Raw genomic sequence first — 144,179 nt, forward strand, 5'->3', positions numbered from 1 at the left:
AGAGTGTAGTGTTCAAATAAAATGATTCAGAGGTAGTATTATATTATATTATGTTGGTTGTATTTAATTTTGGAAAAATATTATTATTATTATTGATTATTATTGTTGCCTATTAATTATTCTTGTATACCTATCCACTAATCCTTATCTGCTAATTGTTTCCGAGAATCGCTGTCACGTCGAGTCGGGCAACCGCGCCGGAAACTACTCTCACACGCGCACGCGCATGTCAATACATCGCGAAAAATGAAATATATTCTTGTTTGCATGACTATAAAAACTACTAAAAGCGGTAGTAAATTAATCATACTTCCCGTAGTCCGATTGTAATTTCGAAAAAATGGTTGAATTTATAAACTTCTAGACTATGTTTCTTAGGAATCACTTTTTTTATTTAAAATCAGATGTGCCCAAAATAAATACAAATGTAATGCAATTATTTCATGGGATTTCTATAAAAAAAATGGTTATTTTAAGGTCATTTTAAATTGAAAATTGAAAATCGACTTCCTAAGAAACCTAGATATTTTATCAATGAATTCAAACATGTATAAAACATTTAAATCGGACATTCCGAAGTATGTGTAATTTACCACCGCTCATTGGTCTAAAACGTATGAAAAATACGTGAGCTGCAGCCCCCTTAAGAGGTTCCGACCGAGTGATAGACATCACGCAAACAGTGCCGGATCTTGAACTCTGAGGGCCCCAGTGCAAAAAAAATATATAGCGTGGTGCTTTGAAAATAAAATGTACTTAATAATCCAGTTTTATGTAGTAGATATCGGTCAATTAATATTGATGTTTTACCCGGTATTACGTGCCACGTGTACGGTGTACCTATAACATACTAACTTCTATATTTACAATAGTGGTATATAAGTTTTAAATTTTAAATTTTGATGTAAATGTAAAACGAATTGATATTCATAAAATATATTATGTTATCTTTACTTTAATTTCAATGTATTCTGTATACCTATACATATGATATGGTATGAATATGCAATGATTGCGCGGTAGGGTATTTCATGAGACTATTGGCTGATTGCCAATCACTTAACTGGTATACCTATAATAGTACCTACTATTCGACTATAAAATATGACATATTCTCACATACAACATACGGTTTTGCATTATAAATGTAAAATATGGGTGGTGGTGGCATAGATATATTATGGATGAGGCCATTTGTCTTTAATATAATATATTAATATCTATGGGTCAATGGGTGGTGGTCGACCTCTAGGCTCTAGCAGTCATAGATCTAGAATATTGGCCTCATGAAATAAAAAAAAACGCCCGAAAAACCCCCTGGCTATACCATTGCCGTTCACCAGTCACCACAACTTATAAAAAATATAATATTGTTCACTTGGATCATCCAATCACAAATTATATAGAAGTTAGTATAGATTAAACCTACTTAAAGCAAAAGAAATTAATCCTGAGATAATAACACTAACAGATATTCTATCTAAACTCTCATATTCTTTTGTAGAAACAATACAAATACTAACATTAAATTTAACATTGCCTGTTAATACAGCTTTCAATTAACGCTTTTTTTTTGGGGACTTTTTAACTATGCGGGAGATAACCAGTGTTGTAAAGAAAACTTATAAAGAATACTTTTATTCAAATACTTATATTTTTATTTTATACACCATAGAAAAGATTATATTCGTTTTAAGTTGGTTATGGACAATTTAAAATTTCAATTTTAGATTCTAAGTGGAACGATGAATGTATTGATTTTACAATGATCCATTTTTTAAATTTTTTTTTCTGTCTGTCATCACGGTTTGGGAAGGCAGTAAAACTGCTTCTATTTTCTTCAACAGTATCTTATTCGATGGGAAAGTGAATCTAGTTGGTGCATTCGGGAGGTCAAATTTTAAAATTCCCAATAGTTTTCAAAAACGACGGGAAAAACAACATAAATTTAAGGAAAAACAGGAATTTTTACGGAAAATCTGTTTTCCACAAAATCGATTTTGGTTTTTGGTGTAACTCTAAAACAAATGACCGTAGGTACATGAAATTTTGACTGAATGTTTATATTAGCATTTTCTATACACCATAACATTTTCCAAATATTTTGAGCTGTTTATGGACATTGTCAGTTTTCAGTTTTTTTAGTTTTTTTTCTATGAATATCAATAAAATTTTATTTGTTGGGTAAAAAATCGTAAAAATGTAATGCAAGGCTCCTGATATATTGTTACAATACTACAATAGCACTTGAAAAATATTATAAATACATAGGCACACTTTTTTTTATATAAGCATTTAAAGTTCGAATTTTGACTAAGTTTATTGATTTTAAAACTTAATAATTATTTTGTAGTTAAACATGTATAAAATGTTCAACTTTAATAGCTAAGGATTGGAAATTTAAAACAAGCTTCCACGGAAATAGATTATAGGTATATAAATTACTTTATTCACAATAATATTGTCAAATATATTTGGTAATATCATAGGCTGACTGACTGTTTTCGCTCAGAATCGTTTTTCTTATACAATGATATTACACCGTTGAATTCAAATTGAACACCGTCCGTTACAGTGACCCACTATTGTAACCTACTGTACAGCAGAGCGACATCCACTTGCCCACTTTTGTGCAGCCGATTTTAAAGCCGAATTATCGCACGAGCACGCCACGCTTGCGTCTTATCTTTTACCACGCCCGAGGTGTGAATATTGACGTCGGCGGTCGGCGTGATGGCCTTGCCGCACGCCCTGTCAATATGGACACGTGTTGCCGTATCTTGGTCGTAGCGATACGCGTCACACAACCCCGCTGGGATCGCCTTGCCCTCTTTCCACGACACGCGTGACACGATTGCGAGTAGCGTGACAAAATATACTGACCCACTGTTTTGTCATGGCGAGTAGTATGTTTTAGTTAGTGTTTGAAAATTTCATGAAATTTAAAAAAATAAAATATTTCAAATGTGTGAAATATTTCAGTGTCTTAATCAATTTTGTTTTAATAAGTTTTGTAATTACATAATATAATTGTCATTAACTACCTTCAGGGGCGTATACAAGGGGGGGGGGGGATGTGGGGGTCAGATCCCCCCCCCCCAATAGGCCTTTTTTTAAATTTTATAAAATAGTGTTCTTGATGACTTAATGTAAGGAAATTACAAGGGAAAAAAATGGCAAGGATTTTTTGTAAATTTTTATTTTAACACATTCAACAATTAATTAAAAATAATTTACTTTATATTAATCAGTAATCATATATTCATTTCATATTCATATAATCGTATTATGTGATATTTGATGATATGTATATTATATATACAAGTATAATAAATTATTATAAGATAATAATATGTGGCAGACCAGCCACGGGCCGTCGCCAGTCGCCACCGTCACCGATATCAACGCGGCATGTCCGTGCGTATAAATAATACATTTTCCTATACATTAGAAAAAGAAATATAGAAATAGCTAAAAATAGCTTAAATAATAAATATTATTATCTAAAAACAAAAATCAACCACAAATATTATGTCAGTTGTATGAACAAGTCATAACTACATATAACTACTTGTAGGATTTAAAATAAAATGTATTGAATATATTATATATGTTTTATCATTTATTAGGTATTTAAATGTGCACATACCTAGGTTTAGGTATTTTTGTTCCGTAATAATTTGTTTGCAACTGATCCCCCCCCCCCCCCCCATACAAAAGTTATGTATACGCCACTGACTACCTTCATAATTGTATGGTACCTATATGTATACCTAACCTTTGGTATTATACATTTAAAATGGTATACAACATTATTAAATATTTTTATGTTTATACGATACAAGTAGGTATATAATCTTATACATGTATATTGTATACCTACTGAATTCTTACATTAGAATTTAGAACACTGAACATTAGTACAGCGTTATATACTTATCAATATTTATCATATTATATAGGTAGGTATTCTACTAATTACTATACATGCTCATTGACGACTTATGTCGATACCGACTTATCGAGTTACAGAATACCGCTGCTGGGGGGGGGGGGGGGGGGGCTTGGCTAAATGATAAAATACTAAAACAGTAAAATCCATTCATTATGTAGATTGTAGGTACAATATTTTGGTTGCAAGAGTCACTAAATCCAGTAAATCCTTCAAAATCTAATAGTCACTAAATAAAATGTTATACGTATATTAGCCGCCGTCCGTGCAGGCGCAATCGGTTGCTCTGTGACGCGTATACCTAACACGAGTCGTCGCTCAAGTTGATAATTCCTATAGATTTTTTTAACGTTATACGTGCCGTAGATGTTTTGACCCTTTTTCGATAATTTTTTTTCAGCCTTTTAAAAATGAACGTTTCAACCGTAAATATATAACAATATATTTTATAATAATTCACGTTAAGAGGATAAATCGGGCTATCTATCGATATCCGATACCATACATGTTGTATAATGCTGCGTTTGTCTTGTTGCGTACACCCCCGCTTACAGGAGATTGTGGCAGGAATGGATGATAGTATGGCGTAGCACTAATGATCAACAATTTGTAGTTATAACTCGGAATTATTTGACCCTCCCCAGAAAAAAATTGAAAATACACCACTGCAGACAGATCACATGACATCGAAAATGCATTCGTTGAAGGATGCTTATATTCTTATTACCTATATATAATATATTGCATACTTACGTAGATGATTGTTTATTTTCACCAACAATTTGGATTTTGGGCTCAAAAGCCGTCAGAAATATCCTCGGTAATACTATAATAACTATATACAGGGTGTAATAGAATAGATATTTTAAAACTATTAATATAATAGCTATAGCCTTTTATTTTCATATATTTTAGATTCTGAGTGGAACGATGAATGTATTGATTTTACAATGATGTGTGTTTTTTTTTTGTGACTATCATCACCTTTTGGGACAGTAAAAGTGCTCGGATTTTATTCAACAGTAACTTTTCTGATAGGAAAGTGAATCTAGTTGGTACTTTGGGAGTCAAAAGTAAAAATTTCCCAGTAGTTTTCAAAAGCGACGTGAAAAACAAAAGAAAAATTAAGGAAAAACGGGAATTTTTACGCAAAATTTGTTTTCGAGAAAATCGATTTTGGTTTTTGGTGTAACTCTAAAACAAATGACCGTAGGGACATGCAATTTTGACTGAATTTTTATAATTGCATTTCCTATACACCATAATATTTTCCAAATATTTTGATTTATTTTGAGCTGTTTACGGACATTGTCAATTTCCATTTTTTTTAGTTTTTTTTCTATAAGTATCAATAAAATTTTATCTGTTGAGTAAAAAAGCTTGAACATTTAATCGAAGGCTTCTTCTATATTGTGACAATCACATTTGAAAAAAATTAAAAATCCTTAGTCACAGTTTTTAATGTTTTTATTTATAAGCATTTAAAGTTCAAATTTTGACAAAATACGGAAAAATCACGAAAATTATTTTGAGTTTAGAATTCATTAAAATTTTTCTTTTTAAATCTAAGATTTGAAAATATAATACAAGATTATCCATAAGTTAGTCCACCTTTATCAAAAAAAAAATGTCTACAAGAAAGTCAAATTAAATTTTTATAAGCGTTTGAAATTCATATTTTTACATTATTTGATATTCACTCGATTTCTCATGTATCAATTTTCTTATTTTGTTGTAATTAAAAAACGAATGACTGTAAATACTTGAAAATTTCACTGAATGTTTATATTAGCATTTTCTATACACCATAAAATTTTGAAAATAATTTGACTCTTTTTGAACTGTTTACGGACATAGTCACATTTCAATTTTTTTAGTTTTTTTTTCTATAAATATCAATAAAATTGTATTTGTTGTGTAAAAAAGCGTGAAAATTTAATACAAGGCTCCTGATATAATGTTACAATTGCAGTTGAAAAATAATAAAAATACATAGGCACAATTTTTTTTTATAAGCATTTAAAGTTCAAATTTTGACAAAGTGTATCAAATTCAAAGTTTAATATCTTTTTTGTAGTTAAAAATTTTATAAAATGTTCGAATTTTATAACTAAGGATCGAAAATTGAAAATAAGGCTCCACGTAAATAGGTTATATATAAATTACTTTTTTCACAGTAATATCATCAAATATACTTGGTAATATCATAGGCTGACTGACCGTTTTCGCTCAGAATAGTTTTTCTTATACAATGATATTATATCATTGAATTCAAATTTAACACCATCCATTACAGTGACCCACTATTGTAACCTACTGTACAGCAGAGCGACATCCACTTATCCACCTTTTTTTTATTGGTGTTAGTACAAGTGTTAGTGTACAACAAATGGATTGGAAAGTTTCCATAGAATATATAATTATAATTATTTTTATACAATTTACAATTTACAAATACAATTTAAATAAAATAAATCAGCATTGCATGACCGGATTTGAAATTACAATGGTTTGTTGCGGTTCGGTGGGTGCCCGGTGAACTTCCTATGTTCTGCATCGACCCGTTTTGTGGCGCAGCACTGCAGCAGAAACGTTATACAGCTGACCGTTCGACAAAGGCACTGCAATATTATTTGAAAATATTATTTCTACTTAATTGTAATAACCGAAACGTAATAATTGTGTATAATGTAATATATATTAAGCACCTATTAATGGAATTGTCATTAATGTAGATATAGATCTGGCAAGATGATGCTGGCCTAGCGCAATGCCAAGATCCATTGCGTATCTGATGAAATTATTGGCAACTTTTTCACAATGCGTAAGTAATCTGATGAATGGTGACGTGATCGCTGCCATCATGGGGTGGACCAGTATATACAAAAATATCGGACATCAGGTTGTCAGCTGTATTTATAAATAAAGTCCTGGAAGTGGGAAGGACAATAGCCCTTAAAATGCTATTGCATCTCAACATTGATAAAAACAAGGAATAATTAAAAAAATGGCAACGGAATTGGCCTACAAATCTGAATATGTGTTCATGAACAAAAAATTTTTCAATATAATATGACCGGTCCAATAATAACTTTCCGTAAGTCCATCAGCATGATGTGCCACGGCTACTCAAAACCGTATCGACATCCATCAGATAACTTTGGTAAGGTAAGTTTGTAAACTGTTCCGTTCATTCTTGCGGAATGCTAAAGAAAATTAATTTATTAGATAAATATTGCCATTGAATATAAATACTATTTATAATCAATGATATTACTTTACTACTATAACAATTTTTAAATATAGACGCTTTCAATTTACAGTTATGCAGATGGATGTCGATCGGTTTGGGAGCGACGTCTTTTACGGCATTGTTCTAACGAGTTCAAATATAAATAATAAATTATTATAATATTGTTATGTTATAGGTACGGTTAGGTATATTAAATTAATTTTAAGTAGGTATGTACTATATTAATATTATAGTCTATTAATTATTTTTTAACTATGCTTTTACTGTATTAAATACATAATGACTTATAACTTACATTATTGGATCGGACATATTATAGCAACATCGAGTTGATATATCTGTCCATAAACACATTTTCGATTTTTTCGAAACCCCGCACCAAGTCCTTTACACATTTTCAAACACTACATAGACATTTAAAATATAAATTGTTGATCCACATAAATAATAACAATTTATATTTAAGCTGAATGATGTACAAACCATTTTATTTTTCTATTCATTTTCATTTTTATCTATGTTTTTCAGTAGATGTAACATAATTTTCCCTCCATTATCTTATCCATACACAAATCCAACAGCCCGATTACATCCATTTTATTGTATTCTGGACTGCCCCATGGTGGCGATGTGACTATAACGTCACCCTTTATTTGATTTGCCAGTTTGAAAAAGTCTCCTACAACAAACTCAATTTTATCACGTACGCCAAAAATCATGGCATTTTGCTTGGCCATCATTATTTTATCGGCATCAATATCTACAGACAGAAAATATTACAATTATTAGAAGCTGCAAATAATAGGTACTTAATATATTGTGATTTGTGATAATATAATATAATATATTGTAGACAATTATTACATTTCGGTAATTAAAATTAAGTAGAAATAATATTTTCACATTTAATTTCCACGAAAACGGTTTTATTTATTTTGAGTGCAAAAAATATTACAATACCTTTGTGAAACCATCTCGCCAGATGAATTACGTTGCTGCCTGCGCCACAAAAAGGGGTCCACAACCACTTTTACGTTGCCACATTTCTCTGCTATATACTTAATAAGCAGCTCCGGTTAGGCCGAGTAAAAGCTCTCTATAAAACAAAACCAAACATACGATTATAATATATATCATTTTTATTTTTAACATGATATGATACACATACGTATAAATGTTTTTTTTACATAGGTACCTTCGTCCATCAGAACGCCTTCGTCGAATTTTGAAAATAAGGCATATTTCTACTTCTAATATTGGAACGTGTTTTGACTGTAGTTCGGCAATATAAAAAGAACATTATTTAATTTCTGATTTTTAATTATTATACCTATAGGTAAAAACGTATTTGGTTTCGGCCCTCGCGGGGGACGGCTTCTCCACACTGACAGGGAGCGGAGCGACGTCTGCAGCTGTGGTGTCTACAACGTGGACAATCGGACTTTCGGCGGAGTCTGGTTTTCCGGTCGGCTGGAGAACCGAGCAACTCCGCCGCGGAAAACATGCCGGTGCCAACTGACTGGGCGGCGAACCAAATCACAAAGGCTACAGTGTCGCGGTCGCTCGTCTCACGCAATCCGATAAAACAGACGAGGAAAGCGACACCATATCACCGTCGACTCCCGTAAAACAGTTAACCAATGCACGTTGCACCGCAGGACTCTTCACCACGTTGGCGATGAACGCGGTCATCGCGAGTCCTGTGCACAACATACAGAGTAGCAGTCCTATCACGGACACGGCCGAAGTACCGACGACCAGCATCAAAGTGGCGCTGACAAATGCGGTGAGATTGTCGTCCTGCGATAAAATAGGAAAATATTAAAGTTAATAATGATTAAATGATTTATAGTTAATTCGTCGATGAACGCGTAACGCACAAACCGCTTGTAACAGCGTTTTTCTATATAATATCAAATAAAACTTATGTACGACTGTACAAAGAAAAATATGCGAGTAAAATAATATATGAAACCTACCCTATATTATTGTGTCACTGTGCAGGTCATGGCCGTATTTACAATATTTCCACTCGTGGGCAACAGCATTTTGGCGCCCATGTTTTTGCTAATGATTAATTTGTCCCATCCCAATATTTACTGTCTACGAAAAATCAGAAACAACATTTAAGTTACATAATAAAATCATAAAATATTATATAATTGTTAATTACTTAGGTACTTATAAATAATATGATAGACATTAACAAATTACAGAATTATAAAATAGTATAAACAAAAAATATTAGGTAGGTACCCACAAAAAAGTATTTAAAAATTTAAATTTATAACTATATACATTTCTAAATTGTGTTCTGGAAAACTGTATAATCTGTTACTTAAAATATGTTTATGTTATAATAAAAAAGTATACATTATTAAAAGTAATAGTTTGACTCTTTCGTCCCTGAATACCGAACCCTAAGGCTATACTCGTTCACCCCTTTCAGTGTCCCTCAAGTGTATTATAATATACATAATATCTAATATCTATACGTATTAAGACATTCTTTTCTTTATATATAATATAATATAATAATAATTCAATATAATACATATAATTACAAAAGATATATTATCTAACATATAGTCAGCAATTAAAATTTATTTTTTTGTTTTAAATATAAACACATATATTAAGTAATTATACCTGTACAGGGATGAACATGTTGTAAACATGCTTTAGTAAGATCTTTAAAAAGATAAAATTAACTTTCCTTAACTTCATATAATGGATCTTGCATAATATATTCTTTAATCAATTATAATGTATGTGAATCATTTATTAAACTTCCAATAAATGTTGTCTATCCATTTGCTAAATAGTAGGTTTAGAGCAACAATCATGAAGTTCTTATCAGGTGCATCAAACTGGTTTGGCCTTAGAGAGAGAGTAACCTATAAAATATAAATTACAGTATTCATAAAATAAATAATTAATTAAAAAAATTATGTTCAATTTTATACTTACTATATTTTGGTTCAATGTTTATTAAACAAGTGAAATGCATTTTTGAATAATGGCCTCAGTATATGCCATGAATACAGATTTCAAAGCAGAGCCAACAGAACATAAAGACTAACATCAAAAATAAAATATGTCTATTATTTTATTAAAAATAGTTAGGGTATACATATTTATAACAATGAAAGCAGATATTTATCTTCATCCATTAATAGTTTTAATTTTATAACTAATGGAGGCAGCAATAAATTGATACATTGACACTTATTTAAATACTGGTGAGCCTAATGTCCCAACTACCTAATATAAATTAATACCTCTTTATTCTAAAATATAAATTTTAGATGTACATACTTACATTATTTATATTAGCATTAGATTAAAATTTCTTTGTACTTTTAATTACTTTATATTTATTAAAAGCAAACTTTAATGTTTATAATATCAATCCTTATATATGGTACTAATCATTCAGTTACTGTTTTTTTGGGTAGTATTAAAAGCAGAATATGCTTCTACTTGAACTCTTGTTAAAATCCAATATCCGTACAAGTAACTAAAAAAGTTATATAAAATATTAAGTAGCAACATTATTTATGTTTCATAATATACATTCTATTTTATTTTATTTCTTTATTTTTGCCGGTTTTTTGATTACAAATTATGAATACTTTTAGTATTCAACAATAAAAACTTTAAGTTTAGATTGCAATGAAGCTTATATATTTAAAGATGATTTAATAATTATTAGTAATAATAATAATGAATATTGAATATCATCAAATAATAATATATCAAAATAAAATTATATACAAATATTATTGTTTTAGATTTTTAGTTATCAAGCCTTTAAAATATTAAATCTTATTATTTTTATTCTAACAACTATTAAAACAATTAAACATATTATATTAATTAAAATGTATTTATATATATTTTAAATTTGAATAAAGATATAAATATTATATTATATAAATTAACTTTGTTAAAAATTGCCTTTTAAGTTTAAAATTGTATAATATTTATTTATTATAATAAATTCAGATTACTTTTCAATACATTTTATAACATTTCTATAAATCCTTTTGGAAAAATCAATATTTAAGTACCTACTCACCAACCTAATAACTGTGTAATTAATATTTAATTATTTTTCAGTAATATAAATATTAAATAGAAATACATTTATAAACTAATAATTATGTCATCATAGTCTTGATTTAATAGTTCCAAATATTTTCATTAGTGGTAAACTTCTCATAATATTAATGAATTATAATAAAATAAATAAATTACACCTACCTATTAGCTAGACTTTACTATTTATTGAACAATCTGTTATCTATTAATTGGGGACCATAGAAAAATATTATTTAATAGTTGTAAATAAGTTTTAAAATATATTTTAAATATATTAAAGTTAAGAAAAAAAAGTTAACTGCAAAGTTGCCATTATTTTTTGATGGACGATTGAAGTTCAAATTTTGAAGCCAATGAATATTCAAAGTTCAAACGTATAATAATAACTTCTTTATTTAAACTAAACTAATTAAACAACCCAATTACATAAAGTACAAAAAAGAGTTTACAACAATTAGGTTATTTTTTCCAAATTCTAAAATTTGAATCTAATATAACATTCCTTTTCAATGTCTCCTTTTAATAGCCGTAGTCTTGTATAACAGGAAAGTATAAATTTGGTAGTCTTAGATAACAGGATTGTAATGTTGTCAAAAAACAGGGTAGTCACGTATAACAGGAAAGTACCGATAAATTTTATTAGTTCCACTTTTGTGTAAATATACTTTTTATTCATGATTAGTGCATTCAATATTTTGATCGACATATTTTACAACAACAGTGGCAAAATCATTATCTTTATTCTTTATACTGTATATTGTCTACTTTCTAGGGTCGTGTAGTAATTATACTAATAACTAATAACTACCTAAAAACTAATAGGTACTGAATTATAAACTATTATAGATATGATTATAATGGACAACTTAGTTGGTGATCACGCTTCAACCCCCTTCAAAATTTCAGGATAACTTAAAATTGATTTCATTCTTTTGTCAACACATCATATATTTATGTAACACGTAAACAATTATCATGGATTTAACTATAGTTAATGTAATTTTTTTGAAGGTTGTAGCAAGCAAGTCTAAAATGATATACCCATGAGTAATGGGCCCGACAACTATCACATAAGCATGAAGGTCAAGACAGAAATGTACACAACTGATGACAAAGTATAAATGTATAATAGCTATGGCAAGTATACCTGAAGACCGGAGTAACAACCCGGGCTGAGCAGGCTCTCGGTTAATGTGATGTTGGGAAAACCGACGGTTCAGGCCACGAGCAGTCGGTAATCGACATCATCCTTTAATCTGTAAAATAAAATGTAGGTACTTAGTAATAATTATTGTGCGATCGTAAACTGATCAATTAGATTGAAATACCTATGTACTGTAAATATATTTTGTCATATACGTACTGTATTCTTCAAATACCAGAATGACGACGAATGACAACATCACTGGTACCTACCACAGAATAAGACAATACTACGGTCATGACAAAATAAATTAATTTATTTATGTCATGACAACGGTACAAAGTCTTACTCACAGTATAAATCAGTGTTGTTTCAGGGAGTATTCGGGGCCACGGATATCCATTTTCTATTTAATGAATGAGCGTTTGCCTGCAAAAATAGTACAAATAAACACATGGCCCGTGTTTTTCAAATACGTAATTATGATGATTTGTGATAAACTGATAATTAGTGATTGAATCAAAAGTGCGTTGTTTGTGTGAAAATACTGAAAATGTAACTGAGTGGGCGGGAGTGTATCGTGTCTGCGTGTGTGCCGTATGAAACGAAATTAGTAATTACAATTAATGTTATATAAACAATAATAACAACAACTCACAATTTTGTGGAGCTCGGTCAGGACAACGACCGTTGTTCGATGGTGACGATGTTACGACGTCCGTTACTGCCCGTGTACCGTGTGCACGATTTAAGATACCTTAAACCGTGACCGTGTGTCAAAAACACGATTTAAGAACCATCTTAAGAGGACGCCGCACGGATATATTCTGTTGTCTGCGTCTTTACAAGACAAGTACGTATAACAGAATTGTTCTATAATGGTACTGCGTAGTGCGTAACATACCAAATTTACGGTCAGCAGATCGCGTTTAACCATAGAACAACTATAAAAAAGGTTAGGTTAAGGTTATATATAGGTTAGTTTAAAATTAGTTATTTTATAAATCGACCTATTATGAAACTTGATAGTAAGACTTAAGAACATTATCTCATGACATTGTCTGTTTCGTATGTTGGTTTTTTACGATAGTTAAATTTTTTAGCAAGTTATGCGTATATAATAATTATAGCGAAGCTTAAAAGCGTTCATAACTCACTTAAAAACGGAATTATCGTAAAAACCAACACAGATAATGGGCATAATTCTCGTTTAGCTCCCAAGCGATATTTTTTTGTGAAATGTGTGTTTTAGTAAAAAAAAATTTCAAAAAATCGCTTGGGAGCTAAAACTAGAATTATGCCAATATTTATACTAAGGATAATAGGTAATCCTTAAAAATGGTTTTATAAAAATAAAAACTTTATATAATATTAGATTAAGCCCATCTGCTTTACCCATAACCATAGACATATTTTTCTTAGTACACAGTTATATAACTAAAAAACTACTTACATACATACAAATTCTCAAAACATATATCTGATTAATAGTTTAAGATAAAAACGGGGGTTCCTATTTAAAAAACAGAAGTTTGTATTGTCACAGGACCTGACAGACCCACACAGGATTGTGAAAGCAATATGGTTTTCAAGTGTATTTAAAAAATCAAAAAATCAAAATTTGAATATATGCATAATTTAAGCATAACAAATATTGTTAGCATGCTTAATAAATCACCCTTTATTTATTGGATATATTTTTTTATCATTCAACTGTAAATAATTTGTGTTACAGTTAGTGATAATTTAAATCAAGGTGATTTCAGAGCCATTTAAAATTACTGCGGTGATGATGATGACCATTTAAAAAGTATTTTGCAAAAAGAAGAAAGAAATATATTTACTTGTCCGTCATTTATTAATGTATTTCAGAATGAAATTCTTTCCTTGTGTTGTGAAGTAATTTTGGGAAAAATTGTGATTCAAGTTAATGACTCAAAATGTTTTACTTTTTTGGCTGATAAACCATAGAAATATCCAGTGGTTGAACAGTTAGCCTTATGTGATCAATATGTTTACAAAAATAAGAATGAGAAAACAATTTTCTAAAATGTATTCCTGTTCAAAGTTTGATGTTGAAAAATTTAGCAGATTCTATTTTAAATGGTAATTAAAAATAATATGGCTTACATGTTTTTAAAACAATTTGTTTTGATTTTAATTTTAATTTTATAAAATGTTAATAAATAATAATAATTTTCAATACATTTTTGAGTTATGGGGTTCACTGCGACTATTTATATGGACAACTGACAAGGTTACAATGGTGCAAGTAATATAGCAGACCACATACATGCATTCAAGCCCACTTTAGAGCAAATCATCCTAAAGTGTTACACATACATTGACATTCACTAAACTGGGCAGTCTCAACTGCTAGTAACATAAAACCTATAAATTGAGAATTATCTAAAAGTAGTATGTTTTATTCAATACATCTTTAAAAGTATAAACGTAATAATGTTCTGAATGTATTGAAAATAGTGGGACTAATGTAAAAATTAAAACGCTTAAACGTCATTCTGCCACAAGATAGGTACAAAGATCTGATGCTATTCATGATTTTATTGAACACTGAGTTTGTCTTGGGAGCATTAGAGATTATTTCAGATTGGAATGATTCATAAGTCTCCACTATATGCAAATTTACTATTATTCTGAGTTCATAGTATCAGTTTATGATTTTAATGTATTTTTTTTATTTTAAATATTGAAACTAAAACATTATTTATAGGTAATAATTATGTTATTTTTATGTATTTAGATGTTGTTCTCATTTGGTCTTCCTTTATGCATACAGCTCCAAAAATAAAGGATCGATTTAAGGGAAACAGTTGACATAACAAAAGACATTGTTTCACCTCTAAATCTATGGGAAGCGTAAGTGATAACGAGTTCAAAAAAGTATTCCTTCCAGCAAAGGTTAAAAAATTTACACAAATTTATGTTTAATACTAATTATTTTATTTTTATTTTTAAAATTTTTAGAACTGTTAAAATTGATATTGAGTTGAAAGTTAAACGGTTGAATTAAAGGCAAAAAATTAGAGCAAATCCATTGTCTGATCAAAAACTAGATGAAGAAACCTAATATAAAATAACTGTTTTTATACCATACATTGACTATTTCATAATTGAACTGGAAGATAGATTTTTGTCACACTCAGACATTTTTAAAAGTAGAATAATAGTACAATGTTATGTATAATATATTATATTATAGTCTAATATTTACTTATGTGTAAATAATAGTTTATTATATGGTTTGAAAAATATGTTGAATTGCTCACCAGATGTAGAAAACTCTGATATTGGTTGACCTAAAGTTGAAGAGGTGCAAACTAAGCAAAACTAATAAACTTCCGAAATCAGCTGTTCAAGATCTTACTGAGTGTGATGATAATACATTTTCCAATATATTAAAAATGATAAAAGTACATTGCCTGTATCTATCAACACCTGAGTAAATATTTTCTTCTCTAAAAAGAGTAAAGACAGATTTAAGAAATACCATGTCTGAAATAAGAATAAAAAAAATGCTAACATTTTATGCATTGTGTTGATTGTCATTACATTTTAATGATAATTAATTAATTAATTACCATATTTTGTCATAAAACAGGATCAATTGAACAGATTAACTATTTTAGCTGTCCATTAACATGTACATTGTATACTGACACTGAGAAAATAACTAATGACCTACCAGGTAGCAAAATAACCTCGTAAATTGGATCTTATTTTATAAACTAAACAATTTATGTTAGTTAAATGTTTGTTGAAAATGTAACTATATACAGTAAGTATATTTAAAATAATAAATTTCTCTAAATGTCCCCACTTTATTTTTATCCAAAATATTATATATCCTCCTAAAAATCATAGCTGCGCCACTGAATGGGTGCCATTGGTTACATATTACCTATTACTATTATAACTAGTAGAAATAAGGCTTATACATTTTTTTTCAAATATATTTATAAAAAAAACAAGTCTTTTGCACGGGCGACTCCAGGTGGGACAACTGGTTAATATATTATAACAAATTGTTAATTATTTAAATAACAAGATATACCAACAAAATATCATTAAAATTCAATAATAAATGGATAAGATTATATTGAATATAAAATATAGACATAATATTAAAGTGTATCATGAATTTATTTAAATTCTGATTTTTGGAATTTTTAAATAATATTCTTAAAAACCATTTTTTTTAAATTGTTGAGATTTAATCTTACCTACATGGCTACATCGTTATATTAATACAAACATGCACATTATATAATATTATATATTTATATTATTAATAGTTTATATAGATTAGGTACAGTAGTTAACAAATTAATAATTATTATACTGCAGTACCTATACCTAGTATATATGGCATTAGATATGTAAGTACTGCGATAACAAATTACACACATTAAAAATGTAAGTCACATAAATTGCTTATATATTACTCCTTGAAACATGAAATTCTCCAGCCCTCTTAATGAGTTACCTTGTACGAGGTACGAAATAAAATGTTAACTTTGAAAATAACATTTTTAAATTAAGTGTTCAGAGTTCTGAGTTTCTGACGTGACATGTATTATTAGCGCAAAAATATTATTTATTAGTTTCTGTATTAAATTATATGACGCGATTTTCAGTATCGTTTGTACAACCAAATTCCGACTCAGGTGCTGCATAGTAAGTAGTAAATAGTAGGCACTATAATAATAAATTATCTATAATTTGTATTGAATTCTAGTCCTATCCCTCACCAACAAATATATGCTCGGTGATTAATTAATTTGATTTTGAAATTAACCATAAAATATAATTAAAATCATTATTGTACAGTTATGGTGACATATATTGTAGACAAAAAACATAATAATATTATACTGACGAATTGAATGTTACGGATGCAATATACTAAAGATAAAATATAATCATATTATGCATAAACATTAATCATGGAGTTATTTTGCGCCATATGGTTTATGTATAATTTATACACTATTCAATTTCAGTAAATTCATGTTATTCGTTGCTCACACCACACTTATACAGTTATACTGCAAGATACACGATCGGAACATCATTTTTACACATTTGAAACGTTCGGCAAACTATCAATGTAAGTGTCATACCTATATTATTATATAAGTAGTTATAATATTATTAGAAGATTAAATACGATATACAATAGGTAGGTCGTAGGGACATACTGCATAGTGCATACTGCATATTATATGATTTATGATGTTGTATAAACTATTAACTATTTAACTAATAAGTAATAAGTAATAACTACCTATATAATAGAGAACGGAATCGTTACGCGTAAATATACATATTTTATTAAAATATGTTAATTTGACAATTTGCATTATTACACGTCAGTAAGTCTACAACATTTAACTGCAAAAATTTAGAATTAATAGTGCAACTATAATATTTATTAAACATTATGTTTTCAACGACACTTTTATATTATATAATCTATACACATAAAACAAATGATTAATTGTTTAAAAAATAAAAATATAAGTAAATAATAACTTATCTAAAATAATGATTTTAAAGGAATATATTTATATTTTTGGTTCTCAAAAATAAAAATAAGTTCTCTATAGACTATAGTATGCCTAACTATTTTTAATTTTGACTGTCAAAAAATGTACAGCCGAACCCGTCCGCTGATTCATTGTAACACGTGAAAGATGAGTCTTGAGGAAAACGCGACCAATAGTTGTGATTCTCCGACTCACATCCAATTGCCAGAACAACAGTCGTCCAAATTCATCGGCAGGTTTATCCGTTTGAAAACTACATATTGGAACAGAGAATACGCAATAGTTTTGCTTGGAATCATAGGTAAATCGTAGTACCGATATGTATTCGATAAGAATTTATTTATCCTACTGACGATTTGCATGTAAAATGTAATACGTCGTAAAATATAACTTTGTGTTACCTGACGACAGTGGCGTACCCGAGGGCGGTTCCATTTTTCTCGAAAAACGAGATATCGTTTTCCTCCACTGTCCATTTTCCTCCAAAAAAAAAAGGTTGGTTTTCATTTTCCTTATCAGCTATCGATTAAGCATAATAAAGATACGTATAACATACATTTCTTTAAACAGGTTTCACTTATTGCTGAAATGTCCATCAATTATAAAAAAATATAATATTATAATCAATTTAATTTTCTTTTGCTTTGTATAAATTATTTATAGGTATTAACTATTTTATTATTTTATTTGTATTAAATATAATAACCTGACAAAAAATTTTTTTTTGCTATGCATAAATTATTTGTATTAACTATTTTATTATTTTATTTATTATTTATTGGAAAAAAATGGTCAAGAATTATTTTTTATTTTTTTGGAGGAAAATGGCTACGGCCGTCCTCTCGAGGGGGAGTCTCCCCATCATTGATTGATAGAATTTAAAATTCTTACTCTGAAAACCACTGAATGACATTGTATACTCTTTGCATGATAAAAAAATGAATTCCTGGTACGCCCCTGCCTGTCGATATTCCGGTAACTCTCAGTTGATTGCAGTTGTCTTCTGCAGCGGTCCATACAAGCATTAAAACATAATAATATTTCAATTTAGCTGAAAAGGTGGTGGACATTTTTCGTAAATAAAAAGTAAATTCCTACACTTATTAACTCTACGTTTTACTCTGGTTCTCTATTTTGAATTAAACCTGTCGGCATAGTCGGAGACAAAAACATAATATAAAGTGCAAAAAATTTATATATTACAGTAAAAGTACAAATACTTATAAATGTAAAACTTAAGATTTATCGGCGTATCCTATAGGTTTCATGACTGATGTCGGCAATTTAACGGTATACCTACCTATCTGTATATTTAACATAAAATACTTAAACATTTTAGTTTGTACCTATATTATATTCTGTTTTAATTTTTATCAATACACTAATATATAATAAACTTCGATAGAGAAAACAGATGAGTATTTTCAAGTCCCATCGAATGATAATGTGTAAAACACTAATAAAATTAACTTAAAACATAAAAATCGGTTTAGTTGATTTATAAGAGAAAAAAAATGGTTTATAAACAATTTGAAAGTATAATACTTTTCAAAATAAGTATCTGATACCTACATATGAAGAACATATCTACTTTGAAAATGTCCCTCTTATTTTTGCTTTAACGTAAGTAATATATCATATATCGTTGGTTATGAAAAATAGTAATATATAGAAATAGTATTCATAATCAATGGCCATATAATATAATATGACGTGTATATTTATGTCTATTATGTGTATTAAACTAATTGTTTTTATAGGTGTAATTATTACGTCACTTCAGTTCAGTACATCTATCAAATATTTTGATTTTATGAATCAACCAAATAAAGTGAGTGTGTCTATAGTGTCTATATTAGGTTAGGTATACCAATTAAATGATTTCGATAATAATTAATAACCAACTAATAGGTACCTACATTAATTATCTATTTAAATAATATTATAATATAATTACAGACTGACAATTTCCATCGTGGTGGTTGCATATCTTACAATTCGTATGGATATATGATCGGTTTGATACCTGGTGGTGTTTTAGCCACTTTTTATCCGGCTCACAAGTAATCGAGCGATACTCAAATATAAAATAGGGCTAAGGTTTATATGTAATATAAAATATAGATATTATAATATTATATACTATACCTATATGTGCTTATATATTGGGCCCAATATGTCAATATACAGATTACAGGATGATTCACCAAGCAGGCTCACCCCGTTTTTTCATTTAATAATGTATTCATTCGAATTCTCATTTGTTTACACCGTATTTTTCAATTTTGAGATTTGTGATATTAACTTTTGTTTTTCAAATAAATACCATTCTTTTTTACTGTATATTATTTAGTAAGTATTTTGTTTGAAAATATTCGTATACAATAGGTATAAACTGTCTACTTTGAATTTAATGATTTTAAATTAAAATTATATAAATTCACTGTTTCTTCTAAGTTCTGACAAAAAATATACCACAAGACACTGTACAAAAATATGCAAAACAAATAATATTTCTACTAATGTTTCTGCTGTAACTGTGCTACTTTTTTTTTTTTTGTTGTTTCGTACAACTAAATTCGAACAACGGTGCTGCATAGCACTATTATAACAAATTCTTATGTATTAACCCTAGCCCTATATATACCGTAACCTAGTCTAAAATTGATTATAATGCATTTAAGTGTTATAATGATGTTTTCAGTATTTTAGGGATTTGCGTCGCCATATCGTCGATTGGTCATGTAATTGTTGTCATGAGTATAAGTTACTTAAACGGTCTCACGCTTTGTATCTTACAATTGTGTATTGGAACGACAATGGTAAAAATAAGATTCTATTATTGGCAAAGTTTGATTCCATATAGCACACAGTAATAAATAATAATAGTTTTTATGCATTATTGTCCTATAGGCAGTGGTGGATGCCTCAATTGACAGGGTTTGGACGTATTGGGTCCCACTGAATAAACAGTCAATACGCCACGTTCCAATGGTATTTTATTTGGTGATATTTGAAGAAGGATATCTCTATGATACTATGGATAAGTTCCACAATGAACATTCTTCTTATAATTTAACTCTATTTATTGGTATGCTTACAATGAAATCGTAAGACTGAGCACTTGAATATCAGTATAATATAATGATTTCATATACGGACATATTGCGTGTATAATGTATATATTATGTACCTACTTAATTTTAGGTGTGATCGGATTGGCCTGGTACGTTTTATGGTTGTACGTGATCAATGGAAATTTTTTATTTCGGAGCCTGAACCGCGATCTTATATTGTTTGGAGGTTTAAACAACTCGCGATATTCTTTTGGGACATATAGCGAATCATTAACCCGATCAATCGTATCGGACATTCCGTGGAAATCGATTTGGACTTCTAAGCCTTTCCTTGTAATAGTCTTATTACATTTGTGTGAACCATATTATAGTAATAATTTTTACAGCGAGGTATGTATCTTTTTTAATACATTAACAAGTTCTATTGTATTACTATTTTAACGAGATATCTGTTTTATAATATATTGCTGCCTTTAAACAAATTGTTGACAACACAGGACATTTTCGAATGGAATATGAGAGATAACACTGTCGTCTTATTGTTACTCTTCGTCGTCCTGGTCGAATTAGTTCCAGAAATTGCCTTACCCATTTCCACCACCAACGTCAGAAAGATTTGGAGTTGCTCATATTTCGGTTCATTGGGCATTATTTTTTTTCTGGAGGCCATTTTTGGGAATACTATAAAAAACAATAAAATAACCCAATATTTGTTTAAAGAAATGCGTCATCTTTATAGTTTCGGTGAGCACCTACCTACCTTTAAAGGCATATGTCAAACATATAGGTATACAGTATTTAAGACTCTTACTACTTAATTAAAAAATTACTTTGGTTTTGTATAGGATTCTACGTAAATACTTTAGACATCGCACCAAAATATGCTAGTTTATTGGGAAGTTTCCTGATATGCGTACATTATTATATTTACGACTTTTTTTCGGCAAGTGTCATATATCCAATATTGAGTTATGCGGTAATTATATAAATACATTTTAAATGTTCTTAATTTCTTATTTGTGTTAAATGAAGTTAACTGTCGTAATTATATTTGAACATAGAAACTTAACGAAGTCGAAACTGCTATCATGATGATGATAATATATTTTGCCGCGGCTGTGTTGTATGCCATTTTCGCTTCTGCGGAACTACAACCATGGGCAGATGAACCTGTTGAAGAAATTCAACAAAATATTGTTGAAAATGACAATAAATAATAATAATTTACCATGTACAATGTAATAATTATGCGTTATATTAATTAATAAAATGAATACTACATTTTAAATTAAAATATAATCGGGCAATGACGCGAATTGTGATTAATATTTTTGAAATATACTAGCTATATGTTTAACTTACCCTGAATAGTCTAACATTTATTATAGCTTATTACCTGCAAAATATAAAGTGAGTCAATCTAAATATGTAGAGCTTTATATTATAATACTACGATGAATTCATAACCCAGAAAGGCAATTAAATAATTTTAGTCGTGCGAGCAAATATGATTGATAATTTAACTAACTCTCGAAACTTTAAATTTATAATTTATAAATACCTACCTAAATAATTAGGTATAGCAGTTAATATAGAATCTATTTGATGGATTATAGTATCATATATGTTAAGGTTTATGTTGATATTTAGATGGTTAATTGTTGACATTACTGCTATTTTTGGAGTATGTCAACATTTTGAATGAATATTAAAAATATAACAACAATCACCGGCAAATGTTAAAAATTTGTAGGTAACCAAAATTCAGGCTCGGCATCAAGAGGGGGTATGGTGGGGCTCTAGCCCCTCCAGAGAACAGTTCAGCCCCCTCGCCAGCCCCCCCACTGACAAATAATATTTGTGTACGATGTAATAAAGTCTTAAAACATAAGTCTTAAAAGCAGGGCTTAAAACCGAAAATATATTTCCCGATTTCGATTTCGGTTTTGAATACCGGTTTTGAATTTTGCGATTTCGTTTTTTAACGGTTTTTAACTGGTATTTAAAATCGGTATCAAATATCAGTTTCAAGCCCTGCTTGAAAGAACTACATCAAAGAATATATGAAATATACTTTTTAAACATTTTTAATTTTTGGAAATACTTTTGTATACTTTCATTATTAAACACAATTACTTTAGTTTACCTATATTAATGAAATGTAGGTAAATAAAAGAAATATAATTATTCATTCACAAAGGTATGTAATATTAAAGTCATAAAGAAATTATCATTTGTGTACATCATTATTCATTATAAATATAGTTGTCGAAAGTCTGTGGACTGTGATTAAAAATTTTCTTACATAAAAAAATATTTGACATTATTCTTAAAACATTTTTAAAAAGTTTGTACGTATTATCTATTTATCTGTTTAGACTTTTAGAGCATACAATAGCTATAACTTGTGTACTATTTATAGCTAATAGCTATTATATTATGTTATATGATACGAAAATATGTATATTTTATTTTTGACCTCAGTGTTTGTTTAAAAAACCTTAGCCCATGTAAAATAAATATTTGGCCCACTCTGCCCCCCCCCCCCTGGAAAAAATCCCAGCGCCGTGCCTGCCAAAATTGGAATTACATTTATATTTAGTCAAATTAACTTTTGTTTGAGATTGCATAGACGCAATTGGTAGTGATGTCGCCAGTGGTGACACAAAATATAACCTCCTTGCATGACGAGCAAACAATTTTCTTTCATGAAATCGTTTTCGTAGAATAGTCTGGTTGTTTCATAGAACACTGCATAGTGCATTACCGATGAACGCAGAGGCGTGGCAAAAAATAGTATGTGTATGTGTGGCTAGTGCGGGAAGGCAATTTAAGTCTTTTGTGAAATGCGGCTCTAGACTGCGGCTCGCTACACACGTCGCCCGCGACTGAAATTGTTTACTTCTATTCCTTGCTACACAATATACTATTGTATAATATACCTACTTCAATTACGTTATATTATGTATATATTATTATTAATTTTTATTATTATTATGACGTAAAAACTCTATGTCATATATAAAATTGATATTATACTGTGTTGGCTAGTATTATTTATTGTTGACGACGATTGTGCCTAGTATACACTGTTTAATCGAATAGAATTAGTTTATTTATATTGTGATATTTCGACAGGAAATTGTTTTTGATTGTATCCAATAAATTTTTAACTTTGTTTACGTTATGTATTTATATATGTATAGTGTATAGAGTAAAGTAAAGCAAAGTAATGTTCTCAATTATTTTTCCACGACAAAAAAGCTGCCAATACAATACTTAGAGTGCTACGTTAGATAAAGATAAAAATACACATACACTTATCTAGATGAAAAAATAGATAATTTTTTTTAAATTATATTATAAATAATGTAATTTATTAGTAATTACTAATTAGATAATATTTATTAATTAATAAATCCTTAATGTCATTTCTCAACTAAAATAATATACAATTTACATTTTTAATACAACTTGAATAAATATATCAAAATAAAACTGACAATATTTCAGTAAACATTTATTTTCTTAACTATAATAATATTGGAATTTGAAATCACTACTCGGTTCCCGTAAATTATTGGCTATTTCAGTATTTAAAAATATTCTTATTATTATATTATTCATCTAGATAAACTACCACAGACAACCATTACATTTATCTAGATGAGATAATTAGACGATTTAATTATTTTTTATCTAGATAAGATAATTGAAGAAATAATTTTATCTAGATGATTCCCAACACTGTTTACAGGGCGGTAACCGATCGAACAGAATGTAAACACGCAATCGCGCTCGCACTGCCGGTTAGGGTGGCTGCCACGTTAAGATATAACTTATAAGATACAAGTATATCTTAATTCGTGGTTGCTGCTCACACTGCTCAATTTACCGCTCTTGGCGGGAGCGACGGACAGCTACAATGTGAGGATCGTGATCAGCGCGAGAGACGTGTTCAGGTACCTACATGCTCTCGTCATGCTGCCCACTTTATGCTCACTTCCCCGGTCAGTGCTCACTGCCACGGAAATGGGCTGAATGTAAACGAAAAATGTATAACAACTATAACACTCATTACTTGACTTTTACTTTATATCTGAATACTAGCTGCAGTGTTCGGATTAGATAAGTAGTTTTTTATCTAGATAAAGATAAAGATAATGCAACTCTAATGTATCTAGATAGAGATAAAAGATAACTTAACTCATATTTATCTAGATAAAGATAAAGATAAATACTTTTTTATCTAGATAAAAAAAAGATACAATTTTTTTTTGAATGGGTTTTAAATTTAGGTATATTTTAGTTGGGCACTAGGAACATAATAATAATAATAATAATGATATAAATAATAATTACATTATTTATAAACCATAAACTTGATGTGGGAATCTGTATAAATATTTAAATGCGTTTGTACAATTTCACGATTTTTATCAAGAAAAATGTATCTAGATGAATTCATTTAGATGAGTAAACAAATTATCTAAGATGAATGTTTAGATACCTTGTAACTATTTATCTAGATAAGATAAAAGATGAACAAATAATTATCTAGATAAGTCCGAACACTGCACTGAACAAAAAATACCTGTAATTTCAATGAAAATATAGGTTGATCCAATAAAATCATTGTTAATATACGTTCCATAAAACGATTATTGATATGAAAATGAGAATTTTGTTAAATGCACACTTTGATAAGTAACGTTGTTGATTTAACAAAATATATTATCGATATACTGTATAAAATCATAAACCGATTAAAATAAAACTTTGTTAGTATAACTAAGATCTTTATTAATTCTAATATACATTTCATATATTTAATACACTTTTATTATTGAATTAACAAAATACTATTTATTTTAACAAACCCTAGTTATTAGACCAAAACTTTTACTAATAAATTTAACAAAAATATATTTATTTCAGTAAAACCAAATTGTTGAATTAATTAAATATTTATGGTTTTGAAAATATTATTTGTTTAATTTAAATATTATATTATAATGAATATTGCATTGAATTGAATAATACAAATTATAATATATATGATTTGCATAATTTAACTACAGTTCAAATATATATTATAATCTATTTATATTGTATATAATATATTATTAAATTTAACACAATATGAACGATATACTTACCAAATATTTTACTTTGAGTTAAATAATAAATTAAACAAATGGTAATAAATAATATTATTACAAACTTTTTATTTGAAAACATTGCATACATTATAATATTATAGTATACAGTTTACAAGTTCTATTTATAACTTATTATTAAATAATATGTTAACAAGTAAAATAGGCTTTAACTTTTAAAAAATGTAATGTATCATAACTTATAAGACATATTTCAAATAAAAAATCAATATAAATTGCTTAAAAATAAGTTAAAACTTTTAAAAAATGTTATGTATTATAACTTATAAGACTTATTTTAAATAAAAAAAGTAAAAACAATATAAATATAAGAATAGTACACTCTAGTACTTACATAAGAATATAAATATTAATAAAAAAATTGATGAGTAGGAAAAAAATACCATTTCAATAAAAAAAATAATACAAAAAAGATATTGCTGATAAAATACTAATGTTTTAATTCTGCAGTTACTTGTTTTAGTAAACTAGAAGTCTTATCATATTTAGTATGTATATTATAAAAGAATGTTTGGATGAATTGCCATACATCAATGGATTCCATAGGATATTCAATATTAAAAACGTGGTATATTTTAAAGCAGATATCAATCGCTTTTGATGAAGAAAATACAACATATTTAATGTTATCAAAATAAACCAATATTGCCTGTTAAAAATAAAGAAACACGTCTTTTTTGTTTTAATGAAATTCCATATCATCGATCCATGATTGTTAAAAAAACACCCTCGTACAGTGACATAAGATACACCCTGTATATTTTTTATATAGTAAGAAATTATACAATAATATAAAGTCGTTAATATGTAATGATACAATTATTTTCAAGTTAAAGTTGAAAGGGGGCCCACTAGGGGCTCGTTTTACAATCATAGTTTAAACCTCGGTTACCGCGCCTAACCCACTGATTTTACCAGCCGAATTCGGTGGTTTAACCTTAGTTTAACGATTGTAAAACGGGCCCTAAGTGTATGGTGTCCCGGGGCCCAATCGATTCTTAATCTGGGCTTGTGATGACGCGTCGTTTGATATCAATTTTCGATTATTATAATATTTTTGAAGCTACTCCGTGAGCCACAACTGCGTTGCGGCGGCGGACCACATCACGCGCAAATCGATATAATATTGGTAGAGGTAACTAACTATAACTTTTTTTATAGGCAAGTAGTAAGTTAGTAAGTATACTAAGTAGTAAGTAAGTCCCTGCTGCATTACGCGTGATCGAATCAAATTGTTTTTTTTCATTTTGTTGTGTTGACCGTCTCGTTTGTTAGAATTCGTATAAAAATATATTGTTATCGCCTTTCGAACTACATAATAAGCACTTAATTTTATACTATTATACTCGTAGCTAGGATACAATGTATTATTATAATGTAACAAAAGAAAAATGATGATTCAAATATGTAATTAAAAATTAATATAATACACGTGCGCTATTATATATAGGACTGTCTTATCTCGTTATTTTACTTATTAGTTGGTTTACAATACTAATTAATTTTTATTAAAAATTTTTATTACTTTAGGGGCTAACGATTTTCTTAGCGTACCACCTACGAGCTTTCAGCGTACCACAGATTGAGAAACGCTAAAGTTTAGCCAGAAAAATATTTGTTTAATTTCTTCCGAATTCCGATTCTGCAAACGGATTTGCTATCACATTATTATTGGTTTTGAAATCAATAAAAATCGCGATCTCGACACAGAAAGATATAAATAACTCACCATCATCCATGACCTGTGCCCCGCATCATCATTGCCTAATAGGTAATTAATATCTAATTGAATGTGTTCGAAACACCAAAACACTAAAATAATCTTTTTAGATTATATTCGTGGTACTTGGACCTCTATCATAAAATAATAGCCACTGCATCGAAATTAATTAGTTGATACTTATATTATTATCTAGTACATTATCATAATATAAACAATTTTTACCACCTCTTAAAATTTAAATCACCCCGAGCAGTATAATATTGTTTTGGATTTCAGTATAGGTATAGTTACTCAAATACAACATTCCAAGACATTCGTACAAATATTTAAATCTACTTAACACAAGGCATCTATATCTATACTATATCTATATGTCGGAGCTTTAATAACGGTGGTAGGTATACCTACACATTTTTACCAGGTATACGTTTTATAAATTTGTCGAGTTCATATTTTAAAATACAATTTATAATTATTAATCAATTATACCTACTGTGTTATTCTATGAGAGTAATATTTAATAATTATCATCGTTGTATATAATAACTAATAGGTAGGTACTTAAACAACATGCACGATTTCTCAAGGCCATCAGGATTATTACGATATTAACTACGAGAAAAATTATTGCACTGAACATCCTTTTAGACTTAGCAGTGTACCAGAATACTTTCAGCGTTAACCGAGTGAACATAGTCTATAATTTATTACTGTTGATTTTATTTATCACGACCGTTGCATTTCAAATTCATAATTAAATTTAAAGTAAAACAATATAAATCTACATTTTTTATATTTTCTTAAACATTTTATTTTTTTGTACCTTAAATAAATAAAATCAAGAACATGTTTCGAATAAAAGTGAATACACAGTTGCTACCGATGAAAATGTGCTTCTTCCTCCTGTTTGCAAGTTAGTGTCATATTAATATAATAATACGTATTGAATAAATTATAATCGTGATTTTTATGGTACCTAAACACTGAAATAGTAATGAACTAAATTCGCGTCAGGAAGGCGTAGGTATAGTGAACTATTAGAGAAACAATTTGTGTTTAAGATTTTGCTTCAATGGTATTCGGGTTAATGTTTGATTTATGACATGTTTAATGCTCTAATTATAAATATTGAAAAAAAATTACATAACAAATTAAATCGTTAATTATAGGCTCGTTAAATTATGTTACAACGACAATTATTTATTATGTTCTTATTATGACGTTCAAAAAAACAATATAATATTTGAAATTTGTACGAACTATTAATTTCATGGATACGGCGGATTACAGCTAGGTGGGCTTCGGTGGGATAAATGTTCTAATATAGCTTTATATAGCTCACAATGCGCTCACATGTTGCAATATAAATTGGATAGGCGTGGTGTCGTTTTATCAGTCCATATCATGTTATATTTTATAACGGATTTCATGTAAACGTTTTCTCGTTTCCTATAGCTTTCGGACCTACGATCGGATTTTTGCCTACAATAGCGAGACAATTGGGATACTCGATAACGACTTACGGCGTTACCATGATGTTCATGTCGGTGGTATCGACGATACTTGTACCTCTGTCCGGTGTGATTGTCGACAAATTCCGGATAAAAAAAACGTTGTTTTTAGTGGTCATATTCGGCACAGGAGTGGTTTCGATATGTTTCTTGTTCGTGCCGAAAGCACCCGTGGACGCGGCCATGACAGAATTAAAATGCGACGCAGAAACGACGACAATGACCGTTTTCAATGAGAATAATAATAATAATAATAATTTTCAAACGACGAGTAACGTCACTTATTATACCGTTGCGAATCACACCAGCGGCGACGAGTTGATAACGTGCAAGGTGAGATAAAATCATAATACCTAATATGTAACTAATAACCATTAAAACTTTCAATACAATAGGTACCTCTATATATTATGGAAGTTGGATTTCGTACAGACTTGTGTAGGTAGGTAGGTAGGTACAGAGTAAAATTATCTACGAGTGTTGCGTTTTGATCTGTGTATATGCTTTCGTTTTGAAAACATTAAGAGGAAGCCACACAGATATTTGTTGTCTCCGTCTTACAAGTGCTGATGTGCGTAACATAGTAAATTTTAGCAGATAGGTACCTATACTTCAATTTTTTAGCAAGTTATGCGTGTATATTAAAGCGTAAATTAAAAATGCTAATAACCCACTTAAAAACTGAATAATCGTAAAAACCAACATACGAACACGGATAATGTTCTTACCATCAAGTTTCGTAATTATTGGTCAATTCACTCTAATTTTTAAACTAACGGAGCTAAACGTGATCTGCTGAGCGTAAATTTGCTGTCCTCTTAAGAGAGCTCTCTTAGGTCACTATATCACATATTTATCAGTAAATTAATACATTTTACAATAACCGGATTTATTATTTTCTTATAGCCACTCAGCAAAATTAAGTTCACTAGGTTAGCTAAATATATATTTATATTTGATACAACAATATATTATTATTCAGCCCTGAAACAGTGAAACCACTATGTTTAAACTGTGAGAGCTAGAAAGTTGTTGAGCAGCTCATTACTTGTCAAGTAGATAAATAAATTAAAATTAAAAAAAAAATTAACTAACTTTTTAACCATTAAAAAATAGTCAGTTTTTATTACACAATTTTTCTTGAGCAACGCAAATTTACGAAACATGATATATATTTTGTGGCTTACGGTCTTTTTGGAATCACTTTGGAGGCTAAGGGCAGTGACGAGTTTCAGACCTTTTAAGTTGTACATTATAAAAACACACACACACTTATATAGATAAGAACTAAATACCAAAGAAGAAAATTTGTTTAAAATTTTAAGGCTGTTACAAAGTATGAAGTGAGTTTCATAAGAATGGTAAATACAATTTGAGTGTAAAAAAAGAGTTGACATTTTAGAAGCTGATCACTAACATGTTGTGTACTTGAAAAGAATTGCGTTCCGGTTCTGAAAATTTTCTATTTCGAGTATACTTGCTAAAATAGGAAATATTTGGTTTAATCATAATATATACTTTAAGGTTGGCAATTATTAAGTTAAATGGTGGTCGGGATAACTAAAAAAAAAATTTCTATAGGGCCATAAAAAATTTAAATATTAGTTAATAATATTATAATGTACCTATTAATTATTGTTGTGTTAAAAATACGGTTTAAGCTATTTAAAGCCAATTATTTAATCTAAATATATATTATTTGCCAGTTATTTTTTTCAAAGTGGAGACTGGAGATCATTTAATTTTGAACGATACATTTATACTTTAAAAACATAATTTTGAAGAACGAATTTTCGCATATTATGTACTTATGTGTGGAGCCAAAATACGTCTAAATAGGGGAGACTGGCTTAATATGACATATATTAGGGTAATACGACACATTGATGTTTTGATTAATGATTAGTATAATTGATATTTACGAACCAAATATACGTACATCATAAAAATAAATCAAACATTTGTCATGCCACGGCATTGAAAATAATATTTTTGGCGGTCCAGTTATTTCCCCTCCGCGGGCCGCTTATTCCTGAACACTGCTAACCATAATATATATATAGATTATAGAGCTAAATCGATATACTCGATATTAATATCGGTATTTGGGTTATGGGTTTTTTTTTTTATGAACCGATATAATGCAGTCGCATATCAATTTGTATTTAATGGTGATGGTTATACCGATAATGATGTTTTTAGGCATAATAATATGTTATGGTATTATTATACCCATAAACAATAAATAATTTGGTAAACATAGTAAACACGAGATGCTGCGATCACAATTTAAATTCAATTTCGTTTATTTAATTATTTTTACTGCTTACCGCGTGGTTATCATTTTATTGATAAATTATATAATTGAATAATTGATAAACATAATATCCCAACAACTATTATAATTATTATATGATATTAAATTTAACTTTTAAATATATAAATATTTTATTTTTTATTAATAATTATTTAATATTTATTATTTAACATAGTGATTTCAAGTTTAATAATTTTAATATTTTATTATTCTGTATAACTAATAGGTATATATTGTTTTATTTTTTTGTCAACTTACTCAACTAAAAGAATAATATTTAAAATTATTAATTATTATTTATTAATTTATTATTAATTGTCCTTGTGGAAGTCTAATATGTTTTGATATGTCACATGGTTTATAATATGTTACATCATCGGTTTATGTATTGGGTATCGGTTTTTCAAAAATAAACCGGGTTTTCAAGTTTTTATATCGGTTCATGGAAATAAAATATATCGGATCAGTTATCGGTTTTATATCGGCAATATAAATCGGAATATTGGATATCGGAAAAAGTTTTATCGGCCCCCAGCTGACAGCTCTAATAATATAGTTAATAGTTCTCCAAAAATTAAAAGTCAAAAAAGTGTAGTATATGCATGCCGACCCTGACTTGGAAAGCGTACTTTTTAATAAAATAAATTCTGAAATGCAATAATCAAATATTATATAATAGACATTTTCAATTTTATTTAAAATATATTATTATTAATTATATATTATTAAAGTGTATTGTAGCGGTAAACAATAAAATACTTAAATACAAAACATTTTATTGCTTTTTTATTGAAACATTATTATTTTAAATGATTGGTTTTTTTATTCAGTTAAAATGTCAATATACAGAGTTGTGCGGTGCAGGCTATGCAATAATAAATAATCCAAACAACCAATCTGACTTGAGCGATTTGTGGACGAGAACGATTAACGAAAATCAAAATAAATACGACCAAATCGACTTGACATTAAAACCGAAAGACGTAGAACAGACGGAACAGGTAATGACTCACTAATCATATTCGATGTTTTATATTTTATGCTCACATCACAGTATAATTCGAATATTATGCATTTTTCCATACTATAGATTGCAAATTCATACGTCTTTCAAGTGATGTCTGTTCAAATAAATGGCACGCAAATACTTTCACCCACCTGTCGATGCCATTTGAAAACATTTTGTCATATAGCGAACTGTTCGAACGATAAAATAATGGAAGTGGCTACCGTCACGACGTACAGAGGAAACGTTCTCAATTTGTATCAATTTTGGATTTTTTTCGGGCTAGTGGCGACGTATTGGGCGTGCATAACTATTTCGTCTACATTAATAAATCCTATTTGTCTCGACGCTTTGGGTAGGTAAAACGATAATATTTTAGTTAATATCGGCGCAATACGATTTACTTTAATATTGAAAATGAATTATGAATATATTATTACGTTTTCAGGAGACAGATCTGCAGAGGATTTCGGAAAACAAAAATGCTGGGGTTCGATCGGTTGGGGGGGGTTTTCCATATTCATCGGGTGGCTCGTGGATGTATTTAGTTTTAATAAAAAGGATAAAGATTATTCACCCGTTTTTTATTCTAGTATTTTAATCACGGCTTTGAATTTCGCAGTAGTAAATAGAATCAAAGTACGTCGTTGCTCCTATTTTCACTAAATAAAACCCGACAATAATATGCAGTCCGTGTCCCCAAGACCCCAACCTATGTAGCTAAATTCCTGTCGTTCATATAGGTTGTCGAAACGAACAAATCCGAAGGTCGATGGAAAAACATTTGTGGGCTGTTTACTAAACATTACATGATTTCGTTTTGCATATGGTCAATATTCAACACGCTTTTCCACACAATCGTCACCCACTTTCTGTTCTGGTGAGTTGTCAATACGGAAAATTTAATTTTTATTAAATTATTATTATAATCTTGAAACTTAACTCCAGTCTGTAAATAACGTAAATAACCATATTGTTGTGCGTAATTAATTGGAAAGTACCTACTGTATCAGTGCCGTAGATAGAGTTGGGGAGGAGGGCACTGGGGAACCCTATTTTTTTTTTGCTCGTTTTTTATTACAAATTAAAGATAAAAATTAAAAAAAGTGGGTAAGTGAATGTCACTCTGCTGTACAGTAGGTTACAAGTAGGTCACTTTAATGGACTGTGTTAAATTTGAATTCAATGTGATATAATATCATTGTATAAGAAAAACGATTCTGAGCTAAAACGGTCAGTCGCCTATGATGTTATTAAGTATATTTGATGATATTATTGTAAATAAAGTAATTTATATGTTTACCTATTTACGTGGAACCTTGTTTTAAATTTTCAATCCTTGCCTATAAAAGTTGAACATTTTAGAAATTTTTAAACAACATTTTAATTTACTTTCAATCAATACTTTTATCGTCTTAACACATAAAATCACACATTTATACGTAAACTAAATTTCAAAAATAAAATTGTTTGATTGGTAAATCATCGTGTGAAGCGAGGAACTTTTACACGTATAGGATACGCAATTACGATTAGCCGGGCCCAATAACGTCACGCGACTATTCTACATTTATTGATGTTGATACTTAAAGTACCTAATAATTTTTTTACATTGGATTTTCACCAAATCATTTAATATCAACAAGACATTAGTACAATGTGATGACATTCTTTTTTTTTTGTGTTGTGTGCTCCTTCAAAATATTTGTAAAATTATTAATCATATATAATATTTTAATGAAGGTACATGGAAGATTTGGTTTCTGCTAACGACGACCACAGCCAACGAGCGTGGCTGAAAACGCTCCAAGGTCTAGCTCAAGGCATCCAGTGTTTCGGCGGTGAAATACCATTTTTCTTCTGGTCCGGTTGGATAATCAGGAAGATGGGCTATGGCAACTGCATGGCCCTCGTGCTGGCAGCCATGGCCGTCAGGATGTATCTGTACACAGTCATCTGGAATCCAGCCTGGATCATTGCAATTGAATTGCTAAACGGCGTGTCGTACGCATTGGGATACTCGGTGAAAATGTCATACGCAAAAATGTTGTCACCTCCCGACACACTAAACACCGTAATCGGGTTTATAGGATTTTTCGATTGTGTTGGTAAGTGACGTTTTATTAACGTATTATTATCATGAATTTTTCATGATAGTCCATAATGCCGGGTCGCACGAAAAATCGATGAATTTAGTTTAATATTATATTACTAATTAGATTATCAAGTACCCTACTTGCATTAAATTTTCAAGTTTTTTCACCGAGCAAAAAAAAATTATTATTTTGTACTCATGTATATTATTGTAACTCTTATCAAATATAAATAAATAAATATTTTCTGCGTTGCGATAATTCGATAGTATAATAGTTGTCCACAACTCAGGCCAAGCGCTCAATATTATGGTGCAACTGTTTTGGAACCATAGTCCACTTTGAAAGAACCCGCGATAAACGCTGATAATTAATGTATTTTTTTCGTTTTTCGTTGTCCGGCAGTACCTAGAAATCAAAGATTGTTTTTTCATGTCAGCCTATAAATATCATAATACATATATTATTAGGTACGTCTAATGAACTTAAAGATCAATCGTTTCGTTGATTTACCTAATATGTATTTGTAATCAAATGCGATATTTTTTAACCATAATGAATATCATAGTTAAAATCGAAATAGTGAAATAACCTCTAAGTACCGGACACGACAATAGTTGCTGAAATATTGACCGCCATTCCGAGGTGTCCTCTGTATATTCAACTGGTTCAGTTCGAAGAAAGTTTGCATGTAATCGGTTCCTAAGAAAAAATCAGCTATTTGGAAGTGTCCGCTATTTAGAGGCGTCCGTTAGTTAGAACAGGTTTCACTGTATTTTTTAGTTACCATTTTATTAATTGTATTATATATTTTATGCGATATTTTTGTACTGGTGACATGCCACGACATTATATTTTTTTTTTAAATTTTATTTTATTAGTTAACCCGTGGCAACTTAGGCCATTGGATGGTTTTTAAACTACGGGGGAGGGAACAGTAGGTGTAAACACGTATGTGTAGTTTTGGCAGATTTTCAAGTAGGCACCCGTAGGTATCTGCCATGCCCGGGTGGGGGATGGCAGCACTTGTTCTCCGGACACTGTGACTTGCCCGAAGAAAAATGCCGCCCGTGGACCGAGGTTTGAACCAGCGCCGGTGTGCGTCACAACCGACGCCTAAGTCCGCTCGGCCACTTCGTCCCCCGATATTATATTATTATTTATTATAATACGCATTCGTTCTTTATATAGAAATGTAATTAATTATTTTTGTTTTACAGGTGAATCTATAGGTAGTCTACTGGGCGGATATTTATTCGATACATATGGCGGAGTGTGGTCGTTTCGATTTTTCTCCTATATGTCTGTTGCGATGTGCTTTCTAAGCATAGTAACCAATTATTTTGGATTGACAAGGGAATCTATTACCTCAAAAGACATCGCAGAATCGACGAATACGGATCTCAAAATTACCAATAATAATACTGATAAAAAAATGTGATATTTTATTTATAAAAACTGTATAGTGGACATATTTTATAAAAATGTTATATCTAATTGGTTAAATATTAAAACTAAATTTAATGTTTAGACGAGCAGAGTATAGTGTGACATACGAGTACACCGCAGAATGTTGCAGGTAACACTGCTCTCCGCTCATTTAAATTTGAATACTTGTCGAATATAAGTTAAAACTATATTATGTATTTGATTTAATAATTTATATAGCTATATGCGTTGAAAAATTTGATTTTCGAGCTACAAAATATTCGGAAAAATATTTCCACTGCATACGAATATTAATTGAATGTTTTAATTCAAAAGAACTATTTTAAAAGTTACGACTGTAAAATATTGAAAAGCTTAAATGTTAAAGTGTATAACTTATATTTAAGTATAATGTATATAGATAGGTACATTTCGAATTTCTGTATCAACTTATAGCTATATCGATACTCATACATTGTGTAGATTTTAGTGTATGCGACAGTGGCGTACGCAGGTTTTTTCAATGGGGAGGTTTGAAAATTGGTTACAATTTTATTTTTATTTTTTCCAGTCTAATAATTTTAGACATTTATTTTTGAGGTGTTTTAAAATGTTTGTAACTTATCAACTTTTCTGGTAGAAAAAAATGCTGTGATCATAAACTTCGATGCCCGATGTATGGCTTTGGAAGGAATCTAATTGGTACTTTTAGGAAATGGAAATTAGAAAATGTTCAGTGCTTTTTAAAACATTTGGAGAAAAAAAATGAAAATTTATTAAAATTGTTTGGTAACCAGCTTGGTTATACCGTCACTTGGATTGTATTTGAATAAATAAATTTTTTTTCTATAAATGTCAATAAAAAATTATTTATCCGGTCGAAAAGCTTAAAAATGTAATACTTACATACGTTTTTATTATAGCTAAAATATTAACGATACATCATTGTTATTTTTTATAAGCATTTTAAGTTTCGTTGCGATTTTGTCAAAAACAAGTTAATTTGTAGTTCAAAACTTATATAATATTAAATGTGTATATAGCTAAGGCTATACAATTTAATACAAGGCCTTTCATACAAGTAGTTCATATACTTTTACCGAAAAATTACAGATAATTTTAGGAAAATTGGTATGCAAATACAATGTTTTTTTTTCAAAAATGAATTAATTCTGGTAAGACGTATATGAAATGTACGTCTTGCTTACTATAGTTGACAGTTGAAACTTGATAAATATTATTTTTTTTAAGTAATAATAATACGGGCAATGGGTGGGGGGATTCAGCCCGTTAGCCCCCCCCCCCCCTCCACCTGCGGACGCCACTGGTGTATGACACTTTGCATCAATAGTTTTCCGAACTTTTTAAAATATGACGTGTAAGAACTATATGATCCAAGGCATGAGCAATGAATTATAACTTCAATGTACCGAAATTATATAGGTATAGTGTAAATATATGATACGTAAACCATGTATGGTGCAAAATAATTGAATAAATGATTCACACTGACTCGGTGTCCGGCACAGTCGCACGGCCACGTAGGTACCGGACCGATAAATTATGAATTAGTATAAATTTATGTTGTAATTTATATAATTATATCTAACAGACCGTCACCGCGCTGACACTAACCGGCAACCGGACATTCTATCAGTTAATGTTTTGCCGGCGAGAGTCGTGTCTGCAGTTGGTGTCGGTGGGGTATGAAACTATAACGAGCTAACCGTTAATATTTTAAACAATTTAACATAATGTACTATACATTTAATTACAAAAAACAAGTGCGTCACACCAGTGCCGTAACCAGGGTGGTGGGCACTGTGGGCACGTGCCCCCCCCTCGAAATTTGTTTTTGGTTTATATTATATTATATGTTCGATAAAAATTAAAAGTTGAGGCTGTCGAAAGCGAACCATTTTGAAGGTGTCGGATTTAGGAAATATTATACATCCATCGTTAGTGCTGTGTGACTGGTTATTAAAGTGTGTGTGAGTTCCCCGAACGCTTAATGTATACATAGGCGCAATTTGAGTTAAATTTATGGGGTGCTAGATTTATGTCGACTCAAGTGATCAGTGGAGGGCTTTGCCCCCCACACCCCCCCTCTATTGATACACCTTCACATTAATCTTAATATAAACAATTATCTAACACAAATACACAATACATTATGATCTCTGAATATTGTTCTGATATTATTATTATTATAAAAATCATAAGGTCTTAGAAATAATTGTATCCAAATACCTATGGCATAATATTATAGTCAATAAAAATTCGATGATGTTTTCAAAAATTTAGGTAACGTAACACGTTAGATACTCATTATTTCAAAAACCATTAACGTTTTTGATAATATTTGTTTTACATAATTTTAAGTTGTAAAAAAACAAAAATTTTCTAGTAAATTATATCGTTTACTATTTTAAATTTTTTTATGACAACATGCATTTTTAATTCCTTATTCCAAAGCAAAATATTTTATATATTTTTATTTTTAGTTATTTTTAAAATTTTAAACATAAGCAGTTACTCAAATTCTCATAGAAAGTGCAATTTATAATTACCATCTTGGAAAACTTGGTTTAACACATTTTTCAAATAATATATTTTCTTTAAATAATAATAAAAAAAATTTTAATTGTTATACAAATATAAATGAATCACTTATAGTAATGTCAATGACCAGCTATTGACCCATAAATTGTATACCAAATTTGCACATACAAAGCAAATATTGACTTAATATATCTACGGATAAAATAGAATGATTAATATTATTGAGTATTTAAATATAAAAGTAAAAAAAAATGACTCATCAGATGGATGACTGCCAAATTCATGCCTCGAGTTGTGTTGTGATTTCGTCAAGATTCATTCTTATTGTGAACAGCGGTTTTATAAGTTATAAATTATTATCATCGTCAAAATTATTGTTTTGAATATTCAATAGTAATATTTTATTGAACCGATCAAATGTATTTTCAATCATCTTTTTTTCTTCTTCATCCCACTTATTGTTTATTAATTCTTTTACATTTGCAGATAAAACATTCAGAAAATCATTTCGTTTTAAATATCTGCCTACATTTAACAACGATTCAACATACTGAAATCATAAATAATAATTATATATTTATATCAGTCAAGTTTATTTTTACTTATAAGTTAAATAACTAACTAACACCTAATAGCAAATACTATAGATTAGAATACGAGAAGCTCTGTAGAAACCTGCTGGCGTCATAGCGCTCCAAAATGTATGTGATTGCCTATTCAGCCCCTTTCTCCTTACCACTTTTATGTACTCGTTAACTAATACAAATAATTTGGCGCCATATTTTACCTATATTGTATAATATTATACACCTAATTATTAATTTAACATATTATATCATAAATATAAAAATATTGTTCATACATATTTTATAATGTTCTCATACCTAAGTTATAATTCTTTTATTATTTTGTATTTGTACATTGTACATAATATTATGACTTGTAATGATGGTGTACACTGTTGCAAATATTTAGTAGGTACCTACATTTTTTATATTGTTTTAATAATATTTTGTATTAATCTTTATGTCACACATTTCTCACTGTACTTATTTTTTAGTTAGTATAATCAATGTTTTGTGATAATTATATAATTATTTTTTCACAACTATCGATATCATTAAAATGTTCAAAACTTAAGACCCGTATAACCGTGTGGAACTGTATCAAATTATTGTAAAAACAATAAGCTAACCATCAAGTATTACTCTATAAAATAAACATTGTTTTAGTAATCCAGTGTCCATAATCCATACAGCCATACTAAATATTCTAAAGCAACATTTTTCCACTGTGCTTCGCATAGACTCAATCTCGTTGTAAATGATTTGAATGTGCACTTCGAAGTGTACTTCGTCGAAAATTGGTAACAAATATACCACTTTTGTGTGATACTCGTTGGTCTGCGAAATATAAATCTATTCGCATTTTTGCTGAAAACTTTATTAATATTAAATCAGTTTTAGAAAAACTATCTCATAATAATGACTCAGATTTTAAAGTTAACACCACTACTCGCACAAAGACAAAAGCACACCAACTATCATGTGCGACATCAACATCACAATTTATTATATCTTTAAATATTATATCCAAATACTCAGCTCAATTAGAACCAGTTACAAATAAATTGCAGGCAAAATCTATTGATTTATACTCGGTCTAAAATCATATTCAAGATTTATTAACTATATTTAATAATAATAGAGAACAATCAGATATCGTTTTTAATGATATTTTTAATAACTCCGTATTTATGGCAGAAAAAATTGGCGCAGATATTAAAATTCCACGTATTACATCCAAACGAAAAAATAGATCAAATTACGAAACCGATTCTGCTGAACACTATTACAGACTCTCTATTTTTATTCCGTACTTAGATTCACTGATATCATCTCTTTCACGACGATTTTCAAGTACAAATAAAATAGTATTCTCAATAAGTCTACTGCATCCTACATATATTAAAAAGTACACCATTAATAATTTCAAAGAAAAAATTAAGCTGATTAGTGATCATTATGAAATTGAAAATATGATAGAGGAATCTAATATTTGGTATCAGTATTGGATTGATAAAAATTTGACCGAGTCCCAGTGTGATGAAATTTCGTTTGTTGATTTATTGGCTCATTGCGAATATTATCCTGCTATTTTTCAAATACTTAATATTTTTATATCACTGTGTCCGACAACGTGCACAATAGAAAGATCGTTCAGTACATTAAGACGAGTAAAAACGTGGCTTCGCTCGACTACAGGAGAAGATCGTTTAAATGGGTTGTGTATGATGAGCCTTCATCGTGAAAGAGTTAACGCAAACAAGGATAATTTCATTCAGGATGTCATTAATATGTTTGGAATAAAACGAAGAAATTTGCAGTTCTTATTTACTGATACCGAATAATATACTTAATTATATTATTTTATTTATATTTTTTATAATCTAATATAACATGTATACATTTATATGTAAAAAATAACATTAAATCTTTATTATCTTAAATTAAAAAAATGTTTATTTTGACCCCCCCCCCCTAAAATGTTACCTATGGGCGCCCATGGCCATACACTTGATACAGGTAAATGGTAATGATGTATTGCACGTTTTATTATAAACTATGTATATCTTTTTATATTTTAACACTAATAACACTATAATATTAAGTACCTAAAGGCTAATGGACTTTTGGACTTAATTTAAAAATTAGAAAAAAGCTAAGTAGTTGTTCTTTTGTACTAATAACTTATCAGTTAATAGTTCAGTGTCTAAAAAAGAAAAATTAAGGGGCTTATATAGGCAACATACTATAATATGGAGCGCTACAGTGTCCCCTAGCAAATCTAAGAGCTTCCCGTATTCTAATCTATAGTATTTGCTAATAGTTTATAATTTGAAATATTTATACACCAAATAATATATAAACAGAAAATAATATAATAAAAATATAACCATATTTTATAAGAATATCAAAAGTACGGTTTAAGATATTGTGTGAAATTGCGTATCTATAACTACTTACGGACTATGGTAAATGGTAATAACCAAAGATAACCGTGAGCAGACTTTTGTAGTGGCTGACAAAATGTGTTCCCCAAAAATATAAATAACCCTAAGTAAATGCTCATAATAATATGCTTTAAAATATTTATGATAACAATTTTTATTTATCATGCCTATACATTTTGTTAGTTTTTCTTTCTAAATTGTTATTTGGTAACTATTAATTGTATGCCTTCTAAAAAAATTGTTTACCCTAGGCCACCATCAGCGTATACATCGCATATCCCATGGGCACATCTATGTGACCCAATATAATTAAAATTTACATTTTCATAACCTGATTAACGTAATAATTAACTTGAAAATATGGAAGTAAGAAGCTCCTTTATATAATTTGAGCATTTTTTGGAGGTTTGATACGTACAAAGTAATTTATATATGATTTACTTACCATTAATTTACGTATTTTAAAAGTATCTTCGATATCTTGATCAATGTATAATTTTAGGTAGCGCATCATTTCTTTTGGATTATTTTCACAGAAATTGTAATATATCAATATATGAATTAAAATAGTAACCCTTCTTTTGGGGTTTTGAAAATCATTATACATCTCATTTAATGACTGAACATAAGGGAATTCATGGACAGATTGTAACAGGCATTCTACTTTTATTAACTGCAATGAGCTATTGAAATTACCATAAGCCTTTCCACGAGTGAAATACGTTTTAGCTTTTTCATAATCCTGGAACAAAACAAAAATAAATCTTTTTTTTTCCCAACAATCCATTTTTAAATATCATACTTTTTCACGTTTTAGATAATATCTGCCAATAGTTAAATGCACACAGCCATTTTTAATATTATTCAGTTTTGAAATTGTATGGTCTATAAAGTTTTTTGACAATAAATGTTTCGGATAGTGTAGACAATACAGTAATATAGAATTTAGTTTGTTTGGATCGCCCTTTGCCAATGCAATCGATTTTCTATCAAAAATTTATAAAATTATTAAATCAACAAAAAAATTAAAAAGATTATAAAACTTAAAGGGGTGGTCGGCAAACAATAAACATAAAAATCAATTTTATATGATTTTTATAATGGTTAAAAATGTATCAATCCTAAAATAATAAGTTAGTTTCAAAAAATTATAATTTTGTATCTATGGGATAGGTCATAAAAATTGAGTTACTAATTTTCATTTATCAATACCTTTTAGTTGACATAGATCAACTACTTACTTAGCTATTTTAGACGAATAATCAAAAAAATATTTTGACTGTCTACTGTTTTTGTCTATTTTATTGATATAACTGGCTTCCTTAAAAATTTGATAGGCATGAATTAAAAGTTTAGGCTTTGTTTGTGTTTTGAATAAATATAAAGCAGCATCAATTTCTTCATCACCGGGTATTGTGTATGGTGCATTATGATGTCTTACTACCTTTTTGGCTTTTGACCAAATGAGTAGCCATTCAGGTAAATAATGAAGGGCAAGGGCTCGTTCAGCCAATTCTAAAGCAATATCATTTCCTTTTGGAGGATATTCCATAAAAATTCTGGCTTTTACCGCATAAATAGCAGCTTTCTCAGTATCATTAAAATTTTTAACTGGTTTCACATCATTCAGTAACTAAAAAAAAAAAATTTTTTAATTTATATTATCAGGGCCAGCTTAAGGTATAGGCGACACTTAAATAAGGAGGCGGCATTTTCAAAACCGTGATAATAATATAATTATTATTTTAGGAGCGGAAAAATTTAATTTTACCCAGTGCCCTATTTTTGCGTGAGCCGGCCCTGGGTGTGTCATCCTATACTAAGAGGCCATATTGATATAATATGTATAATATATTTTTAACGCATTGGATTATTTAGTTAACCAAAAATGTTTATAATTAATCTATAATCAAAAACCTGAAACATGTTTAACCACTTAAGCACGTGATATACGTCGTTTAATATTAAGGGTTAACCAGTACCATTACAAATAATAGAAAGTGACACTGTTTATAATATGATGGTGGATTTCTTACAATTAATAACTTATAAATCTAATACAATATTACATATTAAAAAATTGATCGTAATTAATGTACTTATTATGTAAGTAAGTATATTTTATACAAAACAAAAAAATATTTTTTGCTTGGTCATAAAAATGTAATACAAAATTCCTAAAAAGTTATAACAATTAACAACCATTTAAAAATCTAATATTTATATTACCATAATCAATGAAATTACATACATTTTTTTTATAGACCTTATAAGTTCAAATTTAGATATTTATATAAATAATAATAATTTCTTTGTTATTAAAAAATATTTTACGGGCATTTGAAACTTTTACATATTACATTACTTTCTAATAGTACTTCATGAAGATATTTTTGTAATTGACAGTTTTTAATGGTTATTATGATCATATTATTAATTATTATATTTTAATAGAATACAAAGCTAAAAAGGTGGATAAGTGGATGTCGCTCTGCTGTACAGTAGGTTACAAGTGGGTCACTGTAATGGATGGTGTTAAATTTGAATTCAATGATATAATATCATTGTATAAGAAAAACGATTCTGAGCGAAAACGGTCAGTCAGCCTATGATATTACCAAGTATATTTGATGATATTATTGTGAATAAAGTAATATTTATATATAACCTATTTACGTGGAGCCTTGTTTTAAATTTTCAATCCTTAGCCATAAAAGTTAAACATTTTATACATTTTTAACTACAAAATAATTAATAAATTATAAATTTGATAAATGTTGTCAAAATTTGAACTTTAAATGCTTATAAAAAAAAATTGTGCCTATGTATTTTTAATATTTTTCAACTGCTATTAGAACGATATATCAGGAGCCTTATATTCAATGTTTTTACCCAACAAAAATTTTTTTATTGATATTTATAGAAAAAAATTGAAAACTGACAATAAATATTCAGTGAAATTTTCAAGTATCTACAGTCATTCGTTTTTTAATTACAATAAAATAAGAAAATTGTTACATGAGAAATCGAGTGAATATCAAATGTTGTAAAAATATAAATTTCAGACGCTCATAAAAATTTAATTTAAGTTTCTTGTAGACATTTTTTTTTTGATAAAGGTAGACAAACTTATGAGTAATTTTATATTACATTTTCAAATCTTAGATTTAAAAAGAAAAATTTTTATGAATTCTCAACTCAAAATAATTTGCTAATTTTCGTGATTTTTCCGTATTTTGTCAAAATTTGAAATTTAAATGCTTATAAATAAAAACTGTGACTAAGGATTTTTAATTTTTTTCATCTGCTTTTGAAACAATAACTTAGGAGCCTTATATTAAATTTTCAAGCTTTTTTACTCAACAGATAAAATTTTATTGATATTTATAGAAAAAAAAACTAAAAAAATTGAAAACTAACAATGTCCGTAAACAGCTCAAAAAGAGTCAAAATATTTTGTAAATTTTATGGTATATAGAAAATGCTAATATAAACATTCAGTCAAAATTTCATGTCCCTACGGTCATTTGTTTTAGAGTTACACCAATAACCAACGTCACTTTTGAAAACTACTGGGAAATTTTAACTTTTGACCCCCCAAAGTACCAACTAGATTCACTTTGCTATCAGAAAAGTTACTGTTGAAGAAAATCCAAGCACTTTTACTGTCCTAAAAGGTGACGACAGACACATAAATAAAAAAATAAAAAAAAAACACACATCATTGTAAAATCAATCGCTTCGCTCAGAATCTAAAATTCAAACTATATTTTAATTTGATTTGTTTGGTTAATTGCACGGTTTAATACAGTTTAATGGATATCAATATAGCATAATTGTCTCTTTCATCAACACTAGATCTGTTCATAAAAAATTAATTAAATTATCATATTTACTAATTAATATTTACATTTTCTGAATCAATCTTCAATGTTAATGCAATATACGCATTGGTGGCTTGAGCAATATGATGGTATACATCAGAGTTCTGTTTGTTCAACTTGTCAAATGTACACGTTTTCATAAATTTAACAACACTTTCAATTCCCGAATATGATTCCTTATATCTTTTGCTCATGTAATCTTCATAAATAACAATTAATTGTAAATAGAATCTAAAAAATACAATAGTATTATGCAGCATATTTTTTTTTACATTTATTATTCAAATATATCTTGTGGGTATCTAAAAAAATATACCCAAGTGCATACAATATTTATTTAACAAAATATGTTAATACCTAAAAAAAATGTATTACAGTACCTATAACCTATATGGATATGGAGAAAATTAGCTTCATATACATAAAAATCATAGTCTACAACTTAAACCGCATTCACAGCTATGTGCCTATAGGTATGTCATAATATGTTGTGTCGTGCAAGAGCGTGGTAACTATAGGTATAATTACAACCGATAACCATTATGGTTTAAAAAGGTTGATCTGTACTCAATTCCCATAATAGATACTCGGTTGTAATTTAGTTATTAATTTATTACATGATACCTAAAAAGTAACGTCCAAACAAAATGCAATTTGATCGGAACGATACATGACATTGCTGTGAATGCTCCTCCTCCTCCTCCTCCTCCTCCTCCTAATACGGCTAAATAGGACCACCCAACGGCTAACTTAACCTTGTTAACAAGTTGTTTAATATATCTGTGGTTACCTATAAAAATTAAACTCATTCTCATCTATTTCGTCTATAATCATAGATAGCTTTTCTTGAACTCTATCATTGATGTTCAAATAAAGATTTGGATTGAATTCTGATGATTTATGTATATCCCAGGAGAAAACGCTTTCAAAATCATTTTTGATTTTTTTTAGCTGTGTCTGAATGTAGTCGTCCAATCCGAGTTCTATCCAGTGGTCGTCGACAGACAAAGCGCCCATCTTGTCAGACAAGTTGTCGTCATATACGGCCATTTTTCAGAGTATAAAACAGGAGTGTACTAAATCGACAACAACATAAATAGGTATTATTAGTAGTACAATAGTGTAAATGACAAATGTACCGTCTACTTAATTCATGATTAGTGCATTCAAATATTCAATTGACATATTTAACAACATTGGTGGCAAAATCATATTCTTAATTAGTATACAATATCATCTAGGATCGTGAAATTAAATAAATGGCTAATGCCTATAATAATTATACTAAAAACTATATTAAGTAATAACCAATAGGTAGCTACCGTACCTATAACTATTACCTAATATTTAGATATGATTATAACGGACAACTTATAGTTATTAGCCTAATTTTTAATTAAAAACCTAAAATTTAAAATTGCAAACAATTCCAGCCAATTTATAAAAGCACGACAAAAATATTAGGACGTATTGCACTACTTAGCTTTTTGGTTAGATCGAGGTCCCCACGGCCACACTGCACTGAAGCGGGAGCGTTGGCGGTATAAATGCGGCCATACACAATACACTTCCACCAGGGGCGTATACAAGGGGGGGATGTGGGGGTCAGATCCCCACCCAATAGGCCTTTTTTAAAATTTTATAAAATAGTGTTCTTAATGACTTAATGTAAGGAAATTACAAGGAAAAAAAATGGCAAGGATTTTTGTAAATTTTTATTTTAACACATTCAACAATTAATTAAAAATAATTTACTTAATATTAATCATAATCATATATTTATTTCATATTCATATAATCGTATTATGTGATATTTGATAATATGTATATTATATATACAAGTATGATAAATTATTATAAGATCATAATATGTGGCAGACCAGCCACGGGCCGTCGCCAGTCGCCACCGTCACCGATATCAACGCAATATATGTTTTATCATTTATTAGGTATTTAAATGTGCACATACCTAGGTTTAGGTATTTTTGTTCCATAATAATTTGTTTGCAACTGATCCCCCCCCCCCCCATACAAAAGTTATGTATACGCCACTGTCTTCCACCGCCAAGACAATAGGACTTAGGTACCTATACATTACATAGACGGCGGCCATAGGGCTATCGCTGCACTCGTTTAAAATTGGATGGCTCCATCGTATCATGTTTTAAGTAGTAATATTTAGGCAATTCACATGACATAAACATTTGGGCTATGTCTATGTGTGAGTAGTACCTAAATGAACATTAGTGTGTTTTCGACGGGTAACCGCCGCCGGATGCAACTATGCTCGTACGCAGTGTTGAGTTCATCTAGACAAATATTCTTTTATCTTTTATCTCATCTAGATAAATAGATATTATTAATTTACCCAGTTATCTAAGATAAAAATCACCGTTATCTAGATGAACTTATCCAGATAATTTAAATTTATTAAACGGCTTTTATTTACTATAATTTATAGGAAGACAATCAAGTAATTTATTAATTAGGTAGTATTTACTAATAACTATTGACATTTTCGATAACATACTATTAAGTTATTCTATATTGCTACGAGCTTACGGAGAGTGCCATAAACCAATATAAAACAAATTATCCAATAATTTATCTAGATAAAAAAAAAAATTGTTTTCATCTTTATATCTATAGATAAATAAATAATTTAGTTATCTTTATCTTTATCTAGATAAAATTATATTTATCTCGGGTCAACACTGCTTGTACGCCACAAAAAAACACAATATTAACTTGGATTTCACACTGTTTTAAACAATGAACAAAACGTTTAAAATACAACAAACCTCCACACATGTCAATAATTCGCAAAAAATGAAATACATTCTTGTTTCCATAACTATAAAAATTAAAAACTACTAAAGGCTGTAGTAAATTAACACGAATTGCTTAGTCCGAATTTGAGAAGTATGTACAAATAATAGTAATGTAATATACGTAATACGTATAGTATAGGTAGGTATACTGTATCATTGATTAAATATACTATTATATTATATTATATTATACAGGGTGATTTACTAAGCGTAAAACACTCATTATCTCAAAAAGTATTAATGCTTTTGAAAATATTTTTTGACATAGTTTCAAGTTGTTAAAAAAACAACATTTTTTATCCTTATAATTTTTTAAGTTTTTTACTTTTTCGAATGACAGCATAGAGTTTTAATTTCATTTTCCAAAGCAGAATATTTTTCTAAGTATTTTAATACATAAATATCGAATTTAGGACGAGTAGTTTATGAGTTATAAGTATTTAAGGTTTAGACAAGCGGAGTAGTGGACACACATTTGCGGGGTAACCCCCTACCACTCCACTCCGCCAATCTAAACTTTAAATGCTTATACCTCAAAGACTACTCGCTCTAAATTAGATTTTTATGAATCAAAATACTTAGAAAAATATTCTGCTTTGGAATATGAATTTAAAACTTTATGCTGTCATTCAAAAAAGTAAAAAACTTAAAAAATTATATAGATAAAAAATATTTAAAAATATATTTTTTTAATAAAAACATAGTTTTTTTAACAACTTGAAACTATGTAAAAAATATTTTCAAAAACATTAATACCTTTTGAGATAATGAGTGTTTTACGCTTTATGAATCACTCTGTATATTACACTATACACAACATTAAAACATGTTTGAATTTTTAAAAATGAAAATCTTTTATGATAGGTAACAAAAATAAATTGTTTTCTGTTACATTTTACCAAATTGATCTTTACTTCTGCACTTTGAATTGTGAATAGTAAACACGCCGGGTAGTCGGTAATCGGTAGATATACTAACAACTATCGTGAATAAGATAACTTTTTTCAAAATTGTATCGATGTATAAATGTATAATATGTACATTACCAAGGTATATAATATGTGTACAAAATAGTATAATGTTATATACTAAGTACAACGATTAAATAAGTAATAACCAAAAATAATAAAATTACTATAACGACCGATTTCAAATTTGTCACACTCACAATGTTAGTTTAAAAAATAGACTGAATTTACCTCTAATTAAATGTAAACATGATTATCTAGGGCATCTCATAGGCTTTTTATTATATATCAATTTTAAAGCGAGTATAGTAAATTATTTATTAAGATATAAAAACAATTTACAATTCTATAAAATACTCAGATTTCGCTTTAAAATTAAAATATAAGAAAAAGCCTATACAATGGATGCCCTAGATAACAATCTTACCTTTAAATTTCATTGCCGAATGCATCAAATAGATTCACTTTCCCATCAAAAAAGATACTGAGGTTGAACATCGAAGTAATATCTCGACTACTTATCGTGTACACAGACACAAAAAATGATTTTAAAAAAAAACACACATCATTGTAAAACAATACATTGATCGCTACGCAATCTAAAATGTTGTGTTAACGTGTAGCTCAAGAATCAATAAATTATAATATATAAAAAACATTTTATGTATTGATTAGAACAAAAGTTATTTAATTTGTCAGGTCTTCCTGTTAACCCTCTGGCCTCTATGATATTATATGATTAATATGAATACTATTATTACTTATTACTAGTCATCGAATTCGACACGTATATTCTGTAATAACGTAGAATAAAGATAAAATAAAATATAAATATAAATACGACTCCTGTCGATAGTTACATTAAAATAGTAAAAGATAGATTAGTAAAATTACGCTATTACCTTCCTCCAGGTGTTCGGAGGGCTCTCGAGATCGTGTATTCGAGAATTATATCAAATACACCGTACAGTATAATTTTATGGAAAAAAAGCACATAGAACGTATTGACTGCAATCCATATAAAATATTATATCATATGCCTTACCTGATTCGCAGTTGTCCGTAGGCAATATTGTAAGAGTTTTAGGTTTTAGATAAAATAAAGTACTACTTCAAATACACAAATTGAATTAACGAACGCACTGATTATTGCTTGCATAAGAAGTCCAGTTGTCGCTCGTTGAAATCGGTTTCTTACTTGAGAGGTTGTTACTTGGTGACTGGTGCTCATGCACTGGTTTAAGGGACGGACGCGAGGATGCTGACCAGAGAGTGGTAGGTGGCTTTGTTACTAAATTATCGTGGGCCTAGGAACTAGATTATTCTTTGGCGTCAGCATAAAATAAAGTCACACACATCCTACGTAATATTGTTATGAGTGCGTGTCAATAATATCTTAGTTGTCGTTATCAACGGTTTTATTTGATGCGACCGATTTCTACAAGCGACAGTCTGGCTGTTGTTTATTAATCTGTCAAATTTTAGTTTATTATAATGGTGTGTGAGCATATCATTACAATTCCAATTAGATTATTAGAAATTGAATGATATATGACATAGGTCAACGAAATACGAATACCAGATACCTACGACCTACCTACCTACCTACAATAGTTTGTCTATAATAAAATTGTAATTTGTAGCTTACCTTCAAACGTCTGCAGTGAGAGCGTCTCACTATTCCCTCCGACACGCCGTTGACTATTGGTAATCACCACCTCGTCGAGAGTATCCAGCACACGACTTATTTTTGCTTCATAAATACATACTAGAAAATCAATTAAGGAAATAAAAATAAAAATTATAAAAAGACTTACTATTATTTATAGTGAGCACACATTAAGAGTCGGAGACGCGTCTACTTCTGACAGAATCGATCACTGTTGCTGGATGATTACTGTAACTAGTGTAACTATAATCAGTGATGTAAAAATACCGTATTTTATTTTTCAATTGTATAATACGTGTATTACAGTGGCGTATACATAACTTTTGTATGGGGGGGGGGGATCAGTTGCAAACAAATTATTATGGAACAAAAATACCTAAACTTAAACCCTAACTCAATTCGGCAATCGGCATTGGTACTATTACATCTGTTATGACTTGTTCGTACAACTGACATAATATTTGTTGTTGATTTTTGTTTTTAGATAATAATATTTATTATTTAAGCTATTTTTATATTTCTTTTTCTAATGTATAGGAAAATGTATTATTTATACGCACGGACATGCCGCGTTGATATCGGTGACGGTGGCGACTGGCGACGGCCCGTGGCTGGTCTGCCACATATTATTATCTTATAATAATTTATTATACTTGTATATATAATATACATATTATCAAATATCACATAATACGATTATATGAATATGAAATAAATATTATATGATTACTGATTAATATTAAGTAAATTATTTTTAATTAATTGTTGAATGTGTTAAAATAAAAATTTACAAAAAATCCTTGCCATTTTTTTTCCTTGTAATTTCCTTACATTAAGTCATCAAGAACACTAATTTATAAAATTTAAAAAAAGGCCTATTGGGGGGGGATCTGACCCCCACATCCCCCCTTGTATACGCCCCTGGTGTATTATACATGAATTATACGTATATAATACGGTATTTTTCAAAAATCGTATGTAGTTTAGATAATTGTTAAATATATAGCTACCAGAGTGTAATAAGAATGTTATATCAATAATATTTCAGTTTATTGATGAATAATAAAGCATTTTGATTATTAAATTATGTAATGGCAGTCTGGTAATAAATTAATAACTACCTAAACCTAATAGAAAATATATGAAAATGTATTGGTTCTAAGTTTTGAGTATTAGTATTTTTAAGTTTAGAGTTTTAATATTTGCAGTTATTTGAATTAGTACCTATGTAATTATTTAATTAGTAAGTGTTTACTTTTTTGAATCAGTTTTTAGACGTATTAATAAATTATTTGCCAAACGAAATGCATTATAGGCATAAGCCTCTTTACAAAATAAGCATTTTCATTTTTCAATATTTCCAACATAATACTTGGTAAAATATTTGTCAACAATAGCTTTTTGCTTTGAAGGTCGACCCATAGTAAAAACAAACAGTTACTAACGTTTAGTAACTTCCATTAATTGTAACTTGTAGCCTGTAGGTAGTTAAATAGAATTATTGGAATTTAGTAGAATATTACACTACGGTCTTAGGTGTAGTGTCCACGATTATGACGTATGACTTATCAGTTATCAGTAAGATATCAGACTACTATTTACGAACGATTTACAAATGTTTACGACTAGAATCATAGAACTTAGGTTAGTTGATCTATGACTAGAATATAGTCCTTTGGTGTTGATCTTTATAATATCTTTCCTATACTATGATCGTGACTACCACCTACTAATAACCATGTTACTTGTGTGGCCGTGCTCCGTCGTTGTATTACTGTTATAAGTTGAAACATTGTGATGCGTATATTAATTTCTCTTTATTATTGATCTACCATTTACCACAATTTTTTTTTATACTATTTGTATTTTATTTTTTTATACATGACGTATAATACGTTTGTATAATACAATATTATACAATTTGTATTATACAATTTACATCACTGACCATAATATAGGCACACTATAATACTTACTGTCGTACTAAAAAGTAATATTTCAGACGTGCCAGCTGATGCGCATTATTGGAAGGCTGAGGCTACGCACCCACCACCCTTCCTTTATTCTTAAAACAATATCGGTGCTTTGTTCTCCTTGTTATGGATATGTGGTATTTGCTATCGTTGGTAATGTCAAATGTGACTGATCGATTGTAGTCTCGTTGCATATTACGATTACGGCTCTGTGATATTTATTTATAATTTCAAGAGAATTGTGTACAATAATAATAATATGTAATTACTAATTACACGATTATATGATTTTATTATTATAATCATTATTATTATTATTATTCCTATTATTCTATATATTAATCGTTTCATCTATTCTCATGTTATATTTTATTATTTTAAATTATATTATATTATTGTTATCTATACATATATATTGTGAATTGGACTTTTGTCCGTATTAATGAATAAATAAATAAATAAATATTATGGTATTACATTATTAATATTATAGATATGTTATAAAATATATTATATCGAACAACAAATAGTAAGAAACATTGAAGCCTGTATTACTTTTTTTTTTTTTTTGTAAACTAATGGTGTGTGGAAACACAATATATTATGTCCATGAATTTGACCCACCCACTTTCTATGATAAGACCCAAACCAATACCAAAAGTTAGCAAATAGTTAGCAAATAATAGCAAATTTACTATAGAAGTTAGCAAATCATTATTGAGGCAGTTATAAGCATTATTTATTTGGGTGGGCCAAGTTCAGGTAACCCACCCACTTTGTCCGATCGTCTCCAAACAAACGCCGGTAGTTAGCAAACAGTTAGAAAATAATAGCAAATCAATTTTTGAAGTTAGCAAATCAAAATTCTATTTTTGGCCGATTTTAGAAAAAAAATTCCAGCCCACCCACTTTGTCCGATCGTCTCCAAACAAACGCCGGTAGTTAGCAAACAGTTAGCAAATAATAGCAAATCAATTTTTGAAGTTAGCAAATCAAAATTCTATTTTTGGCCGATTTTAGAAAAAAAAATTCCAGCCCACCCACTTTGTCCGATCGTCTCCAAACAAACGCCGGTAGTTAGCAAACAGTTAGCAAATAATAGCAAATCAATTTTTGAAGTTAGCAAATCAAAATTCTATTTTTGGCCGATTTTAGAAAAAAAAATTCCAGCCCACCCACTTTGGCCGATTTTAGAAAAAAAAATTCCAGCCCACCCACTTTGTCCGATCGTCTCCAAACAAACGCCGGTAGTTAGCAAACAGTTAGCAAATAATAGCAAATCAATTTTTGAAGTTAGCAAATCAAAATTCTATTTTTGGCAGATTTTAGAAAAAAAAATTCCAGCCCACCCACTTTGTCCGATCGTCTCCAAACAAACGCCGGTAGTTAGCAAACAGTTAGCAAATAATAGCAAATCAATTTTTGAAGTTAGCAAATCAAAATTCTATTTTTGGCCGATTTTAGAAAAAAAAATTCCAGCCCACCCACTTTGTCCGAACGTCTCCAAACAAACGCAGGTAGTTAGCAAATAGTTAGTGAAATAATAGCAAATTATTAATTATTATTTTTGCATTACTCTTTTATATTATTTTTAGATTATGAATTACGATAATATCCATAATAAAACTCATATACTCATATACGATATTAGTTATTACTTATTAGGTGTAATTTTTAGTGTTTTATAAAATAGATACGTGTATGAGTATGATTTTTCGTATCCTTGGTGATATGACAACTTCTAAAATATTCTCAATCTGCTTGAGTAGCGTACATAAGCCTTTTTTATGGGTGGGGGGTTACAAAAATATTTTCATATCTACATTATATGGGATTTGACCATGTTATAAATAGTATAGTTAATACCTACATCACTTTCACGAACTTCATGCCTGTGTATTATTTGGCTGTAATAATATTATATACTAATTAGTGACATAAAGCAAATAAACGTGTTGTGTTATTTTACCACCTCAATCCAAACCAACACTACGACCGGATCATGATCAACCAGTGTTCAATCATCGTGTATGCATCACACTCTGTAGTCTGTGTTTTTTTCACACGATTAATGTCTTCTGGTATCATCACATATCGTGGTTACTGCTAATAAGATGAACACGACAAATGTAAATCTATTAACGGGCTAAGATATTAATATTAAACAGGATTATGGAACACAAATAATATTTGTTGGGGACTTCAGCACTTCACCACTAGTTTGGATTGAGGTGGTAAAATAACACAACACGTTTACTCATACTCATACTCATACACGTATCTATTTTATAAAACACTAACAATTACACCTAATAAGTAATAACTAATATCGTATATGAGTATATGAGTTTTATTATGGATACTATCGTAATTCATAATCTAAAAATAATATAAAAGAGTAATGCAAAAATAATAATTAATAATTTGCTATTATTTCGCTAACTATTATAAAATCGGCCAAAAATAAAATTTTGATTTGCTAACTTCAAAAATTGATTTGCTATTATTTGCTAACTGTTTGCTAACTAACGGCGTTTGTTTGGAGACGATCAGACAAAGTGGGTGGCTGGAATTTTTTTTTTCTAAAATCTGCCAAAAATAGAATTTTGATTTGCTAACTTCAAAAATTGATTTGCTATTATTTGCTAACTGTTTGCTAACTACCAGCGTTTGTTTGGAGACGATCGGACAAAGTGGGTGGGTCACCTGAACTTGGCCCACCCAAATAAATAATGCTTATAACTGCCTCAATAATGATTTGCTAACTTCTATAGTAAATTTGCTATTATTTGCTAACTATTTGCTAACTTTTGGTATTGGTTTGGGTCTTATCATAGAAAGTGGGTGGGTCAAATTCATGGACATCAATATATTGTCATCATTGCAATATCAACAGTCCTTACTAAGTAAGTATACCATATATTTAATGATTTTTATGCGTTTTTCCCTATCATGTAATATTTATTGTTCGAATTCTTGGTGTTATGATTTTAATAAAGCAAACTACGATCTAATGAATTTTAAGATTGCTAAGTTGCGATCAGCAGAACAAGTTTAGCTCCGTTACTTTAAAAGTTAGAGTGAATCCACCTTTTATAAGACTTAATGATAAGAACATGAATCTTAATTTGTGTTTCAATATGTGAGTTTTTCAAGATGGTTAAGTTTACTAGCAACTTTTAGTAGGTATACTTACGCAGTGGCGGCTTGAACTTTTTTTTTCTTGACTCACATTTAATATTTTTACACCAACCACCCTAAAAAAATTTTCACTGCTCTCCAAAAGGTGAATTCATAGTTTTTTAGCGGATAAGTTATGCCAGTTATAGGTATTTCATTAGTATACACCAGTCATTCTCAAAATGGGCGATAGCGCCCCCTAATGGGCGTTGGTGGTCTTCAGGGGGGCGGTAGGATGCCCGAAGGAATTTTGGGGGCGTTGAGTTAGGTTTAGGGGGCGATACAAAAAATTATATATATAAATATTATAATTATATTATATTAAAAAAAGTCTCATTTATATATTTATACATATATTAATACAAAATGTAATATAGTAAATCTATATTTATTAAAACAAAATCCTTTTTCAATTTATAAATTTTATATTTTGAATTCATAACTTTTTTAGCATGATTTTAATAAAAATAATTTTAATGTGAATAATTTTAATTATAAATGTTTCGTTTTAATAAAAATACTTTTAAGTGTGAAAAAGTATGCGTTTTGATTGCTGTCATCCAAAAAGCTAATTTAAAATGTATGTTAGAACTCAGAAATTAGATATAGCATATTTATATATTATAAATTGTAATATCTATTTTTAAAAGACATAACAGATGCTAAGTTAATTTTTTTTTTTGGGGGGGGGGGGGCGCTAGAAAATTTTTGATTCTCAAAGTGGGCGTTGGATGAAATAAGTTTGAGAACCTATGGTATACACAGTAAATATTATATAACCCTGTATCACCCCTGAACCATATAATAATTGTACTTATATTACATATCAATATATTTATATTCCATTCTTTACACATGCGGGTACCGGGATTAACCGGGATTAACCGGGATTAACCTAATGTTGGCTGTTACTGTACGACTTACGCTGATACACATGTAGTCCATATATATAGAGCTGAACATTATATTTCTAATTGAATTACCAACTTTTAAAACTTCTTCAAACTAACTTTCCCAACCACAGGACACCCACCCACCCACCCACCCATTAATATTTCTATGAATCACATGATTCAAATATACCTACTTCGAGCCGCCACTGTACTTACGTAATGTAGCACAAATTAAAAATGCTCATAAATGCTGTAAACGCCGATACCGATCCTACGAATTGTGCGGTTGTCGGCAACGACTTGCGTTAAGAGGGCGCACTATAGTAGACAAAATATGGCATAAAAACATTGTTTCGTAATTCCAGGAATACGGCTTATTGAAGCGTTTCACAGTATAAATACCTATTACAAAAATTGTAGAGGAGAACTTTTTTAACAATCGTATGAAGCCAGAATTTCGATATTTTTGTGTTCATACCACCACCCCCGCGCGCGATAACAGCAGTACCGCACCGTAGGTCAAAACGGGTTTTCTATCGCAGCCGTGCGCCCGTACATAGTTTATAAATAACCCAGATAAGAAAATGATTATTATATTATATTTCATGACAAATATTATTTAATTTTGTTCGGTTTTATATATTTTTGTATTCGTATCCGAATTTCATACCTACTGATAAAAACTATACTTTTGCTCTTCAAGTAATACGGCTTATTGAAGCGGTTTACAACAAAACTACCTATTATAAAAATTGTAGACGACAACTTTTTTAACAATCGTAAGAAATCCGATTTTTGTTATCGTATTCCAATCGTCCAATATCACATGGTAAATTAACACGGTTTTTAACTTTTTATCGATTAATTATTCAACTAATTTATAAAAATATCGAAATTCGGGTTTCTTACGATTGTTAAAAAAGTTCTTCTCTACAATTTTTGTAATACGTAGTTTTGCTGTAAACCGCTTCAATGAGCCGTATTACTTGAATTATCGAACTATTTGGGTATGATAAAAATACTAATTATTACGATATCGGAATAATTAATAATTATATAAAAAAAAAATCAAAATTAAATGTCATATAATAATTATATTATAATCGTTTGAATGAATAAATTATTATTACAATAATTAAAATATAAACTATGGTATTGGAGTATTTTGTAAAAAAAAAAAATAAACAAAATTAATTCAAATGTTATAACATTTATTGAACGTATTGTACACAAATTACAAATATTTAATTATTACTATTTACTAACGAAATGTCATATTATAATCGTTTAAATTACTAAGTAATTACATAATTATTAACTGTACAAATAACTATAAATTATTATATAAATATTAAAATATTAAATAAATTAAATATTAAATACACATAAATCATTTAAATTTCTAAGACTTATATTTAACAAATGCGTGGATACGATAAAATCTGTATTTTTAAAAAATAAAGTATAACTACCTACTATTAGTATGAAAAAATGTATAAGAGATTTAAATTTTACATGTATAAATGTAATTATAAATTATAAAGTAAAGTTTAGTGTTTTGGTGGAGCAATGGACACAGGACAATAGCCTAAATTTATATTTTCTAAAGCTGAAATATTTTTTTTTTTTTTTTATACAGAATTTTAGACTCGAGTATAATATTATAACAGCTATTATAATGATTAAATATTTGTTTGTATATACAAATTCATACGTCTTATTTAATAATATTGAATTTAGTAATTCATCTTGTGTATTTAACTTTGAAATGATTTTTAAAAAAGCTTCTTTGTCGAATTTTAAATTTTTTATTTCATCTAAATGAATTGGTTTTGGATAACGTTGATTAAGTGTAATATTGCAACATGAATCATTTAAAATACTTAACTCTAAAGGTACATACGTAACACTTTTACTATTGCACACTCTTAAATGTACCAATTCTTTATGACTCAAACTCTGTTCAATTCGTTATTTAATATTTGGTGTATGGTGTATGGTGTTCAAAATGTATCTTAACTTTTCTGTTGCCCGGAATAAAAGAAAAAAAAACCCACGTATACAAACACGAATAATGTTCTTACTATTACCGATATTAACTTTCGCAGTAGGTCAATTCACTATGATTTTTAAACTGACAAAGCCAAACGTGAACTTTTGAGCTGCTATGTTACGCAATTGTAAGACGGAGACAATTCTAATGCGTGTGACTGTGCATGTGAGGACACTGAGGAGTCCTCTTAAAGAGGATTTTTGGGCGCCATAATTGATTTCTCTCTAAGACCACCATAGATAGAATGCATTCACGAAAATCGTTTGTTATTATTTCACTTTTGTTTAATTGTAGTGTAAAATCGCCTGTAAGAAAAATTATAGACGATAATGTTTTTGGGGGTTTTGAGCATCCATGGCTTAAAATGTTTACCTTATCCATTTGCGTAAACACACATATTCGACGCTTCAACCTACTACCTAGTGGCTACTTCTATACTTTATTCTAGCTGAGACACCAAAATATGTATAGGTACCTATAGGAACATACCTGTGTCATTATGGATATACCAAATTTTGAAATGCAAAGAAAATATAAGCTTAATATAACTATGGGGAAACAAAAATAATTAATATTGTTGTGTATTTGAAAATAAAAGTAAAAAATAATATAAAGTAATATCAGTAAATTGACACATATAAAAAAAAATATAGTACCTAGGGTACAGTTGGTACCTACATAGTATTGTATAATGTAAATAATTGTATACAAATTTTGATTTAGAATCTGAGTTTAAATAATCCTCAGTATTATCTTTTATATAAGACTCATTCATATTGTGAACAGCAGTTTTATAATTTATTATCATCATCAAAATTATTGTCTTGAATGTCCAATTGTAATATTTTATTGAACCGATCAAATGTGTTTTCAATTATCTTTTTTTCTTCTTCATTCCACTTATTATTGTTAATAAATTTTTTTACTTTTGCAGATAAAACATTCAGAAAATCATTTGGTTCTAAAAATCTGCCAACATTAAACAAAGGACGGAAAAACTGAAATCATAAATAATTATTATTTCACTACAAAACAACATAATAATAGTATCAACTTGTAACGATTATCGTCATCGACATCGTACATTACTCCCTACGTTGAGCACGGCTAATATGCTGAGTGTTAGTAATGACTAATGACAAATGTGTATATATGTATGAAATATATATTATGCTGACGCGATGTTCAGCTCACATCGAGTAAATAGCCGACGCCTGGCGGTAGTTATGATAGAGTCTACAGTGAGGTAGACGATAGAATATAGTCGGCGGTTGATAGTTGGATGGTCAAGAATGAAGAGTCATAGTCGGTGGTCGATAGTGGAACTCGAGGACTGACAACGACCTGAAGAGGACCTGCAGACGACCAGCTCAACCCGGCCAATGTTGATGACTTTCGTTCGAATGAGTTTCTTTCAATAGAATTATAATATTCTTATTTTTTCATAAAATCCCTTACTAGTTAAATCAAAATTAATTCTACACAACCTCGTTCAGAATGTTCATTCATCCTTTCCCTAACTCAATAAGATAATCATATATTGATCCAGTATACTTTATTATTCTATGTGTTATTATTAAATAATATAGTGTTAAAGTTATTTTCTCTCAGCTTCTATTAATCGGGACAAACTTAATGACCTGCTGGGACACCGGGACATGCCGTAAAGACCGGGACGAATAAAAACCCTATCCATTAGCCATTAGGTTATATAATATTGCATACAAATTAAGTAACAATAAAATAAAACAATTTTTTATTAAGATTTATGTATTTTTTAAGTTAATAACAATGATATTATTCCCTAAGTAAAGTTGTAATAAATTACAATTTGGCGTGCAAATAAATATTATTGGCATTGTAATATTTGTATACTAATTTAATCATCGAACATTAAATAATTTTGCACTTGTCTATGATGTCTTCTAACATATTTTTTTAAAAATATATGTAAAGGATAAAGGATTTAGTTATACACTTATTTTTTGTATTTGTATTTGTATTTAATTGTTACCTATAGCTGGCCACAATATAAACTAGGGAAACTACAAGACTATTATTTATATATTATATGACTGTTATAATAATAATTTGAAATCCGTCATTACATGTTTATCACTCGTTCGCAACAGTCGTAGACATATTAGTAAAAAAAACTTTTTCATTTCTGTTTGTCGCTTAACCTTCTTATATACACGACAGAGATGGAAGCCAATTTGGGATCTTCAAGATTCACACAATCGTTTAATTATTCCGATGAGAGTCGTTGCTTGATCGACGCTTTGGACTTGGCCGGTGACCACAAGAACACTACAGTCGGATGTCTGTTACGGTGTGGACTTACCGAGAGTTTCCGGTCGACGCCAGAACTGACAACTGACTCACCCGTGAACAGCCCGGTAGTACAGATCGACCCACCACCAGTGCCGCCTGTTCTTATGACTTCGGGGGCAGACGACCAAATGGAAACGCTGAAATGCCTGCAGCAATGTTCTGGTCTTTCCGTGATTGAAGCTTTGGATTTGGCCGTGGATCGCAGGATCACTACAACTGTCGGGATACAGTTACGGCCGCTGCGAGAAAATGCAGTAGTTTTCCGGTCTTCTGCAGAGCTGAGCATTCACTCGCCCATGTACGGACCAGTGAAGTCAGCTGTCGCACTGGTAGCAGCTGAAATTCAGCCAAATCCTGCACGGTCTGATAGTCGCACATCATTATGGAAGAGGTCGAAAAAATTCATAAGGGAATCCATGGTCAACTTTGCACGAAGAATATGCTTCTGCCAAAGTTTTGTTGACCTGGAATGATATCCGCAAAGTTCGACCTCATCCCCTGCCACCGTGATCCCGCCCACGTTACCAGTTACCACTGTTCACCACCGGTCAACCAGTTTTTGGCTTAGGTACGCTTGTACCAGGCCCCCGTCAAAATGTCCTGAACCCGCGACGCCCGTTGTTATTGTCGAACACTTCCGTCTGTTTTTGTTCAAGTTCGTCAATGTACGAGTTCGTCGGTCTGACGTGTTTTTCGTTCTCGTTTGTTCGCCGTCGTCGCCGTGTTTTGTCCAGCGTCGTACAGTTTTATGCCAACGTCCACCACTCGCCTCAAGCCATACATTTTATATTATCATTGTTTTGTATGTGTTAAGTTTTTGATTCAACCAATACCATTTATTTGTTATTAACATATTATTATTATATGCCATGTTTAAACCTTATTTAAATTGTACTGATTATATCTGTATATAATGTATACTGTGGTAACCTACTCCCGCGGTCGACTGACCCCAACAGTTCGCAAATTGCAAGTCGTTGACGCTAACCGCAAATTATTTAAAAGTAGGAGCGGTGTGTCGTCAACAAATACGGGTTGAAATCAAAGTGTACCTACTTTTGTAGAGCCGGTAGCGACATCAGTCTGCAGAATACACACACACACACACGCTGTGCGTACACATCGACGTGTCATAATTAGGGCTAGGATTTAAATGCAATAAAAAATGATGAAATATGCATTTGTTTTATTAAAAATAATCAAAAATATGCTAAAAAATACTACATAAATATTATTAAATAAACACATTTTCTATAAATTTTTTTTTCAGATTACTCTAAATAAATATGTTAAAATACGACAGTAAAATATGATAAAATGAACACTTAATACAAAAACAATTATGGTTATATAATATATAGTAAATTAGCATTATAATATAATGTGAGTCATATACAGTTAAAATAATTATGCTGACGAATATTTTTAATTTTTTTTTAATTTTGTATCTCGTTATTTTTATAATAAAAATACGAAATAAGTTATAATTTGCGTATTTATTTTTATCTTCATTCAGTTGAAAGTTGGTATGGAAAATATTTTATTACCTACCAGGAGATGAGGCGCGTATAAAAGTATTTTAAAGTTAAAATGTGACATTTAATAATCCTTAAAAATAGTTTAATAGCAGAGTTTATATTATATTATTCATGTAAGCTCTGAGCTGAAGATAATATGGGGAAAAAATACAATTAAGTGTACCAGGCGCCATGCATTAGAATTTTATTTTGATACTATTTCCCAAAATTAACTTTAAATTATCAAGCGTGAGGTACTTATAAAAGTCAAAAGTTAATAATAACAATGAGTTACATATACCCATCGTTATGAAAATACTCTTTGTATCTTGTATGACGTAGGTAAGTATAGGGCTGGGAATTGTATGCTCTAAAAACGAAGAAAATATTGATACTGCATACTGCATACATGATGTAATAATATTATACCTAAACAGTATACATATTACATAATATATTATTATAATTGTTAATTGTATCTACCTATATACATATTTTATAATTTTTTTTTTTTTAAATAGGAATTAAGTATTGTATAATCTTGAAATTATTTTTTACAATAATCACGAGTGATGTTAATGTTAATATAAAATAAGATGAAGTTAAATTAAATATAATAAATTAAATTAGCTAATCTTATTAATGATAAGCCTTGTATATAATGAAAAGGAGGGCTCTACAACCAAATTAATTCATAAAAATCAAACTTAATTTAATCATTTAAGCCTGAATAAAATATTAAGGGTTAACTATAAATTAATTAAACAAACAATTGATACTCATAGAAAAATAGGATGGTTACACTGTTTTGTGTTTGTATTGATGGATTTCTTACACTTAATAATTTGTTTATCTTATGTATTATTAGGTACATATTAAACTATTAGCATTTAGTATTTACTTGTTAGGTAAGTATATTTACTAGTAAAATAATAAAAAAATACCTGCTGGCTACCAGAAAAAGGTTGTAATCTAAGTTACTAATTTTCTATTTATTGGTATTACAATTGACTCATGTCACAATGAGGTGTGTTTTTCTTTTATATACATTTACATTGTTTTATAGTAGGAATGTGAATATTGAGGTCAAATTGAAAAATTCCCAGTATTTATCTAAATAATCGTGAAAAATAAAAATTAACGGATAATTGGAATTTTTACGCAAATCCAGATTTAAACATAATGAATTTATATAGTTTATTGGTTGTAATAAAAAAAAAAATCTACATTTGATATTTTACTAAATTTGGTATAATTTCTAAAAGATTTCGGCTCTTTTTGTTCTATTATAGAATATAGATATATATAATTTTCAACTTTTTTTTTAGTTTGATGTTTAATAAAATGTTTATTTTCGTATATAAACCTAATAAAGTAAAAAAAAATTAATAGAAGGTTTTTTGCAAGTTTTTTTACATAAAAAAAAAAATATTAAAAATAGTTGCAATTTTATTTTGTAATCATTCTTTTTATATTTTTATCAAAATCATCAAAATAACAGATATTCTCAAATTATCTTGTATCATAAAATCCATACATTTTTTTACTTAAACGCCTTAGTTTATTTACTTGAAATTAAGAAAATTAGATTAGTGCAAAGTTGCAATAATTTTTTTTGGACATTGTTATCCAATGTAACATTCCTTCTCAATGTCAAGGTACACATAATGTACAGTAGAATGGTTACTTGCACCCTTTTAAAGTTAATATTTTTACTCAGTAAAAACCCCTCAGCTAAATTATATATGTATAGCAAAATCCATTTAAAATATATCTGTAAAATATAATGTAAGTAGGTACTTACTTAGGTAGTAATTATTGTAGAATCGTGAACAGATTAATTAGATTGTAATATCTATTGTATTCATCAAATACCACAATGAACGACTGGCGACGAATGACGGTATCACTGTAACAACAGAACAAGACAATTTATACTACTACAACAATTATACTATACGGAAATAGTACAATAGATGGTTCATGGTACAAATCAAAGTTTTACTCACTATATTATAATATTATTATACGTATTACGTAAAGTTACTACTACCTACTGAGTACCTAGTGAACAGTGCAGTGCCGTAGTCAGATCTCACTGTCAAGTCAAACTGTCAAACATGATAAATATTGTATCATGCAGTCAAAGTGCCAAGTGAAGCAATCCAAGGGCCCGTTTTGCAATCGTTAAACTAAGGTTAAACCACCGAATTCGGCTGGTAAAATCAGTGGGTTAGGCGTAACCGAGGTTTAAACTTTGATTGTAAAACGGGCCCCAAGAAAGTCAGAACTCGGAACTCAGAAATCAGTCGACTGCGCAACATTATTAACATTATGTCCAACCAATAAAATCCACGATTATGAAGAACGATTATAAAGTTCTTCATAATCGCGATAAAGGCGTACCGCACCGTAATATTTATCTATTTCTGGCGCACGCTGCAGCACTACTATAGTGCTATCTGGAGCAGTAGCGGAGTGTTGCGGGTGTCGCGGGGTTGTCTTGTGTTGGTGGTAAAAATGCAGCCGGACACAATAAAATATTATTTACCGACACTGCGGCCAAGACAAATGACAATAGTGAATAGAATTTAACCGCCACCGTTGCACTTCTGCGGCCTGTGTGTAGTATTTTTCGTGTATTTGGGTTACACAATAGTCAATAGTAAACTACAAACACGATAAACTATCAAGTGTCAACTTCACAAGTCATAAGACGTACACACCGAACGTCCGAACGACTACGATACTCCCAAATCCCAACACGGTTATATTGTCATTTGTCATATTAGGTATATATAAGCAGTGGCGTAACTGGATAAAAATCTAGGGGGGGGGAGGGGGCAAAAAAATTAACCTCCCGTTCGGCCGTTCCTTCATAATCGCGTTTTCAATATGATAACGTGTTCACGAATAACGGATAATAATAGTCACGAATAATGCGATTATTGCGATAACAATAACACAGACAATACGTCAACATAATGTCATTCAACAAGAGAAACCTAAAAAAAATATAAGCTTTTATAAAGTAATTTGAGGGAAAAATATTTTAATATTATGTTAATAGTCTTGTTAAGAATACTTTTTAAATGTGGATATTTGGAGGGGCAAAATGATACTTTTGCCTCCACAAACATTTCTGGGGGGCAAGTGCCCCCCCCCCCGCAATTACGCCACTGTATATAAGTATATTATTATAATATGTTGTGCTATTATATTGAAACGCATAAAGGTTACCTAAGAGTTAAGACACTCATTATTTCAGAAAACACTAACGTTATTGAAAATATCTCTTTTACACAATTTTAAATCATTTCAAAAATCAAAACAGCTTTTTTGGAAAAAATTGTTATCTTCATTAATTTTTATGTTGTTTACTCTTTTAAATGACAACTTGCATTTTTAATTTCATATAGGTATTCCGTAGCAGAATATTAATGAATCACTCGGAGTAATTCGATCTATAAAAATCAAATTTTGGACAAGTGGTTTATGTCCTAATTCAGTATATAGTTCCAATAATTTACAAATAGTTAATATTTTACTTTTGTACCCTCTTCAAAATGCCTACCAAATAGATTTGCTTTCTTACAAGAAATTCCTACAAAAAAAAACTCGCGCAACATTTTAAAATCAATATATTTATCGCTCCGCTCAGAATACAAGAATTGTATAGGGTGGCTCTAGCCGACTAGCCATAGGTTGCTAATAATTGATATGGGATTTTTAAAAATAAAATAATTCTAAATTTATAGTTTTATTTCAAATGTACAACAAAAGGCAGTGTTGGGTTATAGGTACTGGCGTATTTCCGAATTGCCGAGGAGACCAAAATTGTATTTGTTGTTATGATCGTTGCAACATTCGTTATAAAAAATAATTTTGTTTACCTACTACAACAGAAAATCAACATTGCTAAAATAATCTATTAGAATGTCGAACGCTGCAGATATATTCGTTTGCGTTATTTTCTTCGTGCTACAAGGCCGGTTGGATGGTTTTCCTATATCAAAACGTATGTATATACCTGCTACCTATATATTATATTAAATAACTTTAGTTAAATTTTCGTTCGAATAGAGAGAGAAAATAAATTGTGCGCTGAAATTTTTGAGTCGATCTTAAACTTAAAATATCAACGATAGGTACCTGTAACGTCATAATTTACGTTAAACGGTTTAAAATAAAACGGTTTACTTTTCGCTATTTCCAGTGTCGTCAGAAGCCTTGTTGTGGTCCACGGCGCAACCGTTATCTGCTTCGTCCGACAGTCTCGGGACGTTTACCGCGACGCGACTGCAGCTGTCCTCTTACAATCGTGACCGGATCTCGTCAACTCCCCTGCCGTCGTTACCTGCTGAGGCTGTGACGTGCAAACACAAACGTATTCGGTCGTCGGATGACCGAAGTTCTATTCGGACACCAGAACGACGATCGTACTCGTCCTCCGACGAAAGTGGTACGTATCCGGTGGTCATCACCGAGCGTTCGTCGCAACCGTCGCCGACCCGCTATAACGACGTAGCAGCAGCAAGCTCTTCTCGGCCGTCCGCGGGTACCCGTCTACGGGTTTCGTCGCCGTCGTACGAAAAGAAATTGCAGAAGACGTTTTCGATGACGACGTCGTACGCAATGCGATTGCAGTCCAACTTCCGGCTTTCCAAAAAAGAAGAAGCCCCCGTGATCGTGTTCGACCAAAACGGCAAGATGTACACCAACGTTTACCCCCCGATCGGGCACCGCAGTAACGATTATAACACACGAAAAACCGGCGACGGCGATTGGGGCCGTCGGTATTTGCCGAAATGGTTGGTGATTGGCGGTAAAAAAACCTAGGTAACTTAACCTTTAGCACGCGTCCGTTATTATTAAATGTATGTACGCGTGCAAAGACAGGAAGGCTTCTTGTTGATTTGTAAGCCGAAAGTTGGACTTCAATCGCATGGCTTACGACGCGTGTCGTCATCGAGATCCTCTGCAATTTCTTTTCGGACGACGGCGTCGAACTCCGTATATAGATAGGTGATTACCCGCAGACGGCGGAGAAAAGCGTACGTCGTTATCGGTGGGCGACGGTTGCTGCAGCGACGAATACGATGACGAAACGTCCCTATAGCGTGCCCTTTTCGTCGGACGGCGAGTACGGTCGTCGTTCTGGTGTCGGAATCAAACTTGAAACTTCGGTCATTCGACGACAGAATACGTTTGTGTCTGCAGGTCACAGCTGCTGCGGGTAACGACGGCAGGGAAGTTGACGAGATCCGGTCACGTTTGTAAGAGGAATGCAGTCGCGTCGCGGGATTCTTCCGGAATGTAAAATGTACAAAACAATATGATCTCGATATGCCATTGTTACCATTGTCGTCAGTTAAATTTTAACTTTTATATTCAATATGTATAGTGTAAATTTAATTTCTGTAAAAAATTGCAAGTTTGAACAGCATAATATATTATAGTTGTGTTGGTGTATTCTTCGAAAACGTTAGTATTATCTACTTCAAGTTTCCTCATATTACCTAATTGTTTATTTTGTTCATGTTTAGAAAAGAACCTATGTAAAAAATAAATTATTGTAACTTTATCATTTTGTATACACGTGTTATTATGTTCTTTGATATTTTATTGCTATTGGTTATAACTCATATTTATTATAGTTATAACTTAATTAAATATACTATTTTATGCAATGATTAAAGTATTAAACACAAAACATATAATATATAGTCACTATGTACGCTGCCACATTTGTAATAGGTACCTACTCATTATACGGCTATATCGCATAGGCGCAAATAAGGGGGACTGGAGGATTAGCTCCCCTAGAATTGCTATAGCCCCCCCCCCCCCAAAAAAAAAAAAAAACTAGTGACTTCACTACACAATACAAAGAATATCCAGTAAATAGACCTGAACTTCAGCAGTTCAGCCATCCAAAATGTCAAACACTATTTGCACCTATGGCTGTATGAACACATCTATTATAGACTATAATGAAATATGTTATAGTTTATACTTTTAATACCTGCAGCCTAACTATAATATATACCAACATACTAACACATTCCCATATTATATGTATTTATATCTTTGTATAATTGAATAACTTAAAATATTTAAATATAATACAGGGTGATCATACAGCCATACGCATGTAGGTAATACATGTCAATAATACCTAGTCGATTGATTAAAAATAAAATGTACCTATGTAGAGAATTTAATTTGTGTAATAATAATAAAACAAAAATGAACGTAATTATGTTATTATTGCTGCTGTGGATATGAAATATACTCGAATAGTCGAATCTATAATTATTTGTAAAAGATAATAAAATTGAAAACAGCAAGTATGCCATATAGGTGTTTGCAATTTTTGACTACGGTTATTTGTTGGATGTCAACCCTGAACTCACAACTATGCACCAGATACGAAATACTTACGATGACCTACCTTAGATATGTGACTAAATAGCCAAATCCCTAAGTAACTGTTCAAAATTTGAATATACATATATATATATAACTGGAGAATATTTTTTCTGTATATATATTTATGCCACAACACCTGTATTTCTGTAGTAGGTAGGTATCTGTTTTTCGCAAACTATAGGGTCATAGAGACCTAACAATAAATTATTTGCAAGCATAATCTAAAAAATCACATTGATGAAAAGACAAATATTATACATGGTTAAATGATTTAATGATTATTGCAGATTACATACATAGGTATTAGATTTGTGCAAAACTATTACGTTTTGTTAAAAGTAATGTATTATTTTAGAAAATTTACTTTTATTTTTGCTTAGGTATTTGTTTTTTGAATTGAAAATATATTTAAGTTAAAAATATACAAAAAAAGTTTTTAGTTGAAAATGTTGTTCTTTTAAATTTTAAAAATCTTAATAATTGTTTATATCTATCCTTCAGTAGGTAAAATAGAAAAATACACCAAAAAACCATTCTCATTCTTTCGGGGGAATAGAAACAAAGCACTTAAAAAAAATATAAAATTATTTGTTAAACATAAAAACATTTTGATAGCCCAAATAGAAAAGTCGTTATGATACTTCAAAGTTCAAAAGTGTTTCGCTATTCACCCCGTTTTACCCCGTTACCTTATAATATTATACAACTTAATATATTTAAAATTTAATACGAGTTGTGTAATTGATTTTCTTTATATCAGTAATTTTTGTTAAAATGATAATACTATAATAGCTAAGGCACAGAGTAATAAGCAAAGTGTTATACTAGTATCATAAAAGAAGCCACAAGGTATACCTATACATTTTAATATTTTATTTTACTTATACAACACTAATTATATGGATGTACTGGAGTTGTCCTGACTCTGCAGTTGCTGTATTCAAATTTATAATAAAAAATTTACCGTAAGCTTTTGTCGTAATTATATCAAATGTTATACATAAATATGTATCAGGACACAGATAAAAAAGTAAGAGCATGTCATAGACCTTCAATATTTAGATTATATATAATAACAGTCGTCAGTCGAAATATATTATATTACATTTCATATTAACATATTATACGCAATAATGTTATATTATATTATAATATTATTAGTTAATATTCGAACAGAGCACTCACGTGATCCCGGCGTCCAGCTGGAACTAAGCCCCTATGTTCCGTCTATTACAATCATAGACCTATTAACTAGTTAATAGGTCTATGATTACAATACTCCACGGTCTATTATAGGACGTCTATGGAGCATGTCAAAATTGCCGCCAATAGTAGATAACCACGGTTAGTGCCATAGGGACATAATATACCACGAACTAGATCTTGGTTCGTTGTCTATACCGCTCCATGGATATTTGGACCCGGGGTTATAAAAACAACGTGAACGTATATACGTTACATACGTTTTGTATACCTTATAACCTTTATTATTTATTCACCTTTGAATCTTCGATGCGTGATTTATGTTCTCGCGCTCTTACATTATACATTTTCCTCCGAGTCCCTGCTCGTTCAATTCTCTAGACTTGTAACAGTGTTTGTTGCTGACCGAAGTCTGTTCCGTAGTGCGTCTGCAACTGGAATACCTACCTCTAAGCCATTCTGTGCGGAGCGCTTGAAGTTTAGACTTTGTGGATCGATCACCACCCCGTCGGTGTCGCAAAGTGAGTACCTGTAAGTAGCGCGTGCTATAGAGGACATGGCTAAGTACGCTGTTATATTAATCTCAACTTGGACGAAACATCGTCCCGGCACGCGTGTTTTCATTATTAGGTAGGTGCCTATAGTCATAACCATATTTATGATCAATTATTACGTACGCCTGTCTGCGTTTTGTGATTGGAACAAAGCAGACGACGTGGCGAAGATGCGCAGAACCAAGTTGAGAACACGTCGGTGTGTTTAGCCGTGTTAGCAGTGACGTAATTATGTTTTTGGCGCCCTGGGGCACTGTTCCCTCCTTTAAGAATAACTGTTAACTTTGTTATTGGGTGGCTTATTAAAAAACAAAAACATTTTCAATACAAATATATATATATATTAATGTAAATTGATTAACATTTAAAAAAAGAAAAATTATAATTTTCTATGTGAACTTTGTTTTGCAAATGTATTTATAATATCATAAAAGTTCATATTTTTGGTAATTGCAGATTCAACAGTTAGAATTGCTAATCTATTAAGACGATCATCAGTCATTCTCGACCTCAAATAATATTTAACCCTCTTTGATGCTGAAAATGATCTGTCAGCTGAACAATTGCACGCTGGGCTGCACAGATACATCCTTAATGCTATATCTACTTAAGGAAACCGTTCTTGAAGTTTTTCAGTTCTGATAATTTTACAAATATCTATTATAGTTTTAGGTCTTATGTTTTCAGTTAAAAACTGATTAAACTCATTAAACAACTTTTAAATAATAATAACTGACTGCAATTGTTCACTAGTTTTGTTGAATCTTTGTAGTATATCACCCCATAATGTGGCCATTATAGCTGTTTTTAATATTGTTTTTAATTTTAGTATTATATTATTATAAAATTTTCTTGATAATGATGTAATATAACTATTTTACGATTTTCTAAGATTCTACCATTCTGACGCCTGGTCCTGGCGCCCTCTTAAAATTTAGCAACCAAGGCCCTGCCTCCCCCTAAATACGTCTCTGCGTGTTAGAGAATCTCATATATATATAGGCTCTCTAGAGTGTGGCGTGTGGCTGTACTTTATATATTATTGTGTTTTTGCCACGACGAGACAACTATTTACCGTACTTCTTAATAGATTTAATCTATCAGATATATTGAGTAACCACGAGTGTCCAAGTGACTAAATTGCCATTGTAAGTCTTTTTATTTTATATAATTCCTGTTTAGAAACGAACAACCAGCCTATACAGCGCCTAACACTGTTGTGATTGTTCACTGTTCGCTATATTAACATTAACATCATCATATTATATTTTATATGTTTTTTTTAAACACTCCCTACAAGGAAGAAAAAGGAATTATTAAAAACACAATAATAAAATGCACAAATGCTGTTATTAACTAGATATGTAAATATATTTATATTATATTCATCTTAATGTACCTACTAATTACAATACATATTTTATTCTTGCAGCTGATTGACAACAGTCTGGTCATAGGTTTATGTGGATCATTGTCTTCTGTTTTTGTTTGAAAAATCATACCTGTATAATATTTTACACTATGAATTCATTATCATTTGTAAGTAATATATTAATTGTTTAACTATATAATTATATGGGATGTTTATGGGACATTTGTACGAACTATGATTTCATGTTAATCAAGAAAATCCTATTTTGCTATTTGATATTTATAAAGGCTCTAGTTACTGAATTGATAAGTGATTATGCTTAGGCATTTTAATGATAAATAGATTCATCTTGTATATTTTTATCCTTCAAAACTCCTATTATATTATATATTAATTATTAGGACTTTCAGACGCTGGGATGACATTCTTTATTAGGAATCTCATAAATAGTATGTTGAAATGGGAGACAAGGGGGACTACAAATTTCTGTGGTATATTTGTTATTGCTAATATTTTCTGTATGTTTACAATCAAGAGGACACTACACCCTTATTTATTGTCTTAATATTATAAGCACATAACAGCAGATTAATTAAGTCAAATATGAGCTCCTGAATATTATTTTGCCATGTACAACTTACTTTTATGGCAAACAATTTGTGTGGGGTCCTATTAAAGGAGACAGTTGTCTAAAATGCCACTTTTGTAAAGCATAATCATAGAGGTTATTTCTTTTTAAAATGTTTGATAAATCTCTTAAACTCTTGAATAATTATTAATATATATATTAAATTTATTAATCAATTAATAATTATTTTAATACTTGCAGGATGTATTTTGTTCAAAACATTCAGAATCGGAAGCACCGATATCAGTTATTACAGAGATCTTATCAGAAAATGACCCTTTAAAGTAAATAATTTACAATTATTATTAATATTACCATGTATAGGTAAAGATCTCAAATGTTATTTGTGTGCATATTTAATAATAATGAATTGTTTTTTTTTTTTTTTTAAGATTTCAAAATATCTCCAACGAATTTAGCAAATTAGGATTTACCAAAGTGAAGGATTTGGCTGCAGCAACTCTTGGAAAAGCCAGTTTAGTGAAATTGTCAGGAGATACTCTAACGCTGCTTTATGGAGCTATAGAGGTATAAACTAATAACATTCAACATTTTTGATTATATTTAATATTTATATAATTATATATATATTTTTTTTAGAAATATAGTGAACGCCTGGGTAAGTTATTATTATCAGTACTATCTATTACTATATTATAATTAGATGAGCATACGTAAACTACGACTTGATATAATTGGATATTCACCCATAACAAATCTCCTCGATCGATATTTATTATTATAATTTTTTTGTAATTATTATTTTAATAATGAATAACCATAGGTACTTTTTTCACCAGTCGTTCATGGATCTAGGACATTTTAGCGTGAAGCCATTTTGACGTTTCGTTTTATTTTATTAAAATTATTATTTATTTAATTTAAAAAAAATTGATAACTGATAATCTTTGAGTTATGTTAGTGTTTTTTAATAAAAGTAAATACATATATAATTATATTATAAATATTATATCAATGGTAGGCAAATGGCGTAAGCGGCATTTTTTTTAAAAATCAAAGCTTCTGCATATTATTGTAAACTGCATGATTATAAATATCATTAGTTAATATTCAAAAACCCAAGGCTGGGTTAATCCAAGGCATTAACGAGTTAATTAGTTAGACGATGACTTTTACTTAAAAGTTAAGTTAATTTAAACTTATCAACTTAACTTACTAGTTTGGTGTTTTAATTAACTTAACTTTAACTTGACTCATTTGCCTCTACATTAATTTAAAATCAACTCATATTTTTTTTATTTTCCCAATTAAGTTAATTTTGAATATTCTTATCCAGAAAAATATTTTGTTTATTACGGATTTTCGGTTTATAATAATCATTATAAGTTCGCAGAATATAGAAAATATTATCAAAAAAAAAAATAAGATATATTTACAAAGAACTTCGTATTTATGTTTAAAGATATAAAATAATATATTGTTACAATAAGTTACTTATATATAATAATACAGGTGTAACATTAGTCACCCTTATGAAGACATGGATGCCACAAATTATATTCATAAATCATAATACCTATTCAATGCTCATTAGTTTTTAATTATTTTTTATTAGTAAAATAATGATTATCATAGATTGTTTGAGTAGTAATATACCTATGAATGATGATAAATATTCAAGTGATTATCACTTATTTTATTAAATAATAATTCATAAATGCATTTTTTTTATTATTATTAATTGAAGTTAAGTTAATTTATGTATTAAGGCGACGTTACAGTGACATTTGTTGTCTTCGTCTTACAAGTGCGTAACATAGCAAATTTTACGCTCAGTAGAACACGTTTATCTTGGTTAGTTTAAAAAGTAGAGCGAATGTACCTCTTATACAATTTAAAGGTAAGATTATTATCTAGACAATGACATAGGCTTTACATTATATTTTTATTTTAAAGAGAGTTATGAGTATTTTAAGTTGAAAAAACAGTTTACAATTTTAAAATACACATAACTCGCTTTAAAATTAAAATATAATAAAAAGTCTACGCCATTGTCTAGATAATAGTCATGCTTTTAAATTTTATTAGAGGTCAATATTCGCTCTAATTTTTAAACTAACTGCTGAGCGTAAAAGTTGCTGTTACGCACTTGTAAGATGGAGACAACAAAATTTGTCACTGTAACTTCGCCTTAAAAATGTCTTTTGATTTAACTTTTAATTTAATTAAAAAAAAAATATTTAACTGAGTTAAAAAATATCATTAATTTGCCCAGTCTTGCAAAAATCAATGTTTTAACATGTGGTTGTAAACAGAATGGAGTATATTGGAGGGAATGAAGAAATTGGGTGTAAATGTAAATTAAAAGACGTAAACGGCATTTAAGGAAATTTGACAAAATCATTGTTGGCGGTTACATAAATTTATCATTTTAAATTGCTATAACATATTATTACTCTAAAAGAAATAAGTGATTCCGATACATATTTATAAATTTATTGAAACTTAAAAACTAAAGAATAAAAAATTATTATAATAATAGATCGCTTATTTTACTTAACTGATCTTGGCACCAGAACTCAATGCATTATTATAATTCTTAGGTACAATAAAAATTTTCAAAAATAAATTGGAGCCCAGGTAAATATTTGGCTAATATTTAGTTTTAATAATTTACTAAATATTATGTACTAAAGTGTATTTGTATATTTTTATGAATATCTTATTCAATGTAAATATTATTAATTTTAAATTAATTATTTTCACATAGTAATGATTTTAAATCTTAAGCTTTTCACAATTTGCTATACACTAACATATTTTCAAAATATATTGAGCTAAATAATAATATAATAATTTGATAATAAAATAAATAAATAGTATGTAAACTTGCATGACAAATTTTACATTTTTTGTATTTTAAAAATATTATAGTTGTTATTGAGCTATTTATAGAAAATTATTTTTATTTTTCATTTCATTAAAAAAATGTTTAATTAGTCAAAACCTTGATAATGTAATACCATGTTCCTATTTAGATATTAGTATATTACTTTAGGTATTTGAAAACAATTAATGATAGATAAGCATTTGAAGTTCAATAAGAACAAGATTAATTGTTAAAAAAAAATATAGGAGAAAATTTACATATATCATACCAACCATTATTTTAAACCAATAATTATTATTATAATAGCTTTGAAACCCATGGCAACCATTTATAAACAAAAATTTCAATCAGAAATCTCAAAATCCCTGTTTGAGCACCTCCTGGGGTTGGTCCTCTCCCTTTTTTAATTAGCCCATCTTCTGCCCAGAGATCTGATCTATCTCTGTACCAAATGATCTTGTGCACTTTGTTGCCTGGAAACCAATAATTATTATTATTATAGCTTCAATACCCATGGTAACCAATGGACATGCACATAGACAGACAAACATTCTATCTCCTCCTGGGGTTAGTTGCCATGTTAATATGGAGACACACACACACACACATACATTCATTTTTATATATATAGATTAATTTTTCAAGACATTTAGATTAATTTTATGCTAATGCCTATTTATACTTCAAACTTATTTACAACGTTCGATGATTACCGAATGTAATGACTCACAAGTAAATTTTACTATAGTAATATAATGTGTTAAAAAATATACTATTGTAATAAATATATATTAACAATAAAATAAATGCAATGTTTTTGAAAAAATGTATTAAGTATTACTTTTGTACAATAAATTATTATTATATCACTATACTCACATCATTAAATATACTTAGCTAACATCTTTTCTCATAATCGTTTTTCGTTTGCAATGATTCATCATTGTCTGGTTGTGTTCTTACTCTAAGTTTATCGTTTTATACTAATTTATAGTTTTTCTGTAAAATTATATATAAGATATTCATTAACCTCAAATTATTCTCCATCCACCAAAACTCGGATGCGACTACACTTAAATTATAGGGACTTTATGTATGCCTATCTAACTCAATCCCCCCTCCCACAACACTACCAAAACCATTAATAAGTAATAACATATTTTTGTAACACAACTTCAGTAATTCAAAATATTATTTATTTGTGTATAAAACCACTAAATTACACTTAAAAAGTTAACAATTATCTTATGATTACAAAATAATATTTTACAAGTTATAACCAATATAAAAAAAGCTGAGCAAGTGGGTGTCGATCTGCTGTACAGTATGTTACAAGGTGGTCACTGTCATGGATGGTGTTAAATTTGAATTCTTAACTCAAAATAATTTGCTAGTTTTTGTGATTTTTCCATATTTTGTCAAGATTTAAAAGATTTATTGAACTTTAAATGCTTATAAAAAAAAACTGTGTCTAAGGATTTTTAATAATTTTCAAATATCATTGTAACACTATTGTTGGAGTCTTGTATTAAATTTTCAAGCTATTTTACACAACAAATTAAGTTTTATTGACATTCATAGAAAAAAAAACTAATAAAATTGGAAACTGAAAATGTCCATAAACAGTTAAAAACAATTCAAAATATTTTTAAGCTATGCATTGAATATTCATTATCCCCAAATTATTCTCTGTCCACCAAAAAGCATAGGTACAACTACACTTAAATTATAAAGACTCTAAAATTATGTATACCCATCTAACTAATCCCCCACACACAAACGCTTACACAAAACTACCAAAACTCTTAATAACATATTTTTCTAACACAACTTCAGCAATTCAAAATATTATTTATTTGTATATAAATCATTATATTATATTTGAAAAATTATCAATTATCTTATGATTACAATATAATAGTTTACAAGCTACAACCAATATAACAAATACAAATAATAAATGTTTGATATTAGTTAATAAGACTATAATATATTATTTTAAATCTAATTTCCTCGTATTTTGCTGTACTTTTATGTAAATTGCAACATCCATCTAAATATTTTTTTTAATATACTAGTTAGTAAACATTTGCTTAAACATACTTGTTTACAAATTTATAATTTATTGTATACATGAAATGCTATATTCAAAGGAAATTTGAAATAACTTGTTTAACTACGAAAAAAACTGATTTTTAATAGTTTTTTTTTAAAATAAAAAGTCAAATAAAAATGAAATTTCATTTAACACAATGAAACGGCTCATTTCTTTCTCACATTATTTTTGGCGTTTTCTAATAGTGACCAGGAGTTCTAATAAAAAAGAATGGGGGTTCTTGTGTCTCATCGCTTTTTGTCATAGAATTCTATCTGAATCTAATTGTTAATATACCAATTTATTTACTGAAATATTAATTAGTGTTTAATTTTCAAAATTGTTTATAATATTATAAATATACATTTTTTTAGATAATCTTCTAAAATCTGCAAAATTGGAACTTAAAAATGGAAATTTCATTAGTACTCAAAAAATATGTGAAGAATTATTTATACATAAACCGACAGATTTAAATGTTTTATTGCTTAATGCCAAATCATTTTTCAAATGTGGAAATTATGAAGAATGTATTGATTGTTTAGAAAAAGCAAAACAAATTAATCCCAAATGTTCTGAAGTTTTAAGTAACTTTGCATTAGTTTACATAAAAAAATCAGAAAATGATTTAGCAAATCAATACCTTTTTGAAGTATGTGCATTAAAACCTTATTGTGTGGATGCATGGACAGATTATGCCAATTTTTTATTTATGACAAATGACTTAATCAATGCTGAGTTGGCTTATGTACGTGTTTTAAGTATAAAACCCGAATTATATAAAGTACGTAATGAGTACGGAAAACTACTATTAAAATTAAACAAAATAAAAGAGGCTAAAGAGCAATTTAAGATTTCTTACCACTGTGCAACAGAATGCCCTGAAACTCTAAACAATTTAGCAGATGTTTATTACAAAAGCGGTAAATTTGAAAAAGCAATTTCTAAATATAAAAAAGTTTTAGAAATAAATCCTGGTCTAATGAATGCTCGTTTTTATTTGGGAATGGCTCATCTAAAAATTACAGAGTACCAAAATGCAGCTAATGCATTTTGGAAAGCAATAGCATTAGAACCAGAAAATATGACAATTTTAAAAAATTTAGCTGTTACATTCTGTCATCTAGAAAATATGGTATTGTGTGTTGAAGTATACAAAAAGTGTTTAAAACTCCAACCTGAAAACTTAGATTTGAATTTAGAACTGGCCATGATATATTTACACAAAATAAAAAATTATCAAGAAGCTGCAATATATTTTAAAAAATGTATCCAATTAAATCCGGAAAGAATAGACCTGTACAAGAATCTTTTTGTTACATTCCGTAAAGTTAATGATCATCAAAACGCGTCTGATACTTGCATGTCAATAGGAGATTTGTACTTAGAAAGTGATGATCAAGAAAATGCAAGAAATGCTTTTTGTTGTGCGGTACTTTTCAACCCAGGGAATGCAGTTGGTCATTGGAAAATGGGCCTGACTATGTATAATTTGGGACATTCGGATTTGGCTCTTAAAAGGTAATAATTAATCAACACAATTAAAATATGCTCTAAATAGACCCTACAAATATTCTCTAATTACTCCTTAAATTGGTAAAATTTGCAGAAAATACTCTTTTCTTTTACTTCAATGAGTTTAAAAATGTATATACAAGTTACAATAAGAAACATAATATTATGTATAATAGATACATCTTTAAATTTAATAAATTTAAAATATTTACATTTACCATTTAATAATATGCTTAAACTTGAAAATATGTATTGTATCTTTTCTTTAGTAAATTATTTAAAATCAGTCACATTTAAAAAATTTTCCAATTGAATCACAAACATGTTATTGACCAACTTCTGTAATTTTTGTTTTTGAATTGAATAACAATTTTTTTCTTGCAGCTCATAATATTTAGTAATTTACAACTAGAATTTAATTTTTTATGAACAAGAATTTACAATTTAAAATCTCCGAATTATTCTTTAATTTGCAGAATACATTTTTACTATGAATCTGTAGTGTACTAGTTGTCCACATTTTTCACAACTATTGAACTGCATAAAATCAACAACATAACACATTAGATTTTGGATATTTTTTTATTATTTATCATAATTCAATTGTATGTGTTGGTTATATTGTTTGTATCTAGCTATATTTTAAAATGTAACATTTTTGCCTATTATCAAATACTAATAATAATAAAGAAAGTAAGCCAGTTTTAATATAAGTTCAGAATATAATATCAATAATTCATTAATAAATGGTTATTAATAATTTTTAATTATTATTATTTTTATTATTAATAATTATTTTGCATATTTGATACTATTAGTGTACATTTTATATACATTTGAATTTTGCATGCATGCAATTAATTTTGACTATTTTATAAGTTTTGAATATTAGTATTAGTTATTACAACTGTTCCTTTTTAGACTTCAGTTTAAGATATTGTTATTTTCTTACCTTCTTTGTTATTAATTTCTGTTTCCCATAATATACACAAAGTACTTGCTACTTAATTTATACCTTGTATAATGAATACATTCTAGTACCTACTACATGTATGTTATTGCAACAATAAACGATGTGGGCCGGAGGGGACGTAATGCTAACGCAGTCCCCCCTCCAGTTCTCGATACCTTGGAAAAAAATGGATACTTTCAGTATAGGTAGTAATAATTATATCATTGATTTTTCAACAGATACAAACATGCGATAGAAATAAATCCAAATTTGGCCGATGCCTATTGTGATATGGCAGTAATTTTTGATGAACAAGGCCTTTTTGAAAAAGCCATACAATATTACAAAATGACAATCAATTTAAAACCATCCAATTTAAACGCTCATTTGAATTTAGCAGATATTTTGTTCAAACAAAAAATAAACCTTCTAGAGGCTATAACGCATTATAAAATAGCTCTAGAATATTACAATACATCTGTTGATATTTATATACAAATGGGAAATATTTATACAGAGTTAAATATGAGTAAAGATGCATTACATTCTTTTTACATGGCAATTCAGCATGATCCACAATGTTTAGAAGCTTACATTTCGGTTGGTTCTATACTAGAAGACAGTGATAATTTCATTGAAGCAATTCGTGCTTACGAATCCGTATTAAAATTACAACCAGATCATCCAGATGTATATTGTCATTTAGTAAACTGTTTACAAAAAGTGTGTGATTGGTCAGACTATGATTCACGTGTAAAAAAATTACAAGAAATTGTTAACGAACAACTGAATGATGATGACGTGTTGTCCTTATTACCTCACGATGCATTGATGTTTCCTCTATCTTTGGAAGTACTAACTAAAATTGCTTCTAAGTTTGCAAAACATTGTGTTCAAAAATTGAACGAATCAATAAAAGAACCTCCACAATTTGTTCATCCAACAGTTTTCAATGGAAATATAAAGATTGGTTTTGTATCAACCAATTTTGGTAAACATCCAATAACGACCATTATGGAAACATTAACCAGTATATGCAAAAACCAACAAGTAGATGTAATTTGTTATTCTATATCTTCAAATGACAATATTCCATCTTGGTAAATATTTTATTTAAATTATTTTTATAAATAGTAAGCGTGTAACTTATAGACCTTTTTTAATAAACATTTTTTACTACATTTATTATTTGATAGTAAAAAATTGTTAAGAACAAGGATTTTATGATCATGTGTTTTCTGATTTCTTAGAAATAAATACTTTGTAATTTGACCTAACAATTTACTAAATTCTTTAAAAGCACATTGTTAACTAGTATTTTTATAATGTATTTTACTCAAACATTTGATCAGTCACCCATTATTATTCGATTTTAATATAAATTATGTAATATCATTTTTTTATTTTAGGTTGAATAACTCTGAACACCTCAAAGATTTGTCACAACTCAAATTTGTTGATGCTGCTAAAGTTATTAATAGTGATGGAATCCATGTATTGGTTGACATGAGTGGTTATACAAAGGGTGCCCAAACGGAAATATTTGCTTTGAGACCGGCCCCAGTTCAAGTTTCATGGTTTGGTTATCTTAGTACCAGTGGTGCAACGTTCATGGATTACTTCATTACAGATCGTATATGTTCTCCTCCAGAACTTCAAAATATATATACTGAACAATTGAATTTTACAAATCATACTATTTTTATTGGCGACCACAAACAGAAGTTTTCTAATTTACAACAACGCTTATGTTTTGATGAAGAACTGAAAAGATCAACTTTCAACTTGCCAGAAAATGTTGTTGTTTTCTGTAATTTTAGTAAACTGTTTAAAATAGACCCATTTACTTTACATATGTGGATAACTATTTTGAATAATGTTCCTAAGTCTGTACTATGGCTTTTACATTTGAATGATGTTGCTGAAAATAACTTAAGAACTTTTGCTGATGTTTTAAACTTTGATACATCACGCATCATTTTTGCTGACTTTATTCCTAAATATCAACACCTGAATCGAATCCAGTTGGCCGATATATATTTGGATACACATTTATACAATGGACACATAGCGTGCTTGGATGCATTATGGGCAGGAGTTCCAGTAATAACATTACCGGGAGATACATATGCATCTCGTGTAACAACCTCACAATTGACTACTTTAGGAATTACTGATACTATTGCTCAAAATGAAGAAAACTATATTGATATTGCAATACAATTGGGGTTGAACAAATGCTACATGGAAAAAATGAGAAAAAATATTTGGGATTTAAAAATGGTCAGCCATCTGTTTAATATAAATTGTTATGTAACAGAAATTCTTTTAATCTTGAAAGTTATCTCTCTGACAAAACCTAAATTGGGCACGTAGAAATGTATAATTTTATGAAAAATTATTAAAAGTGTAATTTTTTTTTCATTTGCTTTTAGTTTTTAAACATTTACTATTTTTATTTAGTTTTTATTATTCATATGTATACTCATAAAGTGCACCATTCAATTTTTGTTAATTCTAAATTGTATACATGCTTTGTATAGTTTTATTTTTTTCAGACTAATGAGAATAATATCATTATTAATTAAAATGTTGAAAATAAATAACCAATAACTAATTCAACTTTGTGTTGTAATAATTAATCCATAAATTAAATAGTATTCTAAAATATATAGGTACTCATGCTGTTGCATATTGCATATACCTTGTTTCATATTATATATTATGCTACTTAGAGATGGGTGGTACTAATGATGCCATTTTACAATAGTATTTTATTTACATTTGTTCTTTTAGTAGTTTTGGATTTGAACCCAGAGGGTTCAAATAATATTGTTAATTAGAGTTTGTAGTGGCATCAAAGTAAACAAATACATCTAACCAAACGTATCAAGAATTAAACACCTATCCCCAAAAATTTTGGCTAAATGATTGATTATAAATCCTAGACATTTAAATATAATTGGCACTTGGCAATGATATTTTAGATTCTGAGCGGATCGAAAGAATGTGTACCGTATTGATTTTACAATGATGTGTGTTTTTTTGCCAGCAATATTTTGGGTAGTAAAAATGTTCCGAATTTCAAGATTAGCATCTTTTCTGACAGAAAAGTAAATCTAGTTGGTATTTCTAAAATTGAAAATTCTAAGAAGTTTTAGATAGCGTCATGAAAAACATAAAAAAAGTGAAAAAAAATGGTCATTTTACACAAAACCAATTTTAAAAAAAGCCTATAACATAAGAAATTTTAATCGACATGCTTGACAACTACTAAACAGCAGTGTTAAGTACCCACTTTTCCACCTTTTTTAATCATGTAGGTATCGTAAGCTTATAGTTATTGCATACTTAAAAATATACCTCAATCCCTCCTTGGTTTTTAGATTCTGAGCGAAGCGATGAATGTATTGATTTTACAATGATGTATGTTTTTTTTTAATTTTTAATTTTAATTTTAATTTTTGTGTCTGTCATCACCTTTTAGGACAGTAAAAGTGCTTGGATTTTCTTCAACAGTAACTTTTCTGATAGGAAAGTGAATCTAGTTAGTACTTTGGGGGTTCAAAAGTAAAAATTTCCAAGTAGTTTTCTAAAGCGACGTGAAAAACAAAAGAAAAATTAAGAAAAAACGGGAATTTTCAAAGGCAGATGAAAAAAATTAAGAATTCTTAGTCACAGTTTTGATTTATAAGCATTTTAAGTTCAAATTTTGACAAAATACGGAAAAATCACGAAAATTAGCAAATTAATTTGAGAACGTAGTACTCATAGCTAGAGCGCGGATTTATATGCATTAAAAACCAATCAAATATGCGGTAAAAACCTTAGATATGCATAAATATGTGCATTGAAGTGTTAAAGTATGCATAAAAAAATTTGTAAAAAAAAGTGCTTATTGAACATTTAATTTAAATTAAAAACAATATAGGTATTTAAAATTATGGAACCCTCATAGAAATACTTTTCTTTACTTTCATCATTTTGTAGATAGTTTTAATTTATAAGAAAAAAAAATAGGAATCAATTAATAAGAAAAATGTTTGAGTAAACCATTTACACCTACAAGTATACCTATTAATTTATTTTGATATTAATCGAAACTATACAAATATAATATTATTTTCTTATATTACAATAGTATATAAAAAAAACATCGAAATATACAATTAAAATTGTAAAATAAGCCCTTGAAGTAGATAAATGTCAAAGTATGGAAAAATATGCACTAAAAAAGTTTCATTTCGACATGCCATGACTCATGAAACACATTTTGTTCTCACTTAGTAGTTATAATACAATCAACCAGAATATAAATGCAAATGCGTACAAATCCACGCTCTTCACATTACTGCGCAGTTGTAAATTTGTAATATAAAAACAAGATATTTTTAGACTAAAATACCAAATTCAATATATTATTATGAAATGGTTCTGAAACTGTGTTCCACGGATATCACTTTAGGGTTTCCGCGAAATACATTATAATTAAAATTTAGAAGTCCTCTCTGACTGTTATTTAAAATATTTTTCAGATTAAATACAGTACATTATACACATTATTATTATAATTTTTATTGCAAATAATCCTTACATAAAATTACGCTAATAATGAAACAAAGTATTATAGGGGTTCTAATTAAAATTTTCAAGCTGTAATAACTTATTATTAAAAGATTTTTTTTAAGTATTATAAGTGCAAAGTATGAATGTATATTTAATATATTATTTAATAATAATTTATATTGTTAGATGTTCTAATTAATAATTATTATAGTTAAAGTAAATATTTATGATAAGTACTATTATTTTTATACTATAAATTCATTACTCAAAACAGAATCTAAAAGATATAATGTAAATACAGCAATATAATGAACTGTGTAGCTTATTTATTTAATTTGTAAATAATCAATTTAAATTATAAAATACAATTTAGGTACGCATTATGTATAATCAAACATTCACAAAAACAAATATGTATTGAACAGTTATTTTTGTTAACTATGTATTATACATATTTCATCATAAATTATACATAAATATATGTATATTACTATAAATTATTACATAAATATATGTATAATACATAAATATACCCATTAATATATTACTATCAACAATAAGATCATTCTGTGTACTGATTAATTGGTGGTGGTCTATCAATGACTACTCCTCCATAAATGTGTACTCCATGTCTAGACAATGTCTCCATGGTCCAAGTATTGGTGAGTGGGTCGTAAATTTCTACAGTATCAACAATAGATTTGTCAGTTTCTCCGCCAATAACATACAATAAACCATCTAATGCCACTACTCCTATATAAAAATGTAATTTAAATTCAATGTATTTTTATAAAGGCTGTCCTAAAAAATAAAATTGTTACCAGGACGAAATCGGCATATTTCCATATCAGCTACAGCAGACCAAACTCCATCATTTGGTCTGTAAACCTCACCACTTTTAAGACACACTCTGCCATTAAAGCCGCCAATAGCATACATAAGACCGTCCAAGACTCCTACACCAACACCTTGACGAGATACAGACATTTCTGCAACTGGAGTCCATTTGTCGAGACTGGGGTCATAATATTCCACTGATTTCAAATTTTTACTACTAAAACCTCCAACCTATTTAGTTTAATAAAGGACATGAAATGTATTACAAATTAAAAATAAAGAAATAATAAAATTAGTCACCGCATATAAATGATTATTGAAAACACCAACACCACAATTACTTCTCTCAATTGACATACTCGAAACCATTTGCCATTTTTGAATACTGACATCAAAGACCTCTACACTATTTAATAAGCAGGTGTCGTCAAGTCCACCAACCTAGAATTACAAATGATATACATTTTTAATATAAAATAAGTAAAATATTGATTCAACTTACTGCATAAATACAATCATTCAATATCCCAACTCCCAATCGCCTCCTACTAACTAACATGTCCACCATTGGAACCCAAGAGGGCGATTGTGAAGATACATCAAGCATACTAACAGATTTAGAACTTTTTCCATTCACACCACCCACAACAAACACAAATTGATCACTTATTACGCCAAAGCCAGCTGTCTCACGACAATCATTTATCCCTGGTGCATTCTCATGTAGTTTGGTTGCTGGGTCATACCATTCTGTATAACACTTTGGAGATGTGTAAGACTGATTGAACATTAAAATAACCTGATAAGAGTTAAATTGACAAAATTATTGTGAAGATGGATTAATCAAATCGGATTCATACTTTTTGTGAACCACCAAACTGCCTAGGTTTACATCTAATCGATTTTGGAATGGAAAAATGACAAACCAATTTTTGTAGATTAAAACGTAATGCTTCAATTATAAATTTGTTACCTGAAAACATTATAATAATAATTAATTAACTATATAAATTCATAATGATGGAATATTTACGAAAAGAACATACATTTAGGACTATTATTTAGAAGAGGTTCTTCAACTACATTATCTAAAATATCAGGCCTTAATAGTGGCAAACGTACATGTTCCATTAATTCATGCAAAAAATCCTTTCTCCGATCCAAATCATGTTTTACCCATTTAATAACACATTCAAATACCTAAAGTAACAAAAATTTAAATTAAATTAAAATATATTGACTTGCTAAGCCACCCATTTGTGTATGATTATCACAGGGTCTCATAAATATCTTCAAGATTAAATAACAAGAATTAAGATTAAAAATAATCTTCAAGATTTTGGGTTTCTTCTTTTTATAGGACACAAAGGATTTATTATATTTGTATGGTATTAAATCTATTTTTTATTAGTTTTAATGCATTAATAACTTTCTATATAGGTAATAATAATATCAAAATATTTTTTTATAATTGTTAAGCCTTATAATTTGTAATTTGTTATTTAAAAGCCCACACACTATAGACACGCAATAGAAGGCTTATGTGCTGCATCTGAACTTTTTTGGATTTTCTTCATTGGATTTTTGAAAAAAAAATCTTAATTTTAGTCTTTTAAAATAGAAAATTGACTTCCTAAAATGCCTACATATTTTGTCAACGAGTTCATACATGTATAAAAATTAAAATCGGACATTTTGAAGTATGTGTAATTTACCATCACTTAAATGTCTAAAACGTATGAAAAATATGTGTGTTGTGATCCCTTTAACAATAATATAATAAAATATATTTTGTAATATTATTAAACAGTCTTCGCTCAGAATCGTAGTTTTTCGAAAACAATAATTTTATATCATTGAATACCAAATATTAGTACACATCCATCACAGCGATCCTTCTAAACACCTACTGTAAAGCAGAGCGATTCCCACCTTTTTTAAGTTTGTTTTTCCATGCAAAATATTAAAATACAAATTAACAATTGAAAGGTGGGCAGGAATGTACTTAACATTTTTTCGGATTTCATGTTTTTGCGGAATAAAGTGCCATGAAGTAATCTCAATATATTTTAACAATCATAAAATTCCCAGAATGTTTCTATCGTGCACAAACTTAGAAATCTGCAATTTGTTGCCTATTAAAACGTGTCATGTGCGTTTGTGGCCTTTAATGTTCACAATAAGTTGACTTGACGCGCAACGTCAAACATGTAAGAATGTCATGTACGTTCCAAATAAAATTTAAAAAAATGTATAACACATTTTTCGTTTTTAGTTGTTACTGTAAAATTTACGAATAGCTACTTAGCACGTTATTCCTGCCAATAGTAGTTTACTTACCTTTTCTTCGAATGGAACAGCAAGGTCATTACATGAAATAAGTTTCATCAAAGCTTCAGAAGATAAAGATAGGAACTCATCACTTTTAACCACTTCTCTGAAAATAATTGTCATAATAAAATAATTTATTACTGAAAAATAAAGAGTATTAAGCTAATTATTGATTCATACAAAAACTGGTTTTTTATTAATGCTTCAGAAATTGATAACAATTCCGTACAGTTATGTAAATCAGCAAACGCTTTGATTCGAAGACAATTTGATGGAACTAGTTGTTTTTGTATAAACTCAACACATGCATCAATTACAAAATCTAACTGTAAGACATTTGCGGCTGGTAACAACACCTTACAAATAAACAATTATTTACACAAAATGATATGTTGTTTAATATATAAATAATATTCATACCTGTACATTTTCTTTTGAGACCATAATTTCTCCAGTATAAATATAATCTACTAATAGTTGTAAAATGGAAGAATCTAATTCTCTTATATTAACAAGATCTTTATAGCTCTCATCAAAATCACTAAACATTGCACGGAAATATGGACTACCTGCTATTAAAACATTTTTGTGTCCAATTACAATTTTATCATCATCTGTTTGTATACTGATGTCACATAAAACTTCATTTCTAAAAAAAAAATGTGTTACTGATATTTATTTTGAATGCAGGTAAAATCACTGTCAACATACTTGCGTAGAGACTGTAAGTTTTCCAGTATCCTAACAGAGTGAGAGTTATTTCTGAAATTTGTATGTTCACATTCTTTGGATGTCAGAACTTGTTTTAGATCACTTTCAAATGATGAAGTCTGTAAGCCATCCATTTCTTTTACTGGCACAACACCTTTGAAAATAATTTAAAAACTGTGATCAATTTTAATATCATCATTGTGTTAAAACTTAATACTATATGTAAGTACCTATAGACAGGGTAAAAACCAACATAATACCTACTGCTGTTATTAGGTATTAAATAAGGTAGTTAGATTTATTGAATATAAATAATTGTCGAAATAAATAATATGGAAATAACGATGTTCATTGTTCCTAGATAATAAATACTACATTTTATGTAGGTATAATGCTAGGCATGTAATTTTAGTTGAATTAATTTTTGGCGCTAAAATGTTGACTGATACTCATAAATGATTACCAGGTCATAACTACTATACCTATTCTGTATAGTTTATCTCTTGTTAGTTATGTACACATTTGATGTATCACCTGCAAGAATTTATTTAAATAATAATAAAAAAATAAATACAATATAAGTGCCTAGGCTAGGCGATTCTAATTAGGGATCTTAATGATTTATATTAGTATTCATAATTTTATATCGGCGCTTTTATTATATTTTTAGCAGAACTCTGTCGTTTATCAATAAGTATAAGTATGAATGCCTTTCCCGAATAATCTACAACTTTACGGATCATTTGACATTTATTTGTAACTTCATAGTTCATGTTATTATATGATCACATACGTATAGTTACAATTTCCTTCACCAAACTAATAACCATACTGAGAACTTGATAAATCCACATACAGATGAACAATCACAAAGAATTGAGTGTTTATGGAGACATGCAAAAGTAAAATGTAATATAAGGCCTTGTGGAGCGTTACGATACCTACTCGGAAGTAGGGTACTATTAAGAGTGAAGGAGTTCGGTCAATCTGACCGATTATGTCTTTGAAAGCTCTAGCGTAGATATTATAATTTTTTTTTTTCGTACACAACATACGACACAACTACACAAGTAGTCATTTTTCGTGGACAGCATACGACACGGGTAAATGAATTTCTAACTTATAACAATATGCGAATGTCAAAATTCTTACTTTGTCGCGTGTCGGTGTGTACGAGAACCTGGAGCAGCGACTTCGGACGTGTCGACGATGGGGAATTCGGCGAGAGAGTTAGTCAATGATACAACTGACCTGTGTTGGTTATTATCACGAGTTAGCCAACACGACTGCGAATTCGACGGCGCCGCGGTGTGCAGTAATAATATTATTAAAAAAAAAAATTCAAAATTAATATAACAATAAATTATGAATCGATACAATTGGGCGTAAAATTGATAATACAATATTTATAATTAACCGAAAACGCGTGTACGGTATACCTACTCTCCGCGAAGACTGAGGAGATTAATATAGTGAAACGCATTATCACACGAGACCCGGCAATTTGCAAGTTTGCGGCGGTTAAATGAAGCCGGACACAATTTTACCGCCATCGCCGAGACAAAAGAATTTTACCGCCACTGCCGCGCTGACCGGGACGGCGACGGATTTCCCTAGCTTAGATGCACGGATTTAACCGCGGGTACTTGATTCTTGTGCAAGCATGTACAATTTTCACTTATTGCAAGATGTAACACTTTAAGAGAACGGTTAGTGAGTCGTGAATGTTTTCACTGTGTAATGTGTATACAACTATTTAATTAAAAAATAATTTTTATTTCTATACGCTGATCAGCAAAGTTTTAATAAGAAATCGGGAATCTGTGGCTTACAATATTATTTCAAACCATTTTAATATTATGTTGTATTTATTTATATAATTTGAAAGAGTGTCAATACTTTCAAATAGATAGCGTTTCAGTCGCTAAATTTCTCCCACCACAGAAATACCGTTGAATAACTTGACCGCAATTAATATTAACACCGTCGCCAGTCCATACTGTCTTAGTTCATGATTTATGTTCTATATTATTATGTTAATACTATACAGTGTGCCGGGTCCAACAATATTGTGAGTGGGGAACGAGGTGGCCGAGCGGTATAACGCGACGGATTCGGCACAGCCGGTCCGAGTTCGATCCTCGACACGAACGTCTCTCCAGCACCACCCATTCAAAAATTTTACAATTTTTTTTTACAGGAAATTAGCATGTAATTAGCATGAATTTGCATGACTATCGCCAAAATTTGCATGACAAAATATACAACTCTATGACAAAAAATGATGTGCGGTGCTGGAGAGACGTCTCACCAGCACCGCCAACGTGAAAAATTAAAAATAATAACAAACTCGATATACCAAAATGTAGCACGTGATTAGCACGAATTTGCACGATATACCCCGAAATTCGCACGTGTCTGGTCCGCAAACAAACCACGTTCGAATATTTCGCGCGTCACGCCAGCACCGCCCAAAATGGAAATTTTGCGAAAATCAAAAAACTGTTTATGCCAATATTTAGCACGTGATTAGCACGAATTTGCACGATATACCCCGAAATTCGCACGTGTCTGGTCCGCGAACAAACCACGTTCGAATATTTCGCGCGTCTCGCCAGCACCGCCCAAAATGGAAATTTTGCGAAAATCAAAAAACTGTTTATGCCAATATTTATTAAATTTTCATTTTCCATTATTTTTTAGTTTTATTTCTAGAAATGTTAATAAAATTTTATTGGTTGGTTAAAAAAGCTTGAAAATATAAAATAGAAGGCTCCTAGTATATTGTTTCAAAGGTAGATGAAAAATATTAAAAATATTTAGTCACAGTTTTTTTTTATAAGCATTTAAAGTTCAGAAATCACGAAAGTTAGCAAATTATTTTGAGTTGAGGATTCGTAAAAATTTTTCTTTTTAAATCTAAGATTTTAAAATGTAATACAAGATTCCTTATAAGATTATCTACCTTTATCAAAAAAAAATGTGTACGAGAAAGTCAAATTAAAGTTTTATGAGCGTTTGACATTCAAATTTTTACAACATTTAATATTTACTCGATTTCTCATGTAGCGATTTCCTTATTTTTTTGTAATTCAAAATCGAATAACTGTAGATACATGAAAATTTCACTGAATGTTTATTATATTAGCATTTCCTACACACCATACAATTTTAAAAATATTTTGACTGTTGTGCCAAAAAGTGTAAAAATTGTATACAAGGCTCCTGATATATTGTTACAATAGCAGTTGTAAAATATGAAAAATACATTGGCACAGTTTTTTTTATAAGCATTTAAACTTTAAAGATCAAATCTTGACAAAATTTATCAAAATATCGAAAATTATCAATCATTGTAATTAATAAATTATAAAATGTTCAGTTTTTATAGCTAAGGATTCAAAATTTAAAACAAGATTCCATGTAAGTAGTTTATTCTGTTACCAAAAAATCAAAATAATACACAAGCACAGTTTATTTTTATAGTAATTTTAAGTACAAATTTGGACGAAATTACATATTAAAAAACCTAGAATAACTATTTTAGTTATTTTGTTGTGATTGTATAATATTATTCGTGGTTACTTGAAACTTCTAAAGTGTACTATTATATATCTATGATAGTATCACGGTTTGTTGTTGATGTATAACGCGTTATAAGTACCTAATGGATATTGTGATATGATTAATTTGGAATTTAGTATAGGTACCTATTATAGGTCAATTTTTTTTTTTAATACCATAAATATGTATAATATGTCTTAAACCTAGACTGACATACCGTCTCCGCTCAGAATCGTTTTTCTTATACAATGATATATCATTAAATTAAAATTTAATACCATGCATTATACAGTGACCCACTTATTGTAACCTTCAGTACAGCAGAGCACCTTTTTATTAATATTTTCACTGTAGATTGAATAATTGTTAAGTTGATAGAGCTAATTATTTAACAGTGGTAGACTTAATATAATGCTCATGTTGGATCCCTTGTTTTTAATTTGGTTAGCTCGTAGGTAGTAAAATATTTGAATGTTTTGATTAAAATTGGATATATTATATCTAAAATAGTTTAACTTGAATCATCTCTAAGGTTTAATACGATCATGTTATTGTTTGGGTGTGATTGTAATATGATTTGTACCGTGGTATGACGGGTGAGCTGGGGAATTCCAAACAGAAGTTCATCGATATCCCATCGTATTATTGTTATTGCTCATTGCCTATTGGCCAATAAAAATAAACTGCGCTACTAATATTGCTACTGTATTATCATTAACCATTTTTAGTATCCAGGATTTTTTTAATTCATTATTCCGATTTCACCGTTGTTGAAATAAACGTTGTTTCCACGCCGTTATGAGTTTGGTTATTTAGTTTGCACCTAATAGTTAGTTTATGTATAATTTTTCTCTATTAATTCATTACTACCTGAATAATGGCGGGTCGAAAAACAGTTATCCCGTCTCATCAAATTGTGGAAGCAGTTCTTAAGTTTAAAGACCGTATAATAACTGAAGTCAATGGTGAAAAAAGTAAGTAGACCTAAATTTTTATAAAAACTTACAGTAATAATCAATTTAATACTAAATTAAATTAATTGACGTAGTAAATTATAACTTTATTGTGTGTATTCACTAATATGTAGGGCTCGGTAGTTATATAGATGTTAAAAATTAAAAATATGCTTGAAAAAATGTGAAATATGAAAAACAAATTTAAGTATTTAATATAGAAATTTAAAATTATTCAAAATTCCAAAAATACCACTTTTTGTAATTAATTTTCACTAAAAGAAATAAAAGATTGATAAATAATTAGGTATATAATATTCAAATATTTGAATTTTTAAATTTTTTTGTGCTGAACAAATAGTTTTCATCGTCGTGGCGCGAGCTAACCTTAAGTAAAAAAAAATAAAGCGGCGGCACGACAGTGTATATTATTATCTCGAAGCAGGAGTTGCCCATTTCAACATTGTACATTTTGGTGTTTTTTTTAACCGGACCTAACTAATTATCTACTAAATCAATATATTTCTAATAAATTGGAAAAATTAGAAAAATCGTGCAGATGATCTTTTTGAATAAATCATCAAAATAGTACTGTTAGAAATTACGTTATTAAAGGAAATGTGCAAACTTTTTAATGAGAAATTATAATGAAATCTGGAATCACGGCGGCCGCATCTCGCATTGTCGTGCCGACTGATTCCCCCACTCAATTTCATGTACGCGACGCATTTCATTATTGCTCTTTCACGACTTCACGTATATTTTAACTTAGATTCTCGCCACTACCTATACGTAGCTATGGATTATTTGTTTCAATTCGTTATAAACTATATCGCTTCATTGAATTACATTATAGCTTAAATTTTTTATATTTTATTTAATGTAGTTTGTTAAATTGTAATTAATACTATAGTATTACACTATTACCTAGTGTGTTATACTGTTGATAATTATTCCTATGTTCGTACCTATATTATGTTCGTACGATAATATATTGGTATTATTTAATTATAAATATGCCAAACAAAGTGTACAAAGAAAGAATAAAAAATAAAGAAAAGTACTTATTGAATAAAAAAAAGAATCTTAGTGATAAAATAAATTTCCCAAAAATACTGTTGTCTTGACAATTTTCTAAATTAATGGTTATATCACAACTCAGTGCAAAAAACGGAAGAGTAAAAAAAACAGATCTTTAAGTACTGTAACGATGTGATATCATAAATAAATTCTAAGTAAATTGAATAAAAAATATACTTATTTTGTTTCAATAATTTATTTACTCGGTGAGAAACTATATGACGTAAACTTTATACGACACAGCACACGAAATAACGTGAATAAAATAAACAAAATGCATTAGAAAATCAATGTAATTTAAAATATTATATTATAATGGACATTTCTGCTCAAAATAATTTCTCGCCAAGTAAATAAATTATTAAAACAAAATAAGTGTACTTTTTATTAAATTTACTTAGCATTGATTTATGATAGCCGATAGGTATCACATCCTTAAAGTGCTTAAAGATCTATTTTTTTTTACTTATCCGTTTTTTACACTGAGTTCGACGTAATGTATAATTTTATTGTATTCTCTTAACATTTTTTATTCAAATTACCTTTTTCCATATAGTTCGTTCTATAACCAAAAAATACAAATAATATTACCTATATAAACACAGTTATTGTTTACACAAATTTTAAGTTAAATTTGGACGAAATTAGGTAAGTACATGAAAACCTAGAACACCGATTTTAGTTATTTTGTTGTAATTTAAAAATATTATTCGTTGGTAAATGGTAACTATATACTTGAAACTTTTAAAGTATATTATTATATTTCATACTGACATCAAATACAATTTTTTCAGAAAATTAATTTTAACCTACTCGTAAAATAAATTTCTGTTTGACCAATATTAATATACCATCCAATATGGTTAGTGTGATAAAATATTATGTTTCAAATTTTCAACCCTAATATTATTTTAATTTTGTATTTTGTAAATTGAGTTTTTTCCAAAGAATAATCAAATAAAATACATTATTATTAATATGAAATAAAAACAACAAGAATATTGTGATTATAATTATTGTATACAGAATTATCATTTATGCTAATTTATTCTTAAATAATAATAATACAAAATATATATTGTATATTATACTTCGTACCGTGAGTAGGCTATTATTATTGGAGGGTTGTGCAAAAATAAGGATTTAAACAAAATTCATAATTTGACGTAACATTTTACAAATTCTATTTTTACAAATATTCTTTTCAGAAATTATTGTAGCTACTGACACTGTTTGGAGTGATATAAGCATTTATTTAAATAGTCTTATGAGTAAAAGCGCTATTCACACTTTTGTGTATAAGGGACGCCATGAGATAAAAGAAAAGCTCGGATTTTGTTCTAGTCCCAAGATTGATCCACCAGAAGCCATCTTTAATTCTTCCACGGAATATGGTCGGTATTACTTTTTACACGTATTATTCAAATATATTACTTATATAAGTACACTTTTATTTGATTATTTCATAATGATAAGGTATTATTACACAATACATATCATCTAAATAAAGTTTTTTTTATTTAACTATATGCACTTACATCATTAAATTATCTGCGTTACAATTGACATATATTAATAACTGTTAACTTTTTTTTATACAGGTAGTTCGGATGAAAATTCCAGCAGTAATCTGGATTTTCCTAGAAGAAAATTTGTGGTAACTTTTCCTTCAGAAGAATGGAAAAAAATAAAACCTGATGATGTGCAATACAGACTGCATGATAAAAAACGACCATCTCAAAGTTTCAAAACGTACTATGCATTAACCAAAAATCAATGGACACCTATTTTGGCTGAACATTTTTGGGTGCATACACAACTTTCATGCTGCTTATCATTCCGCAAAGCAAATGTTCATCCACATGGAACAAACTTTGTGACCGTATTTGGACGATGTAGTGTATGCAGCTCATGCTTTAAAGGGATTATTTCTGAAAAACCATTAGATAATGAAAAGTAATATTAATTTTATTAAATTTTAAGCAAATTTTTTTTCCTAAATTTTGTTATTTCATACAAAGTTGTACATTTTAATTTTATTTTTTACAGGGTATTAATGCAATGCACGTATACGGGGAATTTTGACATGTTGCACGAGCCAAATAAAAAACGCCGTTTGTTGGGAACAGCAAAGGAAAAAGTAATAACAGCCATTGTTCAAAAAAATTTGTCTAGCGCCACACATCGTGAAACAGAAGCTGTACGACTGATGAAAACAGGTGATTTTAGTCCGTAATAATAAGTATAAAAAAAAATCCTTTTCAGGAGGAGGGTGTTGGAGGGGGAGCGTTAAATTTGAAAAACTACAATTTTATTCACCTCAATCTTTTGTAACGTTAGGTTAGTAAAAAAAATTAAAATCGTTATTTTAGATTAGTAGTGAAGCGATTCATTTTACAATGATGTTTTTTTTACGTCTGTGAACAATTTTTAGAGCTGTTATGCTTGAGTCATCGACTTAGGACTTGTTCTGTTAGGAAAGTGAATGTTTGTTCTTTAAAAAGAACAGAAATGCATCCTAATACCCAAGGATGGGCAAGTTAACGATTTTTTTTAACTTGTTAAGTTAAGTTATTTTAAAACAATAAAGTTGAGTTAAGTTAAAAGTTACTCATATTTTTTTTTCGTTAACTCGTTAAGTTAAGAATTAACTTTGAAAAAAAAGTAACTTAACTTAGTTTAAATTTAAAATTTGCTAATTTACAAAAATAAAAAATTCCAGATACAAAATATAGATTATTAGATAGTTTTTCTTTACGCTCAAGAAAATTACTGGGGAAATTTAAAATGATACATCAAAGCAAAAACCCATTCAAAAATTTGCATTATTCTTCGGACAAAAAGTAACTTATTAAGTTAAAAGTTAATTTGAAAAAAAAAGTAACGCGTTAATTAACTTAATTAAAATTCACTTAACGTTTTAACTTAATTTTAACTTTTAACTCGTTAATGCCCAGCCTTGCAGTAATACCTACATATTCAAAATAATTGGGGGAAAAGTAAGGGTACAACAAACATTTTTACAAGAAAAAAAATGTTCAAACCATCAATCAAATATTTCATATTTTCAGGTTATTCTGAACCACCTATTATACCATCGGGGGGTGCATTACGTCAAATAAAATGGCGAAACTTGGCATCAAATAGAAGGCATGAAGACGTATTTACATCATTGGCAATCATGAAAAATGAAAATGAGTATAAAGACATTCTACATGATTTAAGTTGTGAACCATTTTATATTCATTACCATAGTTGCGAACAGATCCATCTCTACAGAAGTTACTGTCAAAGTACTTCTTATCCTAAGATCATAATTGATGCAACTGGATCATTAATTAAGAATTTTAAAAAATTTGGAATGAATAAAACTAAAACAATTTATCTATACGAAGCTTTGGTGTACGATGAATCAAAACTACACAGCTTTACGGTTTCAAACATGATAAGTGAGCGGCATACAACTCTTGCTATCTATAACTGGCTAGCAAACTGGTTAAATTTTAATGTGCCTTCACCTAGAGAAACTGTTTGCGACCAATCCATGGCCTTGTTGTCCGCATGTGTGAAATGTTTTACCCAGTATTCTTCACTAAAACAGTATATCAGAGTTTGTGCTAAGTTAGCATTAAGTAAGGTATCGCCGGATCCAATTTGGTTGCCCAATTGTTTCATACGAACAGATGTTGCTCACTTTATAAGATTAGTGAGTAAATGGATTCCATTGAAGAATACTCAAGGTAGAGTTAGAGAAGTAATTCTACGCAGCATAGGAGTTATAATTAAAAACCAATCTATATCGGAAATATATTCAATTGTTTTATCCCTATTTGTCGTGTTAACAAATGAAACTGATGGAGTTGATGCAGTGAGAGGTAGAGACACTCCATGTGAGTATCATAAAAAACAATTAATTGATATAACATCCACGGGTTTTATAAATTACGAAGAATGGTATAATCAAGTGTTATCAACTATTGACTCTGAGGAAGACATTCATGATTCAATTGAGGAAGTGGATGAATCACAAAATTTTGATCTTGATAATGAAAAAAATCCATTTCAGAGTTGGGCTGAGGAAATATTTGAAAAGAGCAAAGAATATATTCAAGAGGGTAATGGCATTAATGCTATGTATTTGCCCACATTAGTGCCATTAATAATTAAATGCATGCAGTTTTTACCTTTGTGGTCAGGTTTAATGATACCTATTTTTAAATATGGAAAAATGACAGCCAGTTCTGCAGGAGTGGAATCAAGCTTTAAAAAACTAAAAGTAGTAACTTTCAAAGACATAGACCTTCCTACAAATATTGATTTGTTTTTAGAAAGACACATAATATCTCTACGAGGAAATTCTCTTTTGCGTTCTTCAAATTACACACATACCATTCAAAGTGACAACTTTAAAGAAGTTATACTGATTGATCAAACTAATGAAGATGACTTTATTGCTATTGACGAAAACAATATTAATGATATTATAATGGACACTGAAAATGAAATCACAATAAACAAATCAATAACAGTTAACTGTGATGAGAATACTGCTAAAGAAGGGTGGGATAGAAAATCTAAAAAGCAACGTATAACAAATTCTTACTTAAACTCTAACACACATTTGCGTCATATAGACTTAAATAATTCACGCAGCATTACATCGTTACCTAATTTAAAAAATGGTTCAAAAGTAACTGATCTAAAAAGTAGGAATTTAAAAGGTTATGGTAAAGTTGCACTTAGTAATACTTGTGCTTTTGAAGCACTGGCTTCAATATTCATGGTGTCTTATTGTACAAGTAAGCGATATTCCGAATAAATAAATTGCCTGGAAAACCCAAATGAATTTCTTTCTTTTGTTTCGTCAATTGTTAAAAAAGGAATCAACCCTACAACTTACAAAGAAAGAGCTCAGATATTATTAACTTATCTCGAACCAGAAGCAACCAAAATTGACTATGACATTACATTAGTTTCTTGCCATGCAACAACAGCATTTGTCATACAAAAGCTATTTCAAGATATACCTACGGCATTTGATTATATATTATGTTCAAACCCTAAATGTGACTACTCAACGGAAAAACAAAAACCAGTGACATACATCACATTCCACACAGAAAATAATCTAGATGGTTTACAAAATTTTTTATTAGAAAGATTATCGATAGACTATTTGACTTGTGGAAATATAAACCAATATCAAACAAACCCATGTAATGGTGATAAAACTATAAGGACCGAAGCATCTACAAAACATTTAATTATAGAAATTCTAAAATGGGAAGGTACTTACAGTAAATACATTAACTAAAATATAACCTATAAACACTATATACATTTATTTATGTTATCATATTTTTTAATTGCAGGAGATATTACTAACTATAAAGATCAATCAACAGAAGCTGCTCCACAGCTACAAATACCTCTAAAGGATATCCCACAAGTTCTAACACATTATAACACAGCATATGAATTGCGAGGTGTATGTGACTATCGGAAAGGGCTAAGTAGATTGCGCACATCTGTTGGTCACTATGTAGCGTACTGTAAAAGAGGGCCTAACAATTGGGAATTATTTGATGACACTACCAAAAAGTCAAAAGCAGTCAATCAAAATACAGTTGTATTGTGTGAGCTTCTCATTTATACAGTATAGTAAAATAAATTATCAAAGCATTTGTATACCATAAAATGTACAAATAAAATATTTTGATTAACTGAATTCAAGTTTTATAGGTACTACATTAAAATAACTTGACAATATATTGTTATCTATTAAAAAAAATTCCAACCTCCAAGTGTAACCAATTTTAAAAAATAAAATTTAATAAGATTGTTTACGAAATTCCTATTAAACGTTTGAAAAACTCTGTGTAAAGTTCCAATAAATACTTAAATATAATACTGCAGAAGTGTAATGAGTGGGGAATAAAATACTTCATACCTGTACTTATACAATAGGTGCCTATACCAATGGAGGTATTTTATGATTCAACCAGCTTCAGCTGCCTGAGAAGAGTCCGAAAACTTATTAAATTGGGATAATAAAGCAAAATTATATGTTAATTTTGATTCAACGTGGATGCGTCTGAGTAAAACTAAAGTTAAATTAATTAAAATATAAAATGGGGAACTTTATTTCAAAATTTTCTTAACCAGAAATTACGTTTCGAAAACCTTTAATTTAAAAATATAAACTTGGTGCAACTCAAATTTAACTTTGTACACAGTTTTGTATTATTACCAAAATAAAAATCTTAGATTTAAAAAGAAAAATTTTTACGAATTCTCAACTCAAAATAATTTGCTAACTTTCGTGATTTTTGAACTTTAAATGCTTATAAAAAAAAACTAAGTCTAAATATTTTTAATATTTTTCATCTACCTTTGAAACAATATACTAGGAGCCTTCTATTACATTTTCAAGCTTTTTTAACCAACAAATAAAATTTTATTGACATTTCTAGAAATAAAACTAAAAAATAATGGAAAATGAAAATTTAATAATTAAAAAAGTTTAGATGGTGGAGTGAAGTGGTACGCGGGGTTACCCCACAAAATGTTTGTCCACTACTCCGCTTGTCTATACTTATAACTAGGGCTGGGATTTCGATGCACTTAGCATTGTTTTTCAAAGCTTACTGTGCAATGCTCGTCTTGTCACAAATTTGTTTTATGTACATTTGAATAAGAATAAAAAAGTTTATTTTGCATTTTTTTGGGCATCAAACAGTAGATTATAAATTATAGAAAACTGAAAAAGTATTATAATTGAGGTAGTAACTAAAATATGAAATTTAATTTTAAAGTTAGATAAAATTGTGGAAATTGGTTAGGACAAAATTATATAGGTAGATAAAAACAAGTTAAAACATTTTATTTAAAAAAATATTTTATTATTCCGCAGAAAAAATGTTAAAATGTAAACCTTAAACATTGAATGAATTATACAGTTGTTTATCTTGGGTACCTATGTAAACTTAATAATTATTGGTATATGAATATTTAATATTATTATCTACATTTTTGTATACTTGTAAATTTGACGTTTTTTTTTAAAAAAATTAGTTATATTATTTACTGCATGGGCTTCCACGATAAAAAATTTTTTGTAAATCAAATTGTCTAAAAATATTGTTGTACTTTTATCTTCTTCTGTAATGCCGTTAGTTTTTTTTCTTCGTGTATTTCAATATTATTGTTATGATTACACGGCGTTATGGATAGGCAATTTAGCTATACCTCTGTCATGGTTCTATTTGTCCGGTATCTCCCGTGTTAGGCCTTATTCAACAATAAAATACGACTTATAAATATAATAATCATAAAAATATAAAGTAATTAGTGTTCAAGACGAATGTACACATTAAATTATATTATTTGTTTTATTGTTATTACTTATGATTATGTACATTTTTTTTTATTTCTCACATTTTTATTTTTTATAACAATCAGAAAAAAATTTGACGGTATTCGAAGTAAAAATTTACATGTATAATTAATATTTACATATGTTATGCTTCATTGTTTATTTGATAATATGAGCAAATTAACAATCATTATAATATTAAAGTTTTTCAACAAAACGAAAATTAAACAAAATGAATTTTAATAAATTATAAACTTAAATTTTGGATTGATGACACCAGTCAACATCTCTTTTTGCATCCCTCTTGTCTTCTCAACTCGTTGTCATCTCACAGATGCAATCGAGCGCACCATATGGCGGTATCGGTGTACCTACCACACTATTTGCAACAGCAACAGCAGCATAACGTCCTCCCGAACTTGAGGAGCCGCCTCCCCACTGCCGATAAGAACGATCTACGACGACCTTGCCGGGGTTTTTCTGCTGCTGCTGACTTTGCTTGGACCGCAGTCGTCGCTGGCTCCAACCCATCGCCATCACTTTTGGCCACGGCTATAGGAACTATGGTCGTGCTTTCGGTTGCCTCGTCCGGAACAAAATCGTTAACATCAGCCAGTGCATCTAACAGCTGGATTCTAACCGGTGCCACGTAAGAATCAAGCTGTTCAGTCACCGCTGACTTTACTTGGATCGTAGTTGTCGCTGGCTCCAACCCGTCGCCATCACTTTTGTCCACGACTATAGGAACTATGGTCGTGCTTTCGGTTGCCTCGTCCGGAACAAAATCGTTAACATCAGCCAGTGCATCTAACAGCTGGATTCTAACCGGTGCCACGTAAGAATCAAGCTGTTCAGTCACCGCTGACTTTACTTGGATCGTAGTTGTCGCTGGCTCCAACCCGTCGCCATCACTTTTGTCCACGACTATAGGAACTATGGTCGTGCTTTCGGCTGCCTCATCCGGAACAAAATCGCTATCGGCGGCCAGTGCATCTAACAGCTGGATTTGAACCGGTGTCACGTGAGAATCAAGCTGTTCAGTCACTACACTTTTGATTTTTGTCGACGATATCTCAACAGCAGAAGACTCGCATGGCTGTAGTTGTGTTTCCTCCGGTGCACTCGCGAGACACAACGGTAACGGCGGAAGGTGCTTTCCGTATTTTGTATCTGCATTTTTAATTTCTGACGAGACTTCGTCAAACTCTAGCAACTTGTCCAAGACACTCGGTATAATAATCCACGGTACAGCCATTTCCGACGATGTAACACTATCGTCGTCACGTGAAATAGAATTCGACTGTTCTTCATTCGGACACAGAGATAGGGGCGGTACATTTAACGACTTCTGAACGGCTGCCACCAGTAAGTCTTCGGTGAGCTCGTCCAACACCCTGAAATCCGCCGAAGTCAATGTCGTCGTCGTCGGTTGTTGATCACGGAGCTCACTGATAGCACATACAATTTTTGGCCTCACGGTCAGTGTAGGGTCGTCTACCGCGTCATCTTTCGTCGTGTATTTATTGTCGTCCACCATATATACGTTGTCTGTCGATGGATAATCGCACTCCTGCAAGATTCCAACAGGAGCTTCCAACAGTTCGTCATTTGGACACAGGGATAGTAGTGGTGCTAAATCTAAAGTCCTCTGATCGGCCTCCACCTGCAATGTGGATGTCGTCGCCAACGGTTGTTGGTCACAGAGCTCAGTGACACAGACAATTTTCGGCCCCACGGTCAGCGTAGGGTCGTCTGCCGTATATGCTCCGTCGTCTGCCATCATGTGAGTGTTGTCTTTCGACGGATATCCGCTATGGGTGCGGAACTCGTAATTCTGCGAATTTCCAACAGCCGGGTTATTCTGCACTCGTCCTGACGTAGTGACGTTGTTTTGCAAAACTTTTTTTGATTTTTATAAGGTTGACTCCTCAGCGTTTTTTTTTTTACCTCACGCAAGGTTATAGAAAAATTATTAAACAATAAGATATAAGTAATACATTCAAAAGTTGATTATTAAATTATATTTATGTTATAGAAAATAAAATAATTCGTTAAGCGGTTCGTTACGAAATATAAACTGATTCAAAATATGTAATCGGTCGTATGAATAAACATCCAAACGAATATTTCCATGACAACAAAATAATATAATATTGTTCAAAATTTAAAATATAATACACGGCCAATTTAATTCCAAAGACATTACATATGTAAATTTCAACATAATTAATATTAACATGAATACTTGTATTATACAAGTAATATAAGTGGAATACTTAAAAGCACCTTTATTGCACGTCACAATATTTTCAAAATATTTAGATTTATTTTATGCTATTCGCTACCACAAATCTATTAAAACCGTATGTTTGTATTGTATTTACTATTGACTAGGTAATAATAACATCTAGCAAGATCGTATAAAATAATATTATAATTTATAATATAGAAAATTAGTTTTTGTCAAGAGTTAGTTCAACCTGGTACTACTGATAGAAAAATAAATTACTTACAGAAATACCATATAGGTACCAATATACCTATAGTAAAATATGTTTAGGCTGACAGATCGTTTTAAAACAATGATTTTTAATTAAATTTAAATTTAACACATCTATTACAACGGTGACTTACTCAATAGCGATGTAGGCAGTATAGGTAAACTATAAACCAACTATGTACCTATGTCCTAAATTGTATATAATATAGCATAGTGTGTGCCCCGTTTTTAATAAATGTTTTAAGTTTATTATTTTTATTATACAGACACCTATTATCACATATTCGCATATAGTTATAATTTAAAATAAAATATACTAATATTTCAAAATATTTATGAACAATAATAATATAAAAGTGGGTTATTACTTATTATTTTAAAAATTATTAAATACATGCACGTGATTTTACTTACATTGACGTTGAAGAGGTTGCTTTTTAGTGTTGTCAGGTTTCTTTTTATTCGACAATATTTTTTAGACTATTGTAGTCCATTGAGTGTTTCACAGAGTTTAGATTTCACAGGCCGACATATTGTTGTAATAATTTGAATTGCTCTATTAAGATTTAATGTTGACAGCGAATAACTATTATTTAAACTGATCGCCGTTTTTAAAGACACATAATCTACAGTCAAGTTATTGTTGTAAATGTATATTGGATTTAATCAATATTAAGTATTTTATTATAGAATATATTTTCGTTTTTGTATACATTTAGGTAATGGTGTTTTGAGTTAGTTTGTAAAATAAAATTTGAAGTGAGTGATACAATAAGCAAATTAAATTATCAATGAAGCACGGGACGTGGATATATATAATAATATTATAGATATTGGTCGTGCAGGGCGCACTTCGGATCAAAAGACAAAATAAAATACACTGTTGGAAAGGTAAGTTAATTATTAACATTAAATAAATGTATAAATGTATAATGTATATTTTATATAAACTGTAAACTTAATTTTCTATAAATCCATTGATATTTGTAGTACCTAACTCATATAGGCGCAAACAGCATTTGAGATTTGGGGGCGAGGTGGCGAGCTGAATCCCCACTATAATAACATCGAATAAGCTTAAAATAATGTTTGGAAAGGTTTGGAGCGGGGGAGGGGGAGGGGGCTTAGCGTCTAAAGTTCCTCCTCCTATTTGCGCCTATGGTTATATCTTAATATGACCAACTTAATTTTAATGCTGATGCCCCTAATTCGAACGTAACAAGTATGTAAGTAACTATATAATATACGTTTCGTAAATATAAAGAGGGATGTGTGGGGAGCAAAACTTTTCACGGCTTAGGTACCGTAGGTTAGGTAACCATAGGGGACAAACCACTAGTTGAAAGCATTTAATACAGTGTTTTGCTGCACTCTTCTGCTTTTCCTATTTAATTATCCGATCTCTAATTTGAAACATAATATTTTATCACACTAACCATATTGGATGGTATATTAATATTGGTCAAACAGAAATTTATTTTACGAGTAGGTTAAAATTAATTTTCTGAAAAAATTGTATTTGATGTCAGTATGAAATATAATAATATACTTTAAAAGTTTCAAGTATATAGTTACCATTTACCAACGAATAATATTTTTAAATTACAACAAAATAACTAAAATCGGTGTTCTAGGTTTTCATGTACTTACCTAATTTCGTCCAAATTTAACTTAAAATTTGTGTAAACAATAACTGTGTTTATATAGGTAATATTATTTGTATTTTTTGGTTATAGAACGAACTATATGGAAAAAGGTAATTTGAATAAAAAATGTTAAGAGAATACAATAAAATTATACATTACGTCGAACTCAGTGTAAAAAACGGATAAGTAAAAAAAAAATAGATCTTTAAGCACTTTAAGGATGTGATACCTATCGGCTATCATAAATCAATGCTAAGTAAATTTAATAAAAAGTACACTTATTTTGTTTTAATAATTTATTTACTTGGCGAGAAATTATTTTGAGCAGAAATGTCCATTATAATATAATATTTTAAATTACATTGATTTTCTAATGCATTTTGTTTATTTTATTCACGTTATTTCGTGTGCTGTGTCGTATAAAGTTTACGTCATATAGTTTCTCACCGAGTAAATAAATTATTGAAACAAAATAAGTATATTTTTTATTCAATTTACTTAGAATTTATTTATGATATCACATCGTTACAGTACTTAAAGATCTGTTTTTTTTTACTCTTCCGTTTTTTGCATTGAGTTGTGATATAACCATTAATTTAGAAAATTGTCAAGACAACAGTATTTTTGGGAAATTTATTTTATCACTAAGATTCTTTTTTTTATTCAATAAGTACTTTTCTTTATTTTTTATTCTTTCTTTGTACACTTTGTTTGGCATATTTATAATTAAATAATACCAATATATTATCGTACGAACATAATATAGGTACGAACATAGGAATAATTATCAACAGTATAACACACTAGGTAATAGTGTAATACTATAGTATTAATTACAATTTAACAAACTACATTAAATAAAATATAAAAAATTTAAGCTATAATGTAATTCAATGAAGCGATATAGTTTATAACGAATTGAAACAAATAATCCATAGCTACGTATAGGTAGTGGCGAGAATCTAAGTTAAAATATACGTGAAGTCGTGAAAGAGCAATGTCGGATATCTGTAAAATCCTCGATAACGTTATTTGGCCGTCGGCCTGTTATCTACAATAATAAATTGTCGTCGGTCATTACGGTAGACTCCACGTCGAGAATATTCGATACCCCCGCCCCGCCTGTGCCATCTCGGTCACTGCCTGCCGTCTCACCGCGAACCCGTCAACGTCTAGTCAGTGACCCTCTGTCTGTTCGTTGCAACTGTTGCAACGGCCCCGGCACCTTTGTCACGTCCGCGTGTTGCGCGACAGACTATTTTTCTGCGTGATCGATGTTGTGAATGTGTCGTGTTAAGTATTCATCGGCCGTGGCGTTTCGCGTGTGTTAAGTCGATCCGTCCATATTAGTTACCCGTCGATCACCTGTGGTACGTTGTCTCGTGGTGTACGCGGGCAGGTATCTGGTTGTTGGCCGTCGCCATTGTGTTGCGTGGAGTATCGGCGACGTCCGAATTATTAGTGTGCGCCACCCGTCAGTGGCCATCGTTGGGATTCCCAGTCCACCAGCGTCGACTCGCCGTATGGACCAATTAAGCAGTCGGAAGGTGAACGAGTGGCAACATTGCGGGTACCAGGGAGACCGGTGATTGTATCATTATATTATTATTTTGTATCATTTGTACCTACGTGTTAATTTTACCTATGTATATCCATTAGTGGGCGCCCATCCATTTCATATGAATGTAAAACATTGTAATCTTACATATTAATATTAGGGCGGTGCTTCTGGCTCGCCATTAGAACATATTACCTTGAGTTCTTCATTCTTATTTATATTGACGTTACGTATAAGGGACCCACTCTCATCCGTGCCTTGCGTGGTGGTGCTTAGCGCTATCATTTTGTTCAGTCAGAGCGTGGAGCAATACAACACGATAAAATATTATTTAAGTGTAGCCGAGTCGGTCGATGCCTCTGGGTCGGCAGTAAGGACTTTGTGCGACAAGCAATAATGAAATGCGTCGCGTACATGAAATTGAGTGGGGGAATCAGTCGGCACGACAATGCGAGATGCGGCCGCCGTGATTCCAGATTTCATTATAATTTCTCATTAAAAAGTTTGCACATTTCCTTTAATAACGTAATTTCTAACAGTACTATTTTGATGATTTATTCAAAAAGATCATCTGCACGATTTTTCTAATTTTTCCAATTTATTAGAAGTATATTGATTTAGTAGATAATTAGTTAGGTCCTGTTAAAAAAAACACCAAAATGTACAATGTTGAAATGGGCAACTCCTGCTTCGAGATAATAATATACACTGTCGTGCCGCCGCTTTATTTTTTTTTACTTAAGGTTAGCTCGCGCCACGACGATGAAAACTATTTGTTCAGCACAAAAAAATTTAAAAATTCAAATATTTGAATATTATATACCTAATTATTTATCAATCTTTTATTTCTTTTAGTGAAAATTAATTACAAAAAGTGGTATTTTTGGAATTTTGAATAATTTTAAATTTCTATATTAAATACTTAAATTTGTTTTTCATATTTCACATTTTTTCAAGCATATTTTTAATTTTTAACATCTATATAACTACCGAGCCCTACATATTAGTGAATACACACAATAAAGTTATAATTTACTACGTCAATTAATTTAATTTAGTATTAAATTGATTATTACTGTAAGTTTTTATAAAAATTTAGGTCTACTTACTTTTTTCACCATTGACTTCAGTTATTATACGGTCATTAAACTTAAGAACTGCTTCCACAATTTGATGAGACGGGATAACTGTTTTTCGACCCGCCATTATTCAGGTAGTAATGAATTAATAGAGAAAAATTATACATAAACTAACTATTAGGTGCAAACTAAATAACCAAACTCATAGCGGCGTGGAAACAACGTTTATTTCAACAACGGTGAAATCGGAATAATGAATTAAAAAAATCCTGGATACTAAAAATGGTTAATGATAATACAGTAGCAATATTAGTAGCGCAGTTTATTTTTATTGGCCAATAGGCAATGAGCAATAACAATAATACGATGGGATATCGATGAACTTCTGTTTGGAATTCCCCAGCTCACCCGTCATACCACGGTACAAATCATATTACAATCACACCCAAACAATAACATGATCGTATTAAACCTTAGAGATGATTCAAGTTAAACTATTTTAGATATAATATATCCAATTTTAATCAAAACATTCAAATATTTTACTACCTACGAGCTAACCAAATTAAAAACAAAGGATCCAACATGAGCATTATATTAAGTCTACCACTGTTAAATAATTAGCTCTATCAACTTAACAATTATTCAATCTACAGTGAAAATATTAATAAAAAGGTGCTCTGCTGTACTGAAGGTTACAAGTGGGTCACTGTATAATGCATGGTATTAAATTTTAATTTAATGATATATCATTGTATAAGAAAAACGATTCTGAGCGGAGACGGTATGTCAGTCTAGGTTTAAGACATATTATACATATTTATGGTATTAAAAAAAAAATTGACCTATAATAGGTACCTATACTAAATTCCAAATTAATCATATCACAATATCCATTAGGTACTTATAACGCGTTATACATCAACAACAAACCGTGATACTATCATAGATATATAATAGTACACTTTAGAAGTTTCAAGTAACCACGAATAATATTATACAATCACAACAAAATAACTAAAATAGTTATTCTAGGCTTTTTAATATGTAATTTCGTCCAAATTTGTACTTAAAATTACTATAAAAATAAACTGTGCTTGTGTATTATTTTGATTTTTTGGTAACAGAATAAACTACTTACATGGAATCTTGTTTTAAATTTTGAATCCTTAGCTATAAAAACTGAACATTTTATAATTTATTAATTACAATGATTGATAATTTTCGATATTTTGATAAATTTTGTCAAGATTTGATCTTTAAATGCTTATAAAAAAAACTGTGCCAATGTATTTTTCATATTTTACAACTGCTATTGTAACAATATATCAGGAGCCTTGTATACAATTTTTACACTTTTTGGCACAACAGTCAAAATATTTTTAAAATTGTATGGTGTGTAGGAAATGCTAATATAATAAACATTCAGTGAAATTTTCATGTATCTACAGTTATTCGATTTTGAATTACAAAAAAATAAGGAAATCGCTACATGAGAAATCGAGTAAATATTAAATGTTGTAAAAATTTGAATGTCAAACGCTCATAAAACTTTAATTTGACTTTCTCGTACACATTTTTTTTTGATAAAGGTAGATAATCTTATAAGGAATCTTGTATTACATTTTAAAATCTTAGATTTAAAAAGAAAAATTTTTACGAATCCTCAACTCAAAATAATTTGCTAACTTTCGTGATTTCTGAACTTTAAATGCTTATAAAAAAAAACTGTGACTAAATATTTTTAATATTTTTCATCTACCTTTGAAACAATATACTAGGAGCCTTCTATTTTATATTTTCAAGCTTTTTTAACCAACCAATAAAATTTTATTAACATTTCTAGAAATAAAACTAAAAAATAATGGAAAATGAAAATTTAATAAATATTGGCATAAACAGTTTTTTGATTTTCGCAAAATTTCCATTTTGGGCGGTGCTGGCGAGACGCGCGAAATATTCGAACGTGGTTTGTTCGCGGACCAGACACGTGCGAATTTCGGGGTATATCGTGCAAATTCGTGCTAATCACGTGCTAAATATTGGCATAAACAGTTTTTTGATTTTCGCAAAATTTCCATTTTGGGCGGTGCTGGCGAGACGCGCGAAATAGTCGAACGTGGTTTGTTCGCGGACCAGACACGTGCGAATTTCGGGGTATATCGTGCAAATTCGTGCTAATCACGTGCTACATTTTGGTATATCGAGTTTGTTATTATTTTTAATTTTTCACGTTGGGCGGTGCTGGTGAGACGTCTCTCCAGCACCGCACATCATTTTTTGTCATAGAGTTGTATATTTTGTCATGCAAATTTTGGCGATAGTCATGCAAATTCATGCTAAATTACATGCTAATTTCCTGTAAAAAAAAATTGTAAAATTTTTGAATGGGTGGTGCTGGAGAGACGTTCGTATCCTCGACCACTGGGCGGCATTTTTCTCCGTGCAAGTCACGGTGTCCGGAGAACAAGTGCCGCCATCCCCCCACCCCGGGGCACGGCAGAAACCTACGGGTGCCCCATTAGAAATTCTGCCAAACACAACACACGTGTACCAACCTACCCAATATAAAAACCTACAGTGCCCTCCCCACACCCAATGAAAAAATATTGTGAGTTTATGACGCGAATGACGTCGAGTGGCAAGTAGTGCAACTGCCGACTGTGCAAAACTGCAAAGCATAGACCATAGAAAGTCTATCTTAAATCGTGGCACAGACCTATAAACTAATGTGCAGCGCTCGGGGAGAGAAGTCAGAGGGGTGCGGTGAGCGAGAAAAGAAACCAAGTACAGTACTCCCTCGTTGACACGAACTCGGTTAACACAAATCATTGTATAACGCGAACCGGTTTTTCAGTCCAGAGAAAAGCTCTATACTATAAGATAGCGGTTTTTTTATTTCCTCGGTTTATACGAATTATTTCGGTTAACACGAAACTCGAACAAATTTTAGGTACCATATTGTCGTTTTGTTGATTAACACGAACAGAAAAATGTCAATCTGTACATATGTATCTAATTTCGTTTTATTACTCGTATACTAGTCGTTAGTAATTTAATCTTTATAACACAGTTTTATCGATATCTTATCTTATCCCTACTATGTATGTACATAATCTCTATTGTAGGTACATACATATGTATACATGTGTACATTTGTATGTGTGCAATCTAGTTCGGCGATAATCGCTCTCGTTTAAACTAATAATTGCTCTATCAATCAGTTGGTCAGTTGACTTTGTTGGTGTCGTTAGTGATTGACCAAAATGAGTTTGAAAAGGAAGCAAATGTCTATAGATCTAAAAACTAAGCAACTAATTTTAGTAGAAGTCGAAAAAGGTACATTGCCTAAAACCAAAATCGCGGAGAAATTTGGCATTCCAAAATCAACATTATCAACAATTATTAAAAATAAAGATAAGATTGACGAAGCAGTTGCGCTTGGTTCAACCAACAGTACAAAGCGTCTACGAAAACCCATGCTTGAAGACGTTGAAAAGGAACTTTTGAAGTGGTTCAAAAAAGCCAGAGACTCCAACATTCCACTATCAGGTGCACTTGTGAGGGAGAAAGCAAAGGAGATTTGTACTTCCAATGGCGTTGAGCATATGGCGTATTCTGATGGCTGGTTATGGAGATTTCAAAAACGGTATAATATTTCTTGTCATGTTTTGAGCGGCGAGGCAAATAAAGTTGCAGATGAAGACGTAAATAAATGGCTTCAAGGGTTCGTAAAGGTGAGGCAATCCTATAGCGAAAATGATATCTTCAATATTGATGAGACCGGTGTTTTTATAATTTATTGCCCGACCGTTCATTGGATTTTAAAGGAGTGAAGTCACATGGGGGTGCAAAGAGTAAGGAGAGATTGACTGTTGTGCTGTGCTGCAACTCTACTGGGTCGGAAAAACTCAAGCTTTGGGTGATAGGCAAATATCAAAACCCCAGATGCTTTAAAAACGTAAATAAGCTTAGTCTTCCATTCGAATACACTAATCAAAAAAACGCGTGGGTCGATTCAACATCTTTTCGCCTATGGTTACTTAAATTTCAACGAAAAATGGCACTTCAGAATAGAAATGTACTTTTGACTATGGACAATTGCAGTGCCCATAATAATATTGGAGACCTGGAATTGCCAAACGTAAAAATAGTTTATTTTCCTCCAAATTGCACCTCCAGGTTACAACCTCTGGATCAAGGGATAATTGCAGCTTTTAAACGATATTTCAAGACTAGACTTGTACGCCATGCACTGTTATGCCTTGATTCCGATCAACCATGTGTAAAATGGAATATTTTACAAGCGATGAGGGCAATGGCTGTATCGTGGAATGATGTAACTGCAACAACGATCAGTAATAGTTTTAAGAAAGCCTGGAACATTGAAAACGACGCCAACTTAACCCCCGAAATACACATTGAGGATGTAATTGAGGACGATTGGAATAAATTGTTAGCTGTAACTTCTGATGAAAATGCTCAAACTTTTTCAAGTTTTATACAAATGGATAATGATCTCGATATCTGCGATGAAAATGCTGGAGAAGATGGAGAAGATGAAAACCCCGAAATCTCAGATCAAGAAATTGAACCTACTGAACCTCCAGTAGATAAACCCTCTCGGGCTGATGTGTTGGCAGCCTTTGATACCCTCGTAAAATTTTCCCAAACCAGTGCAGAGTTAGATTGCAAATTTGATGACCAGTTGAACAGCATCAGAAAACTATGAAGTTACATTCACCCAGAAACCTATCACTGACTTTTTTAAACCTACGTGAGTTTTAAATTAATTTTTTTTTGAAAAAATGTATTAAAAATATTTCTTTATATATGTAATGTAGTGTAGTAATTAATTAATTAAAAATATTTTAAATATTTGTTTATATGTAGTATGTACCAAAGAAATGTAAATTTTTATTTTGAAGATTACTTAATAAAAAAAATGTATTTGAGTGTAAAATAACGTATTAGATTTAACCTTCTCTGATAACACGAACAAATTCGTGTTAAACCTATCGGTTTACACAAATTTTTTTAACACGAACAGGTTATTTTGTGGTCCCGTCGTGTTCGTGTTAACGAGGGAGTACTGTAGTAAAATGTATATAAGTTTCTCATGAGGTGCGGCTCTCCTTCACTGCTTTAAGTTCTTTCTCTCTCGGTCATATTATGGTTATCGCCTATACCATAGTAGCATTGACGGCAGTCAATTATAGCAGTTTATAGGTCTACCGTCTATGTGGCAAAGTGTAAGTAATTAACACAGATATCTATAATATAGATTGACGCGGTTAAGGTACTGTTGGGTACACAATCGGCCGTTCGTATTTCCGCGCGGTTGTATGCGATATGACTAGGTCATAATGTTGTCACCCTGCCGCCCAGCCGCCGAAAAGTGTGCGAGCGAACTTTGCACCTCCAGAGTGGGGACGGTCTCGCCACAGTCGTGCCTCCAGCGATCCGCACCCGCCGCCATGCAAAAGTCGTCGCTTCTAAGCCGTCTAGGCAACATGTTGTTTTTCCGCCGTCTTGGCACTTTTATTGGTAAACCACATTTTTAATCAACGCGATCCGGTGAGCCTTCGCTGCTCACGAACTCATCGTGTATGTACGTTTTGTTGTTTTCTTCGCGTTTCGAGTTCTGGCCGTCCGCGCCGACACCGCGGCTTGATTTATTGTCCGCCGCCCGTCCGAGCTTCGCAGTGGGACCCCGGGCCGTGGTTGCCCACGTGTTTGCAGATTGAGCCGCCCGTGTTCTTCTCATGTCGCGCCGTGCGTAGTGCCGACAACGTGTATCGCTCGACCGCCTGTGTCGTGATACAACACCGTTTATTAGTTTTTCCGTCGCTCGCCCGACTCGCTGTGCGTTTCGAGCCCTGCTCGCTTCGCACCCACGTGTTCCGCCCGCCCGTCCTACGCAGTGCGAACCGTGGTCAAGCCATTTTTTTGTTGTCGTTTGTGCCGCGTCCCTACGCCGCGACAATTAATGTTTTCGCGTGACCGTTTCGCGATCTCCCTCTAACGGAAATACGAGTTCGTGTCCGCGTCGTCCAACACCTCGTCTTTACGTTTTGTACGCAGTGTCGTCGACCCATTCGTCGAAAGCGACGGGAGTGCAAGTGACGCCAGCCCCGATTGCCGCCCGCAGCTGTTGCAACGCTCCACTGGGTCAACTGCCGCGCCATCGTCGTGGTATCATCTTCCGTCCTTATCAGGTCGTACACACGCGATTTATTTGTCAACAAACACTATTTTCTTTTGCATTTGTATTATTTTTTTGTTTCTTGATTTATTGATTCACGCGATCGTATGTGATCGCGCTTATAATACTAACCCTAGTCAGTAAGAGAGTCTTTTGCAGAACACCACAATAAATTGTTCTGCACCATATTTATCGACCCATTGTTGTTATTGTAATTAGGTACCTCTCATTCATCACCTTAGCACTCATACATCCTAAAGATTTGAACCTAGCTTTAATACAGTCCACTTTCGATCTCTCACTCTCCCCTCCTTACAGGGCTATCGACAGGTACCTACGACTTAAGTAACTACACGCCCGACGCATAACGTGTTGGCCGCCGTCCGTGCGCGCACGTATCCGTCACCGGCTTTACAGGTGCAGCCGTCATCCGCACATTGTTTGGTCCTTCGGGCCGGATTTATTTTCGTGTAATTACTTCGTCACAATCGTACCTCATCACGTAATCATTTAATTTCGTATTCGTATCGTCATGGCACCACTAAAGAAAGAAGAGGATCCGGTAAAGGTTCTACTGCGAGGTCGCGTCAAACGCGATAACATATTAAATTCGGTTAAAAATATTCACGCCACAGCATTAGAGGCACGCGCTGATATTGGGAAAATACCGTCGTTAATTATTCACGCTGAAGAACTAAATAAGTTCGTCGAACAATTTCAACATCAACAAGACATCATTATTAACGCATTAATCGACGCCGACCGTATTGCTGAGTTTGAACAGGTTGATCGTCCGTTGATTACTTCCATGGAATCCATGCGTCTTGAAATAAAAACAATTGTCGCGAGTGCCGTTCCTGTGTCTACTTCCGAAAGTAAATCGTCGTCTTCGTCGTTCACCAATTCCGTGCCACAACAACAATTCGTCGCGTTACCTAAAATTAAATTACCTATGTTCGACGGCAACTTACTATCGTGGCGATCGTTTCGCGATATATATATATCACTCGTACATGATAACCAACACATAGATGACGCACAGCGTTTTCATCACTTACTGTCGTGTCTATCTGGTTCAGCGTTGGCTATTATTAAATCTATACCGTTGTCCGCGGCTAACTACCCGATCGCGTGGGACGCGTTGTCCGAGCGTTACAACAATAAACGTTTGTTAGCTTCCGCTCACATGGACAAATTATTCGCCTTTAAACCAATCGCTCATGAATCACTACCAGCTTTAATTGAGTTCGTCAATACATTTAAGGAAAATGTATCAATAATTAAATCGCTGGGGGTCGATGACCTTTCGAGTTTTTTGCTGTTCCATATGTGCTCTCGCGTTCTCGACCCGACCACGTTACAACTGTTCGAATCTAGTACGTCACAGTCAACTATTCCGACTTTTGACGAATTAGTAAATTTTGTGCAACATCGATGTAAGATTTTGGAAAATCTTACAAAATCTAATAAAGTCGGTCGCAACGAAAAACCGTTCGAAAAACCGGATGTTCGCGGTAAACATACCAAATCGACTAAATCAGTGTTCGCTGCTACTACGTCCGCTTCGACTAAATTTAAGACTAGGAATTGTTTATATTGTGATAAGCCCGATCATAGAATATATCAATGTCCGAAACTCACCGGAATGACTGTTGATAAACGACGAGACGTTGTATTAGCTCGTAAATTGTGTTTCGCGTGTTTGAGTTCGAGTCATATGGTCAATACGTGTCCGTCGACCAAGGGTTGTTTTTCGTGCAACAGTAAGCGTCATCACACCCTACTACATCGTGAACAAAATCAAACGTCAACTGTAGATAATACGACTTCGAATAGTACCCCGGTACCCCAACCCACCACGTCGAGTGGTAATTCTAGCTCGTTTGTCGGTGCCGCCTGCACCAATTCTACCGTCGTACTAGGTACAGCGATTGTTCACATTAAAGATGCGTGGGAACAAGTACATTGCGTACGCGTACTGCTCGATAGTGGCTCGCAGATTTCCGCCATGACTAGTGATTGTGCAGCGCGGCTTGGACTTTCGAAACGTCGTTACAAGTCTGACATCGTAGGTTTCGCACAAAGTCCTGTGTCCCACGTTCAAGGTATAACCCGCTGTCAATTTTCGTCACACGTTAAACCAGATTATTTATTCCCGTCTGTTGACTTAGTTGTTCTAAAACAAATTACCACTGCCATGCCAGCTACTCGGTTACCAGCGACCGTGCGTCAACAATATCAACACCTTCGACTCGCCGATGACAAATTCGACACTCCGTCTCGCATCGACGTTTTATTCGGTGCGGATATCCTACCAAGTCTGATCCGCCCACACGCGGGTGTGGAACATCATTCGGGTTTACCATCGGCCCTTGACACTCAGCTTGGCTGGATAATTTTCGGTTCATTTTCTACTCCGAACAAGTCACCTCCAGTCACGCTGACCACCGCAGTCGCTCCGCCCTCAATCGAAGATTTAATTAAAAAATTCTGGTTGATCGAAGAACCCGCCGCACCGTCGTCACCTACCACGGAAGACCAGTGGTGTGAAGAGTATTTTACTAAGTCTACCTCGCGTGATACGACAGGTCGATTTTGTGTCGCCCTACCATTTCGCCATTTGTTCACCGGCCCAACTCAACAGCATGGTACATCGCATCACGGTCTCGGTGATTCGCGTTCTATAGCGCTGAAAAGATTCTATAATCTAGAAAAGCGATTAGCCAAGGATCCCGTGCTGTATGCGGCGTATCGTCAGTTCATGTCCACCTACCGTTCGCTGGGACACATGGTGCCAGCCCCGTCACCGGGCATCTATTTTATTCCGCATCATGCCGTATTCAAAGCCGACGGTGACATGTCCAAAATACGTGTCGTGTTCGACGCATCATCCGCCTCGTCATCCGGTCGCTCCTTGAACGATATATTGTGCACCGGACCGAAGCTGCAAGTCGATCTACGCGATATTCTACTCCGCTGCCGTATGCATCGATATATTCTGTCCGCCGACATTGTCAAAATGTACCGACAAATGTTAATTCGTCCAGAAGACAGGGCATTTCAACATATTTTTTGGCGTGACGCGCCTAGCGACGACGTCGTTGAATTTCAATTGTGTACCATCACGTACGGCCTCAACTGTGCGCCGTATCTAGCCATACGTTGTCTACACGAGCTCGACAGCCAAGACGGTAATCGGTTTCCGTTAGCCAAAGACGTTCTCACCAGAACCGCCTACGTCGATGATATCGTCATCGGCGCCGACACTGAAGAGCTATTGTTACGTCGAAAAACGGACATCGTCGGTCTACTGCGCAGCTGTGCCTGCGAGTTGAGTAAGTGGACCAGCAATAGCACCGCCGTACTCGAGTCTGTTCCTTCCGGGGACCGAGTACAGGCCATATCATTCGACCCTCAAGAAGAACACGCCGTGAAAGTTCTCGGCCTGCACTGGGACACGAACACCGACAAATTTGTTTATCATACCAGCCTTCAACAGACTTCGTCTACGAAACGAGAAGTGTTGTCCGTCATTGCCCGCCTATTCGACCCCATCGGCGCCCTGGGACCAATGCTACTGTGGGCAAAGTGTTTTATGCAGCTTTTGTGGAGCAAGAAACTCGGGTGGGACGATCCGATGCCTGACGAGTTGCAATCCATGTGGCAACAGTTCTGCACAGAATTACCACTTGTGTTCGATTTAAGCCTACCACGTCACATCGAAGCCACTTGTCAACAGGACATCCAGCTGCTAGGCTTCGCAGACGCGTCGATCAAAGGATATGCGGCTACCATTTACCTTCGTCTCGTCGATGCCGCCGGCAATATTTCTGTAAAATTCATTACCTGTAAAACTAAGGTTGCGCCTTTGAAGAGCTCGACCGCCGACGAGTCGCTATCGATACCACGCCTAGAACTGTGCGGTGCTCTGTTATTGGCCCGTACCCTTCACCATGTGCATTCTGTTCTGTCCAGCGAAGTTCCCGTATCTCGTTTGCGAGCATGGTCAGACTCATCGGTCGTCTTGTCATGGTTGACGTCGGACCAAAAACATTTCAAGATCTTTGTAACAAATCGAGTTGCAAAAATAAGTCAATTGCTACCTGGTTGTATGTGGAGTTACGTCTCGACCAACGACAACCCCGCGGATCCAGCTTCTCGTGGACTGTTGCCGAAATCAATGTTGTCCTCGTCCATCTATTGGAACGGTCCTGACTTCCTACGACTTCCCGAAGACCAGTGGCCCCAATCGAGATTTATTCCGCTCACACCAGACCAGCTGCCGGAGACCCGACCGAATGTCATCACGACGTTGGCCGTCAATGTTCATCCGCCTTCACTCGAATTTATTGACCGATTTTCGTCGCTCGGTAAAATGCTGCGTGTATTGTCATACATATTGCGCTACCTGTGTCACCGTCTACGTCGACAACCTGTCCGCGTCGGTCCAATCACGTTTACCGAACGGGAAAGATCGTTATCGATCGCCGTGCAACGCACACAACAAGTTTATTTTTCAGACTTGAGAAAAATGTTAAAAAATGAATCCATGATTTCGCCGCCGTCCCTGGCACAACTAGCACCTTACGTCGACGAAAAGGGTATCATTCGAGTCGGAGGCCGTCTTCGCTTCGCTAGTGCCAGTCAGGACGCGAAGCACCCGATTTTGCTGCCGCGATCCTCACACCTCACCGAGCTGATTATTCGCCACTACCACCTGTCATTTCTGCACGGCGGCTCAAAATTAGTACCGTCAATGTTAAGCCAAAAATTTTGGATTTTGTCGGGTCGCGCTGCGGTTCGACGTGTCATATTTTCGTGCGTTCCGTGCACCCGTCACAAGGCTGTCCGCCCTCAGCCGATGATGGCAGATTTACCGTCCTACCGGGTCCAACCGCATCGACCTTTTTCGCACGTCGGGATGGATTACGGAGGCCCGTTCTTCGTGAAAGAACATCGCCGTCGGAATGCGCAATCAGTCAAGGTCTACTTAGCATTATTCATCTGTATGTCCGTTAAGGCAGTCCACCTCGAAATCGTGTCGGATTTGAGCACGGAGGCCTTCCTTGCAGCCTTAGACCGTTTCGTCGCCCGTCGCGGCATCCCGTCCAACATTTATTCGGACTGTGGGACAAATTACGTCGGCGCCGCGCGCCAGCTGAAAACGTTGTTCCGTGATGCCAAAGTTCAAGATCGTCTGTCATCACATCTGACCTGTGCGTGGCACTTCAACCCGCCCGCCGCCCCACATTTCGGTGGAATTTGGGAGGCTGGCATCAAAAGCACCAAATATCATTTCAAGCACGCCATCGGTCAACAGGTGTTGACATATGAGGAGTTCCTCACCTTGACCACCCGCATTGAGGGTATTTTAAACTCGAGACCAATCACGCCAACATCATCCGATCCGCACGACTTGAGTGCGCTAACGCCCGGGCACTTTCTGATAGGACAGCCGCTTCAAGCTTTACCCGAACCTGACCTCACCGACGTCCAAATCAACAGGCTGAATCGTTGGCAACTCATTCGACAGTGTCATCAATCCTACTGGAAACGGTGGTCACGTGAATATTTATCTACACTACAAGGACGACACAAATGGTTCAAGTCATCTCCGAATTTGACGATCGGTGACATGGTCATCGTTGAGGCCCCCTCTCGACCACCAACTGAGTGGCGTCTCGGTCGTGTCACCGAGGTCCACCCGGGATCAGACGAGGTTGTTCGCGTCGTGTCCGTGCGCACGCAGGACGGTGTCTACAAACGTCCGGTAGTGAAACTTGTGCGTTTACCAGTCGAGCCCTGATCTTATCCTCATCTCCCAAGGTCCTCATTGTTTATTATTCTTTATTTTTTTTGTGTGTGCAACAGTCACATTCTCGTTCATGTTATTTATTTATTTGTCTATTGATGAGTGTCAGGTACAATGTAATTTTTTTTAATTATTATTTATTTCCATGTTATCATGTATTTTTTTTTTTTTTTTTTTTCGCACCGTATTTGTTGTAATGTGTATGATCTGAACTTCAACGTCCATATTCATGTTTGATGATCTCTTGAAAGACGCCCTGGTCTTTCAACGCGGGGAGGAAATGTTGGGTACACAATCGGCCGTTCGTATTTCCGCGCGGTTGTATGCGATATGACTAGGTCATAATGTTGTCACCCTGCCGCCCAGCCGCCGAAAAGTGTGCGAGCGAACTTTGCACCTCCAGAGTGGGGACGGTCTCGCCACAGTCGTGCCTCCAGCGATCCGCACCCGCCGCCATGCAAAAGTCGTCGCTTCTAAGCCGTCTAGGCAACATGTTGTTTTTCCGCCGTCTTGGCACTTTTATTGGTAAACCACATTTTTAATCAACGCGATCCGGTGAGCCTTCGCTGCTCACGAACTCATCGTGTATGTACGTTTTGTTGTTTTCTTCGCGTTTCGAGTTCTGGCCGTCCGCGCCGACACCGCGGCTTGATTTATTGTCCGCCGCCCGTCCGAGCTTCGCAGTGGGACCCCGGGCCGTGGTTGCCCACGTGTTTGCAGATTGAGCCGCCCGTGTTCTTCTCATGTCGCGCCGTGCGTAGTGCCGACAACGTGTATCGCTCGACCGCCTGTGTCGTGATACAACACCGTTTATTAGTTTTTCCGTCGCTCGCCCGACTCGCTGTGCGTTTCGAGCCCTGCTCGCTTCGCACCCACGTGTTCCGCCCGCCCGTCCTACGCAGTGCGAACCGTGGTCAAGCCATTTTTTTGTTGTCGTTTGTGCCGCGTCCCTACGCCGCGACAATTAATGTTTTCGCGTGACCGTTTCGCGATCTCCCTCTAACGGAAATACGAGTTCGTGTCCGCGTCGTCCAACACCTCGTCTTTACGTTTTGTACGCAGTGTCGTCGACCCATTCGTCGAAAGCGACGGGAGTGCAAGTGACGCCAGCCCCGATTGCCGCCCGCAGCTGTTGCAACGCTCCACTGGGTCAACTGCCGCGCCATCGTCGTGGTATCATCTTCCGTCCTTATCAGGTCGTACACACGCGATTTATTTGTCAACAAACACTATTTTCTTTTGCATTTGTATTATTTTTTTGTTTCTTGATTTATTGATTCACGCGATCGTATGTGATCGCGCTTATAATACTAACCCTAGTCAGTAAGAGAGTCTTTTGCAGAACACCACAATAAATTGTTCTGCACCATATTTATCGACCCATTGTTGTTATTGTAATTAGGTACCTCTCATTCATCACCTTAGCACTCATACATCCTAAAGATTTGAACCTAGCTTTAATACAGTCCACTTTCGATCTCTCACTCTCCCCTCCTTACAGGGCTATCGACAGGTACCTACGACTTAAGTAACTACACGCCCGACGCATAACGTGTTGGCCGCCGTCCGTGCGCGCACGTATCCGTCACCGGCTTTACAGGTGCAGCCGTCATCCGCACAGGTACGTTTTCCAAGGCCGCGACATGTCGCCGCGACGCATTTTTCCGGTTGTGTTTTACTAAGCGCGACATGTCGCGGCGATTTTGGTAGCTATAGTATAGCTACAAAGCAGTGGATATAGGATTATTTGAAGCAATTGCTTCATGTCTGAAATGGGTGGGTGGGTGTATAAATATATATATAATCGTAAGACCTCAACACAAATATCATGGTAAATATTATAATTAATAATTATTAATGGCCCCTGCTGCTAATTTTGGTTCAATAAATGGTGCGGTGTTAAAAATATTTAAATTATACAATATGCTTCAAAGTCTCCACAATTTCGCGCCGCCACTGCTACAAAGTACATAATGTCCAGTTCACTCGCAAACCTGTCCACGTACAGACGAGTGTGTGATTTTAATTATAATTAATAATTAATACAGTTTTGTTTTAATTGTTATGTAGGTGTATATTAATAATAATGACATTTTGACTTTATTATTGGAAGAAGAAGATGAAGAAGATTTTATATTTTCCTATCTGAAACCAATAAAAAAGCGAACAGATGATATTATGTTCAAGTAATCGCGATACAGAAGGTTTTTACGAAGTGTTAATTAATAGACATTTAAAAAATAATAACATAAAATTTTGTGAATTGTTTCGTGTCTATATTCAACAGTTTGATTTTTTACTTTCTATGGTCGAAAACGAAATAACTCTACCACCAAGTAATATAGAAATACGGCGGCATATGGCGTCGCGGTCGGCCGACGGTGGTTTCGTCTTCGATCGGTGGGTTGTCGGTTCGACGGTGTGTAGGTATATAAATACGAGAGAGAGGCCGGCCGGGGGCCATAGATATTAAATATTTAAATCTTTAAATTATTTAATTAATTTTCTATAATATCTATGACGGCGGCCGGTGGTCGTCTTGTGCGACTTGTCTCCCCGTCCCGCCCTATGCCTTTGCGGCGCGGTGGGAGAGTCGACGGTGTCGCGCACACTCTGTAAAATGGTGCGGCCGAATCTCTACCGAATTCGCGTGCGAATTCATTCAGTAGCATTCGCATGCATTCGTTCGTGTTCGCGGCCTGATGTAAACGCACCTTTATACATATGCGTGACTAGAGTTCATATGCAGCGGCAGCCCTGCTAATAACCGGCGCCAGTGAACCGAAAAAAGCCCTAAACACCCAAAGCCATAGTTTTAATCCAAAGTCTGAATTATCTATTTACAATTAATATAATCTAAGTAGATATAGTAATTATAACGATACCCGCATAAAAGAATTTTTTTTTTTTAAACAAAAGTTGTAATTTTTCTAACTTAAAACTCGGTTCACTGGCGCCTTTAAAAAATTGCAGGGGCGGCCCAGGCATCCTAGGCTGCCGCCGTTGACACGTCTATGATATTATATCATTGCGAATTCAAGTTAAATACAATCCATTATGCATTGACCCACTTATAACCTACTGTACAACAGAGCGACAATGCGACATCCACTTACCCACTTTTTTTGTTAGATGCTGGTCATCTGCAGGTATAATATGCCGATTTCATGGTTTTCTAAATTATTACTATAATAGTGACCCATTACATAAAAATTGAAATTACTGCTATACCATAACGACGGCTTAATTCAAAAATGTTGTATGTAAAAAATAATGAATTTTACAGTAGAGCCAATTCAATTTTTTAAATTTTTTATGTATCACTGAAGAGATTATGCAATAATTAAACGAAATTGAACAGTTGTGGTGTACTGCTTATTTACCCTATCAATAGTAGGTATATAAGAACAATTTATGAATATAGAAGATATTTTAAAGATAAATAAAAAAAAACTGTACTTAACACATTTATTTAACACACACTCAATATGGCGGGAAAAATTTCGTAGACGGTAGAAATGTTGTAAGTGCTCACTTAACACATTATTGCAAAACTGTTATTAGTACACAATTATAGGACTTAACACATTTTAGAAATAACAATATTTATTTATAGTACTTATCACATAATAGTCCGCTGTCTATTGACTTAAATATGTACAATATCACTTGCCACATATATTTTGCAAACATACAATTATCACTATTCTTATACTATTATGCACTGTCGCGGTCGTTATCGCAACGACCACGGCGTCTCCATCGACGTCCGCGAGATCACGACTTACAACCGGTCTGGTCGCCGCCGGCGTGGTGGCAGCTTTTGCCTGACCATCGTCGACGCAACACGCGCTGATATATATATATTATATTGTATTTCGTTAATAAAACGTGTGTCTTGCCAAGACGTTATTGTCATTATTTCATCCAACCGTTCTTACACCTACAGCACTTGACTCGTTTTCGTCAAAAGATGTACTTACAACATTTTTGAATTATTAAACCATCGATAATATAGTTGCATAATGTTTGAATATTTTGGATTGAACTAATCGTGTAAAACGATATTTTCTCAGACGGAAAATTTTTAAAGTTGAATATAATATGTACTGAGCTACATTTGCTGATGATTTTGTAGAGCAGCATCTTGGTTTAGCAGTCTGCAGCAGCGACTATTCCGCGAATGAATGGCCAATGATGTGGAATGACGCATTGCTATGCCAGGTAGGTATATATGGTGTTAATTTATTTCGAAATTTTTCAAATTATATGAATACACGGTGTTTGGAGGTCTTTTCGAACGAATTTCATTGTTGAAAATGTAGCCGGCCGTCGCGGTACAACAGGCGTGCAGACTACAGACCTGGAATACATGGAAACACTGCAGTAGCGGTTTTGGGGGTGAGGCTAAAATGTTGAAGTAAATAATACTTAAAAAGTATACTTTTTGGCTCACCGATAGCACATATTTCGACGATAATTTTTAATGTATTTATGATTTTATTTGAGAAAAATTCTTCTTTACGAAGTTTAATAATATGAATTATGAATTATTATTTATTAATTTCATGTTTATTACCAAAAATAACGATAAACCGATAAGAATTAATACACGAAATAATTATTACGTAAACAAACGTTGGTATTTCAGCCGGCACCAATGTTCCGATGACGTCAGATAACACCGGCTACACGTCGCCTCAAAGGTTTGTAATTGTGTACATAATTTACACACACAAGCGACAAGCTTACTATATGTACGCGAATACAAGTGACTGTTAAATAAGTAGAATTGGGCATGCGCAATGTCGCAATGATCATCGTGAGGCTCGATTTTCATCGACTATGTTTACTAAAAATAAATGCGGTATACTGGTACTTGGTACTATAATGGTCAGCCCGCAGTTGAACATCAAAACACATAATCAGCTGTTATTTAGTAAAGCCGGGGCAGCCCTAATTAAACCGTTTTAATAGGTATTAATTTAAATTTTCTGATATTGTTGACATTATCGACATCTTTGAATCGTTTAAATTGGTTTACGTGTGCTCACGCTTGATTTTTATTAAACATTAATTGTTTTATTAAACATTAAAAGATTTTTAGGGCATTAAAATCCTAAGCGTTATTATTGTATAATTTATAAACAAAATAATTACTAAGGATACTAATAGTTTTAATTTATTCTGTGTTTACACTAAGAAGATATAAGTTTTAAGAGGTTAAAAAATTCTCCGATATTATGGATGTTAAACTATCATAAATGACAATTATATGATAGGTCCGTTCACAGGGTAGGGGGTTTAGGGATTTAAATGTTATCAATTATTATATATTTAATATTAATTATTATTTATTAACGGGTAAATAGTACCAAATTATGACCTAATTAATTTAATCATCATCAGTGCGTGATTTGTGTTAAAATAAATTAGGAGAATGTCAGCACAATATTAATTTTCTATCCCGGCCATACACGCCACATATAAATAAAACGCTTTTACGTAAAACCGTTTTTATGATTTTCGAGTAATCTTAGAGTAAAACAACCTTAGGTTTATTTTTCCAGTACATCTTGAAAATATGATATGTGTACCACTGCACCTATTATTTATTTTTCAAATGGATTATATGAATAATATATTGACATCAATTAGTATACCTACCATAATATAACGGTAACACGGAACCCTGTATAGGCAATTTAGCTACATTACTGTCGCGCTAGTCCATTTTTCCGGTATCTCATAGTAAATTGGTAACATGTAATATTATTTTTATTTTTGATGGCAAAACTGTAACTTAATAGTATAAAATTCTAATTTTAAATCTCTTTTGTCCGCGCTTTATTATTTTATATACAATATTATTATGCGTATTGGTTAAATATATTTTGTAATGTTTAAACTTTAAACACTCGAGCTATCGTGATAGGTACGTCGTACGTGTTTCTTAAGGCCCCTGCAAGCCCTATTAATTTTTCACCAAAACAACCTTAGCGACTGACAAAAATTAAAGTACATCTAGTGGCTCGATTTAAAAAATGTAAAGATGTTTTAATTGGTCAATAAGTCTACTTTGCATGATCGGTCGGAGCATATTTTTTATATTTTAGATATTTTTTAATATATTCAATATTAAACATTTATAAATTTATAAAATGTAAAATATTTATTCTCGTCAAGAATTTGCTAAAATTGAAAAAGTTCTCCGACCGATGCAAAGTAAACTTGTTTACCAACACAAACATCTTTACATTTTTTAAATCAAACCACTAGAAGTACCTATCAGTGTGACGGCTATATCACGTCCATAAATGACTTGTGCATGTGTGTACGTGTGACCATAAACCAGATAAGAAATAACAATGAAGTGTAAATTGATGCGGGTCGTGGGTGATGGTAGGGGAGTTACACACACTAATGATCATTTACTACACACACAAAGACGATCAGTAATCGTAGGAACGAAATAATTGCCTATACACAACTCCTTAAAAATGACACATTTGCAGGGGCCTCAAGTTATTTTCATCAATCTTTATAGTTGTAGGAATTATAATTTTGATTTGATCTTCAACAATTTTTAACTCTTCCAAAGCAGTCCCTTGAATATATATTTAATTGGCCGAAAAAATCTTATTGATGAGTGCCGAGGATTTTTTCATAAAACTATTTTATCGTTATTATTTTCAACATTACACTGTAATTGTAATGGAACTAAAGAATATAAAAATAAATCACCATCACATACATCGTTTGTTGTATTCTAAAACAAATATATCTTTGCTTGTACTGAGCTTGCCCACTACTATTGTCACAACCCCATTATATTATTTCAAAATTATGCATCCGGTTTTCTATTTTTGGCAGAGATGGGATTGTAAAAATTCGAACAATATTATATGATTAAGAAGATCTTGTATGTTGATTTCACAAGCTGTTTCCTTAACTTGTATATACAATATAAAAACATATATTATGTTTTTAGGATAACACTCTTTTTGCTTCTAAAATTTGTTCGTAAGTAGGATAAATATTAACATTTTTTTTTTATGTACTTTTATGTGTTTTTTATGAGTCATTTATGTACGGAATGATTACATACTTATTACATACATCAAAGCCATTGCCGTACTTAGGATTTGCGAGGCCCAGGGCGAAAACCAATTTTTAAACCAATTTTACCACTTTTTTCAAACGCGAGGCCTCCCTATGTAAGCAAAAAGCGCGTGGCTCAGAGCCTGAGCCCTGCTCGCCCCCCCCCCCCCCCCCCTAAGGACGGCCCTGTAGTCACAGCTGGCTATTGCCTTATCTAAAACTGAATTTGAAACTCTTTCAGGAACAATTTTAACATTTTCATGTGCCGATTTATTTTTATACGGGGTGTAACGGAAAGAACTGACAAAAAAAAAAATTATGCTACTTAAACGCATGATTGATAAAATTATACAATTAGTAAATGGTTTTAGAAATCTACCCGTGTTAGCAAATTTCCAAAAATAATATTTTTTAAAAAAGTTATCGTGTTTCAAATTAATTTAATCAAAAAAATATTGATATTTAGAAAAATTTTAAAAATAAACTACTTGACTTAGATAAATGTTTTTACCATCCAAATCGTTCTTATAATGAGATTCACAAATTGGCTATTTCGAATTTATTCAAAAAAATTTTAATCAAATTTAAAATTTTTCATTTTCAGTATTAAAAATAAAAATATATTTTTTTTATTACACGTGTAACGCAAGTGACTATAAATTATATACAAAACAAACATTTTAAATATTGATTAGAACAAAAGTTATTTCAAAAGTCAGTTCTATTTGTTACACACTGTATACTTATTACCTACATCACATTTAGCGACACCATCATCTACTGTTAAAACTGTTGCTGTCCATTTCTATTCACAAGCAGTTTAATAAAATATTGAAAACGTCCACAAACGTGACAGCAATAATTATAAAACAAATTCGCTCGCTTCAAATTGTTTTCGAGCACAACGATTAATATTAACCTATTGAAAATAATAATATACCTAGTGTATAATATAGTCTATTATCGGTACACTGCTGTTATAACAGTTAATTCGAAACAATGGACTCCCGACGCCTATTCCATAACACGTAATAGCTTATTGTATTGTTATTAATTATTGTTTATTATGTCTGGTGTAAACACAGCTCAGTTATCAGGCAAAATACATATCATATGTATATAGTAAATACAGACGAGTCTCGATAACTCGAATTTTATTTTTGTCCCCAGGAAAATTTTTTAAAATAATTCAAGTCATGTAACTTGAAAAATTAATTAATCAATTAATTTTTATCTCCCTTGACATTCGAGTTATCGAGTCTCGACTGTACCTACCTAACTACTTAGAACGTATCATTTTTATTTTAGAAACGATCGTGAAAACTATTGACTTAAATGCAGTGTTTAAAGTGGGAAAAAATTCCAGTGGGGACTAATGTCTCCATGATTCCATATAGTTTTAAGTGTTTCATATTATAAATAATTTTATTTATAATGTCTAATGTCAATGTAATATTGTAATGTGTAAACAGTAGTTGTGTTTAAGCATAATCATCCAAATTTTTACTCTGAATAATGTTAATCCTAATTTGTTAAAGTGGACGGTTTTCAACTTCCTTCAGAGTCCGAGTCCTTTTGCGCTCCCCATTTTAACCACTGCGTGTATCCTAACCTAAGTTTATAATAATAATTCGTAAGTTAGGTCCTTCTAAAGTTAAAAAGGGTTTAAAGGGATAAAAATTAAAAAGGCAATACGGGTATAGTCTTCAATATGAGTTATCGTCATCCCCATCCGTCGATGAAATATAGCTTGTGACATATTTATTACCTAAACATAGCAAAATATTTGCCAGCAAAATTCGTATCCACACGATTATTATCAATGGTATTATACGTATAAGGTATAAAATATGAATTACCTATTATCAAACTTAAATGTATTTAACATTATCTGTGTTGTCTCGTTGGCTTTTTACGAGATTTTTGTTTTTAAGTAAATTATGAGCATTTTTAAATATTAATATTATTATTATAGAATTATATTTTGCTTCACTGCGCCTCAACGCTTAGGACGATAATTAAACTGTTTAACTGTTGTCTGCTAGATAACTATATACATACTCGATATATATTCTTTAGACAATTTTTTTAAACATTTATTCTTGTATAACTGTATTATTATATGTTAGTTTAACTGAAAGTTCAACATTTTTTGAAAAAAAAAATACTTGAAAATCACCTTTGTTATTTTTCAATGCTGTGTTAAAAAGGAGCTCTTTCTCAGTGCTCTGCTATCGATATAATGTTACTAGGTACTTAAATACAAATCCACTACAGTGTAGTTTTATACCTAATATAATAAAAATGCAGTTAAATATTATGCTGTCTGATGTCTTTGCAGTGTCTCCCATAAAAAAATTTCGGTAAATTTACCGCATTCTCGTCTCCATTATTTATTGGTTATTAATTAAAGCTAAACGATATATACAAACGTTTGATCTTAGTAATTAATAATTTTAATAAAATACGGTGGCTATAACGTCGTAGTCTAAAAGTGGCGTTTAGCTTTAATATATTATTTTATTTTACCTCACGTGTACCACTAAAACTTATCATTTTTTCATATGGCTTCAAGTAGATATTTATGAACAAAATATATGAAATGTTTACTTAGTTGTTCTTATGCATATACACCTAAGTAAATAGGTAGGCACTTCTTTGTAGTATATGACATAGAACCACTATTGTCATATTCTGTATTAAGAATCGAATCACATTGCAAAGAGAAGTTTACACTTGTTCTTTGTACTTATCTGAACAATAGCTATGGTTTCATATAAACTTTTAACAATATTAATAGTGATATTTGATATTATAATATTCTGTAATGGAGCAGAGGAAGGTAACAACCAACAATTATTTTATAATTACATTAAAATATAAAAATATATATTAATTACTAAAAATATCACTAATATTATAATAATATTATATTATGTAAATAATTGTATCTATTAGAAAAGCGAAATCTTATTAAATAGATCATAATATTATTCACGATGTAATATTTGTACATAAAAATATTATTTTTGTAATTAACTACTCATTATATTTTATATGCTAAAAATTTAACAAAAAATGTATGAATGGAAATCATTAAAATGTGCATTTACCTACATACTTTTTCTTTTGAAAATTGAGTAACTATAATCAAGCCTGGGCAAGTTTATATTTTTTAAATGAGTTAAGTTAAGTTGATGGACAACATTTTAAAAAGTTAACAGTTAACCTAATTTTTTTTAACTCAGTTAAGTTAAAAGTTATATGAACATTTCCAATTAACTTATTAAGTTAAGTTAGTTGTTATTATTTTTTTTTATATCTATATAAACACCCAGTAATATGGTTTAAAATAATAAAAATCATAAATATTATCGAACACAGGAAATAGCCAATAACTTTTCTATACATAGAATTAAATTATTATAGGTACTGAATCAATAGAATTATGTAGTACCTAGGTACCAAAAGCATACAAAATTGAAAATGCCGAAATATACACAATCGTTTGATTTATAAATAAATAAATAACTTATTTATGGCGAAAATATTTTATAATAATATGTTCTTGAGAATTGTACATTAATTTTGTGATTTTTATCTATATCAATATATAATAAGATAATACCATATTACTTATTAGTTATTAGTTATTAGTATTTATTAATTATTATTATTAAAGTATGCCCTTATGCCGCAGTATGGTATATCTTTAATCTTTATATATACGATACACCTATGTCCTATATATTATAATATAATATACCTAAATGGCTTTATGTATTATTTACGATTTAATTAAGTTATTTTTCTTGAAGATTTCTAATTAATGGAACAAGAAATTAATTCAACTATATTTCTAATTTCCTATTCTAGTTAATGGTTATGACGTAATATACAACATCAATAATAATTTTTATTTTTTACTATATTTATTATTTAATTATTTTGAAATTAACTTAACTTGAATTTGATTAAAAGTAACTCGTTATTTATTAAGTTTATATCAATTAAAATAAGTTTAGTTAAAAATTAAGTTAATGAAAATTAAATTTTAAAAAGTTAAGTTAAAAAGATAAAATTAACTTAACTTTAACTTTTTAACTCGTTTATGCTCACGCTTGACTATACTCACTGATTAGGATTGAGATGGTAGAGTGAACATGGCCCCGGGCTCCTTAATGGATATCAAAAAATAGTAGACCCCTGGCGGGTAGTAATTTTTTTTTATTAAATCAGAAATATTTGAATTAAATACATTAACGTTTTCTATATAGGCTCTAAATTATAATACATCGATAATAGATATGTTATTATTATTATTATGGTATATATCGTAATACCGACAATATCATATTATATTTTTCGTGTTTATAAAGTATTAAAATTGAATTGTACTGGATAGTTATTTATCCAAAACCTAGGCAAAAACAGCGAAGTTTAGATGCACTATCAAAATTAAAGTCAAAAGCAACACTGTTACATTATCTTAACACATACTAAGTAGCCATATATACAACACATATACTTAACATATGCATACACTTGATGAAAGTGACGATAAACCAATTACAAATGTTATAGTTACAGATCATAGTGTCGCAATTGATGAAAATGTAAACAATGCAACCAATAACAATTGTAAGTACTTTTGAATATTAACTAGAATAATGAACACATTCATACAATAATATTTATAATTTGTTATGTATAATATGTTCTTTGTTCAAACACTTACATTTTATAAAAAAGTATTTCAATAATTAAATATAATATACCTATATAATAAAAATAATTTTATCTCTAAAATAGGTATATTTATTCGTGGGTCACCAATATTTGTATTTTGTTTATGAGCTCCTAAAATTGTTTGGCCTGAGGTCCAAAATTATCTTAACCCAGGCTTGTCTGCGACATGTTCGGATTGTCTACCTAGGTGACTTGCTAGACACTTAAACACGATTTTTAACTTAACATTTTATATATACAAAAAAGCACGGGATATACCGACGGCACAAATCACTCAATTCACCGTAGGAATATGGAATACCAATAAGTTTTTTAACAAATACATTTTTTTAAAAACTTGGTGTGGGCGGGACTGTTAGTAATAAATTATAATGTAACCAGTGGCAAGTGGCAACCATTCGAATAAACAAAAGAAAAAAAATACAAATGTGAACTGCCTTTTAGTTACTTATAGTGGTTGAAAAATAAGCTATGAAAACCCTCCAAGTGTCAAGGAATCTATTGATATAACTTTTATTGAAAACGGTCCAGTAGTTTTTGCATAGGCGCAACTAGAGCTACGTTTTAGGGCGTGCTAAAATTATGTATACTAAACTCGTGGGCCCCCTCCCTCCACCTATCGTAAATTTCAAAATAATCATTAACAAAGTTGTATTATAAGTTATAACTTCAACTTTATATTACCTATTTAATTGTATATATTATTACGCTTACAAAATAAATAATAAAATTGTCTTATTATTACAGCACAATATTATACAAGTTACAACCATATAACAAATCCAAATAACAGACTTTGATATTGGTTAATAAGAATACAATGTATTATTTAAACCTATTTTCTTTATTTTTGTGCTGTAGCCTGTAGGCAATCCAACACCAAATGTAAACATATTATTTGAAATATGCCTCTTAATATTAAAACTAAAATGGACAAGGCAGAAAACTATTAGGTACTGACGTACAGTAACATACCTAGACCTCAACCAATTTTTTTTCATTTTTTCGTTGCATACTAGAAAAACTATGTTCTGCACATGTTACAGAAAACATAACTCATTAAAATTGTAACTGAAATTTGAAATCAATTAATTATGTTGGGATACACTATCTTTGAATTGTATTATCTTTTTTAAGAAAACCATCAAATAAAAATAAATCTCAGGTAAAATAAGGAGATTGCTCTTTTATCACATTATTTTTGAAGTTTTATAACAGTTATAACAGTGGCTAGGGGGAGCTGAATTAGATATTTGGAGGGCTAAATCACCCTTAAGCACCCCCTTCAAAGTTGCACCTATGAGTTTTTGAGTCATTAGCTAAGAAACAGACAAACATCCATTTATATATACATAAATATAGTTAATTTATATAATATATACATAATATAATTTAGGTCCAATAATTAATTTAAATATTTAATGCGGTATTTTTTATTTTTCAGCTCCAGGGGGTAAGGGACTTCACATTAGTTAAACCTATAGTTAATACATTTTACAATTTATATGTGTAAAACAATAAATAACATAACGACGATAAAGTGATTAAAATTAATATAAGTGCTTGGCAAACTGCATGCATTTATGATGTTTTAGTTATAATTTCAAGCTTTATTTTGTACAAAAATTAAGATATCTATAATATGACTATATTATTTATAATGTATTAATTTCTTGTGGAATATAATATTATGTGGATGTAATATCCAATCAATGAAATTCGTCAATTTTAACTATTTTTAACCATCAAATAACTAATTTAATGTAGTATTTTTTTAGATTCAGATACATTATGATCTCTATACGACGATATTAGTTATATTATAATATACCTAATTTGCGTAGTATAAATTATAATGTGTTGTAACATCACAGCATTTCTTGACAGATTATTTTATTAGAAACAATCCACGGTTGCGCGTACCCACTCTCACGCGATAGTCATTTATAACAAATAGTATTGCGCGCTAATGCGTAAAATGATCGCAGTATTATGTAAACATATCCCCCGACCCCAACAACCTGCAGTGTTCACATGCCGTTTCCCACAACTGTCGATGCCCGGTCGCGGCCGGCATCATGACACCGGCAGAACAACCTGTCCCCAAAAGGCCAATTTATTATCGTACGATGCCCACCAAAGCACGGCACTGAACGACTCCCACTATATACCGACCACCAAGTTTCGACGACGGCCGACAGCCAACTTCCAGACTTATACACACACTATTACTTTTTCAACGGTTCCGCTTGACCGGTCGACACGTTTCCCCCACCGTCTTCGTGGAACCACGCTCCACCGTCAACATGTTCTAGACATTTTCCGTCAACAAAACAACACTCTTCATCGTTCCGGCGTTTTGCCAGTTCACCATTGTGGTAGAGGAAACTTTTTTTGGACATTCACGTCACTCCACCATGATGGGCTGAGTTCACCCGCACGAGGGCCCGAAGAACGGACAATGCGGATGCTGGTCGACGTCGGTCAACTACCGTCAACAATCGTCATCAATCGTAATATAATTAAGCTATCTCCCCTATCCATGACCGCAAATAGGGGGACTTAGTCCCCCCAAATGTCGGTCAAGTCCCCCCAGTTCAAAATCTAGTAATTAGTACTAATTTTTATATTCTGTGGTACTAAGCAATATGGCCTATGGGGAGGGGGGCTTGAGTCCCCCAAAAAATTTAGTCAATTTGCGCCTAAGACGTGGGACCACATATATTCTTGTTCCCCTCAACACGTGCTCCCAGCCGTAACAAGCCCACACACCCATTCTTCCCGGTAACCCTGTGTGGACACACCATGAGTAATATGGTGTGTAGCCTCCAGTGGACCGGAAAAAATGTGCCAAAAACCATACATTACTATTTAAAAAATGTGCCAAAATCATACATTATTATTAAATTTTAATGACAAATTATTATTCTCATCATTATCATATAAGATAAAACCTCATTATTACCTTAAACTCCATTATTCTTTATTATTTAGAGTAACCTTTTTTTCCCTTAAATATAAATCCTCGACATTCAATTGTCGTTGAGTGTACAAAGCCTATGAGCTCCACCGACTTGGCCCTCAAGTCATCACGCGGTGCGGCTCATAGGTCACGACCAAAGTGTTCCCCTTTGGTCGTGGGTAGTCTTTGGTAGTGTCAAAACTACCAGATTCTTACAGTGTGCAATAGTCAATCAATGAAATTCGTCCATTTTACAATTCCAATCATTCATTTAATGCAGTATTTTTAATTTTTCAGTATCCGAGCCCGAGGCTAAGGGACTTAACATTAGTAAGTTATAATATAGTTAATCCATTTTACAATTTATCTTTGTACAATATACCTAACAGTAACTAATATAGGTAGCAATGATAAAGTGACTGAAATGTATATAGGTATAAGGTATACGGTATTTACTAGGAATATCTTCACGATATTTTAACTATAATTTCAAGCTTTATTTGTATCAAAATTAAGATCTCTATTCGACGATATTTATAATATATACCTAATTTGGGTTGTATAATGTGTGCTATATCTAATCAATGACATTCGTCCATTTTAAAAATCCAATTATTAATTTAATGTAATATTTTTTTAGATTCAGCATCCGAGGGTAAGGGTAAGGGACTTCACATTAGTAAATTATATGCTTAAGAGGATGTTAGCGCACTATTTGTTTTCTCTCACTGACCCATACGCAACATAGACAAAACGCATTTGCGCATAATTGTTTTTTCTACGTTTTTAAATAATCTTAGAGTAAAATCACCCATTACAAAAAAAATAGAGAATAATATTTTAGAGGGATTGACATATCGATTTTAATATTTAATATGTTATTGTTATTTGACTTTGTATTCGACTTTCAAAATAAACAAAAAACTGTTGTAAATTTAAATGATGTTTAAATTGTTTTGAAATAATATTTAAATAAATCGATATGTCATTCCCTCAAAAATATTATTCTCTTTCTTTTTTGTAATGGATGATTTTACTCTAAGATTATTTAAAAATATAGAAAAAACAATTATGCGCAAATGAGTTTTGTTTATGTTGCGCATGGGTCAGTGAGAGAAAACAAATAGTGCGCTGACATCCTCTTAATACACTTTACAACTCATAATTTGTATAACATGATGACCGTGATAATGTGACAGTGACTTAAAGTGTAGGTAGAAGGCACCTACTAGGATTACCTCCATGATATTTTTAACTATAATTTCAAGCTTTATTATGTAGGTACCAAAATTAAGATATCTATACGAGGATATTCATAAAATATACCTGATTTATGTAATATAAATTATATGCGTGCAATATTCAATGAATGAAATTCGTCCATTTTAAAAATCTAATAATTTATTTAATGCAGTATTTTTAATTTTTCAGTATCCGATCCCGATGCTAATGGACTTCACACTAGTAAGTTATAATACAGTTAATACATTTTACAATGTATCTGTGTAACAGTAAATAACATAGGTAACGATGATAGAGTGACTGACATGTGTGTATAGGTAGTAGGTACCTACTGGGAATAGGAATAACCTTTATGATATTTTAACAATAATTTCAAGCTTTATTTTCTACCTAAATGAAGCTCTCTATACGACGATATTTATATTATAATATACCTAATTTGCGTAATATAAATTATAATGTGTGCAATAGTCAATCAATGAAATTCGTCCATTTTACAATTCCAATCATTCATTTAATGCAGTATTTTTAATTTTTCAGTATCCGAGCCCGAGGCTAAGGGACTTAACATTAGTAAGTTATAATATAGTTAATCCATTTTACAATAAATTTATCTATATACAATATACCTAACAGTAACTAACATAGGTAGCAATGATAAAGTGACTGAAATGTATATAGGTATAAGGTATAAGGTACCTACTAGGAATATCTTCATGATATTTTAACTATGATTTCAAGCTTTTTTTGTACCAAAATGAAGATCTCTATTCGACGATATTTATAACATATACCTAATTTGTGTTGTATAATGTGTGCGATATCAAATGAATGGCATTCGTCATTATTATTTAGTACTCGAAGGACTACACAATAGTAAATTATATACCTAGTTAATAAATTGTAAAATTTATTTGTATAACAATAAATAACATAACATTGATAAAGTGACTTAGATTTATAAAGGTATCTGGCGTACCTTTATGAATTTATGATATTTAAATTATAATTTAAAACTGTATTTTGGAAATGGATTTAATTAACTTTGGGATTAATAGAATATCTACAATATGCTAGCTGTTTCGTAAAATCGAATTTTAGCTAGGGAAACGCACTTATGCACAGGATTTAAAAACGGCTCCATCACCAGGTGGAGTATTATTATCATTACCTACGTTATTATAGAAAAATGTGTGCCCGGTAATCGCTAGGAGCCGTGGGCCAAGTAGCACCAATAATAAATTATTATTCAATCGATTTTGACACAGGCAACGCCGGACGCGAAAACTCATAAATCGCTGATCCAAACGATGCCATATGAAATCATGCGTTACATTATGCTCCAGAAAGTTTTTGGAATTCCAAGTAGCTCCAGCCACATCTGCAGTTAAAAGCGGTTCTGGTGGCTCGGCAATTTGGTATTCAAATTGTGCGACACGCAGGACCGGTTTGAAGGCGGTTCGAGCTGTCCATTGGCCCCGCGAACTGAAAGGCTCCGCGGGCCGCGTTCTGATGCAAAAATAAATAATCGGATATTAATTTAATACGGATTAAAAGCGAATGGGTTTGGCCACCTCGCCAACATATCACTATTCGTCAAAACGTTTACGTTTTTACAAAGGTGTATCAACACACCTTGGTTTTTACCCGTCCTTCGTAAACGGATAGGTAAACTTCCTATATAAGCTCATTAATTCGTAACCGTGAATATGACACGTGCGATATAGACAAAACGCGTTTACGCAGCCTGAGTAGAACTCGTTCAATTTTCGTTCTAGAGTGAAAGTAGGTACCTATTATAAAATTGAATCGTGACAGTATATTTCCGAGGGTAAGACGGTGCGTTTTTTCCATTATTCCCAATATAACGTTCATTATATCATTTAAAAATAGCAAAGATCTCAACATTTTTAAATGACCTTTAACTTTTCAAAATTTATATTTTTTTTAAAAAAAACTTATTGTCTTGCTCTCTAAAATATTTTCATAATTCAATTTTGTAATAGGTGTTTTTATTCTATTGGTCTAGCTGTTCTTGAGTTATAAATGGTGTAACTAACCCCACTTTGTTTTATATATTATCTAATAAGTAATATGTAACCAAAGGTAACCCTATAAACCATATAATAACCTCAATAAAAAAAAAAATTGATTTGCGTGGTCCAAAATAAAATTCATCACTGAGCTACCCTTCAGCTAGGTACCTATAGGGATTAAAAAAATACGCATTGAACATCCTCCAAGTGTCAAGGAATCTGAATTGATATAAATTTTATTAAAAACAGTCTTGTAGTATTGAGTCATTAGCTAAGAAAAAGACAAACATCCATTTATATATAGGTAGGTACATACATAGTATAATGTATGTAATATCCAATAAATTACATTTGTCAATTTTAAATACCCAATAATTTGATAAATGCAGATTTTTTTATTTTTCAGATTACGAGAGTAAAGAACTTGGTATGTCATATTAGTAAATTATATTGATAATATATTTTACAATTTATTTGTATAACATAACCAATAACCTTAATAAAGCATGATTAAATGCATGTAGGACGTAGGTACTATAAGTACTAGAATTACCATAATGATATTTTAACTAAAATCTCAAATTTTATTTATTACCAAAATTAAGAAATCTATATACGACTATATTTATGATTATAATGTACTTATCATAATTTACCTATGTAATATAAACTATGAGTTATATGTACCAAATATCCAATCATTTATTTAATGCAATATTTTTTATATTTTAGAATGCATGGGTAAGGGACTTCATATTAATAAATGATATAGTTCATACATTTTGCAATTTATTTGTGTAATTATAAATAACATAACCACGATAAAGTGACTAAATAAAGTGTAAAGCATACTTTTATAACATTTCAATTTTCAACTACAATTTAAAGCTTTATTTTGTACCAAAATGCTAATTTGGGCTGCTTGTTAATGAAAATAATTAACTCAAGTTAAGTTAAGTTAAGAGAATACAAGATCGATAAGTTAGAAGTTACCAGTTAACAAACTCAATAATTTAATATGGAAAAAATATTAACATAAAACAGTTTATGAAAGTTATTCTAATTTTGTCATTTTATTAAGATTTAAGATTGGAATTTAGCGTTCAATGTTAATATGCCCAAAGTTTAAGAAGGAAAATGCATTTTCGCATGGAATACGATCCAGCATAATTGAAATGGGCACAAGTAATAATGTTGCTCAAACTAGGAAAACCGACTGAAGATATTTCATCATACCAACCAATATCACTCCTTCTAAGTTTGTCTAAACTATATTAGAGAAACTTTTGCTTGAACGCCTAAAGCCGATCATAGAGGAAAACAATTTTTCTTATGCCAGAACATTAGTTTGGATTTCGCAACAAACATTCGACAATCGATCAAGTACACCGGGTTACTAATGTGATTGGTAAAGCTATTGAAGAAAAAAAGTACTGCTGTGGAGTATTCCTCGACCAATCCCACGAGCAGATTCAGCTAAATATCTTGGAATGCCCTCGACTAGTCGACTCTCGTCTTAACTGGAAACACCACGTCCGTCAGAAAAATTCAGATATAAGAAAATAGGTATTCGAAAACTTTATTGGTTAGTCGGACCTCACTACGAGTTAACCATCGAAAACAAACGTCTACTGTATGTAGCTATTATAAAACGGATCTACGGATTCAATTGTGGGGTTGTAATAAGTAATACACCGCTGTCGAATCATCGCACTTCGGACCATCACTACCGGTTCAAAAGAAACATAGCAATTCACCGTGATAATATGATTCTACATACAATAGTAGACGAATTCCAAAGGTTTTTTCACAAACACGAGACGAGTCTGGATCACCATACGTCAATCCATCGGCAATTCAATTATTCGATAACTCCAAGGACATCAAACGTCATAAGAATCTGAAACGATCGACTTAGTTTAAGATTATTTTAAGTTTAGATTAGGCAGGAGCCACTTCATTGGCAGTGACTCCATCAAAGTGTAAAGTATATATAATTTATGTCTAGTATGTAAAATATATATAATTTTTAAACATATTTATACCTTTGGGTCGCTTAAATAATAAAACCCCAGTTAGTCTCAGCTAGAGGGCATTTAAAAAAAATGTTCCTAAGTTGATTGGAAAATGAACTAACTACTTAAGCTAAATAGTTAAAAAAAAATAACTTTTTAACTAGCCAAGCCCACCTTGGCCAAAATGTAACTATCAATTTTTATTCATTATTTTTAGATACCTATACCTACTTCTTCTTTTGAACTACCTACTATTGTTTCTAAAAACACGCCTGTTGTAGTGATAAGCTTTACAAAAATGTATTTATAATTAGCTTAAATTATTTTTAGATTATTTTTTAATTTTAATAAATTATTTCTTTAAATAAATTGTTTGTTTCTTAATATTGTAATATATATATTTTTAATTTTGGCAAATGAAAAATAGATATTTTACTAAAAGTTGGGCTTATATGTAAGTATACATTTATGATATCAACAAATTTGGGTGTGCTGATTTTTAAATTTTATGTATTATCAGATCAAGATATTAACATTTCTTTTTATATATAACCAGATAAAACAGGTAAAACTATTCAATATAATATATTGCACCAAACACTTATTAATATTAAATATTTTAAACCGTCGATATCTGCGTTTAACTTAGAAGTTTAGAATAAACCTATGGTAATTATTATTATATTGTATGTGTACAGATACGGCTGATGGACTTTTAAATTACTGTTTTGTAAAACATTTTGGTAAGGAATTTGGATTGGTAATATTATATAAATTAAAAGAGTATCAGGCGCCTGTTTTTAAATAAAATACAGATTCTATTACATTATTGATTCGAAACCTCCTTGTCACATGATAATAAATATATTGTTATAAACTTTTTTTTTTCATAAATTTTGCGGTTATTCACATTTGCGGATCATTGTCATGAAAAATTGGATATCTTAGATTCATACGAGACATTTAAAGAATACGCGATGAAAAAGATTGACCGCGTGGATGAGGTTGGACCCAGAGAAATGGGTAAATTTATTTTTAATATAATACAAGGATTAACATCGAAAGTTTGATAGTGTGACTTTAAAAAATGGTCATGAAAAATGGGATACCCTAGATGACCCGACATATATAAGTCATGCAAAAATAAAGATTGACATCGCGATTGATTTTTAATGTGACTTTACTTGAAAAAAATCGTAAATTAACCTCTAATCTACAGGTGCTCTAGATCTTCAGTTCTATAATAGTCAGATTAAGATAGATCCACTTTCGTGCGCGAAGACTGAGCCGTTGATCAGCATCTGACACCCCAGGCGATCGATATACATTTTATTATTGGTTGACAATCATCGGCAGTAGTTAATGATCATCATCGTTATTACCACGATTTAAGTGTTTTCTCCCATTTCGCCGACGAAAATACCAGTGAAATACAAATACATGGATTGATAACAAATCCCATTTTTCCGAAAAATCCTAGGTTTTCACTCATCAGAGTTTGGATGGGTATAGGCACTATACCCCCCCCCCCCCCCCCTAATGGAGGAATTAACTATTACAAAATTCTTACACGCAAACTAGGATACTGGGATTTAAATGAATAAAGCGTGTTAAATTTGAATTTAATGATATAATGTTAAGTATCAAAGTTTAAGCTTTATATGATTATAAAAAAATCTTAAAAACCAAACATTTACGTTTTTTCCGGCGTTTTTGAAGAAAATTGATGTATAGCGGGTAGTAACCAATTTACATACCTAAGTAGATACTAAAGGTTTTATAATAGGATGGTAATAATTATTATATATTATAATAATTTATCAATAGCGTGTTTCAAAAAAAAAAATTTAGAAGAAGAAAAAAAGAAAAATACCAAGCAAAGGTGGGCAAGTTAATAAAATTAATTACCTAACTCAAGTTAAGAGAACACTATTTCGATTAGGTTTTCGATTAGGTCAATACATTTTTAAGCAACCAAATATAATAAATATTAAATAATACATTCGAATGGACGTTGAAAATTAATGTTTTCAAATAAAATAACTAGGTATTAATCTTCAAATTTTGTAGAGTATAATATTTATTTATTTTTTTAATTACTGGCAGGTTATTTTTATCCAATTTATGTGCAAATATCTCTAGCAGAAATAAAAGGTAACTATTATTCGTAAATAAATCTGTTATCTGTTGTTATGTATATGAATAATTTATAGAATTTGTCTCATATGAGTTGTACCTATTGTTGTTTGTGTTTTTATTTGTATAATGTAACAAATGAAAAATCCAATCTAACCGAATAACATAGTCTTTTATTAATTTGTTACAGTTAGATTAATGACTCCACATTTCTTTTGTTATATCAAAAGTGAGTAATAATCTAAACATGTGCATACAGCATGTTTAGTATGTGTATATAATAAGTTCAAATTATTATAAAATTATAGTATTGTCCAAAATAATAGTGTTTATCGAAGAGTGCTATGAAACTATTCAGTTTCATGATATAAATATAAAAAAAAGCAATTGCTTGCGATTATTCGACATAATATTAAGTTGTCTAAACAATAATACGAATGCACATATTGGTAGAAAATTACAAATCACTACAGCTTAGAATTTTTAAATTACAAAAAAAAAATAATAATCGTTTGAAGAAAAATCACTATTATAAATATCAAATTTATCGAAATATGAAATTCAAAGTTTATGCGAAATAAAATTGGTATAACGTATTTTCGATATTTTTCAACTAAGTGCTGTAAGAATAACTTTTGGGCAATTTCATATAACATTTACAATTATTTTCACCGAGAAACAATAAGTTAAAGATTGTAGTTTATATTTAACTCCAAAACGTGATGTCAGACATTTTGTGTGAGGGAAACCTAGTTGGTTCAAACAGCCGCGAGACTGGTCGACGGCGTAATGAGTGTCATCACTCATCAGGCATTGTCCGTAAGTGGGCCTGGCGTATGGTTATTGCCCCTTCCGGTGATGTACGGCACTATAGCCACTATGGT

General features: G+C 31.0%; 9 protein-coding genes and 1 long non-coding RNA gene across 21 annotated transcripts; 7 read left to right on the forward strand and 3 right to left on the reverse strand.

Annotated features, from left to right (window-relative positions):
• Positions 1–6,414: 6,414 nt before the first annotated feature.
• Positions 6,415–13,321, reverse strand: LOC132945761 (uncharacterized). The gene is made up of 13 exons (XR_009664594.1): positions 13,112–13,321; positions 12,807–12,882; positions 12,638–12,721; positions 12,457–12,565; positions 10,528–10,725; positions 10,176–10,283; positions 9,855–10,102; positions 9,185–9,308; positions 8,401–9,005; positions 8,166–8,301; positions 7,501–7,965; positions 6,661–6,882; positions 6,415–6,573 (listed from the first exon to the last, which is right to left on the reverse strand). It is a non-coding gene; the product is annotated as an uncharacterized LOC132945761 (long non-coding RNA).
• A 4,156-nt stretch (positions 13,322–17,477) lies between these two features.
• On the forward strand, positions 17,478–22,464 carry LOC132945760 (probable vesicular glutamate transporter eat-4). The gene is made up of 10 exons (XM_061015515.1): positions 17,478–17,584; positions 18,134–18,324; positions 19,784–19,854; positions 19,983–20,086; positions 20,728–20,845; positions 20,937–21,114; positions 21,231–21,490; positions 21,598–21,844; positions 21,946–22,076; positions 22,162–22,464. The coding sequence occupies exons 2-10, from the start codon at positions 18,171–18,173 to the stop codon at positions 22,315–22,317; spliced, it is 1,419 nt and encodes a 472-aa protein (XP_060871498.1). The 5' UTR covers positions 17,478–17,584; positions 18,134–18,170; the 3' UTR covers positions 22,318–22,464.
• A 5,809-nt stretch (positions 22,465–28,273) lies between these two features.
• On the forward strand, positions 28,274–36,576 carry LOC132945271 (major facilitator superfamily domain-containing protein 6-like protein A). Of its 4 annotated transcripts, none has more exons than XM_061014965.1 (9): positions 28,294–28,397; positions 28,557–28,916; positions 29,459–29,847; positions 32,662–32,832; positions 32,922–33,192; positions 33,286–33,476; positions 33,581–33,717; positions 34,581–34,945; positions 36,151–36,576. In XM_061014965.1, exons 2-9 carry the CDS (start codon positions 28,850–28,852, stop codon positions 36,369–36,371), a joined length of 1,812 nt encoding a protein of 603 aa, XP_060870948.1. In that variant the 5' UTR covers positions 28,294–28,397; positions 28,557–28,849; the 3' UTR covers positions 36,372–36,576. The 4 variants fall into 4 exon arrangements, with proteins under 4 accessions (XP_060870950.1, XP_060870949.1, XP_060870948.1 ...); XM_061014964.1 differs by having other exon boundaries at positions 28,302–28,424; XM_061014967.1 differs by lacking the exon at positions 28,557–28,916 and having other exon boundaries at positions 28,274–28,397.
• LOC132945272 (uncharacterized) lies at positions 34,954–51,516 on the reverse strand. Of its 2 annotated transcripts, XM_061014968.1 has the most exons (9): positions 51,434–51,516; positions 51,265–51,369; positions 46,608–46,893; positions 45,844–46,048; positions 43,175–43,566; positions 42,736–42,919; positions 42,379–42,675; positions 38,929–39,470; positions 34,954–35,632 (listed from the first exon to the last, which is right to left on the reverse strand). In XM_061014968.1, the coding sequence occupies exons 3-8, from the start codon at positions 46,865–46,867 to the stop codon at positions 39,267–39,269; spliced, it is 1,542 nt and encodes a 513-aa protein (XP_060870951.1). In that variant the 5' UTR covers positions 46,868–46,893; positions 51,265–51,369; positions 51,434–51,516; the 3' UTR covers positions 34,954–35,632; positions 38,929–39,266. The 2 variants fall into 2 exon arrangements, with proteins under 2 accessions (XP_060870951.1, XP_060870952.1); XM_061014969.1 differs by lacking the exons at positions 34,954–35,632; positions 38,929–39,470 and having other exon boundaries at positions 42,443–42,552; positions 42,630–42,675.
• Positions 51,517–61,588: 10,072 nt separating this feature from the next.
• Positions 61,589–62,304, forward strand: LOC132944444 (uncharacterized). The gene has a single exon (XM_061013773.1). The coding sequence runs from the start codon at positions 61,589–61,591 to the stop codon at positions 62,189–62,191; it is 603 nt and encodes a 200-aa protein (XP_060869756.1). The 3' UTR covers positions 62,192–62,304.
• An 8,811-nt stretch (positions 62,305–71,115) lies between these two features.
• On the forward strand, positions 71,116–83,453 carry LOC132945493 (UDP-N-acetylglucosamine--peptide N-acetylglucosaminyltransferase 110 kDa subunit-like). Of its 3 annotated transcripts, none has more exons than XM_061015262.1 (8): positions 71,116–71,401; positions 72,857–72,963; positions 73,626–73,708; positions 73,817–73,952; positions 74,025–74,043; positions 78,745–79,891; positions 81,077–81,937; positions 82,247–83,453. In XM_061015262.1, exons 2-8 carry the CDS (start codon positions 72,886–72,888, stop codon positions 83,211–83,213), a joined length of 3,291 nt encoding a protein of 1,096 aa, XP_060871245.1. In that variant the 5' UTR covers positions 71,116–71,401; positions 72,857–72,885; the 3' UTR covers positions 83,214–83,453. The 3 variants fall into 3 exon arrangements, with proteins under 3 accessions (XP_060871245.1, XP_060871244.1, XP_060871246.1); XM_061015261.1 differs by having other exon boundaries at positions 71,116–71,391; XM_061015263.1 differs by lacking the exon at positions 71,116–71,401 and adding an exon at positions 72,770–72,788.
• Positions 83,454–85,724: 2,271 nt separating this feature from the next.
• LOC132944534 (ring canal kelch homolog) lies at positions 85,725–90,897 on the reverse strand. 6 transcript variants are annotated; one of them, XM_061013935.1, is made up of 12 exons: positions 90,726–90,892; positions 90,435–90,568; positions 89,283–89,436; positions 88,992–89,220; positions 88,752–88,927; positions 88,581–88,677; positions 87,287–87,440; positions 87,101–87,213; positions 86,743–87,039; positions 86,541–86,681; positions 86,225–86,471; positions 85,725–86,156 (listed from the first exon to the last, which is right to left on the reverse strand). In XM_061013935.1, the coding sequence occupies exons 3-12, from the start codon at positions 89,414–89,416 to the stop codon at positions 85,966–85,968; spliced, it is 1,779 nt and encodes a 592-aa protein (XP_060869918.1). In that variant the 5' UTR covers positions 89,417–89,436; positions 90,435–90,568; positions 90,726–90,892; the 3' UTR covers positions 85,725–85,965. The 6 variants fall into 6 exon arrangements, with proteins under 6 accessions (XP_060869918.1, XP_060869917.1, XP_060869921.1 ...); XM_061013934.1 differs by having other exon boundaries at positions 90,722–90,892; XM_061013938.1 differs by having other exon boundaries at positions 86,854–87,039; positions 90,435–90,897.
• Positions 90,898–112,303: 21,406 nt separating this feature from the next.
• Positions 112,304–112,873, forward strand: LOC132945619 (tigger transposable element-derived protein 6-like). Its single transcript, XM_061015391.1, has one exon. The coding sequence runs from the start codon at positions 112,304–112,306 to the stop codon at positions 112,871–112,873; it is 570 nt and encodes a 189-aa protein (XP_060871374.1).
• A 224-nt stretch (positions 112,874–113,097) lies between these two features.
• On the forward strand, positions 113,098–113,769 carry LOC132945620 (tigger transposable element-derived protein 6-like). The gene has a single exon (XM_061015392.1). It carries the CDS (start codon positions 113,098–113,100, stop codon positions 113,767–113,769), a length of 672 nt encoding a protein of 223 aa, XP_060871375.1.
• A 2,005-nt stretch (positions 113,770–115,774) lies between these two features.
• LOC132945621 (uncharacterized) lies at positions 115,775–121,048 on the forward strand. The gene has a single exon (XM_061015393.1). The coding sequence runs from the start codon at positions 115,775–115,777 to the stop codon at positions 121,046–121,048; it is 5,274 nt and encodes a 1,757-aa protein (XP_060871376.1).
• The last annotated feature ends 23,131 nt before the right edge of the window (positions 121,049–144,179 follow it).

The sequence above is a fragment of the Metopolophium dirhodum genome, chromosome 5 (genome assembly GCF_019925205.1).
Source record: "Metopolophium dirhodum isolate CAU chromosome 5, ASM1992520v1, whole genome shotgun sequence".
Classification (NCBI taxonomy): Eukaryota; Metazoa; Arthropoda; class Insecta; order Hemiptera; family Aphididae; genus Metopolophium; species Metopolophium dirhodum.

Excerpts from the sequence above, each read along its gene's own strand:
- LOC132945621 (XM_061015393.1), top strand. The coding sequence starts at position 115,775 with ATGGCACCACTAAAGAAAGAAGAGGATCCGGTAAAGGTTCTACTGCGA.
- LOC132945620 (XM_061015392.1), top strand. The coding sequence starts at position 113,098 with ATGGCACTTCAGAATAGAAATGTACTTTTGACTATGGACAATTGCAGT.
- LOC132945271 (XM_061014965.1), top strand. The coding sequence starts at position 28,850 with ATGTTTCGAATAAAAGTGAATACACAGTTGCTACCGATGAAAATGTGC. Across the intron at positions 32,833-32,921 it reads ACGTAGAACAGACGGAACAG|ATTGCAAATTCATACGTCTT; the intron begins GTAATGACTCAC and ends TCCATACTATAG. Across the intron at positions 33,477-33,580 it reads CAGTAGTAAATAGAATCAAA|GTTGTCGAAACGAACAAATC; the intron begins GTACGTCGTTGC and ends TCGTTCATATAG.
- LOC132944534 (XM_061013936.1), bottom strand. The coding sequence starts at position 89,416 with ATGGATGGCTTACAGACTTCATCATTTGAAAGTGATCTAAAACAAGTT. Across the intron at positions 88,928-88,991 it reads TCTCAAAAGAAAATGTACAG|GTGTTGTTACCAGCCGCAAA; the intron begins GTATGAATATTA and ends TTTATTTGTAAG. Across the intron at positions 86,472-86,540 it reads TCAATAATCATTTATATGCG|GTTGGAGGTTTTAGTAGTAA; the intron begins GTGACTAATTTT and ends TAAACTAAATAG.
- LOC132945272 (XM_061014968.1), bottom strand. The coding sequence starts at position 46,867 with ATGGCCGTATATGACGACAACTTGTCTGACAAGATGGGCGCTTTGTCT. Across the intron at positions 43,567-45,843 it reads TGAAGATTGATTCAGAAAAT|TTACTGAATGATGTGAAACC; the intron begins GTAAATATTAAT and ends TTTTTTTTTTAG. Across the intron at positions 42,920-43,174 it reads TATTCGTCTAAAATAGCTAA|AAAATCGATTGCATTGGCAA; the intron begins GTAAGTAGTTGA and ends AATTTTTGATAG.
- LOC132945619 (XM_061015391.1), top strand. The coding sequence starts at position 112,304 with ATGAGTTTGAAAAGGAAGCAAATGTCTATAGATCTAAAAACTAAGCAA.
- LOC132944444 (XM_061013773.1), top strand. The coding sequence starts at position 61,589 with ATGGAAGCCAATTTGGGATCTTCAAGATTCACACAATCGTTTAATTAT.
- LOC132945493 (XM_061015262.1), top strand. The coding sequence starts at position 72,886 with ATGTGGATCATTGTCTTCTGTTTTTGTTTGAAAAATCATACCTGTATA. Across the intron at positions 72,964-73,625 it reads CTATGAATTCATTATCATTT|GATGTATTTTGTTCAAAACA; the intron begins GTAAGTAATATA and ends TAATACTTGCAG. Across the intron at positions 79,892-81,076 it reads TCGGATTTGGCTCTTAAAAG|ATACAAACATGCGATAGAAA; the intron begins GTAATAATTAAT and ends ATTTTTCAACAG.
- LOC132945760 (XM_061015515.1), top strand. The coding sequence starts at position 18,171 with ATGAGTCTTGAGGAAAACGCGACCAATAGTTGTGATTCTCCGACTCAC. Across the intron at positions 18,325-19,783 it reads AGTTTTGCTTGGAATCATAG|GTGTAATTATTACGTCACTT; the intron begins GTAAATCGTAGT and ends TTGTTTTTATAG. Across the intron at positions 22,077-22,161 it reads ATCCAATATTGAGTTATGCG|AAACTTAACGAAGTCGAAAC; the intron begins GTAATTATATAA and ends ATTTGAACATAG.